This window comes from Chiloscyllium plagiosum, unplaced genomic scaffold, assembly GCF_037043375.1.
Source record: "Chiloscyllium plagiosum isolate Xiang-an unplaced genomic scaffold, Cpla_swu_hap1 HiC_scaffold_17, whole genome shotgun sequence".
Lineage (NCBI taxonomy): Eukaryota > Metazoa > Chordata > Chondrichthyes > Orectolobiformes > Hemiscylliidae > Chiloscyllium > Chiloscyllium plagiosum.
Window position 1 is genome coordinate 30,326,274 of NW_028270155.1, and position 126,633 is coordinate 30,452,906.

Here is a 126,633-nt window from a genome sequence, read left to right on the forward strand (position 1 = left end):
GTAGGAGATGGTTTAAGCCAGAAGCTACAGGCTCAGAATATTGTGGTGTAGTGATAATGTCACTTGACTAGTGATCTAGAATCCTAGGCTTAATATTTGGGGACATGGGTCCAAATCCCATTGTGGCAGGTGGTGAAATGAATTCAATAAAAATTTTCAAAATGATTAACTAATGATAACCATATAAGCAACACTGATTGTCACCAAAGAAAAATTATAGGTTCACTAATATCTTTTAGGGAAGAAAATTTGCCATCCTTTTCTGGTTTGGCCTATGCTTGACTACACCCATGATTTAGCAATTTGCTTAACTGTTAACTGCACTCTGGATAATCAGCATTGGCAATATATCCTGGTCTAGTCACATGCTATGAACATTTTATTTTTTTAAACTGAATTTTTGATGATGATGAAAGGGAATGATTTTGGTCTTCCTTGGATTTAATTGGTGGAAGCTTCAACTTTCCCAGTGTCGTGAAAAGTGTCGTGACAATTTAGAGTCAGCATTTTCACTTTTTATTTCAAATTTTCATAACACTTTTGCTTCAATTTATTAATCTGGAGCATCCCCAGGGATTATGAGTATCATATAGGCATTAATTATGAATGTTTCTCAGCATTTTGGTAAGTTATTGCACAATTAAAACAGGGATTCCATTATTCACATCTTTTTTTTATAGCTGAAATTTAACTGGTGTGTTTGAGATTACAGGGGGTTAAAGTCTTCAACCTGATCACTTCTGGCTTTAACTAAAGCAGATGATGACTAACACAATAATATAATATTGATTATTTTAAAATCGAACTATTCTTTCATCTATTCTAGCTTGCCCAGGTCCAAGTTGCACCTGTTTTAGAGAGGTGTAAAAGCTCGGCACGACCCAGCCTTGGGCAACTGTTTGTGTGAAGCTTATACGTTCTCCCCGTGTCTGCATGGGTTTCCTCCGGGTGCACCGGTTTTCTTCCATAGTTTTTCTTCCAAGCTAAATTGTCCATAGTGTTCAGGGATGCGTAGGTTACATGCATTAGGCAGGGGACATGTACAGTAATAGGATAGGGAAAGGAATCCATCTGGAATACGCTGCTGAAGGTTGGCGTGTACCTGTTGGGCTAAAGGGCCTGTTTCCACTGTGTAAGGATTTTTACAACAAAAAATTTGAGAAGGCTCATCAGAAAATACCTACAACCATTCTAAAATTTTCTTTGGATACACACCATCAAAATCACTCATTTCAACAAGTTAAACAAAACTATTCCAGCTTGGACGGTTCTTATTGTGCAGTGGTTGTGCCCTTATCTTTGGATGCCAGATTCAAGTCCTTTCTGCTCCAGAGGTGTAGAACAACATCTTTGGAAAGATTAATGAGAAAATATAAAACAGCTATTGCAGCTTCAGGAAACCTGGCAGCTAAGTCAGGTGAGGGTTACTGGATGCAAGAGGTCATCATCTGCTTAATTGAGCAGGCTTTTCTGAGCAAAATTAGCTATCCAGCCACCAACTCCCCCATGAGGTCACCCACTTTTTACCTCAACCCAAGGCACTGGACCTCACCTCAGGCCTCTGATCAGATAACAGTATTCAGATTCCTCCCTACTGCGACACCTACCCCCCCCCCCCCCACACCAATATGAGATCTGCAGACCCTGTTTCACCACTTTATGGACCACTCCTCTTTCCTTCTCCTGGTCCTGATTGACCCTCCTTTCCCAGATTAAATGCAACTGCCCTGAATTGACCTTCACTACCATCACCTCCACCAATCTGTTCCTTGTTTGGGTGGAAGCCAAGCTGATCAATTGGGTTGGCTTCTGGACAAGTAACTGATATATGCGCACATCATTTAGTTCAAATTCTATAACAGTTGGGATCAGACTTCTTCTATTGAGTGCCAACTTAAAATTTGTGCCTTAGTTCCAGCACTCAGTATTTCCTGGTCAGGGTCAAGACTGTGCTGGTAAAGCACAGCCAGTCAGGCAACATCCGAAGAGCAGGAGAATTGACATTTCGAGCATAAGCCCTGAAGGATCATCTCCTGCTCCTCGGATGCTGCCTGACTGGCTGTGTTTTTCCAGCACCACACTCTTTGACGCTGATCTCCAGCATCTGCAGTCCTCACTTTCTCCTTATTTCTTGGTCAGGTACAACATGGCCAGATGCTGAGAAAAAAAAAATCTATTCTGCCACCATTTTCTTTAATATCAAAACAGCATTCCTTATTGCACCGTTGGGTTTTTTTTATTCCCCCTAATATCAGCCATTGCTGCATGCGTCCTGAATAAGGCTTTCTACAGAAAAGAGTATTTGGTCTGTATCCACTGCAACTCAAAATCTCATTGGTCAAACACTAAATTTAATATGGTTACAGTCAAAGACACAAAACTTCCATTCAATGGATCTGAACTGGATGCGAATCTGAACGAAGAAGCAATGTGCAATTTCCTATGGTATCCATTCTTCCCTTTTTTTTTTACTAAATATCTTAATATTGTGACAGATTACAAGTATAATTAAAATAATCATCATGTGCAATTAAGATACAATAGAGGTTTTTCTATTCCTTTATTATTGACAGAACAAGATATTTTAGATATATAACATTACTTAATGTCAAAAATAATAAAACCTTTCCTATTAAGACCACAATTTAAGAAAAAAGACTGATTCCTAAATTTTGAGACCTTTATTGTTGGTTAGGTTGTTCCAGCCACCTTATCATTCAATATTTACACAACTTTTCTTAAATATGGGTCTAAAACTAATTAAAAATATCAAACAGCAGACACGTCACAATACTGAGCTGCAAATAAAACTAATTGGTTTATATAATTTAATTTAAACATAATAAACTGAATATATAGAGTGAAACAAATAACAAATGCATTCATGTTCCACACAAGATCATAGTTCAAAAAGATATAGTTTATCTACAGTACAAGTAGGCTTTTCATTGGTGAGCATTAACTGTGGCTGTGAGCTAAAGCACAGACATTTAGAAGCCAAATGTGTTTTCTCCACTATAAGCCACATACAAAAATCCATCTTCATCTTTTTCCTTCTCATACAGTTGGCCCATAGTCAAACTATAAGAAACAACAAACATTGAGCATAATCATAAAATGATATTCTTTTAAATTTTGATGACTGAGAGAACTGCTCAAACATGGTCAATGAATTAAACTATATAATTCCTTCAATATAAAGAAACATCACATGATACATCATGAATAGATACGAGTGAAAGGCAAGGATGATATTGGTTCTCAAGGAGATTAGTCATGGGTTGTGAGGTTTTCTTAAGAAAAAAGTGCAGTTTACAGAGAAACTTCAAGGTTCTGCCACCAAAGGTGTGGCCAAAAGTGACAGATGGTGCACAGGAGGTCAAAATAAGGGAACTGGAGTACTTGAAAACCCAATGTTAGAAGGACTGGAGTTAAGTTATACTGATGGAATAGAGAAAAATTCAGAGAGAAATGTTTGAATGAACAGCAGGATCAGGGAATTAGAAATCTGCAAATTAGTGAGGAGGGTTGTCGGTGCACATCTACATGTGTCTGTCTCTCATTGGGATAGAGGCTGTTTGTTCTTGTATGAATTTGAATGTTGGTTTGATGCAAGGTACATAGAAATTGTTTGATTTGGTCAGCCTGTGTGTTTCTTCAGTTATTTGTAATAGGTAGAGTAGAGGCCATACTCAATTAGCTCACATTTTCAAAAACAGTTCAAAAAATTGCCAATAATTATACGATTCTGCAACTGGGCAGCACTTCTGGAATACACTAATGGTTGCTTGAACAGCAAATGTAAGAATCAAGCTTGTAAAGTGGTTTATTTACACATGCCAGATACAATAAACATTCATTTACAGGAACCTGTTCTCTGCAAAAAAAAGGATTTCAGTTTGCTCCCTGAGCTGAAAGGTTCCTTTTCTGACGTTTCGTCACCATACTAGGTAACATCATCAGTGAGCCTCTAGTGAAGCACTGGTGTTAGTGACCCACTTTCTATTTGTGTTTAGGTTTCCTTGGGTTGGTGATGTCATTTGCTGTTCATTTTCTCAGATGGTGGTAAATAGGGTCCAAGTTGATATGTTCGAAAAAAGAAATATGTTCAACCCTTATGCCTCTTTAGAATTATCCAGGAGCTTTGGGAGCCCATAAGTCCCTATTATTTTCTCTATGGCTTCAGCCAAATAGAATCAGATGGCCAGACACTATACTTTTTTTTCTTGTAGTAAGTTGTGATGGTATGAATTTGGTATTCCAGCATTTATCTCGATGACCGCTAGATGAAAAACTTCAACCTTGTGTCTCTTTTTCAACAATAATTATTTGGTTGTTACATTGGTACCTTAAGCATCATACTAACCTACCAAATACTGAAAATATACTACTGCATGCTCTTGCAGAGGTTTTCTGTACAAATTCAATTTTACATTTGTACTGAATCTATAGATAGCTTACACAGGGGTACAGAAACAGTTAATGGTGGCTGTCTTTTCCCTAGGCTGGAGAAAGTGAGGACTGCAAATGCTGGAGATCAGAGTTGAAAAACATGGTGTTGGAAAAGGACAGCTGATCAGGCAGCATCCGAGAAGCAGGAGAGTCGACATTTTCACCATGAGCTTTTCATCAGGAATGAGGGTGGCCCCAAGGGGGCTGAAGGACAAATGGGAGGGGGTGGGGGGGGGGGGGGGGGGGGGGAGTAGCTGGGAATGCAATAGGTAGATGAAGTGGGGGGGGGGGGGGGTGATGTTCACAGGTGGTGAGGAGGGTGGAGTGGATAGGTGGGAAGGGAGATGGACAGGTACGACAGTTCCAAAAGGCGGTGCTGAGTTAGAGGGTTGGATCTGGAATAAAGGTGAAGGCAGGGGGAATGAGGAAGCTTCATCACTCTCTCCCATTCTGTCAAGGACATGCAAGACCTTGGCCGCCTCCACTGCCAAGCTCCGATGCTTGGAGGAAGAACATCTCATTTTCCACCATGGGACCCTCGAACCACACATGATAAATGTTGATTTCACCAGTTTCCTCATTTGTCCTGCCCACACCTTATCACAGATTCAACCCTCTAACTCAGCACCGCCCTCTTGAACTGTCCATCTCCCTTCCTACCCATCCGCTTCACCCTCCTCTCTGACCTATCACTATCCCCATCCCCCCCCCCGCTACCTTCATCTACCTATCACATTCCCAGCTACCTTCATCCAGCCCCACTCCCTTCCCATTTATTTTCAGCCCCCTTCGATTCCCCCTCATTCCTGATGAGGAGCTCATTTTCAAAACATTGACTCTCCTTCTCCTCAGATGCTACCTGAACGGCTGTGCTTTTCCAACGCCACACTCTTTCGACTTTTCCTTAGGATGTGGGATTTCAAGACTCGGGGGCACATTTTTAAAGTGAGAAGAGAGAGAGATTTAAAAAAAAAGGACGTGAGGGACAAATTCTTTTACGCAGAGGGTGGTTCACATGTGGAATGAACTTCCTGAGGAAGTGGTGGATGTGAGTACAATTACAATGTTGAAAAGACATTGGCTAAGTACAAGAATAGGAAGGGTGTGGAGGAATATGGACTAGGAACAGCAGATGGGACTAGTTTAGTGTGGGATTATGTTTGGCATGGACTGGTTAGACTGAAGGGTTTGTTTCCATCCTGTATGACTATGAATTCAGAAGGAGTAAAGAAATGTAGAGGATATATAAATGAGTAAAAGTTGAATACCAATTATTTTAAATAGCTTAGGTGATGAAACTCAAATGAATTATGAAGATTATCTGGACTTTATACTGTTTATTAAATAGCATTTACGTTCAATTAATTACATGGATAATCTTCAGTAGAGTGTTTAACTGTCATATTGATACTTCTGATACAAGAATAAAATCACATTCATGACTGGATTAACTTAATAAAAATCAAGGCACTTGCTTATCCCAAGATTAATCCCCTATGATTCAACTTCTCATTTCAATGAAAGTTATTTTAATATTGCATTCACTACACATTTTCCATTTGTTTGAGTAATACTGATTGCTCTCTCAAAACTTGGTTAAGCAAGCTAATTGCAAGTTATTAAACCACTGACCTGGATTGAGGGACTGTTTTATCTACGAAAAGGAAGATGGCTTTCTCAGATGGCAGCTGGATGCGTTTCCGAATAATCCACATGAACTGTGCCACTGTGATATCAGAGGGCACCAAGTACTTTCTTTTGTCGATATCTACTATCTGTGAGCCAGATACCTTCTCCACTATCACCTATTAGAACAAAACAGTTATAAATATATTTCACATTTTGACAGCAAGAATAGATTTTGAACAAAACTTATATTTTGTAGTTTGCTGCTGTTTTAAATTGGTAAAGTATGGACTATCATATTGCGTGGCATGAACACTTTAAGGAACAGCAGCTGTCCTTCCTTTTAGTCCTTCTGTTCTTATGAAATGGGTACTTTTAGAAATTTGGAGAAAATGCCTGTAAATATGCCTGCAACCAGCTCGATTAAAGGACGATAAAGCAACTTGGGCCAAAAGAGAGTACTTTGAAATGCTAACCCGGCCTCCCTCTTTCTACAGGTGCTGCCTGACCTGTCGCCGAGTGTTTTTCAAAACTTTTTATTTGATGCAAATGCTGGGTAGGTACTTAAATGATCCCAAAATGTACATCCCCAATGCCTAAAAATCTTGAGAACAGAGGCGTGCTTAACATCCATCTTTAATACAAAGCTACTGCAACATCTTTCTGGTAAATGTCAAAACCATTTATACCTTCTAAAAGGTGGTCATAAAATATCAAAAAGGTAAACTTAAGTAAGTTTACTTAATATAGTTCAGATATCATTAAAAACAAATGTAATAAATCTGCCAAAGCCAATTCATCATCCTATTTCCTGCTAATAACATGCATAATAGATATCCTGTACATGTAAAGGCACCACTCCATAGTTAGTGCATAGTCAAATAGATAATGTAACAAAATATATAGGTTAAATAAAAGATATTTGCTTCATCAATCAATTTTCTAAATAGTTTAGGTCAATGAATAACACTGTTATTTATTTTGTGGTGTAACCATTTATAATGTTGCCCTCCAGGGGCTAACTTAATCCACACATGGTACAACCTTCACCTGCATCCAAGTACATACTGTAATATCCTGCTTATTGTAAATTTAACCCTCAGTTTAATTTGTACCAATTTACATTTTTTTTATAATGGATTCAGATTTTTAACTAGACTAAGCTGAAGAAAGGGAGTTTAAAGCATTAGAAATCCATATAAATGACTTCAGACAATACATAGAAACTGGTCACAGCCCATTCATCTTGCTGTTCTTTTTATATATTTTTTGGAACTCTTCTTTTTCAAACGTTCATCTGTTTTCCTTTTAGAAGTTATCAATTCTTGTCACTATTTTGTAGCTGTTTCAAGATTTGTCCATGGTTTTATCAAGTATACAAAGCACTTAAGGACTTTTATCTTTGAATGTCGTGTTTGAAAGAGCTCTATATGAAAGTAAGTTTAAATAATTCCTCTTTTTGTCAAAGCAATGCAAAAACAATCATTAAAATCAATACGTTTCATTGCAATTATACTCACTGGTACTCTGTCTGGATATTTAGCTCTAATCTTGGCAGATTCGACACATCTGTGTTCTGTAAGTAAACATCAGTATGAATTGAAAGAAATTATACACACTCATTTACCTCACATTATAATTTCCTCTTACATATTTTCTTATCACTTCTTGATGCTTCTCACTCTCTTGCTGGGTTAAGATTCGACAAAGAGCACTTGATCTCCAATATCTTGACTAAGAGACAATTATTCATGTGTGATCTTCAATAGGCTATCTTTCTGTTGGTCATGTCAGGCCTTGTCCTCACAAAACACCCATGTACACAGTGTTGTTAATATTGATCAACTGGAAACAAGACCAGTACTTTTTTCCTTAATCCAGGTGTGGTGTAATAATTCCTGCTGATACCCTAAATAAATTAACAGAAAACGAGGTTTATACTGGAACTTTACTATTCACGTGGCATTGATATATTGCATTTACCTTAGAATAGTCAGTGCAGGGCCTGGCTTTTGTCTACCAGTTGTCTTCGTTCACAGAGCTGAGAGGTAGAGAACATGTGCTTCCACAATATGTGCACAATAGAAAATGTTTTTATCACATTCCTCTTTCAGTAGCTATGTAGTATCCTCACTATGGTAGTAAAGGCTGCGAGTTTGCAAGATGCAATCGAAACAGTTTTAAGTTACTGCAGTGTATTTTGGGGTACATAGTACACATTGAAGCATTTCACTGGTGGTGATCAGTCAGGTTGCTTAACGAGGATAATGTTTAGATTCTTGTGTGTTAGCAGAGATGTACTTGCATCGGTAAGTGAACAGTATCCCACTGCATTCCTGCCTTGTAGGTAGTGGAAAGACTTTGGGAAATCAGTAGACAAGTTATTCACTGAGGAAACCCCTGTCTTTGACTTGGTCTTGTCGTGACAGAATTAAAGGTTTCTCATTTAGTTAAGTTTTAAATCAATGATAACCACTGGGATTTTAATGATTAGGTGGGAGCAGTTTCAATGAAGGAATCTTTGGGCAAGACTTTTGCCATGGCAGAGACCTTCTCTGCTGAGGTCAAAATGAGATGGAAGATGTCAGAAGTGCAAGCTCTTACACAGGTCCAGCATGTCTCATTGTTGTTGCAGGGGCAGGCCTTACTGCACATATGCACAGTTTGTGGACGCAGCCACTCATTTCAATGATCAGCTGACTCCATTCAAATCAATTTTAGAGTGCCTGGTGTGTGGAAACTGGACAATGGAGATTAGACTGGGCAAGAGCAGGTCTGTTCACAGTGCATTTATTTTGGATAGCCAGGAGAACTCCCTTTAGAAATTGGAGGTACTCCAGTGGACATGATCCTAGGTCACCTTGGATGATGATGAGGAGGGGGAAGTAGGGGGCAGGTGCCATTTGAGATTGTTAACTATGGAGAAGATTGTGCATAAAAGGTTAATATCTTTCTTGGAACTTTCCATTTCCAAGAGCAGAATAAAAGTCAGGATCTTTTTTGTTAGAGATGGTCATTCCTGGTATTTAAACAGTTGCAAATTTTACAGACCTTTCAAACCATGCTCCACATGAGTCTCATTCCACTGCTCCTCATGCAACTCAATCACCAAACCTTTTATGAATTTCTCCCTAATGGGCTTAACTAATATATGTTTCCCCTTAAATGCATCTATGCTGTTCACCTCAGCTATTCTTACCACACTGAAAAACAAATGTCTCTTCTTAACTTGCTTTGAAATTATTAAATGACTTTTATAATCAGGACGTACAGCTTTAGACAACCCACAAGTAGAAACATTTACTTACATATTCCATAGGAAATGCTATCAGGTCACTGCCCAGCCTTCTCCAGTTCAACCCCAGCCTATTCAGCTTTATCTGTATATCCACGAGTTTTATTATAATTTATGTGAATCTTTTTGCCACTTTTTTTTAAAGTGTACTTGAACCAGAATGGTTCAGTGTTCCAAGAGTCATCTAAGCAAAGTTCAATACAAACTTAACATAAATGTTGTGCTTTTTCACTTTAATCCTAGAAATGAACCCGGGTGCCTGGTTTCCTATTTTTCCAATACCATTTGAAGAATATCTAAAATATAAAATATAAAGAATAGGCATGGTAGCAATGAGTACAATTTTCTTGTCGAGTGTTTTAAAAATGCTTCATAAATGCAATTTATTGCTGCATATGGACCTCCATATTCAAATTCATGAAGACTTTCATTTAGCAATTATACATTGTAATATTGCATGTCATTTGTATATTCACATTAACTGCTCTCTTGCCTAACTTTACAAATGACAATTTATATTATTGAACTTATTCTTTCCTTTGTGAAAGTAAAGGGATGGTTCTATTTAGCTTTGATATTTTTAATCAAGCGACATCAGATAAACAACATGCAAGAGAGAAAGAATACCAGATAGAATAATTTAAGAGAGATCACAGACATCAGATAAAACAGTGCACATGAGAGCGAGAGCAAGATAGGGGCTGGTGGAAGAGACAGTGCTAACCAGATAAAGGGAGAGACAGTGGACACCAGGTTGAGAGAGGGATAAACAAGAGGGAAACAGCAGACATTAGACAAAATGTGACAGAACAGATACAAGAAAAAAAAGCATAAGACAGTGAGACAGAAGTTGACACTAGATAAAACAGAATGAGAGAGAGAGAGAGAGGACACCAGATAAAATGGTACAAGGAGAAAAAAAAATTGATGAGACATCACAAGAATATCATGATTTGATAGATTGCTGAACAGCTTGTGTTGTTCGGGCTGAGTTGCAACACCAATAATTTTAAAAAAGTATAAATTTCTAAAATAACGAAAGAAAAAAATTTATAGGCACAAGAAAGGACAAAGAATTTCTACTTTCTTCAAGTTCCAGTTTATAGTTAATAGTACAACAGTAAGGTTAAAGCAGTTACTTCTGCTTTAAAAGTTAAAGGAAGAAAAATAACTTTAAAAGTATAAGATTAAGGTATGGCAGGGCAGTGGAATGTCCATCCTGTGGCATGTGAGGGTTATGGACATTTCTCATGACATAGATTAGCTCATGGGCAGGAAGTCTCACTGGTTGCAGAAGCTCGAGTTTTACATTTCAGAGCTCAAGTTGTGGTCAGAGTCACTGAGATGCATCTGTGAAACAAAGAATGTGGGGTGCTGCATTTTGGAAAGGCAAATTAGGGCAGGACTTATACACTTCATGGTAAGGTAATGGGGAATGTTGCTATACAAAGAGAACTTGGAGTGCAGGTTCATAGTTCCTGGAAAGTAGAGTCGCAGATAGATAAGATGATGAAGAAGGCATTTGGTATGCTTACTTTTATTGGTCAATGCATTGAGTATAGGAGTTGAGAGATCATGTTGTGGCTGTACAGGATATTATTTAGGCCACTTTTGGAATACTGCATTCAATTCTGGTCTCCCTGCTTCCAAAGGAAGGATGTTGTGAAACTTGAAAGGGTTCAGAAAAGATTTACAAAGGATGTTGCCAGGGTTGAAGCTTTTGAGCTATATGGAGACTGAATAGGCTGAGGCAATTTTCCCTGGAACATTGGAAGCTGAGGGATGGCTTTATAGAGGTTTATAAAATCATGAGGGGAATGGATAGGGTGAATAGCTAAGGTCTTTTCCTTGAGCAAGAGGTTCAAAACTAGAGGGCATGGACTTAGGGAGAGAGGGAAACATTTAAAAAGGAGCTAAGGGGCAACTTTTTCACACAGAGTGGGTGCTTGTATGGAATAAGCTGCCAGAGGAAGTGGTGAAGGCCGGTACAATTACAACATTTAAAAAAAGGCATCTAGATGGGTATATGAATAGGAAAGATTTAGAGAGATATGGGCCAAGTGCTGGCAAATGGGACTAGATTAGTTTAGGATATCTGGTTGGCATGGACAAGTTGGACTGTAGGGTCTATTTCCATGCTACATGGGTCTATGATTGTACAGAGTTGGCACGTTCAGAGAGGTGGTCACATTGCAGGTTAGGGATAACAGGCAGATAGGGAATGGATAACCATCAGACAGTTCAAGAAAAACAGGCAGGTAGTCCCCAGGGGTCCTGCTTACAAACTATTCTGGATATTGGTAACAGTAATGCATCTTTGAGGAGTGCAACAAGAGCCAAGCTCAAAGTTCTACAACTGCACAGAAGAAGAAGAAACGTGGAAGGACAGTACTGATAAGGGATGCTTTAACTAGTGACACAGACTGCCTGCCAACATGACCCCAGGATGGTGTACTGCTTCACTGGTGTAGAGTCAGGAATGCCAAAGAATGGCTGCAGGATGTTCTTCTGGGGGGGGGGGGGGGGGGGGGGGGGGGTCAGCAAAAAGGGGTTTTACTCCACATTAGCACTTAATGACATATGTAGGCAAGAGGATGTGGTCCTGCATTGGAATTTGGGAAACTAAATAGAAAATTAGCAAACAAGATCTCTAAAACTAATCTTCAGTTACTCCCAGTGCTAGGTGCAAGTACAAATATGAGGATAAAGCAGATGAAAACATGGCTAGAAAAATAGTGCAGGATGGAAGACTTTACGATCCTAGGAAATGAGGATCGGCTCTCAAGAGATGCTACCTACACAAGCCACATGGGTTACATCTGAATAGAGCTAGCAATGAGGTCCTTGTAGGATGTTTTACTAGTGCTTTTAGGGAAGGTTTAACTCCACAGCAACATGGGAACCAATATTAGAAGGTACTATCAAGCTACACAAAATGCTGTGAGAGGCAGATAGCACTAAAATAAAGAATAGTACATTAATAAGTGGAATTTGGATTAAGGAAGAAAGTAATAAAATCTAAATTAGTGTTACATTGCAGGAATGTGAATTCACAGAGTATAGTTTGGGGAGTTAGATGTACAGATTCCTGTGGGATTATGCTGGTGTTGAGATAATGGAGATTTACAGCATGGAAACAGACCCTTCGGTCCAACCCGTCCATGCCGACCAGATATCCCAACCCAATCTAGTCCCACCTGCCAGCACACAGCCCATATCCCTCCAAACACTTCCTATTCATATACCCATCCAAATGCCTTTTAAAAGTTGCAATTGTACCAGCTTCCACACTTCCTCTGGCAGCTCATTCCATACACGTACCACCCTCTGTGTGAAAAAGTTGCCCCTTAGGTCTCTTTTATATTTTTCCCCTCTCACCCTAAACCTATGTCCTCCAGTTCTGGACTCCCCCACTCCAGGGAAAAAAACTTTGTCTATTGTTTCCTATCCATGCCCCTCATGATTTTGTAAACCTCTATAAGGTCACCCCTCAACCTCCGATGCTCCAGGGAAAACATGCCTGTTCAGCCTCTCCCTATAGCTCAAATCCTCCTACCCTGGCAACATCCTTGTAAATCTTTTCTGAATCCTTTCAAGTTTCACAACATCTTTCTGATAGGAAGAAGACCAGAATTGCATGCAATATTCCAACAGTGGCCTAACCAATATCCTGTACAGCCACAACATGACCTTCCAACTACTATACTCAATACTCTGACCAATAAAGCATACCAAATAACTTCTTCACTATCTGGTTTAAGGGAAGGCAGGTCTCTGTGTTAAAAATGCCTGGCTACATGTTGTTCAGAGAGGCAAAGGTTCAAAAGAAATGTGGTTCTTTTGGCTCAGGAGAAAGTTGCAATACTGGAGAAAGAGGATGTATCAGAGGATTCAAGGACAGAATCAGTTTCCATACAACTGAGAAATAAGAAGAAGAATACAATTACATTATTTGTTGTGATCTATGAGCTAGCAACTATTGAGAACGATATAGAGACACAAATCTTCAAGGAAATTAGAGAGATGTAAACATCATAGTTATAATCAGATTCTTAATTAGTAGGAGTGAGGGACAAGCGTTCCTAGATTTGTGTTCATGAGATTTCCAACAGTTGAAAGTATCTAGCCAACAATAAAGGAAGTATTGCTAGATGAGGTTCTTGGGAATGAGGTGGGCCTAGTCAATTAAGTGACCCGTGGGAGGATAGTTAAGGGACAGTGATCATCGTGTCATATGACTAATGGTGATGGTGAAAACTGACATTGGTCAACGTGAGTAATCAACAGGAGAGCTGATTTAAGTGAGACTAGAACAGAGCTGGGCAGGATCGACTGGAACCAAAGGTTTGACAGGAAAAACAGTAGGTGCACTATGGGCTATCTTCAAAGAGGAGATGATTTGGGCAGAGTCAAGATCTTTGCCCTCAAAAGGGAAGGTAGGAAAAACAAATTCAGAATTTCCTGCATTATAAGAGTGATAGAAATTAAAAAAAATTGTTTCTTGTTATTACAAGTTCCTGTTAATTCTTGTTATTACACTTGTTATTACAAGTGTCATGTAGTAAATACAATTGAGAACCAAGCTGAGTACAGGAGATTATGAAGCAGAGGTATTATTAACAAAAAAGGTTAGCGGCTAACGTAAAGGGAAATCCCAAAGCCTTTTACAAATACATCAGTAACTAAATTGTGGTAAAAGGAGGGCTGGAAAGATCAGGGATTTGTACAGAGAGGCAAGAGGCATGGCTGAGATGTTAAATTAATATTTTGCTTCTGTTTTTACTTACGAGGCAGATGCTGACCAGACCATGGTGACAAGAGGAGGAAACTCAGTCAATAGAAGGGTTTAAAATGGAGAAGAAGTAGATATGAGTAAGCTATCAGTACTTGAAGTTGATGAGATGTATCCAGAATCTTGAAAGAGGTGACAGTAGGAATTACAAGAGAAGTGGCAATAATTTTTCAAACTTCCCTGGGTTTGGGGATGGTGCTGGAGGATTGGAGAATTGCAAACATTGCACACTTGCTCAAAAAATGTTGTAAAGATTCCTTTGTAATTGCTGGGCCTTAGTTTAACTTTGGTTAAGTGTGGTTAACTTTGGTAAATAGTGTTTAACTGAATTCCTCACGTTTCTTGCATACATGAACTTACAAAAGATATTTGGTACAGTGCAACACAACAAACTTGAGGGAATTTATGGAAATAACAGGAATCAAAGGGACCATAGCAACATTGATCCAAAATTCGCTGAGGGATAAGAAACAGATGATTAATCGGTATTTTTCTTGCTGGAAGATGATTTGGAGTTAAGTTCTCTAGGGGTCAGTATTGAGCTGTTTGTAGCTATATGATCTAGGTCTTAGTATGCAGGGGATGATTTCAAAGTTTGTGGATACAGAATGTGGAACTTGAAAATTGTAAACTGTGAAGAGAACAGTGTAGAACTTCAAAAGACATTGACACATTGGTGGAATAGACAGCTAGGGGGTGGATGAAGTTGAATGTAGAGAAGTAGGAGATAAAATGCATTGCTACAAAGCGCACGGACAGACTGTATAAAATAAATGTACTATTTTAAATGGTGTGCAGGAGCAGAGGAACTTGAGAGTGTATATTGTGAAAGGTGGTTGGACAGATAAAGAGAACTGTTAATAAAACATACAGAATTCTAAGCTTTTTTAATAGAAGAATAGTTTAAGAGGCAAGTGTAAACCTCAGGTGGAATAACATGGAATTTATTCAGGTGGGTTATTATTTACAGTTCTGAGTTTACAGTTCCTCAAAATAGAGAAAAATGTGAATGCATTGGAAAGCGTACAGAAAAAGCTTATGACAATGTTTCAAGGAATGAGGCACTTCAATTAGGAAAACAGATTGGAGAGGTTGGGCGATTTCTCTTGCAGTGAAGGTGAGAAAGTTTTCACAATTATGAGATGCCTTTACAGAGTTGATAGGGAGAAACTGTTCCTGCATGTTAAAGGTCAGAGAATGAAAAGGCACAATTTTAAAGTGTTTTGCAAAGATATAAATGCGATATGAGGAAAAAAACTCTTTTCATAAAGCAAGTACTTAGGGATCTGGAATGTACTGCCTGGAAGTGTGGTGCAGGCAGGATCAATTGAGGCATTCAAGAGGGCTTTGTTTCTATTTAAATAATCATTCAATGTGCAGGGCATTGGGGAAAAGGCAGGTGAGAGGCACCAAGTTAAAAAGATCAGAGAGTCTGTACAGTCACAATGGTCCAAACGGGCTCCTTTCACACCAAAACAACTCTGTGATTCTGTGAAAGGCTAACTTGAATTAAAGAGGAGCTCTGACAGAATGAAATGTAATTTATATTATTAACAGTGTACTTACATTGGAGTTTCTATGTTAAATGATGCAATTCTATGTGGCATTGATGGTAAGTACTGTATCGTTAATTAATGATTATTAAAGAGGGAAAAAGTGAGGACTGCAGATGCTGGAGATCAGAGCTGAAAAATGTGTTGCTGGAAAAGTGCAGCAGGTCAGGCAGCATCCAAAGAGCAGGAGAATCGACGTTTCAGGTATAAGCTTATGCCTGAAACGTCGATTCTCCAGCTCCTTGGATGCTGCCTGACCTGTTATGCTTTTCCAGCAAATGATTATTAAAGAGTCCAAATTTTGCAGGAGTAGTGGCTATCATCAACGAGCCACTGCCCTGGAATCTGTACCTCCATCATCACAGATTCGAGTGGCTGGTGGAGGGGAAGGCCATAGCCGTGAGGGTGACTAGAGTCAGGGATGTGCTGGGTGGCAGAAGCAACTCCAGCCCAATTGTTTATTTTCCAGTGCTGTGGAGTCTGTGGATCAAATATATATTGGCTGTGGACAATTGCACCTGTTTTTCAGTAATTTGAAAAATCTTTCATTGTGCTTTTAGTTACGCTTCTGCCCCTTGCTCCTGATCTTTGAGAATCTGGTGAGGACATGCATGGACAGGTTGGTGGTCTTCTCATGGTCTGCTCTGGAGCCGAGCCAAATTGGCTATTAACAGCACCAGGCAGCAGTCTGTGGAGGGGGGGGGGGGGATTTCTGCTGACCATCTCCCCCTCTTCCATAACTACGTTCATGCCCAGGTGCACTGCCTTCAGAGAGAGGTGGGAACAATGCAGGGAATACAATGCTTTATTTCCCCCCCACTCCATTCTGATTTAGCCTCTGCCTGGTCTCCTGATCACTCCCCCCACCCCTCTGCCAGCTTTGATGGCTTGCACTGCCCATATAGTTTACATCCAAAGCTCATTCAATTGGCCACATGGGCAATTTAGTGGTGGTGGTTCATACTTAAAAACAAAAGGAAAATGTTGTGGTGATTTGGTGGTGGATAAAGCATTTGCTTTTGTGTGACAGCACTTCCGGATGTAAAAACATATATATGTTCCTCAGACTACAGTGAAATGTAATACTCAATGTTTACATGAACAGAGGTTTATGTTGGAGTTTCTGTGTTAAATCATGCTATTGTGTACGGAATTGATGCAAAGTACAGTAAGAGTTTACTGAAGATTCTGAATTTTGGCAAATGATGCAACCACATTGAGGTGGTATTCCTACACTGTTTGGCGTTCAAACTATAGGTACTAAAACCAATGTTGCAGTTTATAAAGGTTTGATGTTTTGTCTTGATACATGGTTATCCAAGAGTCTAAATTGTGCATCAAGCCAACAAGAAACTTCAAATGCAAAAGTAAATGTGTGCTTTCCACCATCACATTTGTATGTAAAATAATAACTCATGTCCTACATGTTCTGTCCAAATGCAGATCCTTGATCTACTGTCTGCTTAAGCTTCCTCTGATATATTTCCTTGGAGCTTTTGTCAGTGTGGTTTGTCTTTGCCTTCAGCTCTCAAGGACTGTAAGTATACCTTAGCTGGAATGAGAATCAAATCCACACCAGATCTAGGCAAATGACTTATGGCTTTCCATAACAACCAAAACTCATTAATATAGTGACTTTGATACAATGAAATATCCCAATGGCTCTTCCTCGAATAAATATAATGATGTGGAGGTGCCAATGTTGGACTGGAGTGAACAAAGTTAAAAATCACACAACAACAGGTTATAGTCTATCAGCTACCTGATGAAGGAGTAGTGCTCCTTTCGAACAAACCCGTTGGACTATAATCTTGTGTTGTGTGATTTTTAACTGAATACACTTACCACTGAGCTACATAAGGAGATATTGGATGGTGAAAAACAGCTAGATTTTAAGGAGCAGGGGGAGAGCATTTAAATATTAGGGACACGCAAATGAGAAAACTTGAGAGACAGCACAATACTTACATTGTGGGAAGTTGCAGAGAAAAAAAGAGGCAAAGCTATGGAGAGAAGTTCTTTTCTCTTTATTTCTCATCTGAAATCCCAATATAGAATCATAGAGTGATAGAGATGTACAGCATGGAAACAGACCCTTCAGTCCAACCTGTCCATGCCGACCAGATATCCCAACCCAATCTAGTCCCGACTGCCAGCACCTCGCCCAGATCTCACCAAACCCCTCCTATTCATATACCCATCCAAATGTCTCTAAAATGTTGCAATTGTACCAGCCTCCACTACTTCCTCTGGCAGCTCATTCCATACACGTACCACCCTCTGCGTGAAACGTTGTCCCTTAGGTCTCTTTTATATCGTTTCCTTCTCACCTTAAACCTGTGCCCTCTAGTTCTGGACTCCCCGAGCCCAGGAAAAAGACTTTGTCTATTTATCCTACCCATGCCCCTCATAATTTTGTAAACCTCTAAGGTCACCCCTCATCCTCCGACCCTCCAGGGAAAACAGACCCAGCCTGTTCATCCTCTCCCTATAGCTCAAATCCTCCAACCCTGGCAACATCCTTGTAAATCTTTTCTGAACCCTTTCAAGTTTCACAACATCTTTCCGATAGGAAGGAGACCAGAACTGCATGCAATATTCCAACAGTGGCCTAACCAATGTCCTGTACAGCTGCAACATGACCTCCCAACTCCTGTACTCAATACTCTGACCAATAAAGGAAAGCATACCAAGCACCTTCTTCACTATCCTATCTACCTGCGACTCCACTTTCAAGGAGCTATGAACCTGCACTCCAAGGTCGCTTTGTTCAGCAACACTCCCTAGGACCTTACCATTAAGTGTATAAGTCCTGCTAAGATTTGCTTTCCCAAAATGCAGCACCTCGCATTTATCTGAATTAAACTCCATCTGCCACTTCTCAGCCCAATGGCCCATCTGGTCAAGCTTGAATAAGTCATAAATAATGAGAAATAGGACAAACCAGACTAATAATAATTCACTGAAAATAGGAAAGTGCAACAAGAATGGTAACATCATGAATACATTGCACTGAATTGATTAAACTCAAATATAAATTACAAATAAACAGATTTTCCATAACTCCATTATCATATGTGAAAATACTGCTGTTACAATAATTAGCAGGTGCTTATATTTTTAGGGCTGTAGTAGGAGGGGAATTTACCTTTTTAAAATAAGCATACTTGCCTTTTTCATGGTATGTGTGGAAGGTACACTGAATGTACTTACTTCTCATTTCTGCAGGCTAAAGTATGATTGCAAATTATACAGTGTTTTGTGCTTAATCCTCATCAACACAAGTTCAGTCTCAATGTTTAATTTTCAAATATTATTTTTCTTATAATATATAAAGAGAGGCAGCAAAGTAGTGGTAATAATATCAGTTTTGTTTTCATTTGTGGGACACAGGAGTTGCTGGTTGGCAGCATTTATTGGTCCTCCCTAGAAGGTAGTGCTGAGCTGCCTTCTTAAACTGCTGAAGTTCACTTGCTGTAGGGTAGGCCCACAATGCCGATTGCGAGGGACTTTGACCCAGTGACACTTAAGGAATGGTGATATTTCCAAGTCTGGATGGTGAGTAGCTGGGAGGGCAACATGCAGGTGGTGGGGTTCCCATGTATCCACTGCCCTTGTCCTTCGAGATAGAAAGTGGTCATGGATTTGGAAGGTGCTGTCTAAGGATCTTTGGTGAATTTCTGCCTTGCACCTTGTAGATAATACACACCGTTGCTACTGAGTGATGTTGTTGGAGGGAATGAATGTTTGTGGATGTAGTGTCAATCAAGCAGGCTGCTTTATCCTGAATTGTGTAAAACTCCTTAAGTGTTGTTGGAGCTGCATCGAATTGTGTATTCCATCACACTCCTGACTTGTAATGATAGAAAGGATTTGGGGAGTCAGAAGGGGAGATACTTGCTGTAGTATTCCTAGCTTTTGACTTGCTCTTGTAGCCATTGTGTTTATATGGTGGGTCCAGTTGAGTTTCTGGTTCTTAGTAACCCCAAGGATGTTGCTAGTGGAAGATTCATTGATGGGTGACACCACTGAATGTCAAGGGGTGGTGGTCATTTTTTTTTCCTTATTGGAGATGATATTAGCCTGCCATTTATCAAGCATGAATGTTACTTGGCACTTGTCAGTTCAAGCCTGGATATTGCCACATCTTGTTGCATTTGAACATGGACTGCTTTAGTACCTGAGGAGATGTCAAGGGTAGTAAACATTGTGCAATCATCAGCAAACCTTCCCACTTCTGATCTTATGATGGAAGAAAGGCCATCAATGAAGTCGTTGAAAATGGTTGAGCCTAGGAACCTCTGCAGAGATGTCCTGGGAGTGAGATGACTGACCTCCAATCACCACAACCATTTTCCCATGTGCCAGGTATGACTCCAACCTGCAGAGAGTTTGGCCCAATACCCACTGATTCCAGATTTGCTAAGGCTCCTTATTGCCATAATCAATTAAATGTGGTCTTGATGTCAAAGGCTGTCGCTCTCACCTCACCTCTGTAATCCAGCTCTTTTGTCCATGTTTGAACCAAGGCTGTAATGAGGTCAGGAGCTAAGTGAACCTGAGTGGAACCCAAATTGGGCATCACTGAGCAGGTGCTGCTTGATAGCACTGTTGATGACCTTCCATTACTTTATTAATGATTAAGAATAGACTGACTGGACAGTAATTGGCCGGGTTGGATTTGTCCTGCATTTTGTGTATAGGATGTACCAATTTTCCACGTTGATGGGTAGATGCCAATGTTGTAACTGTACTAGAAGAGATAGGCTAGGGAAGCGACAATTTCTGGAGCGCAAGTCTTCAGTACTGTTGCTAGAATGTTGCCAGGACCCATAGCCTTTGCATTATCCTATGCCTCCAACCGTTTCTTGATGTGAACTGAATCGAATTGACTGAAGATAATGGATTATCAATCCAGTAGCCCAGGCCAATGCTCTTCAGACATGGCTTCAAATTCCACCACCAACAGATGTTGAAATATGAATAAAATAAAAAAGTTTGGAAAAATGGAGATTGTCATTTAAAAAACCCATCTTAGGAGAGGAAACCTGCTGTCCTCACCTGGCTTACATGTGAGACTGGACCCATGGCGTTATGGTTAACTTCACAATCCTCTGGATAATTAGTGATGGTAATAAATGCTGGCCTTAGCAGAAATGTGCACATTCCATGAATGAATTATGTTATATCTTTAACTTTATATTGAATTTCATGTCTTGTTTTTGTTCCTTCAGCAATGTAACTAATTATTCATGTGGCTAACAAGAAAACCAAATATTATATAGGTAAAAATGGATGATTTGTGCCCATAATTTGATTTGTTTTCTTCTGATTTAGTATCAGATTTCATTTGAAGGGGAAAAGTCTAAATTCACATATTGCAATGTAGGTCTGCTCACTAATGAATAATTATAAGACCATAAGACATAGGAGCGGAAGTAAGGCCATTCAGCCCATCGAGTCCACTCCGCCATTCAATCATGGCTGATGGGCATGTCAACTCCACCTACCCGCATTCTCCCCGTAGCGCTTAATTCCTTGTGACATCAAGAATTTATCAATTTCTGCCTTGAAGACATTTAGCGTCCCAGCCTCCACTGCACTCTGTGGCAATGAATTCCACAGGCCCACCACTCTCTGGCTGAAGAAATGTCTCCGCATTTCTGTTCTGAATTTACCCCCTCTAATTCTAAGGCTGTGTTCACGGGTCCTAGTCTCCTCACCTAACGGAAACAATTTCCTAGCGTCCACCCTTTCCAAGCCATGTATTATCTTGTAAGTTTCTATTAGATCTCCCCTTACTCTTCTAAACCCCAATGAATACAATCCCAGGATCCTCAGCCGTTCCTCGTATGTTAGACCTCATATGTTACAACAATGGATAAAGAGAAACGACAAATCATGCAGTACTCCCAGTCTCAAATGCGAGAAGTCTCTATTTGCCATCTTCAATTCATTGGATGACGGGAGAGAGTTTGTAGCAGTTGAATCACTGGATTTATTATCCAGAGGCTCAACTAAAGTTCTGGAGCATAGGTTCAGCACAGCAATTCATCTCAGTAAATCATCAGCATGAAAACATAAATGATTGTTATAAAAACCTATCTTGCTAGGTAGGTCCTCCAGGGAAGGAAATCTGGCATTCTTAACTTGTCTGGCTTACATGTGACTCCAGACTCATTGCAGTGTGGCTGCTTCTTAACCCTCTGAAATGGCCGAGCAAGCAAGGGCAATTAGAGCTGGACAATGAATATTAGCCTCATTAAAGACATCAACATCTCATGAAAGAACATAAAAAAAGCACGAGATAGTGAATGGCACAAGGTCAAGGCAATCTAAGCAGCCATCTTCTGATAGATCCCCTCAAGCTTTGTAGCAAATCAATGGAATGGAAAAGTACTTAAAATGATCTTCTATAGTGTTATGGCTGAAAATCACTGCGGTACTATTAGCAGTTCGGCATTTAACATATTTCATGGATTTCCACTTTCTGATATATCAATAGCAGCAGAGTCTCTAAATATCTTAATATTGTGCTAAAATGTATCACCATTGATTATCACACTGATAAAAACAACCGTTAGTATTACGTATGCTAATACTGTCACCTAATTCTAAGCTCAATGAAATGACGTAAGAAGAAAGGACAAATTGTGTTTATATTGTGCCTTAAATTTAACATGGCTTTATGGATAGAAAGAAAATGATCATCAACCAATAGTTAAAAACTTTGAGGATTGATTGAAGTTATGGTCATAAGTTTTATGGAGGATTTTAAATGTGGAGAGCAAAGAGGAGACAGATTTAGTGAAGGTGTGGAAAAGGCAAGATCAAGATATTGAAAAATGCTAACACCAAAGGCAGTGGAGGACATGGTGACATGCAGGTAATTAGTGTTGTACATTTAGGTTAAACCAGCAGAGGACATTACACTAATGGGAAAGGGTGAAAACAGAAAAAACAGAAGCACTAGTAGATCATGTGGCTTCTCAAGTCCGCTCCACAACTCAACATCATCATAGCTAATATTCTACCCCAACTTCACTTTCCTGTCCACTCCCCACATCTCCAAGAGACTAAAAGACTTTCACTCAACTTTGAATATACTCAACAACACAGCATGCAAAACATGCTGGGAAAACAATTTCAAAGATTCACAACACTAAGGTGAAAACATTTTTTGTCTTAGCTCTGAATGATCCATTCATTATCCTGAGACCATGAAACTCTAGAGAGTATAGGTCCAAATTTATTCAGCCTCTCATCAGAAGCAATGTATTGAATCTCCTCCAAGGCAAGCATACTCTTCCTTGAACATGGATGCAAAGACTGCACATAGTTCTCCAAGAGTACACCAAAGTCCTTTAGAATAGTATCAAGAATTCCTTATATTTGTGCTTGAATGCCCTTGCAATAAGAGACTGCTTTCTTAATCCTAAAGAGAATGTGGAATTGAAAGAAATTAATGTTAGTAAGAAGACCATACTTGAGATATTAATTGGGGTAAAGGTGATAAATTCCAGGACCTGATGGTTTTCATCCCAGAATGTTGAAGGAGATGACTACAAAGAGATGCATTGTTGATTTCTTCCAAAATTTTACAGATTCTGCAATTAATCCTGGAGAAAGGAAGGCAACAAATGCCACCCCACTATTTAAGGGAATGAGATAGAAAATAGGGAACGACAGATCTGTTAGAATTACATGAGTGGTAGGAAGAAAATAGAATCTATTATAAAGGATGGGAAAAACAGACATTTCGTTGATAATGATTTGGTCGAGTACATTCAGATTAATGTGCAAATGGGGATTTGAGTTTGATGAACTTGAAATTTTTTTGACAATGTTACGAACAAAATTGATAAAAGAGAGCTGATGGACATGGTATATTTAGCTTTTCAGAAGACTTTTGATAAAGTCACTCATAAGAAGCTGGTTTGAAAAATTAAAACACATGAGACAGGACATAATGTACTGGCAAGAATTAATGATTAGCTGGCAGAAAACAGAGTAGGAATAAATGGGTCATTCTCGAATTGGCACGTTATGACTTAGTTGGGTATTATAAAGTTCAGTACTTGGGTTGGAGCTATTCATAATATTATCAATATTTGGAGGTAGGGACCAAATGTAATAATTCCAAGTTTGTGGATGTTACAAAGAAGGAATAGGAGTTGTGGGGAAAATGTAAAACAAGTAAGAGATTGGGATGCGTAAATGTTCAAAACGTCCTAAGTTTCATTGTTGACAAGTTACTGAAAGTTAACATGCAGGTGAAGCAAACTATCAGAAGGTTAATGGAATTTTAGCATTTATTGCAAGAGGATGAGAGTACATGAGCACTGAAATCTTGCTTCAGTTATATAGGAGAAAGTGAGGAATGCAGATGCTGGAGATCAGAGCTGAAAACATGTTGCTGGAAAAGCGCAGCAGGTCAGACAGCATCCAAGGAGCAGGCATGCCCGAAACGTCGATTCTCCTGCTCCTTGGATGCTGCCTGACCTGCTGCGCTTTTCCAGCAACATGTTTTCAGCTCAGTTATATAGGACTTTGGTTAAACTGCCTTTGAGTACAGTGTGCCACTTCTATCTCAGGAAAAATATTACAGCCACAAAGGGACTGCAATGAAGCTTCACCAGACTTACTGTTGGGATGATGGCACTGTCCTATGAAGAGAGACTGAGTAAACTGGGCTTGTATTCTCTAGACTTTCAAAGAATGAGAGGTGGAACATTACAAAATATTTGAAGGGGTAGACAGGGCAGATGTAGGTAAGATGTTTTCCCTGGTTGGGGAGTCTAGAACCAGGGGCCACAATTTAAAAATAAGGTGGATACTACTTAGGTTACGATGAGTAGAATTTGTTTTACTCAGACGGCCGTGGACTGTTGGAATTCTCTAGCAGAGGGCAATAGAAGATAAATATTCTAAAGATAGAGATTGATAGGTTTCTGATTACCAGTGGTGTACAGGGTTTAGGGGTGAGTTGAGTAAAAATCATTGAAGTATTCCATTAATCATGATCATGCTGAATGCTGAGGTAGGTTTGAAAGATTGAATGGCCTAATCCTGTTCCTATGTTCTTAACTGCTTGTTTTACCTATAGTTTAACTTTGTGCACACATACCCATATTTCTCTGAACATCAATATTTAGAAGTTTTACATTCTTAAAATATTCTGCTTTTGTTGTTATCAGTGTGAATAACCTCATACTTCCTTTGCTGCTTACGCACAAACTATCCGCAACTCTTGATAACCTCTTTGGTTCCTCTTTTCAATTTATGTTCCCGTAGAATAATATATCACAGTTTGCTAAGATAGTAAGTGTCCTTTTCAAAGTCACTAGCATAGCCAGAAAATAGCCAAGGCTTCAGCCCAACCCTTAGAGTACTCCACCAGATGTACTCTGCCAACTTGAAAAAAATCCTCAATTATCACCTAGTTTCCCATCTGTTAACCAATCTTACATCTACACTAATATGTTAACACCAACTCCATGAGTGCACCTGACATACTAAACATTTATATGGCACCTTACTGAATTCTTTTTCAAAATCCAAGTATACTATATCTACTGAATCTCTTTAATTTTCCCTAGCAGTTATGTCTCCCAAAACTAAAAAATTCTCTTTCATAAAACAATATTGATTTTGTCTGATCAAACTATAATTTCTAAGTACATTTCTAAGATTTTATTAATCATATATTGCCACTTTTCTGATATTAATGTCAGATTAACTGGTCTGTCATTTCCGTTATCTCTCACCCTTGCTTCAAAACCTGTGGTGTTACATGAGGACTGTGAACCTTGCAAACAAGTGTCAAAAACTTTAATTCACTGTGATAGAAATTGGGAGTCTGTGGAAGGGAGCAAAGATTTGAGCAGAGTATTTAATATGGATGTTGGAAATCTGAAATAAAAACAGAAAATGCTTCAGATATTCAGCATATCTGGCAGTATCTGTAGATGGCATAACAAAGTTACTGTTACTGATGTGGCCACTCATTAGAACACGACGTATGTATGGTTCAGATTGTGGATTAAATTTAGTATTTAACAAAGGAACAATTAGAGAAATGAAGTCTGGAGCGGAAGACATGAATAGGAAATTCAGTGAAGGTGGGGAAAGGACTAAGATGTTAAGTGTTGTGGAAGTTAACTACTGGTACAATTTACTTGAGGAGGAGGATTGAATATACTGTTAGCAATATTAATAATTCAGCATCCTCGCAAATTTTGCAAATATTAGTTTATCATCAATAAACCTGAGCTCACCTACCTCTTAACTCATGCTAAATCCTATTTTCCTATTACAATGATTTACATTGGCACATGCTCAATCAACAATTTTAAGATTCTCATCCTTGCTTTCTAATGCCCCTATTATCAGGACCATCATTATTTCTGTAATCCTCCAAGATATCTGTGCTCATCTCATTCTGGGTTCTTACACATCCATTTCCTTAACTGCTCCACCACTTGTGGCCATTCAATCAGCATGGGCCCCAAGCTCTGATGTACACTTTCTACAGCCTTCTGCCTCTCTACCTTGATTCCCTCCTATAAGATACTCCTTAAAAGTCCTTCATGGGCAGCACGGTGGCAAGCACTGGTGCCTCACAGCGCCAGAGACCCGGGTTCAATTCCCACTTCAGGCAACTGTCTGTGTGGAGTTTGCATATTCTCTCCGTGTCTGCGTGGGTTTCCTCCCACAGTCCAAAGATGCGCAGGTTAGGTGAATTGGACATGCTAAATTGCCCATAGTGTTAGTTGAAGGGGTAAATGTAGGGGAATGGGTCTGGGTGGGTTGCTGTTCGGAGGGTTGGTGTGGACTTGTTGGCTGAAGGACCTGTTTCCACACTGTAAGTAATCAAACCAAATCAAAACAGACTGCTTTGGCCAAGCTTTTGTATCTGGTTTAACAGCACCTATGTACCTCAGTATATTTTGTTTCATTATGATTCTATGAATTGCCTTGAAACATTCAAATTTGTTTTAAAAATGCTCTATAAATAAAAAAGTATTCTAATTTTGACAATGAGTAGGTAGGCTTTAGAATTTGAAATCAACCTGGATCCTTTGAACTGAGCTTAAACAAAGAGCCAAGGTGAATATAAAGACTCCTGTTTGTGACGGCAAAAAAAACTGTCCTGCATACACACGTGCCAACACTTACAAAAACCCAATTTACCAAAACCAGATTGACTCAATATATCTAACGGTGCATTTGTACATCAAACTGCTATTTCCAAATAACAATTATACAAGGCAGACAACTACCACACTTAAATGGTACTTCACTTTTGTAACGTTAGGTGATCAAGATCATTATATAAATTATATGAAGTTTGAAGTTGGTGTGATGTTTGATAGAAAGGCTATTCACATTAAAAGGTAAGGGTTGGGCCAGCTGGCTCTGCTTTCTGTGGATAAATAAATAATGTACAGTATTGTGTTATCTAAATATAGAAATTACACTGCAAAATAGGTTTTAACGTGCGACTGTCTTACTATAGCATTGATTACGTAGACACACTGGATGTAATATTCTAGTGTTGAGTAAATCATTACCTAGTTCTAAAATTTTCAAAAGACGCAACAATTTACACACCCTAAAACAAAAACAAACAGCAGGCCAATGAGGAAAACTGCGCAGGTCAAGACTAGGCCCTGAAGATGTTTAAGGCAACCCAGCAGAAATGGGCTCGTGTAACTGAATCTCCAAACCAAACTCACCTAATGAATGGTCTTCTTTAAACATCCATTTCATGTTGCCCGCTGTATAAAAGTATCTCTTGACTAAAAAGAAACAAAACGCTGCAACAACGTAACTCACTGACACTGCGCGATATCAAGCTCAGGGAATGTACTGTCGGTCTCAACTATTCGCTATTGAAAGGCGGGGGAGGAAAGAATGACAATGATTCAAGCGAGAATGCCGAAAGATTTCTGACAGCCAGCACGCATCGTGCAAATTAAAGTATTCGTTTCCGTGGTTTCTGGTTTGTATTATTGAATAGTAGTTCGAAATGATCCATTTTTTTTTGTTCTAATCGAATAAATTCAGAGCTTTGATGTATCCCTTATAATGCTATGGTTTGTTCTGAAAGGTTAGTTCAGCCATCAGATTACAGCATTTATAATTTTAAAAAGGAAACATTTTCTATATTTATTTTTTTTTGACATGGGTTCCAGATTGAGCGAAAATGTAAGCAATACAACTGGCAGGGTACACTTTGTCAACCACCTCTTGTGTGCAGTGCTGGAGTTGACATTGTCCTCAGTTGCTCCAAATTAGTGGTGAAATTCTTGAACCTCAGTAGTCCACCTTCTTAGTACGAGTGCCCTCCTCGGCCAGTGCTCAAGACAATTAAATCTCAATCTGTGGTATTGGAGTTGTATATGGGCCAAAGGTTAACAATGAACAACAACTTTTACTTTTGTAAAGCCAAAACATCCCAAGATATTTCACAAAGGCATCATAAACAAAATATAACACTGCATCATGTAATGAAATATCAGGCCGGATGACCAAAAGCTTGTTCAAAGTGTTGCTTTTAAGATATGACTTAAAGGAGGAATGTAACGGTGAGAGGTGAAGAGGCTAAAGGAAATTCTATGTTTAGGCTCCAGGCAATTGATGGCAAGATAATTAGAAGTGGAGTGACTAAGATAGGGAATGGGAATTGGAATTAGGAGTATTTGGACATCTCGTATGGTTGGAAGGAGGGGCAATAAGGTAAAGCCAGGCTGTGGAAAGATTTGTAAACAATTATGAGAATTTTAAACGGAGTCCTTTTTTAACTGAGAGCCAGTACAAGTAAATGATTACAAGGGTGACAGGTGAAATACTTCTGTTGAGAGCTAGAACTTTAATTGTTAGGGAATTTTGGAATCAAACTTCAAAACTGAAATCTCAAATATAGTCTGTAAAGTGACTAAGGCAAGAAAATCACCATGGGTGTGAAGAGTGAGGCTCAGTGATGACAAAACAAAAAGAAAATCAGAGGTAAGGGGAAAGAGATAGAGATTAAAAATGAAGAAAAATTGTGCTCATGCCGATCTCAGGTTGATAATACAATTGAATAGCAGGCTGATTTTATGCTGCCATCAGAAGTTCATCAAGGCAGCAGTTGACCAAGTAGTGTTCTAGGCCCAGCCACATTCAGCTGCTTCATTGATTACCTTCCTCCCATTGTAAGGTCAAAACTGAGGATGTGTGCATTCATCAGCAAAATGTTCAACCCCATTCACAACTCTGCAGATTGTAAAGCAGCCAAGGTTGATATGCCACATGACCTGAACAATATGGAGACTTGGGCTGATAGGTCGCAAGGGTCATGACATGAAGACAGACAGCCAAATCAAATCAGCCACCTTATCCTTGTATTTGTAACACAGTAAAATTAAAATACTCCATGATTCTCAAAATTAATCCCAACGATTCCTTTTTGAATAACCATCCATATTTAGATAACCAATACTTGGACACAAGATTTATAGCATAAACAAAAGATATAAAAATTAATTAATAATAGCGGTGCTTTAACAGAGCAAAGTTAAACCACAAGGTAATCTAATTAATGTCTACTCTCGAAACTCAATCCTCTTTAAATCTAGCCCTCACTCTCACACAAAGACTAACAGATAAGGTTAAGGGATAAACCAAAAGAAAAATAAATAAATTTAGCCAAATCACTTAAGCAGACTCCACAATCCATAACATCACTGGCACATAGGATTATATCTTGCTTAATTTCTGATGATACCAACTCATACACATAACTTCCAATAGATTCCGAGGAATATTCATTTAATTCTTACAACTGAAATTCTATTCTTAAAAGTTGATAATGAGAGGATAACCAGGGAGCCATCAAACCTCTGGCCTCTTCTGACTTAAACACAGTTCAAAAACCACTTCAAACTCAGGCCTGCCTTCACTAGATTGATTGTTTCCTATGAGGTCCAGTCAACATTCAACATTTACCATCTGTTTGAGCATAAGGTCTCTCTGGAGTCGAAACATCTTTGGAGCACCTTAAACAAGAAACAACCTGCAATTAACCTTCAGTTCTTGCCTCATAAACAAATATCAGTGTATTTATTCTCTTTTTAAAACAAAGATTACCGTAGCTTTCAGCTCACAGTTCACAGAACCAAACCAAAAACAAAAAAAATGAATATGTCAACAAGGATTTAACACAAGTAATATTCATGCCACACAAGTATCAGGTGATGACCATTTCAAAAAGAGAGAATCCAACAATCGCCCCATAATATTTAATGGCATTATCATTACTGAATCCAAAATTGTCAACATCCACAGGGTTACCATTGACCAGAAACAGAACTGGACCAGCTATATACATACTGTGGTTATGTGAATAGGTTAGAGGTTAGGATTCTGTAGCAAGTAACTCATTTTCTATATTCCCATTCCTGTCCAGTATCTACGTGGCACAAATCAGCAGTCGGATGGAATACACTTTCACTTGCCCGGAGGTGCAACTCCAACAACACTCAAAAAACCTGATCCCATCCATGACAAAGCAGCATGCTTGATTGGTGTCACCTCTGTATCTTTAACATTCACTCCCTTCACCTGACGCACAATAACAGCAATGTGTACCAACCGCAAAATGCACTGCAATAATTCATTAAGGGTCCTTCAATAGAATCTTTCAAACCTGTGACCTCCACTACTTAGAAGGACAAGATGTGGAGGAGCCGGTGTTGGACTGGGGCGGACAAAGTTAAAAATCGCACAACACCAGGTTATAGCCCAACAGGTATATTTGGAAGCAGCAGCAGTGCTGTGAACGCTAGTGCTTCCAAATAAACCTATTGGACTATTACCTGGTGTTGTGTGATTTTTAACTTAGATGGACAAGGGCTGCTGATGCTGCCTGTGGAAAGTATATTTCACTGTTGATCAGGAGACAAAAACTGCATATAGTACTCCAGGTGTGTTTCTCACCAAGATTCTTTATAATTGTAGTAAGACATCATTAATCCTCTACTTAAGTTCTTTGGTAATATGAACCAATATATCATTTGCCTTAATTGCTTCCTGTATTTGCACATCAATTTACAGTGTCTCATGAGCAAGGACACTGAAATCCCTTTGAAGTTCAACACAACTAAGCCTCTCACCATTTCAGAAATAGTCTGTATTTCTGGTTAAACCATGAATCTGGATAACATTACATTCCCTTACATTGTATTCCATCTCCCAACTTTTTACCTTGTAACTTAGCCTCTCTGAATTCTCTTGAAGCGCCTTTACAACTTTCTCACAACTCACAAATCTAACTCATTTTGTCTCATCTCAAATTAGCAAAATTACATTTAATTCCCACATTTAAATGCTACGTTCTTGTTCAAAAAAGGGGGTAAAGATAACCTCACCAACCATAGATCAGGAAGTTTAATTGCAGTGGTGGGAAAGCTTTTAGAACTAATAAGCAAAGGCAAAAGTAATGGACACTTGGGAAATTGCAATTAAGAAAAACCCTTTTCCCTTGGTGGAGGGTTTAGTGACCAGGGACATAGATTTAAGGTAAGGGACAGGCTGTTTTGAGGGGATGTGAGGTAACATTTTGCAGAAACTCTCATAACATTTAAGAAGTGTTTAGACGTACACTTGTGATGCCAAAGCATATAAGTCGATGAACCAAGTGCTGAAAAATGGGATTAGATCACTTAGGTGGTTGTTTCTGACTGGTGCAGACTTGAAAGCCTTTTTCTGTGCTATAGACCTTCATGACTTTATGACAGAAAAAAGTTAGATTAGTCATTATCTAAGATCAGAGCCTGGTCTATCTATGATTATCAAGTACAGCAACATGTAATTTGAAAGTATAATAAACTGTGTTACTTTGAGATCTAAGCCTGAAGACAAGTTCTTGATTTTGTCTTCTCTTTGATTAGTCTATCTTGAATCCAAACTCCACATGGCATCAAATCACACAAAAAAAGAGGTTTGAGGACCAGAGAGCACATATTTCAAGTAATTATTAAAAGAAGTAATGGTGACATTCTTCGTCTTGTCAAGAACAAGATTCCCAGTGGTGTGGAAATTGTCAACAAATTGGACAAGAAACTTTCAACCTCAGCTAATTGACAATGTCATCCACTCTCTTGGAAGAGAATCTTCAATCCTTGCTTAATGCCTTTGCGGAAGCATACTGAAGAATTGATTTAATCCTCACCCTGAATATAACTCAAATCCTTTACTATCTGTCCCAAGTCAAGTTCTTGTCCATCTGTCCATTAAGAAAAACAGAGGAATCTTCCCAAACATAGAACATTTCTCCTAGCTGGGAAACTAATTCTCATCTATAGTTGACATGGATGGGAGAATTCAACACAGATGACTGCGACATCTGTGCTGATACCAAGATCCTTGTGTATAATTATGTCATCCTTCTGGCTCTTCTACATGGCTCCAAAACTTGGATTACAAATAGACATCATCTCAAGGTCCTTGAGAAGTACTATCAATTTTGTTTGAGATGGATTCTCTGCATCATTTGGGAGGACAAGTCTACTAACATCAACATCCTTGAAGCAATAGCACCAGCATCAAGACCATGATGGTCCAAAACCAACTGCCATGTGCTTAAGATGCCTGAGTTTTAACTGCTAAAGCAAATCATCTTTGCCCAGGTCAATGAAGGCACTTGAGCAAGAGGAGGGCAAAGGAAGCATTTCAAAGACTCCCTGAGACTTCCCCCGAGAAATGCAGTATATATGTCAATACATTGAAGAACTTTTGTTTAGAAGTAACTGACTAAGGTTCTGTATGAAGGAACACAACTCTTTGAGAATACCCGTCATCAGGAGAAAGTATGGAAAGGAACTAAAGAAAGAATGCCAGCGAACTCATAGCCAAGGACCAAGTCCACCACCCAGAAACAACTTCCAATTGTGTGGTTGGACAGCAGATTCTAGAATGAGAAGGGCTTTTGCCCGAAACGTCGATTTTCCTGCTCCTTGGATGCTGCCTGACCTGCTGTGCTTTTCCAGCACCACTCTAATCTAGAATTGGATTCATCAGCCATGCAAGAATCCACAGGACCAATAAACAGTTACACGGAATTTTGCAGGTAGACAATCATAATTATTAGTGATTGATGAGGTGAGGACTTTTGACGGCATGAAAAAAATCTTTTACATGTGATTTGAAATGGCAATGTGGTGTGAACTGCCATTATGGCAAAGTACAGTTTCAATTGATGCTTTCAAGCAAGAATTAGAGCATTGTCTGAAAAACATGAAACAAGTGGGCAATATCACTCAACTGAACTGTTCCTTCAGAAAACCAGGACACGTACCCTCCCCCAGCATTGACCAACATGCGATTCTGAGAGACCAAGCTTAGCTCTGGACGAGGTGGGAGGGTGGAGCCTCCTCACTCTCCCGTTCCGATTGGATGGGTCTGGGTGACGGCTGGACCCTGTCGTCCTGTGGTTGGGTGATGTTGCTGTCAGTTGTGATAGCCCCGCCTCACACTGAGGCCTGACGACGGTTGCCCTGGGAAGCGATGGGAACCTGACACCAAACTCGAACCGAAGCGGCGGTTTCCCCAGGAGCTCTGTCACCAATGGCCATGTACGAAATTTATTCGCATCCGTCATTAATTCGTTACAAAACAAGCATTTTCACCAAAGCCACCTTGTTCTTGTTGATAGTTATGGCGCTTACATACATCCCGCCGCTTTTGGTTGCCTACAGGAGTCATGGTGAGAAATTTAATTCAATCTGGTGATAGACCATTGGCCTAGTCCAGTACTTTCTTAGGAAAGCTCGAATTAGAAATCCTTGTGATGTAATTTTTATTGTTGTTTATACGGTTCGGGTACATGAAGCTAATTGTAAATTGTGATCGTATTATGTTTATGAGGGAAATAGTACAATTTATAAAACCTTGGGGAGACTATTACTGGAGAATTTTGTGGTAATTTTGATCTTATTAAGGAAAGGATGTATTTGCTTTGGAGGGTGATTTAGATTGATCCCCGGGTTGACGGATTTACCTCGAGGAATAGTTAATAGGTTGTATTACGTAGAATTTAAATGAATGAGATCTCATTTGAATATACAAAAATCTTTCAGAGATGCGTTCAGTGCAGGGAGGATGATTTCCCCTTGCTGGCAAGTTTGGAATTCAAAGTCACAATCTCAGAATAAGGGACTGAATATTTAGGACTGATTTGAAGTGAAATTATATTGCAACCAATGGTTTTAATGTTTGCATCTTTGATACATATCCTAAGGGCTGTGGATGCTGAGTTATTGACTACATTTAAAAGAAAACAAAACTCGTGTTCATATTGCACTTTTCATTACCACCTGATCTCAACATGTTTTGCTGCCAATGATGTACTTTTCAAGACCAGCAATTTCTGTTTATGCACTTCTCAAGTGTAGTTAGTCACTGTTATGTGAAAGAAGACAGGGATTGATAGAAAAACGTCTGCAGATGCTGGAAATCAGAAATTGCTAGAAAAACTCAGCGGATCTGGTAATATTTGTGGCAAAGAAACAGAGTTAACATTTCAGGTCCAGTGACCCTTCTTCAGCACTAATTGTAGTTTGGAAAAGATTGGTATATATGCTGAAAATTAGAGTAAGGAGTAAATGATAAGTGAAGATGGAGGTGAGAAAGAGAGTCATAATCATAGAAATGTACAGCACAGAAATAGACCTTTGGTCCAACTCGTTCATGCCGACCAGATATCCCGAACCGAATATAGTCCCATTTGCCAGCACTTACCCCATATTCCTCTAAACCCTTCCAATTCATATACCAGATGTCTTTTAAATGTTGTAATTGTACCAGCCTCCACCACTTCATTTGGCAGCTCACTCCATACATGCACTACCGTCTGTGTGAAAAAGTTGCTCCTTTGGTCCCTTTTAAATTTTTCCCCTCTCATCCTAAATCTACGCTATCTTGTTCTGGACTCCCCACCCTGGGGAAAATACTTTGTGTATTTAAAAAAAATGTATAAACCTCTATAAGGTCACCCCTCAGCCTCTGACACTCCAAACAAAAATAGGCCCAGTCTATAGCTCAAATCGTCCGACCCTGGCAACATCCTTGTAAATCTTTTCTGAACCCTTTGAAGTTTTGCAACATATTGCTGATAGGAGGGAGACACAATATTCCAAAAGTGGCCTAACCAATGTCCTGTACAACTGCAGCATGACCTCCCAACTCCTGTATTTGATGCTCTGACCAATAAAGGAAAGCATACCAACATCTTCTTCACTATCCTATCTGCCTGCAACTCCACTTTCAAGAAACTATGAACCTGCACTCCAAGTCTCTTTGGTCAGTAACACTCCCCAGAGCCTTACCATTAAGTATATTAGTCCTGTTCTGATTTGCCTTTTCAAAATACAGCACCTCACATTTATCTAAATTAAATGCTATCTGTCTGTCTTTGGTCCATTGACCCACCTGATTGGAAAAACAGTTGGGCAGACAAAAGAATGGTTAAAGGTCAGCCTGGGAGAACCATTAGTGGCTGACAGTGTGTTGTTTCTGGTAGCAGGGTTAAAGTGAGGTCTACAGATGCTGGAGATTAGAGTCAAGAGTGTAGTGCTGGAAAAGAACAGCAGGTCAGGCAGCATCCGAGGAGCGGGAAAATCGATTTTTCGGGCAAAAGCCCTTCATCAGAAAGGGTAGCAGCTCATATGATAACAAGGTCTTGTGTGGGTTTGGGGTAAGGACATTGGAGAAGATTTGTAGTTCAGGTTGTGGATCAGGTTGTAAATTTGTTCGCTGAGCCGGTAGATGTTTCTCAGACGTTTCGTCACCAGGCTAGGTAACATCATTAGTGAGCCTTCGGTAAAGTGTTGGTGTTCTGTCCTGCTTGCTATTTATCTGTCTCGGTTTGTTGTGGTAGGTGATATCATTTCCGGTCTGAGAGGTTGGTGAATGGGAACCAAATCTATATGTTTGTTAATGGAGTTCTGGTTTGAATGCCAGGCCTCTAGGAATTCCCGTGCGTGTCTTTGTTTAGTCTGTCCCAGGATGGATGTATTGTCCCAGACGAACGGGTGTCCCTCTTCATCTGTGTGTCTGGATACCAGTGATAGTTGGTCATGTCTTTTGGTAGCTAGTTGGTCATGTCTTTTGGTAGCTAGTTGGTGCTCATGTATCCTGATGGCTAGTTTCCTGCCCATTTGCCCAATGTAATGTTTGTTGTAGTCCTTGCAGGGTATTTTGTATATGATTTTGTTCTGCTGATTGTTGGCATGGGGTTCTTTAAATTCATCGGGAGCTGTCTCAATGTGGTGATAGATTTGTGGGCTACTATGGTGCCTAGGGGCTGGAGTAGTCTGGTTGTCATCTCTGAGGTGTCTTTGATATGTGGCAGGGTGGCTAAAGTGTCTGGGCGTGTGAGGACTGCATATGCTGGAGATTAGAGTTGAGAATGTGGTGCTGGAAAAGCACAGCAGGTCAGGCAGCATCCGAGGAGCAGGAAATCGATGTTTTTGGGCAAAAACCATTCATCAGGAAATTTACAATCTGATTTGAGAAGGTGCTCAGGCTCTAAAATTGTTGACTTTGATATTGAGTCCTGAAGGTTGCAGGGTCCCCCGCGTGGAAAATAAGATGCTGTTCTTCGAGCTTGCACTGAGCTGCTGGAGCACTACAGCAAGCCTGAGACAGATGTTGGCCTGGGAACATAGTGATGTGTTGAACTGGTTATTAAAACATATGTGGAAAGTGTTAGAAGGTGGAATAGAGAAGGGAAATTCTTCATAAATGATTGACCTACTCTAGCTCCCCTTTTTTATGTTCTGCTTGGTATTTTTTCATGAATGGGTAGAGGCTCATAAAAAGTTGTCTGAATTTGAATGTGTTTTGTTTCTGCATAGGAAACTGTTTTACAGCTTTGTAAAATTCTTTCATTGAATCTGTGCATTACAAGCAAAGGGAGCATTTATTGACCTTGAGTTGGGTAATTTGCTAGACTTCTTCAGTGGGTAGTTATGAGTGAAACACATTCCTGTGGGCATGAATTTACATGTAGATCATACCAGGTAAGGATGGCAGATTTCCTTTCCTAAAGAATGTTAGTGAGCTAAATTGATTGATTGTTGGAAAAGTCAGTGATGGTTTCATGGTCACCAAAAGACATTCTCCATTTAATTCTACTTTAATTAATTCAGCTTTAACTGCACCAAAGGCCAATGGTAGGACTTAAATGTAATTCCACAGAACATTAGCTTGAGTCTCTGCTCCAGTGCGGTTACCACTATACCACTAGCTCCCCCTTAAATGTAAAATAAATAATTAGTGTGTGGAATGCACTGCCAGTGGTGGTAGTAGAGTCAGAGACATTAGGGACACTTTAAGTGACGGCTGGACAAGCACATGGACAGCAGTAAATTGAGGGGTGTGTAGGTTAGGTTGACCTTACATTAAGATAAATGCTTGGCACAACATCCTGAGCCAAAGGGCCTGTACTGTGCTGGACTGTTCTATGTTCTAATAATTCTCTGAAATTGTAAAGTCATCATCAGCTTCAAAATTGGCATTCAGAATGTCTGAATGTGGGAGTATGACTAGGCTATGTTTAGTGAAATTGAGATGGATATAGAAAGGCAAAATATCTCTCCTTGTCCATCTTTAACTGTCTGAATCCTCTGTCCTGGTTGACCACACCATTCTCCAGTAACATCATTCCATGGCCATCCAGCTGTGGGATTGCACTTATCTGGTTATAATTGTAGCTGTCTAATTGTAGCCAGCAAATCACTTGCATGACTTTCTGTTCCCAGACTCCTATTTTTCACTTTTTTTATCTGCATGCTGCCACTTGGTGACATATTTGAAAACGGTGATAGTTTGCTTACTGAGCCCCGCTACTTACCTCTACCCCACTACTTACCTCTCTTGATCTCTCCATTCTCTCTAAATTCCCAGACTGCTTGGCTGATATAAAGTACTCGTTGAACGGAATTTTTCTCTAACTAATATTGGAAGAATAAAGCCACTGTTATCAACAATTGCTATCAGGTGGCATCTACTCAGCAATAATCTGCTAGCAACAATCTACTCGCTAATGCTCAGTTTGGATTTTGCCAAGACCAAGAGCTCCTGACATCATTATGATCTTGGTTCAATCATGAACAAAAATTGGACTTGAGTTGAATTGAGATTGACTGCCTTTCATATCAAGGCAGATAAGCAGAAGACTGGAAGAACACAGCAAGCCTGGCAGTATTTAACTGAGTAAGGCATCAAGCAGCCTGAGTAAAACTGGGTTCAATGAGAACCGGCAAAAAACTTCTCACTGAATGGAGTCTCTGGAAGAAAGTTGTGGTTGCCAAACATCTCGTTCCCAGGATATCACTACTGGAGTTTCCTGGGCTAGCGTCCTCGTCTCAAACATCTCTAGCTGCTTCATGAGTGACCTTTTCCTCATCACAGGATTAAAAGTGCAATGTTCACTGATGATTGCACAATACTAACATAATTTGTATCCATATGCAGCAAGAGCTGGACAACCTGCAGACTAGGATTAATGGGTGGCATGTAACATTATCACAAAACAAGTGGCAGATTAGAGGTTAGAGTCTCCTCAGTTGAGGACTAAAGAAGGAAAAATACAAGTGGCAGGTAATGACTAAGAGAGAATATAACATTCAGTGGCTATTCATTAATGTAATGTGGATGTCACAGGCTAGGGCAGTGTTTATTACCTAACTATAGTTGCCCTTGAGAAAGTGGTAATGAGCTGGTTTTGTTACTGCTGCAGTTCTTTTGGCTCACATTACTGTTTGGGAGATGGTTTTGGGATTTTAATGATATTGATGGAACAGTGATATGTTGCCAAATCGGGATGGTAATTGGCTTGTAGGGGAACATTTATCTGGTGCTGTTCCATTGTATCTGCTGCCCTTACATTTTTAGATGGTAGTAGTTGAGTTTGGAAGGTGCTAAGGACCTGGTGAATTTGACCTTAGTGAATTACTGCTGGAGGTGGTACATACTGCTGTTACTGAGTGACAGTGCTGGAAGGACAGAATGTTTGTGGATATGATGCTGATCAAGTGGACTGTTTTTGTCCTGGTTGGTATGATGTTTTTGGAGCAAATGCTTCAGCCTGTCTTTTGCAGATGTGCTGGCTGTCCCTCAGGAAGGATGGGAGTATTTGTCAAGCCTTTTTCTCCGCCGAGTTGTTTAATTGTCCAGCATTATTCAGAGCTGGATGTCTTGCTCCTCAGATGCTGCCTGACAGGCTGTGCTTTTCCAGCACCACACTCTTGACTTAGATCTGATCTGTTGGTTGTTGAATTGCTTAGCCCTGTTTATCATTTTCTGTTTAAGTTACTTGTGATGAAAGTTGTCCTCTTTTTGTTGCCTCACTAGGTTGACACCTCATTTTTACATATATCTGGTGCTGCTCCAGGCACTCCTCGTTGAACCAGGGTTTGTCCCCATGCTTAACTGGTAATGGTAGAGTGGGTGTTTTAAAAAATTCTCAAGGTCAGGTTCGTAGGAGAGTAGTCTGACACAGAACAAACGACCAAGAGGCGAGTCTGCTAGAATATGAGCATTTTATTCCCCGCAGCGTCGCCACAACCAGGTCTCATACTTACAACGGGTCTGGCTTATACTCACTCTACATGTTACCGGAACTGGGAGCCGTCAGTTCTCGTAGAGCGGTTGCCAACAACCCACGCTCGGCGGTTAAACGTAACCCCGGAGCAGACTCACCGAACTGGAGACTTTTCCAGCTGATATACTCTTTTCCAGATATAAACATTCATGTGAACAGCAGAGCAAGGCTAAAAAACACATTCCATTCTGGTTACATACAGATAAGAAGATTCACACGGGGAGGTGTGTAATAAGATTCACACGGGACTAAGCAACACCTCCATTCCGGTTAGATTCACACATGTATTGGGACATAATTTTTAACCGTTTCACCACAGTGGGGAATGTGGCAAGACATGTAGCTGCAGATTGTGTTGGAGCGCAATTCTGCTGTTGTATCACAGTGCCTCATGGATGCCCAATCTTGAATTTTGTGATCTGTTTGAAGGTGATAGAGTATCTTTAATGTGAAGATGGGATTTCATCTCCACAAGGATTGAGCGGTGGTTACCTTTACTGATACTGTCATAGATCATATATTGTACATCTGTGGTACATAGATTTTTGGGGATGAAATCGTGTATTTTTTTTTCCCCTCTTGGTTCCCTTACCAAACGCCATGACTCACCATCCTGACTTGGAAAAAGATTGACATTCCTTCACTATTGAGAAAGTGAGGATTGCAGATGCTGGAGACCAGAGTTGAAAAATGTGGTGCTGGAAAAACACAGCAGACCAGGCAGCATCTGAGGAGCAGGAGATTCTCCTGCTCCTCGGATGCTGCCTGGCCTGCTGTGTTTTTCCAGCACCACATTTTTCAATTCCTTCACTCTGGCTGGAATTCACTTGGGTTCACCCATAGCAGGTGGACTGCAGCAGTTCAAGAAGGCAACTCACCTCTACCTTCTCAAGGGCTTCTAGGGATGGGCAATAAATTCTGAATGGCCAATGATGCTCACATTCCACAAATGAATAAAAAGAAAAGATTCACCCAGTCTAGCAGCAATGCCCATTAGGACTCAATCAGCTTGATCAATAATTGTGCTACTGAGCCACTCTTGAAGTCCCTAAGACTGAATTCTGCACCCTTGCCACCATCAATACTTCCTTCAAGTGGTTATCAACATGGAGGAATACTGGTTCATCAGCCAAACAATGACAGTATATAGCATTCACCAAGAAATGTCCTTACCTACATTTGATCTGATGCCATGAGACTTCTTGGGGTCCAGAGACAATGTTGAAGACTCCTAGGATTACTTCCCAGATATTGGTAAGTGGAGCTTAGCCGAGTTGGCAAGACAGTGTTTTCCAAAACGAGAAAGTGAGGACTACAGATGCTGGAGATCAGAGTCGAGGGTGTAGTGCTGGAAAAGCACAGCAGGTCAGGCAGCATCCTGAGGAGCAGGAGAATCTACGTTTCAGATGGAAGCCTTTCATCAGGAATGAGGCTTGTGGGTTGGGGCTGAGAGATAAATGGGAGGGGTTGGGGTTGGGTGGAAGGTAGCTGGAAAAGTGTAGGTGGATGAAGGTGAGGAAGAGGGTGATAGGTCAGAGGGGGGTGTGATGGACCGGTCCGGAGAGCGGTGCCGACTTGGAGGCTTGGGACTGGGATAATGTGGGGGTGAGAGGAAATGGGAGAACTGTTGAAATCCACATTTACCCCGTGTGGTTGCAGAGTCCCAACGCAGAATATGAGGCGGTCTTCCACCAGGCATCGGGTGGTAATGGTTTGGCGGTGGAGGAGTGGGAGGGGGAGTTGAAGTGTTCAGCCACGGGTTGGTGGGTGCGAGTGTCCCAGAAATGTTCTCTGAAACGATCTGCAAGAAGGTGTAGATGTAGAGGAGACCACACCAGATGCAGTTGATATTGGTCTCCTCTACATCAGGGAGACAGGACACATTCTTGCGGGTCATTTCCGAGATTCTCCTGTTCCTCGGATGCCTACTGATCTCCAGTGTTTTTCAATATCATTTCCAGTGACTTAGTTGAAACTAGGTAGTCATAGAGATATATAGCACACGGGATACATGTGGATTTCAACAACTTCTTTATTTTCCCTCCCCCCCTCATTATCCGAGTCCCAAGCCTCCAGTTGATACTAGGGAGTCATAGAGATGTATAGAAACAGACCCTTTGGTCCAACCTGTCGATGGCAACTAGGTATCCTAAATAAATCTAGTCCCATTTGCCAGCATTTTGCTCATATCCCTCTAAACCTAATCATATACCCATCCAAATGCCTTTTAAATGTTGTAATTGTACCAGCCTCCACCACTCCCTCTGGCAGCTCATTCCATACATGCGCCCCTTAGATCCCTTTTAAACCTTTCCCCCTTATCTTATGCCCTCTGGTTTTGGACATTCCCAAGCCAGGAAAAAGACCCTGTCTATTGGCTCAGTGGTTAGCACTGCTGCCTCACAGCACCAGGGTCCCAGGTTCAATTCCTGCCTCAGGCGACTGTGTGGAGTTTGCACATTCTCCCTGTGTCTACGTGGGTTTCCTCCCACAATCCAAAGATGTGCAGATCAGGTGAATTGGCCATGGTAAATTGCCCATAGTGTTAGGTGCATTAGTCAGGGGTAAATACAGGGAATGGGTCTGGTTGGGTTACTCTTCGGAAGGTCGGTGTGGACTTGTTGGGCCGAAGGACCCATTTCCATACTGTAGGGAATCTAATCTAATCTATTTACCCTATTCATGCCCCTCATGATTCTGTAAGGTCACCCCTCAGCCTTTGATGCTCCTGACAAAATAGTCCCAGCCTATTCAGCCTCTTCCTATAGCTCAAACGCCCCCCCCCCCCCCAACCCTAACAACATCCTTGTAAATCTTTTCTAAACCCTTTCAAGTTTCACAACATCCTTTCTATAGCAGGGAGACAGAATTGCAAGCAGAATTCCAAAACTTGCCTAACCAATGTCCTGTACATCTGCAACCCTGTACATCTGCAACATGATGTCTCAACTCCTATACTCAATGCTCTGACCAATAAAGGCAAGCATACCAAACGCCTTCTTCATCATCTTATCTACCTGAGACTGCACTTTCAAGGAACAATGAAACTGCACTCCAAGGTCTCTTTGTTCAATAACACTCCCAGGACTTTACCATTAAGTGTATAAGTCCTGCCCTGATTTGCCTTTCCAAAATGCAGCATCTCACATTTATCTAAATTAAACTCCATCTGCCACTGCTTGGCCCATTGGCCCATCTGATCAAGATCCTATTGACTCTGAGGTAGCCTACTTCGCTGTTCACTACACCTCCAATTCTGGTGTCACCGGCAAACTTACTAACCATACCTCCTATGTTGACATCTAAATAATTTGTATAAATGATGAAAAGCAGTGGACCCAGCATCGAATCTAGTGGCATACTGCTGATCACAGGCCTTCAGTGTAAAAAGCAACCCTCCAGCACCACACTCTGTCTTCTACCTTCGAGGCAGTTTTGTTCTCCCTTTTATTTCCTGTGATCTAACCTTTCCAACCAGTCTGCTATGAGGAGCCTTGCCATACGCTTTACTGAAGTCCATATAGGCCATCGCTCTGCCCTCATCAATCCTCTTTGTTATTTCTTCAAAAACTCAATTAGGTTATTGAATCACGATTTCCCACACACAAGGCCATGTTCAGTTTTATTTCCTTTTTGAGACATTATATTGGTTAGATTTGTAGAATTCCTACAGTGTGGAAGCAGGCCATTTGGCTAATTGAGTCCATACTGACCCTCCAAAGAAAATTCCACCCAGACCCACCCCCACTACCCTATCCCTGTACCCTGCATTTCCTGTGGTGAATCCACCTAACCAGCACATCCTTGGACTGTGAAAATAAATCGGAGCACCCAGAGGAATGCCACGCAGTCACGGAGCAAATGTGCAATCTCTACATAGATAGTTGCTCGATGTTGGAATTGAACCCAGTCTCTGGTGTTGTGAGGCAGCAGTGCTGACCACTGAGCCACCATGTTGCCCCAAATTGATATTACTGAATGGCTTGCCAGGCCATTTTAGAGGGCAGTTAAGAGTTTATACACACTTAAAAGGGTTGGGGTCGGGGTCATATATAGGCTAGACCAAATAAGGATGGCAGTTTTTCTTCCCTAACTTCAGCTTAGCAGAGAGTGGAAAGCAGCAACAGGATTCTCAACAAAATTCTGATGAAGAATCATCAAACTCGAAACATTAACTCTGCTTTCTCCCCACAGATGCTGCCACACCTTCTGAATTTCACCAGCAATTTCTGTTTTTGTTTCAGACCTCCAGCATCCTCAGTCCTTTGTTTTACTTTAAGAGTAAATCTTACGGCCACCATTTGTGTGAGTCGCCGATGGCACTTCAGTGTGTTAAGCGTTGCTGCGTTTAAAAAAGGATGGCACGGTGCTCAGTGGTTAGCACTGCTGCCTCACAGCATCAGGGTCTCAGGTTCGATTCCAGCCTCGGGTGACTGTCTGTGGGTAGTTTGTACATTCTCCCCGTGGCTGTGTGGGTTTCCTCCAGGTGCTCTGGTTTCGTCCCACAGTCCAAAGATGTGCAGGCCAGGTGAATTGGCCATGCTAAATTGCCCATAGTGTTAGGTGCATTAGTCAGAGGGTAATGGGTCTGGGTGGGTTACTCTTCGGAGGGTCGGTGTGGACTTGTTAGGCCGAAGGGCCTGTTTTCACACTGTGAAATCTAATCTAATCTAAATGAAAGTCAGGACCAATGTAGTAAAGTTAGTCCAAGGGGAGTAATTTTATAATATTATTAGGTAAGTGTAATTTTTTTTTAAAAAGAAGGTAGTAACTAAAGGGCTTAAGGAAAGTCATGGCAGGAGAGTTTGTACCTGTGGTATGCTCTTCCTGTGCAATGTGCTAAGTGAAGCTTCAGTTGTCCCTGGCAGTTGCATGTGCAGGAAGTGGTGTCCAGGTGCAGCTACTGGATAACTATTTAGAATCTGGAACTGCACGTGAATTTACTGTGGAGCATATGCGATGCTGAGTATTTCATGGATCGTATGGTTAGTGAAGTGATCACTTCACAGGTGAAGGCTGAACTGACAGGGCATGGGAGACCTTCAGGCAGAGTCAAGGAAGGCAGGGAGTGCAGTAGTCCTCTGGCCATTCCCTTTTCTAATGGCTTTACTATTTTGGTTAGTATTGCGGAGGTGGGGTGTGTTGGGGGGGGGGGGGGGCGCGGTGGGGAATGACTGTGCAGGTGAAAGCAGTGGGACCCAACTCCATGACACTATTGATGGCTCTGCTGCACAAGAGGGGAGAAAGAAGAACTACTGGGTTATAGTGATAGGAGATTTCATTGTAAGGGGAACAAACAGGCATTTCTGTGGTTGCAAAAGAGACTTCAGGATGGTATGTTGCCCTCCTTGGTGCCAGGATCAGAGATGCCACAAACTGGCTGCAGGGCATTGTGAAGGAGGAGGAAAAACATTGGGTAACAGTATGCACCACAATGACATATGTAGAAAAAGAGATGAGCACCTGCAAGCAGAATTTAGGGAGTTAATAAATAGGTTTTAAAAAAAAAACCCAAAAGAGTTAATCTCTGGATTACTTCAGATGCCACATGTTCATGAGTACAGAGATAGAAGGTTAGTCCTGATGAGTACATAGCTAGCGAGATGGTGTAGGAGGGACCTTTGGATTAGTGGGACCTATTCAAGACAGATGAGTTGCACTTCAACTGGAATGGGACTAGCATCCTTTAAGGGAGGCTTCCTAATGCTGGGCCCGACCAGGTGAGGACAGCAAGCTTTCTTTTTTATTTCTGTAAACCTTATGGTGTTTTACAATGATCGTAACCGAGTTAGCTTGCAGAGGTAGAAATAGGCTGTTTTAACTGATCATTACAAAGTCAGAAGCTCATCTTCAGGTCAAATATGATGAAGGTTGTGAGCAGATTAAGTTAATTTTAGCATGTTGCCAGGGAGAGGGTTAAAGTCATTAGCTCAAAAAAGGAATTTGGATGGGGACTGAATACAATGATTTCATTCTTCCCAATATCTAATGGGAAGAAATTTCTGCTCAACAAGCACTGAAAGCTGGAGCAGCAGATTGATAATTTAGAATCATTAAATCCCTACAGTGCAGAAAGAGGCCATTCAGCAACTCTCAAAGAGCATCCCACCCAGACCCTGCCTCCCACCCTACCCTCATAACCCCACATTTACTATGGCTAATCCACATTTACTTTTGCTAATCCACTTAGCCTACACATCCCTTGACACTAGGACAATTTGATATGGACAGTCCACCTAACCTGTATATCTTTGGACTATGGGAGGAAACTGCAGCCTCTGGCAGAAAGCCACGCACACAGGGAGAGAACATGCAAACTCCACACAGACAGACATCCAAGTTTAGAATCTAACCCAGGTCTCTAGCACTGTGATGCAGTAGTTCTAATCACTTAGCCACTGCGCTCTCCCTCTGTTTAGTAGCAGTGACTTCTGAAGGGTCAGGATCAGTTGGGAAACTGGAAACCAAGGATAGCAGAAGGAATGATGCAGGAGCCTTAACAGAGAAAGCATATAATGTGGTGAAGGGCAGTAGGAAACCAGAGGATGGGAAAGCTTACAAAAAACAACAGAGGGAAACAAAAAAAGAAATAAGGAGGGAAAAGATTAAATATGAGGGAAAGCTAACCAGTAATATAAGAGAAGACTGTAAGCGTTTCTTTATATATATAAAGGGCAAAATAGAGGCAAAAGTGGACATTGGACCACTGTAAAATGGCACTGAAGTGATAGTAGTGGCGAGCAAGGAAATGGCCAAGGAACTGAATAATTACTTTGTTTAGTCTTCACCAGTATATCCCAAAAATTCAAGAGAGTGAGGGACAGAGCTGAATATGGTGGCCGTCACCAAGGAGAAGGTGCTAGAAAAACTGAATGACCTGAAGGTGGATAAATGATCTGGACCAAACAGACAACACCCCAGAGTTCTAAAGGAGAAGGCTGAAGAGATAGTGGAGGCAATAGTGGTGATTTTCAAGAATCGCTCGAATTAGGGAGTGTCTCAGAGGATTGGAAAATCACTAACATGACGCCCCTGTTTAAAAAGGGAGTAAGGCAAAAGATGGAAAATTACAGACCGATTAGCCTAACCTTGGTCTTGAGCAAGATTCTGGAATCTGTTGTGAAGGATGAGATTTCTGAATACTTGGAAGTATATGGTAAAAGAGGTCAAAGCCAGCATGGTTTCATCAAGAGGAGATCATGTCTGACAAATCTGCTAGAAGTCTTTGGGGAAATAATGAGCTTGTTAGACCAAGGAGAGCCAATGAATGTTATCTATCTGGACTTCAAGAATACCTTTGACAAGGTGTTGCACAGAAGGCTACTGAGTAAGGTAAGGGTCCATAGTGTTAAAAGCAAGGACCTAGCATGGATAGAAGCTTTGCTGTTTGGCAGAGAACAGCGATAAAATGGTCTTTCTCAGGATGGCAGCCGGTGACAAGTTGTGTTCCACAAGGCTCAGTGTTGGGACCACAACTTTTCACTTTATTTGTTAATGATCTAGATGAAAGAACTGAGGGCATTCTGGCTAAGTTTGCAGATGATACAAACATAGGTAGAGGGATAGGTAGCATTGAGGAGGTGGGGAAGCTGCAGAAGGATTTAGACAGGTTAGGAGAGTGGGCAAAGAAGTGGCAGATGGAGTTCAACGTGGGAAAGTGTGAGGTCATGCACTTTGGTAGAAAGAATAGAGGCATGGGCTATTTTCTAAATGGGGAGAAAACTTAGAAGACTGAAGTGCAAAGAGACTTGGGAGTTCTAGTCCAGGATTGTCTCAAGGTAAACTTGTAGGTTGAGTCAGTAGTTAGGAAGGCAAATGCAATGATGACATTTATTTTGAGACGACTTGAGTACAAAAGCAAGGATGTACTTCTGGTCAGGCAACATTTGGAGTATTGTGTGCAGTTCTGGGCCCCATATCTCAGGAAGGATGTACTGGCCCTGGAGTGTATTCAGAGAATGGTCCCATGAATGAAAAGCTTAACATATGAGGAACGTTTGAGGGCTCTGAGTCTATAATTAATGGAGCCTAGAGAGATGAGGGAGTATCTAATTGAAACATAATGGCCTGGACAGAGTGGATGTTGTGAAGATGTTGCCATTGGTAGAAGGGACTAAGACCCAAGGGCACCACCTTAGAGTAAAGAGAAAACATTTTAGAATGGAGATAAGGAAAAACTTCTTCAGCCAGACATGGGTGGATCTATGGAATTCATGTGCAATGAAAGACACTGATTGGGGTGTTAATGTAAGGACTGCATTAGAATGCAGAAAGGCACTTACTCAGTTGATGGGACATGGATATCTTGGTATTCCTGCAGTAGTAGTTTGGTCTTCAAGGGCCAAGATCCTTTCCTCATGGGGGTATGAAGAGTTTAATGTAAGGCACCCACACCTCGTCTGGGCCCTTTCTTCCCTATTTTGGACTGTTTCTCATGGAATGGAACAAAGTGTGTGATTGAGTATAATGGAAGTAATGACACACCAGTTAGTGCCATGCAGGTGAAGGTAAGATGGTGAGGTCACCTGAGTGAGTGAGTAGATAGCCCTGCAAGATCTCTGCAGTGGTAGTGTGGGAGGTCAGGGTATTGGGGGCAGGTAGGTGAGGCAAGATGTTATATACAACAATGACAGTGGTAGATTGTGAACCTTTATGAGAGGTCCATGGAGTAGTAGAATTAAAATAAGTGTGAGGCAGCAGAGAGAAGATGGCGACAATTACCCTGGTAGAACAGAGAAGGTCAACACAACTGGTCATTTCGCTGGACTGTGGAGACTGCACTGACCCTGGTGGTGACTTTGAACATGTCTGGCAGGGTCTGAAGGCATGGCTTGCTCTGGTCAAAGAGGAAGAGGTCATACCTCCTCTGTACGACTCTGTCAACCAGCCATCCAGCTCTTTATCCACAAAGGCAAACCTTTCCTTCTCTGCCATGTCCAGGGAAAAGATGACTAGTCATGTAGGGAAACTCTGAACTGTTAGTGCTCCAAATTGTCAGTGATGCATCAACACAGTTGAATCAGACTTGCCAGCTTGCCTGCTGACTGAAATGGGCGTGGAATTAAAAGGTTAGTGAAATTTCTCAGAGGCACAATCTTGTTGTTCTGTGCAGTCCTTAATGTTATAAATGTATTACGTTGACTCATGCCTTTCACTTGAGACTTTAGGATTTGTTGTGGCATGCCAGATACAGTGGATTCCTCTCCTCAGTGTCCCATTAGGATACAGGAAGGCATGCTTCATGGGGAAGAGATGAATGCTACAACTAAAAAAGCTGTTTCCTGGGGCTGGTAAAGATTCAGTTTAAAAATAAAGATTTTTCGTGTACCAAGAGACACTGTCCAGAAAAAGCAATGTGAAGTGTGCAGGGGCACACCAACACACTAATAGAATCCCTTGCAACATAATTCCGAAGGCACTTGCTCAGCGTACTCCATCTTGCTGGGAACGGTCTCTTGCATGCACTGGCTTGCTGTTTTTCACTCATGCAAAATGCTTAGTTTGGCACTACTAGATGTTGGTATTGTCTGCTAACAAAGTATGTATCTGAATTGGGAAGCATATCACAAGTAATACCTAGAATAGAAGATTTCATGTTTGAGTACATTCCAAAAGGTATTCAATACAATATCACATCAAAGGTTACTGACCAACATAAGATCTCATGGGGCTGATTTTTAAGCAATGAAAGAGGACTGGCACCAACAGGAAACAGAATCTGGATAAATAAATTGTTTTCAGGTTGACAAACTGTAACAAGTGTGCTGCTGCAGGAATCGGTGCTGGGACCACAACTATTTACAATCAATATTTATGATTTGGATGAAAGGACTAACTGTTTGAAACCAAATTTGCTGAAATCATGTTAAGTGGGAAAGCAAATTGTGAGGAGGATGCCAAGCGTTTGCAAAGCAAAATGGGTAGGTTAAGTAAGTGGGTACAGGTTGGCAGCTGGAATATAATGTGGGAAAATGTGAAGCCGTTCGTTTTGGTGGGATGATTAGAAAAGCAGAATATGAGGGGATCTAAGATGGCGGCGATCTGAGAAGATCGCACTGCAGAGCTTCACATTGCAGCAGGAGCGGGACGGTCCTTTAACCCGCCCAACCCAGGTCATCGGGATTTCTTGGGACTTCGGAAGCCGGGTCTGCAGTTCAGCCTGCAGCGGCCTCGGAGCCGGTTACTCTCGTGAGATGCTGGGGAAGCAAATTGAAGAAAAGCTGGCTCCAATCTCTCTCATACTGCAGAAGCATGAACAGCAGCTAGGGGACCTGGAGAAGAGTTGGATGAGGTGGAGCACAGGGTCGCAGTGGTGGAATTTGATGCCAGTTCATCCAAGGATGAGATCCAAGGATGAAGATGCAGATCCATAATTTGCGTGACCAAGTGGATGATATTGAAAACAGCGGCAGGAGAAAAACCATTCAGATCATCGGTCTGCCTGAGGGTAAGGAAGATGAGCGGCCTCCAGAATCTTTTGAGGATTGGCTTCCAAAATTCTTTGATTTGGAGGCTGGCATGAGAGGATCGAAGATAGAGAGGGCTCATCGGGTCGTAGGGAGGAGATCAGGTCTGGGTCAACGTCTTCGTCCTCTCCTGGTGCAGTTCATCATTACCGGGATAAGGAGAGAGTCATGGACTCTTCCTGATTCCAGAGGAAGAATCTGAAGGCCCTAATTTACGAGGGCTCTAAGATCATGTTTTTTCAGGACTTTTCAGCGGTGTGATCCAGAAACGAAAATCTTACGACGGTGTCAAGAGGAGACTGAGGGAGCTTGGGATTCAGTATTCCCTGAGATATCCGGCAGTGCTTTGGCTCACCTTAGATGGATCCATGCATCTCTTTGACACATCGGAGAAGGCAAGAGACTTTGTGGACAAACTAATTTGAACAGTTGTTGTATGTATAAATAGTGTTGTTTGGGTATGCGTTTATCACTTTGTAAAAGAAATGGCGGAAATCCGGTTGGAGCTTTATTTTTCCTTTTTTTTCCTCTATTGATAACAATTTGGTTGAAACTATGTCTGGGATTAAGATATACATTTTTAATTTCTAAGTTAGGATATACCAAGGGATGGGTGGGGTATTTATTTCCCCCTTTTTTATAAATAAAAGAACTTTTTTATTCATATCTATATTCTATGGGGTGTTTATTCTTTTCAGCTTGTGTTTGCGGTGTGGCTCTAGCTGGGAGAAGTGACGGTGGTTGGGATGGTTAGATGCCTACTTATGGGCAGTTCAGGATAGGTAGTTGCCCCCTCCGGACAGGGGGTGAATTCCCTTACTGAGCGCTTTATATGTTGGTCTGTTTTTGGTTTTTGTTTTTTATTTTTAATAATTTTGTGGATTTGTTAAATGTACTGGTTTTAGTTTATGTAGTTTTTATATTTGGTGGATCATGTGACACTCAGGCTCAGCTGTTTGTGGTTTGGGTTCCTCCTCTCTGGAATTTAAATGTAATTGCAGAAAATTATGGCCAAAGATTTGATTAAATGGTGTACCTGGAATATCAAGGGAAGTCACTCACCAATTAAGAGGAAGAAGATACTCTTGAGTCTTAGAAAGGGTAAGATGGATATTGCTTTGTTATAGGAGACACATTTGGATGACAAGGAGTATCTGAAACTACAGAATGGCTTTGACCGAGTTATTTTTCATCATTTAATACCAGAAGTAGGGGAGTGGCCATATTGGTTAGGAAAAATCTCCCATTTAAATTGTTGGAATGTGTTAAAGACACATCTGGGAGGTTTGTAATTCTTAAAGCCTTGATAAATGGGGAAGAATACGGTGTTTTAAATGTTTATTGTCCCCTGGCTCATCCCCTTAAATTTTTGGTAGATGCTTTTTCTAAATTGATAAGTCTCAAGTCCCGGCACATCATCATAGGGGGAGATTTTAACTGTCTCATGGATCCCACAGTAGACAGATTGCCCAAAGATCCCCCCATACCCTCTGTACAAACTAAACAGTTAGTGGGTCTGTGTGGGGAATTAGGGTTGGTGGACGTCTGGAGGCGTCTCCACCATACAGGTTGGGATTTCACGTTTTTCTCCAATCCGCAGAGATATCACACGAGGATTGATTTTTTTCTGACCCCTGCAGTAACCCTGGATCTGGTGGCATCTTGTATGATTGGTAATATTACCATCTCTGATCATGCTCCAGTGTACCTTATGGTTAAGACTAAGGATGTTACAGTGGGTTCAAGGTACTGGCAAATGGATCCCTTTATCCCCATTGATAGTAAGTTTGTGGAGTATTTCCCTATGGAATTTTGGACATTCCTAGACATCAACATAGGCTTGGTTGATAGCTCATCCCTTCTCTGGGAAACTGCCAAAGCCTATACTAAGGGGTTAGTTATTTCATATTCCACCAGTAGGAAGTGGCAGAAGGGTGAGCAGCAATGTCTCCTTGAAGCACGGTTGAAGGCAGCCGAGAAGGCCTACTTTGACAGACCCTTGTTGGTCAAACTACAGAGATTTACGGCACTGAGGTCTGCACTAAATTCTGTGCTCATGCAGACGGCAAAGAAGGAGCTGGCTTTTGCAAAGCAAAGATCATACGAGCATGGTGACAAGCCAGGCAAATACTTAGTATACCTTGCTAGAAAGAGGAGTGCCTCACAAACCATTACGGTGATTAGGGAGTGGTCTGGGAACCTAACGTGATTCTAAAATGATTAATGTGGCGTTCCGGAGATTTTTCTCTAAGTTATACCAATCTGAGGATTGTGAGGAGGGGCAGACAAAAATGGAATCCTTTTTTAGAGATCTGAAGCTCCCGGGTGTGACTCCCGAACAACAGTCCTTTCTCAATGCCCCATTATCAGAGCAAGAAGTGCAGGAAGCTGTGAGGCAGCTTCAGACTGGAAAGGCACCGGTCCTGATGGACTTCTCAGTGAATTCTATAAGGAATTTATAAATATACTGTCAGACCCGATGCTGAATATGTTTAATGATTCATACAGAGAGGCCAATATTTCACTTATCCTTAAAAAAGGGAAGGACCCGGAAGACTGCTTCATACAGGCCCATCTCGCTCTTAAATGTGGACTTTAAAATCCTCTCTAAGTCTCTTGCATTAAGGCTGGAGACTGTGCTACCTTCTACTATTAAAGAGGATCAGACGGGCTTTAGAAAGGGTCGTAGATCCTCCAATAATGTTAGGAGGCTGCTTAATGTAATGCAAGCATGCCAACAACAGTCAATACAGGGATTGGTGATTTCTTTAGATGCAGAGAAGACATTTGACCGGGTTGAGTGGCCGTACCTTTTCTATACTCTAGAACGGTTTGGTTTGGGCAAAGTCTTCATAAGATGAGTAAGGTTTCTCTACGGTGTGCCTCTTGTGATGGTCATTACCAACAGGGTAATATCAAGCAATTTTAATATTTTTAGGGGCAGCCAGCAGGGCTGTCCCCTTTCGCCATTGCTTTTTACCTTGGTGATTGAACTATTGGTGGAGGCCATTCTTGAGGATCCCAATATATAACCTCCAGAAGTGGGGTCAAAATTATATAAGATCTCGTTGTATATAATTTTGACAAATCCAGCAGTTTCAGTGCCTCACCTGACGCAATGCATTCACAATGCATGCTTTTTCAGGGTATAAGATTAATTTTGCTAAATCAGGGGCTATGCCTATGGGTGGTCTTATGAAGGAGCTAGCTCTTGAGAGTGACTATAGATTCCCATTTAAGTGGTCACAGGGGGTTTTTGTGTATTTGGGCATATTCATCTCTCCAGTTCTGGATTGGCTGTTTAAAGCCAATTTTATTCAATTATTTGGAAAAGTTAAACAAGATCTTCAAAGATTGGAGGTACTTCCAGTCTCGTGGATGGGTCGGATAGCGCTTATTAAGATCAATATTCTCCCTCGATTGCAATACCCTATACGGATGCTCCCCTTGATTTTCATTAAACAAGCACTCAGGAGACTGAACGGCTGATTCAGCTTCTTTATTTGGCATCGTAAGCGGCCCCTCATTAAATTAACCAAATTGCAGTTGCCTCACAGATTGGGAGGAGTAGACCTTCCAGACATTAAAAATTACCAATTAAGCTTGCTTTTGTCCTACGTGAGTGATTGGGTTTGTGGAGATCCTCTTTTAATATGGCTAGATATCGAAGCCTCCCAGGCAAGGTGCCCCTTTACCAGTTTGCTGTTTTTGGACAAGATGACGACAGTTAGGGAATATTTCCATAACCCAATAGTCATCAATACTGTTAAAATATGGAGGGCAATTCAGCAGAAGGAAGGCAATATGGGCAAAACATCTTTGTTTACACTTTTAGTGGATATACTGGGTTTTCAATCGGGTATGATAGATTCAGGATTTAAACGTTGGGCAGCTAGGGGTGTGTCTTGCATTGGCGATTTATTTGAGAGAGACATAATGATGTCCTTCGATCAGTTAGTATGGAAGTACGAGTTTTCTAATAGAGACCTCTTTTTCATTTTTTTCAAGTTAGGGATTTTATTCAAAAAAGGACCACACTTTTGACTGATCCCTGCAAATCTGACAGAGAGGGGGGTACTAAGGGCTAAGAGTACACTCTCTGTCAGTACTCTATATCACCAATTGGGAGGTGCCACCTCAGATGAGTCTGATCGACTCTGCGAGATGTGGGAAAGAGAGCTGGGTGTTGAAGTCTCCTCAGAGGCATGGGAGGATATTTGGGAGAATGCAAGGAAGATATCAATTTGCAATAGGACCCATGCTTTACAGTTGAAGATTCTCCACAGGGTCCACTTGGCTCTGGACCGTTTGTCAAAATTTAAACCAGGGGTATCTTCAGCATGTCTGAAGTGCAGAGTCTGCACGGGTACTCTTACCCATTGCCTTTGATCTTGCGATAGGCTTCAAACATAATGGAGTGCTGTGGCGAGCACAATGGAGAGGATTTTGGGTGTAAGGGTGGAGAAGGACCTATCTCTCTCCTTTTGGGCCTGCCCACTGTATTTCCTTCAGATGTGCATAAGAAAAACTTTTCAATATTCTCACGTTCTGTGCAAAAAAGGATATCTTGTTAGGTTGGATATCCGAAAAACCCCCTTGGGCCTGTCAGGTTGGCGGAAGATTGTTATGGAGCATATTCCCCTGGATTTTCTCACAAATATGGTACACCACAAAACTGAGAATTTTTACAAGACATGGCAGCCCATTTTGGAATACCTGGACACAGATTTATCTGCCACACTAACCAGGGCTTTTATATAGCTGTAACGATTGTGTTTCATGAGTCCAATATCCAAGAAGGTGGAACTGTGAACGTATGAGTGTTTTGTTTGGCTGGGCTGAGTTGTTGGTATTTATTTGTTTGTTGTTGGGTTTTTTTTAGTTAAATAGCTAGTTTAGGTTTTTTTAAAATTTTAAATTTTTCTATGTATGTTTATACATTTGTACAGGAGTGTGGGTTGGAGATTTTCTTTTGTTTAGTTTTATTTTTGTACTGTTTTGAATTGTTTTGTACTTGTAATATTTTAAAAGTCTATTTTTTCTCAATAAAAAATATATTATAAAAAAAGAAAAACAGAATATTATTTAAATGAGGAAAGAGTATAGAGCTGAATTTGGTATAGAGTATAGAACATGAATCTCAAAAGGTCAGCATACTGGTACGGCAAGCAATTAGGTAGGTGAATGCAATGTCAGCCTATCTTGTAAGGGGACTGGAGAAGAAAAATCAAGTTTGCCAACCTGAAAACAATTTATTTATCCAGACTCTGTTTCCTGTTGGTGCTATTCTTCTTTCATTGCTTATAAATCAGTCCCATGAGATCTTATTGCAACTGTTTAGGGCATTGGGGTGCAATTTTTATCTCCACTTAAAAAAAAGTACATTTTTGCGCTATAGGTCGTTCAGAGAAGTTTCACTACTTGATTCCTCCTTTGAAGGTATTATCTCATGACAGAACGTTGAACAGGTTGAGTATATTTATTGAAGTTTAGAAGAATGAGAGGAAATTTCATTGAAGTATAAGATTCTGATAGGGCTGGACAAACTGGATGCAGGGATGTAGTTGAGGGGTCTGGGACAAGGGGTCACGGTCTCAGGAAACAGAGGATACCATTGTGGACTCGGATGAGAAGGGATTTGTTTACGAAGGGTGGCAACCTTGCAGAATTCTCTAACACATAAGATTGTGGAGACAAAGTCATTGAATATATTTTAAAAATAAGACTTCAAGATGTCTGGGATTTACATGGGATAATAGAGTTAAGATAGGGGATTAACCATGAGCCTAATGAGTGGTGGAGTGGGCTCGATGGACGAAATGGCCTTTTTTTATGTTTGATGTTCTATGTTCCTATTTGTTCCCTTGACCAAGTCTCTGACAGAAATATGGCAGATGATAACTTCTTCCAACATGTGCTTGCTTTCAACCATTTCTGTTGAAGTAGTTGACACAAAAGATGTGCTTAGTGGAATATGAGGCAACTCCCCTTTGCTAAAGAGGAACTAAATCTCGCAAATGGGAATTTTTCTTATTGCATAGTTATTGAAGACAAACCCCTTCTCCATGCAGGTACTTCCAACACAGCCTTGGAGAAAACATTATTAACATTGACCCTTGCACTCAGCTACAGACCTTCTCTGGAGCTAGCTGGGCGATCTGTTTTGCCTCTGTACTGTCCTTTTCCGAACTCTTGCAGTAAAGTTATTGAACCCCTTCACCGGACTGAAATTTCAACTCCAGTTTTGCAGGTTTAGACAATCATTGTGACATGTACATAGGTGACTACAGTGGTTTTAGTTAGCGCTTATTCCTAACTGTAAGAAGATGTGTGATTAGCAGGAGTTGTTGTTCATTCTTGGTGTACCATTGGAAGAAATGTTGAAGAACGTGATCAAAAGACCTAATTTTCATCAGGATCATCTGCATAGCTGTGCTGCTAGGGGGATAAAGACCTTAATACCTGAAGTGACATTTATGGTGGGACGTTATACCAGCCTTGGGGATTCTTGTCCAACTCTAATCGCATTTCTTTCATGTGGTATGGTGATGGGGCAGTGTTGCTCACTAATAGCTAAGGGAACTTGCGAGTGACTTATTTTACTACCAGCGAAGTCCCTAATACTATGAGAATGAACCTGCATGATATCATCCTTGATGATTTCTGGTTTCATGAACAAGCATTATGCATGAATTCTTACCTGAAGTCATTTTATGAATCCATTCGTGGAGCCATTTTTGGAAAATTGCGGATTCTTGATTCTGATCTCAGCTGTGATCTTTGTAGAACAGAAATTGTTGTGATGTGCCCACAAAGCTAACATCATGAACATAATATATTTCAATAGGGAGTTTGCTTGTTCTAAAGGCAGATAAGCAGGACAAATTTGGAAAAACTGGCAGCAGTTAGCTGACCTTGAGAATGTTGGCTTGCCTTGCAGGAATCACAGAGAAACCCTTCAATGTACAATAGCAGATGAAGCAAGTGGAACACGACAGCGAATAAAGGATCCTTTTGTGGTTTTCCACTTAGGAAAACTATGATTTACATCAAGGAACTGCCAATGACTAGATGTATGGTGTTCTAGAACTTGTCAGATTCTGCACTTTGCCAAAATATGGGCTAGTCCCATTCAGCATTAGTAGACACAAACTACATGCGACAATGGACATTGTTGATCAAATTCTGGATCAGTGGTGCTGGAAGAGCACAGCAATTCAGGCAGCATCCGAGGACAGGCAAAATCGACGTTTCGGGCAAAAGCCCTTCCAGCACCACTGATCCAGAATCTGGTTTCCAGCATCTGCAGTCATTGTTTTTACATTGTTGATCAAAGGCTACTTGGTATAAAGCTATCAAATTTAATACTTTGCTTCTAAAGTCCATCAAACAACATTTGGTAAACTGGAAACAAATGAATGCAATATTCCTCTATCCCTATACTGTGTGGCATTCGATATGATGATTTCTACCAGCACCACTTTCTGGGTGAAGCTATTTATATACTATCAAACGGCCAGTAAGTCAAGATCATTAATATCGATTAAGAAAAATAGGGGCCTTACCATTTAGTCCTGGTGAACCTTTTTCTGTTTGCATTTGTCCAGTTCAAGAAACAAGTATTATTTTTTGTGTTCTATGGAAAAGGGTTTTTTTTTGGAGAGAAGAAAAGATGTGGAAGTGACAATTACTGCAAATCTTCCCATTTCTTTCATGGCTAATTGTTTAGTGATACCCCACTGCTGAATTGTTAATTAGTTACTGCTTGTTCTTCCCAGATTATCTAGCTGTTATAGTGTAGGCACTTGGATTTTGGTTAGATAACAACAATTATCTCCTTTAATCATACAGTATATGAAGTAATCACAGAAATTGTAACGTGCAGCATGATGTATGTTAATGTGTAGCACTATACAGTTTGAAGGGTGGTACTGAATGAAAGATCCATTTTAAGCTTATGTAAATACATGTTCTCTTAATTAATCTGATTTTCTTACCATAGGTTTTTGGTTAAAAATAAACACATACGAAGAACAGCCAAATGTTAGATTCCAATACCAAGTTTTGATGATTGTTGGAACTAGCACAAGTGGTGACTTTGTGGCTTGGAGCACGTTTGAGAACTTTAATAATCTGCAAGGGGACAATCTTCGTTTCCCATTAGTGACAGTAAGTCATTCGAATTGATACAATTGTAATATTCTGTATACAACTTACATTTTAAAGTTAATTTTATAGGTATTCTTTACACATGCATACCCAACTTAGTGTCATAGTCATAGAGCAATAGAGATGTACAGAATGGAAACAAACCCTTCAGTTCAACTCGTCCATGCTGACCAGATATCCTAACCTAATCTAATTTGCCAGCACTTGGCTCATATCCCTCTAAACAAACCCTTTCTATTCATATCCCATCCAGATGCCTTTTAAATGCTGTAATAGTACCAGCCTCCACCACTTCCTCTGGCAGCTCATTCCAGACAGGCACCATCCTCTGTGTGAAAAAGTTGCCCCTTAGGTCCTTTTTACATCTTGCCCCTCTCACCCTAAACCTATGCCCTCTAGTTCTGGACTCCCCCACCCCAGGGAAAAGATCTTGACTATTTATCCTATCCATGCCCCTCATGATTTTATAAACCTCTATAAGGTCACCCCTCAGCCTCCGACACTCCAGGGAAAATAGCCCCAGCCTATGCAGCCTCACCCTATAGCTCAAATCTTCCAACCCTGGCAACATCCTTGTAAATCTTTTCTGAACCCTATCAAGTTTCACAACATTCTTCTGATAGGGAGGAGACCAAAATTGCATGAAGTACGAATTTCTGCATTTTTCAGTGCCAGTTTGGACAAGTTGGTAGAGTTTCTTTGCTGTCGTGTATTCCAACTTCTGGCAACATATTATCTACACCATTGTTTATTTGTATTAATACAACTTTGTATTAATTAACCCCTGAAAATGAGCTATTTGGAGGCCATTATTGACAGTGTTGTAAATGGTGATTTCTTTCATAGTTGACCAGGACATGCTGGAGCATATGGTTTAGGGCTTTTGTGCCACAGGGCCCTTGTGATGCAGTGGTAGTGTCCCTATCCCTGGACCAAGAAACCCGGATTAAAATTCCATCTGCTCCAGAGAAGTGTAATAACATCTCTGAGTAGATTGCTTAGAAAAATAGGGCTTTTGTGCCCTCTTGAGGTGCAGTGGTAGAATCCCTATCCTTAGACCAAGAGACCTGGGTTCAAGTCCCACCTGCTCTAGTGGTGTGCAATACCATTTCTGACCAGGTTGATTAGAAGAATATGTTAATAAAAAGGACTTTTGTAAGGTCTCTTGTGCACAGTGGAAGTGTCCCTACCCCTGGCCTGTGTTAAAGTCCCACCAGAACCAGAAATGTGGAAAAATTAGAAATAATTAGAGCTTTTGTAAGGGCTCTTGTGGCATAGTTATTGTGTCCCTATCTCTGGATCAGGAGACCCAGGTTCAAGTACCATCTTGTTCCAGAGATATGTTAACATCTCTGAACAGGTTGATTAGAAAATAAGAGCTGGTGATTTTTTTAAAAAACTAATAATTTGGTGATGGGTTTTATTTAAAAAGTAATAAAAATGAGGCTCCTGTGGTGGAGTGGTAATGACCTACTTCTGAGTCAAGAGCTTGGGTTCAAGTCCCACCTGCTCCAAAGGTGTGTTATAACATCGCTGAGCAACCTGATTAAAAAATACCTGTATCTGGGGCTCTTGTGTTGTGGTCGAGCCCCTACTTCTGAGCTAGAAATTGTCTTTTGTGTGTTGAACTGGGTTTCATGGGTTTCACTTATTATAGAAATGTCTTGTTGTTAAATTTACCTTTTGTCCTGTGCCAATTTAAACATTCTGCATAGGAATTTAAGACTTATTTTGCATAATATGGCTTTTGCTTAATAGAGTGTTGATAATTATTGGGGATATTGATGAATTTTTCTAAATCTGCTTCTGTATGAACCCCTAACAGTCAACACATATACAGAAGATTTATAATTATGTGACCACATCACCTAATAAATGAGTTAATGAAAATAAGAAAATGTAACCTCTCCATTAAAGCAGACAGAGAATGATTGACAAGTGCTGAGCCACAAAGTTATGGATTGTAATGGTGTACTATTCTGCTGCTACTGATGGTCCGCGAGACCCCAACAATGTTAATTTTTGGGCTGTTAGGTTGGTGCCAAATTTGATCAATTTAGCACAATGGTTGTGTAAAATATTCAAACTCTGGAAAGGGCACACATGAAAGTCAAAACATTCATATGTTTAAAATGAAAATAGAGAAATAATATTGTGGAATCAGGAACTGGTAGAGTGGTTGAATAAATACTTTGCTCCAGTCTTCACAATGGGAGATATTAATGGCATTGCAAAATTACTAAATAATCAAGTAGTGAAAGTGGAGAGGAAATAAATACAATTGGCTGACCCAGACCTCTGGAACTAATGGGATGCATCCTATGATATTAACAGAAGAAGCTGCAGTGATAGTGGATACACTGGTGGTAGTCTTCCAGGAATCCTTAAAATTTAGAAAAGTGCCAGAGGATTGGAAAACTGAATGTATAACCTTTATTCAAAAAGCAAAGGGAACAAAAAACCGGTAACTTAAGGTCACTTAAGTTAACATCTGTTATTGAGGAAATATTAGTCCATTCTAAAGGATGTAACAACAGAACATTTAGAAGTACACAAGATAATCAAGTAGGATCAACATGGCTTCATGAAGGGGACAGCATGGCTGACCAATTCATTAGAATTCTTTGAAGACTTAACAAGCAGGATAGATAATGGGAAGCCAGTGGATAATATATTTGGATTTCCAGAAGGGCTGTGATAAGATACCACATGTGTCAGTATTGTCAGACCCCGTGGTGATGGACATGATATATTAGTATGGGTCGAGGACTGGCTAACTAATAAAGACAGAAAGTTGGGCTTAGAGTGGAAGGGCACATTTCTGGACAGAAGTGCTGGAGCAATCAGTGCTTGAGGCACAATTATTTACACTATACACTAATGGCTGAGATGAGGAAAGAGAATGTTCTAAAGCCGTTTGTGGATGACAGAAAAATAGGTGGGAAGGCAAGGTGCGAGACTGGAAGACTGAATTAATAATCAGGATAAAATCTTGGAAGATGGAAAGGAATCTGAGCTTATGCACATTGTCAGGAAAATTATAGAAGCTGAATATTATTTAACGGAAAAAGACTGCAGGAGGTTATAGCACTGGGAGCCCTTGTGTATAAAGTTCAGCAGGTAAAAGAGAGGGTAAATGGAATGTTGACCTTTTATTTCAAAGAGAATGAAGTATAGAAAAAGGGGGGGAATGTGCTGAAACTATACAAGGCATTAGTCAGACCACAGCTTGAATACTGTGAACAGTTTTGGGCCTGTTATCTAATGAGAGACATACTGGCAGTGGAGATTGTCCAGAGAAAGTGCATTTGGTTGATCTTGAATATGGAGGGAGTATTTTATGAAGAGAGACTAAGTAGATTAGGCCTGTACTCATTGGTATTGAAAAGAATGAGACAACTTTATTAAAACATGGCAGAATTCTTCAAGGACTTCATGAGGCTAGATGTGGAAAGGTTGTCTTTCCCTTTTGGAGGGGCTAGGCTCAGAGGGTATAATCTCAGAATAAGGAGCCACTCAGTACAAAGATGAGGAGAAATTTCTTAGGTAGTAGTAACCAAATTCCTAGAGGACCACAATGCTATTCTCTCATGAGAGACAGAAATAACAGTTGCTGAATTTAACCTGAGGGTCATAATGCCTCAAGCAGGGGTCAGTGTTTGGGAATTGAACTTGAACTATTAGCATCAACTCTGCATCGCAAATCAGCGATCTAGCCAACTGAGCTAACTGACTTCACAATCTCAGTGGGTAGTGAATCTGTGGAATTCTTTACCAGAGAGGGTATGGAGGCTGAGTCATTCATGGGATACAAATGTCATTGGTCAGGCCAGTGTTTATTGCCCATCCATAATTGCCCAGGCTCAGTTGAGAGTCAATGTGTGAATCACGTGTCGGCCAGACCAGATTAAAATGTCAGATTTTCTTCCTGATATGACATTAGTGAACCAGATAGGATTTTCCAACAATCAGCAATGATTTAATGGTCATCTGTAGATTCTTATTCCATAAACTTATTTATTGATTTTAAATTGCCATGGTGGGTGTCTGGATTAATATCTTGTGATCATGCCATTATGCCATCGCTTCCCTGTCTGAGATTGACAAATTTATATTCCGTAATAGAACCAAGACTAATGGGGATAAGGCAGATAAGTAGAGCTGTGGACTATCAGAGCAGACATAATCTCATTGAATTGCAGAGAAGAATGGGCTGAATAGCCTATCTATGCTTCTACATTTTATAGACTTACAGTCTGTAACCTAATTTAGTACAGCTTAATTATCTAAACAGACCTAAAGCATTGGATCTGCAGAGGGATAGTTTATAGATAACAAAGGGAATATTATTTATTTAATTTAATTTTATGCATGCATTGACAAGACAGCAATTATTGTCTTTTAGTCCAAAAGCCCGATCGGCACTTGTTGGATGTGGCCAACTTTACAATCAATTTGTCAAGTTAATGTTATCTTTGTTATCTGCTGTTTTCTAACGTTAACTTGCTTTATCAATATTCTTGCAGTGGTACTTTGAACTATGAACAAATTTTTTACATCTACCATTTTGTGTATATGTCAATTGTAAAGATATCTCAATAATGCATCTTGTCTTGGCTGTAGTTTGGACATTTGGCTTATACTCTCCACAAATTTTACATAAAAGTTTTCAGATTTCTGCTTGTAGATTAAGTACTAGAATTCATGCAGTTTCAAAAGTATATATTTTAGTATTAAACCTGGAGGACCAAATTGTTGAGTTTAGTTATTTTCTTTACAAAGTAGAGATGAAGCAGAAAATGTGATCAATGCTATAAAAATCTCGGTAAATTCAAGCACAAATATCAGAATAACTAAAGTAGCTTATTGTTCAAGCAAAATTTTCAATACATTCGGTCTCTAATTTCCTGTTAATTGTACATTTAGTTTTCAGCATTATTCTTTTCTGTGATGATGCTATGGCTTTAAGAGATGTATTTTGTCCTGCTTTTGGTTTGAAGAGAGGTTTTAAGTCAGAAGCGCTGAACTGTCAATTGAAAACTATAAAATAAACAGGTTGTGAGGCCTTGTGTTTTTGTTTAGGGTTGTAACAATTGAAGCAGCCCAACAGAACCAGGATTTTTAGTTTTAGCTTTCAGCAGTTGCTGCTGGCATCTTGAAGAGTTGGAAACTATTTTTTTCCCCTCTCTGTTACAGCTAAAAGCTGGGGGTTCTCTTCCTGCTGCTGTTGTTGCATGTAAGATAATCTATTTTCTGAATTTGTCTTTCGCCAAGGGTGTATTTAATGGGATGTTACTTTATTGGAACAGTTAATTAGTAGTAGCTAATAATCTATCCTGGAGTCATAGAGATATACAGCACAGAAATAGACTCTTCAGTCCACCTTACCCCTCTCAACCAGATATCCTAAATAAATTTAGTCCCATTTGCCAGCATTTGGTCCATATCTCTCTAAACCCTTTCTATTCATATACCCATCCAGATGCCTTTTATATGCTGTAATTGTACCAGCCTCCACTACTTCCTCTGGAGCTCATTCCATACATGCACTACCTTCTGCGTGAAAACGTTGCCCCTCAGGTCCCTTTTATCTTTTCCCCTCTCACCCTAAACCTATGCCCTCTAGTTTTAGACTTCCCCACCACAGAGAAAAGACCTTGTCTATTTACCCAATCCGTGCTCTTCATGATTTTATAAGCCTCTATAAGGTCACCTCTCAGCCTCTGATGCTCCAGGGAAAATAGCTCCAGCCTATTCAGCCTCTCCTAATATATCAAACCTTCCAACCCTGGTCACATCCATGTAAAACTTTTCTGAACCCTTTCAAGTTTCACAACATCCTTCCTACAGCAGGGACACCAGAATTGCACATATATTCCAAATGTGGCCTAACCAATGTCATGTAGAGCCACAACATGATCTCCCAGCTCCTATATTCTGTTAAGTTTTCCAATTTCTTCTTTCTTTTGTTGTATTTTAACAATAGTTTTAAATCCAGTTGTTTGATCAATTGAATGGCATCTGGAACAAAATGCTGAGCACTTGCTTTAAAAATAACAAAAATTTAGGGTCTAGGCTATCTTCTTCATGTTTTTTGAGGGGATCTGGTCAGGTCCATAATATTGCCTAATTGCCAAAAGGTGCTGATAGCATTTTTGATCATGAATAATTGATTCAAATTGATTCAAGTAATCCTAAATTGTCACAGGGATTTTAAAAAATATATATTTTCATTGAAAAATAGATTTTTAATATTACAAATACAAAACAATACAAATAAAGAACACCAAGAAAAAGTTAAAAAACCCAAACCACTGTCATGTACAAATGTATGAAAAAAGCCCCAACTACTTAACTAAATAAATAATAACAAACAATAATATAGCTAAGCCAAACAAAACACTAACTCTTGAATATCATGAGCATTAATCTTCACCTATTCGTACGTTTGCAGCTCCCCCCTCTGGATATTGGATTTATAAAGCACAATTGTTACGGCTATATATTAGTGTGGAAGACAAATCTATGTCCAGGTATTCCAGAAAGAGCCGCCATGTCTTAAAGAAATTCTCAGTTTTGTGGTGTACCGTACTTGTGAGAAAACCCAAGGGGATATGCTCCATAACAAACTTCCGCCAATCCGACAAGCCGGGGGATTTTCAATCACCCAACCTCGCAAGGTATTCTTTCCTGCGCAGAAAGTGAGGATGTTGAAAAGTTTTTTCTTATGCGCATTTACAGGGAACATACTGGGCAAGCCAAGAAGAAGAAAGATCGGGTTCTTCTCTACCCTTACACCCAAAATCCCCTCCACTGCACCCGCCACAGCATTCCAGTATGTTTGAAGGCTACCACAGGACCAGAGACAATGGGTAAGAGTGCCCGTACCAACCTTACACTTGGGACATGTTGGAGATACCCCGGTTTAAATTTTGATAAACGATCCAGAGCCAAGTGGACCCTGTGAAGAATCTTCAACTGTAAAGCATGGGTCCTATTGCAAATTGATATCTTTCTTGTATTTTCCCAAATATCTTCCCATGCCTCTGAGGAGACCTCAATGCCTAGCTCTCTCCCCCACACCCTCCAAAGTTGATCAAACTCATCTGAGGGTCCGCCCCCTCAATTGATGATATAAAGTGCTGACAGAAAGTGTACTCTTAGCACTGACCACTCTCCTCTCAATGTCTGATTTGTGGAGATCAGTCAAAGGTGTAGTCTTTTTTAATAAAATCCCTAACTTGCAAAAAACAAAAGAGGTCCCTGTTAGATAGCTTCTATTTCTGTGCTAACAGCTCAAAGGACGTTATTGTGTCTCCCTCAAATAAAGCACCCATGCAAGACACACCCCTAGCTGCCCAATGTTTGAATCCTGAATCCATCGCCCTCAAGACCTAGCACCTTCATAATACCACCCATAGGCATAGCCTCTGATTTTGCAAAATTAATCTTGTACCCCGAAAAGGTGCCAAACAAGCTGATGCATTGTATCAGGCGAGGCACCAAAACTGCTGGATTTGACAAAAAATGAGAACATCGTCTGCATACAACGAAATCTTATGTAATTTTGACCCCACTTCTGGAGCCAATATATTAGGATCGCTACAAATGACCTCCACCCAACTGTTCAATCACCAAGGTAAAAAGCAGTGGCGAAAGGGGACAGCCCTGCCGGCTGCCCCTAAAAATGTTGAAATTGCTTGATCATATGCCATTGGTACCACAGCGAGAAGGTCACTGTAGAGAACCTTTATCCATCTTATAAAGTTTTTGCCCAAGCCAAACCGCTCCAGAGTATAAAAAAGCTACGGCCACTCAACTCTCAAATGCCTTCGCTGCATCTAGAGAAATCACCAATCCCTGTATTGACTGTTGTTGATACGCTTGAATTACATTAAGCAGTCTCCTAACATTATTGGAGGATCTGCGGCACTTTATGAAGCCTGTCTGGTCCTCTTTAACAATAGAAGGTAACACAGTCTCCAGCCTTAACTCAAAAGTCTTAGAGAGGATTTTAAAGTCCACATTTAAGAGTGAAATCTGCCTGTAAGAAGCACAGCTCTCTAGGATCTTCCCTTTTTTTAAGAATAAGTGAAATATTGGCCTCTCTTAGAAATGGCGGGAGACGATCATGACTGTACGAGTCATTGAACATGTTGAGCATTGGGCCTGACAGTGTTTTTTATAAATTCCTTATAGAATTTACTGGGAAGTCTATCAGGACTGGGCGTCTTTCCACTCTGAAGCTGCTTCACAGTTTCCTGCACCTCTTGCTCTGATAAAGGGGCATTGAGAAAAGACTCCTGTTTGGGGGCTCCAGATCCTTGAAAAAAGACTCCATCTTGGCTTGCCCCTCCTCACAACCCTCAGATTGGTATAATTTAGAGTAAAATCTCTGGAATGCCACATTAATATTTTTGGAATCACATATTAGGTTCCCAGACCCTTCCCTAATCAATGTAATGGCTTGAGGGGCACTCCTTTTCCTGGCGAGATATGTTAGGTACTTGTCTGGCTTGTCACCATGCTCATATAACCTTTGTTTTGCAGAAGTAATCTCTTTCTTTGCTGTCTGCATGAGCATGGAATTCAATGCAGACCACAGCGCCGTAATCCTCTGTAGCTTGGCCAGTGAGGGCCTGTCAAAGTAAGCTTTCTTGACTGCCTTAAACTGTGCTTTGAGAACCCGTTGCTACTTGTCCTTTTGCTACTTCCTACTGGCAGAGTAGGAAATAACTAACCACTGGCCTAAGCTTTGGCAGTTTCCCAAAGGATGGACAGGCTACTAACTGAGCCTGAGTTAATGTCTGGAAACGCCCTAAATTCCTTAGAAAAGTACTCCACAAACTTTTATTATCCTTAAGAATTAAGGGACCCATTTGCCAGTGCCTCGGGCCAACTATAGCGTCCTTAATCTTAACCAACAGGTCCACTGGAGCATGATCAGAGATGGTACAAGATGCCACCAAGTCCAGGGTTGCCATGGGGGTCAGAAAAAATCAGTCCTAGTGTGACAACTGTATGGATTGGAAAAAATGTAAAATCCCTGCCTAAAGGGTGGAGACTCCTCTCGATGTCCACCAACCCTAACTCCACACAGATGCACTAATTGTTTAATTTGTGCAGACGGTATTGGGCAACCTGTCTAACGTGGAATCCATAAGACAATTAAAACTCCCCCTATAATGATATGCTGGGACTCGAGAATGATCAATTTAGAGAATGCATCTACCAGAAATTTTAAGGGATGGGCCAGAGGGCAATAGACATTTAAAACTCAATTTTTCCCCCGTTTATCAGGGCTTTGAGGATTATAAACCTCCCGTGTGTGTCTTTAACACACTCCAGTAACTTAAATGGGAGATTCCCCCTAACCAATATAGCCACTCCCATACTTATGGTATTAAAAGATGTAAAGTAAACCCGATTAAAGCCATTCTGCTGTTGTTTCAAATGCCCCCTATTATCCAAGTATGTCTCCTATAATAAAGCAATTTCCACATTTTCCTTTATAAGACTCAAAAGTACCTTCTTCCTCTTAATTGGTGAGTGACTCCCCTTGATGTTCCAGGTAAAGAATCATTAGCCATAACCTTCTGCAGTAACATTTAGATTCCAGAGAGGAGGAAGTTGAATTACAAACCACTGAGCCTTAGTGTCACAAGATCCATCGAACATAAAAACTACATAAACTAAACCCACTACAGTTAACAAACTTACAAAACTATCAAAGGTTATATACAACAAAAACCAAAAAAACAAACCAACATATATGACGCCAGTGGTACTGAATAAGGGAGCGCACCCCCTGCCCAAAGGGCATCTACACATCCCAAAACCCAACTTACTGCCACTGCCTAAGATGCAGCCAGGGCATTTAAATGCCTGAACCAGGCATAAACTGTCAGTAAGTAAGCATCTAACCATCACAACCATTTTCCCTCCTCTTAGCTAAAGCTGCACCACAAACACAAGCAGCAAAGAAAAAAAAGTACACCATGAAATAACAATGTGAACAAAGAAATTTTGAAAAGAAAAATGGTAAGTACCCCACCCATCCTTTGGTATAACATAACTTAGAAAGTGAAAGTACACATCCCAACCACCCCTGAACATAGTTTAGATCAGATTACCAATAATAAAAAAAGGAAAAGAAAGCCATGACCGGACTTGCTCTCTTTTTTAAAATGAAAAACAGAAATATACCCAATCAACACTACTACTTGTAAATACTAAATTGTTCAGATTAAGTTAATTTGTCCACAAAGTCTCTTGCCTTCTCCGACGTGTCAAAGAGATGTACAGATGCATCTAAGGTGAATTGTAGCACCACTGGATACCTCAGATGAATCCTGAGCTCCCTCAGTCTTCTCTTGATGCTGTCATAGGATTTTCCTTTGTGGATCACCACTGTGTGGTACCAATGGAAGAACATGATCTTAGAGCCCTTGTAAACTAGGGCCTTCAAATCCTTCCCCTGGATTCTGGAAGCTTCCACAATTCTCTCCTTATCTCTACACTGATGAAACCACACCAAGATAGGACGAGGACATTGGTCCAGTCCTGACCTCTGCGCCGTGATTGGGTGAGTCCTCTCCATCTTCAAGCTTCGCATTCCAGCCTCAAAGTTAAGGAATTTCAGCAACCAGTCCTCAATAAATTCCACCAGCGCTCATCCTCCTTACCATCCGGCAGACCAGTGATCTGAATATTTTTTCTCCTGCCCCTGTTCTTGAGGTCATCAACCTGGTTAAACAAATTACGGATCTGCGTGTCCAGGGCCTCGATCCTATCCTTGGAGGAATCGGTGTCAGCTTGCACCACTGTGACTCTGTGTTCTACCTCATCCGTCCTTTTCTCCAGGTCTCCCAGCTGCTGTTCATGTTCTGCAGCATGATAGAGATTGGGACCAGCTTCTCCTCTATCTGCATGCCCAACATCTCGTGAGATTTTGCAAGCTCCTTCACCAGGACCTTGTAAGAAATTGAATCTGAGGATTCTGCAGCTTGGGCCACAGGCCTGGCCTCGGATGTACCTCCTCTTTTCTTCGGCATTCTCGGACGGCTAAAATCAAGTTAAGTTGCACTCTGACCATTTCCTGGGACTCCACAACCATTCTAGAGTCTCAAGGTATCGCAGTGGTCTGGGTAGGGCGGCTAGGACTTTGTCCCACTTGCAGTGCAGTGTGGAGCTCTGCAACACGATCTTCCTAGATCGCCGCCATCTTGGATCCCCCATCATGGGATTTATTAAAAAGATTTTTAAAAATTATTTTCAATTACTCTCCTTAAAAGTCAACTATGATATAATATTCAAAAATTTCTGGAATCCTGCTTATAAGCATGTATGTTCTCAGTATGTGTGAATGATAAATTTGGAAGGATGGAGTTTGGTGGACTTGTGCAGAATTAAAATAGGGACATTGAGTCAGAGAGATGTACAGCATGGAAACAGACCCTTTAATCCAACTCATCTATGCCGACCAGATATCCTAAATTAATCTAGTCCTATTTGCCAGAACTTTGCCCATAAACCCGCTAAACCCTTCCAGATGCCTTTTAACTGTTGTAATTGTACTAGCCTCCACCACTTCTTCTGGCAGCTCATTTCATACCTGTACCTTTCTTTGTGTGAAAAAGTTGCCCCTTAGGTCCTTTTAAATCTTTCCCCTCTCACTCTATACCAATGCCCTCTAGTTCTGGACTCCTCCACTCCAGGAAAAGACCTTGTCTATTTACCCTACCCATCCCCCTTATGATTTTACAAACCTCTATAAAGTTATCCTTCAGCCTCCGATGCTCTAGGGAAAACAGCCCCAGCCTATTCAGCCTGTCTCTATAGCTCAAGCCCTCCAACCCTGGTAACATCCTTCCTATAGGAGGGAGACCAGAATTGCATGCTATATTCCAAAAGTGGCCTAACCAATGTCTTGTACAACCACAACATGACCTCTCAACCCCTATATTTGATGTTCTGACCAATAAAGGAAAGCACACCAAATGTCTTCTTCACTATCCTATCTATCTGCGACTCCACTTTCAAGGAACTATGAACCTACACTCCAAGGTCTCTTTGTTCATCAATACTCCCCTGGACCTTATTATTAAGTGTGTAAGTCCTGCTCTGATTAGCCTTTCCAAAATGCAGCACCTCACATTTATTTAAATTAAACTCCATCTGCCACTCCTTGGCCATTGACCCATCTGGTTAAGATCCCATTGTAATCTGAGGTAACCTTCACTGTACACTACTCCTCCAATTTTGGTGTCATCTGTAAACTTACTAACTATACCTCCTATGTTCGCATCCGAATCGTTCATATAGATCACGAGAAATAGTGGACCCAGCATTGATCTTTTTGGCACACCACTGGTCACAGGCCTCCAGTCTGAAAAGCAACCCTCCACCACCACCTTCTGTCTTCTACCTTCAAGCCAGTTTTATATCCAAATGGCTAGTTGTCCCCGTATTTCATATGATCTAACCTTGTTAACCAGTCTACCATGAGGAACCTTGTCAAATGCCTTACTGAAGTCCATATAGGTCTGCCCTCATCAATTCTCTTTGTTACTTCTTTCAAGTTCGTGAGACATGATTTCCCACACACAAAGCCATGTTGACTGTGCCTAATCAATCTTTGCCTTTGCAAACACATGTAAATCCTGTTCCTCAGGATTCCCTCCTACAGCTTGCCCACCTCTATAGCCAAGGTCTCTAGTTCCCTGGCTTTTCCTTACTAGCTTTCTTAAATAGTGGCATCACGTTGGCCAATTTCCAGTCTTGGGGCACTTCATCTGTGACTATCAATAATCCAAATATCTCAGCAAGTGGCCCAACAATCATTTCCCTAGCTTCCCACAAAGTTCTAGGGTATACCTGATCAGGTCCTGAGGATTTATCGACCTTTATGCGTTTTAAGACATCCAGCACCACCTCCTCTGTAATATGGATATTTTTCAAGATGTTGCCATCTATTTCCCCACATTCTGTATCTTCCATGTCCTTCTCCACAGTAAATACTCTTGCAAAATACTGGTTGAGTATCTCCCCCATCTCCTGCGGTTCCACACACAGGCTGCCTTGCTGATCTTTGAGGGATCCTATTCCCTCCCTTGTTACTCTTTTGTCCTTAATGTGTTTATGGAATCCCTTTGGATTCTCCTTAACCCTATTTGCCAAAACTATCTCATATCCCCTTTTGCTATCCTGATTTCCCCCTTAAGTATACTCCTACTGCCTTTATACTTTTCTAAGGATTCGTACGATCTCTGCTGTCTATACCTGACATATGCTTCCTTCTTTTTCTTAAACTGATTTTCTCTAGGCATCCACGATTTCATACACCTACTATCCTTGCCTTTCACCCTAACAGGAACATACTGTCTCTGAGTTCTTGTTACGTCATTTTTGAAGGCTTCCCATTTTCCAGTCATCCCTTTACCTGCAAATATCTGCCCCCAAACAACGTTTGCAAGTTTTTGCCTCATCTTGTATAATTTGAAATTTATTACTTGCATTCATTGCCTGCTTCCAATGTTGACATTGAATAGTCATCACAGATTTTGATTATTGTTCTCTCTGACCTCTTAACGTTTTTCAAACAAATAATGTTCTATAAATGCAAGATTTACCTTGGATGTAGTTTTTTTTAATGAATCAAAGCATGCTGTGATAGAAACTATAGCTGTTTTATGTTACATACTCTCTTCTCAGGCTATGGAAGAAGACCAAAATCAGGATGGGAAAATGGATCGTCTGAATTTCCGCCTTGAGCTACCACTCCAAACATCTGAGCAAGTGTACAGTGTACAATTTATTCTGACATTTTCATACCAGCTTTTTGTAAGTATTTCATGTAGTCTTTCATTCTTCCCATTGGAGTGCAGTTAAAGAGGATGCTTCTAATTTTCAAGAAACCTAATCATAGATAATATACTTTTATATTTGTATATATGAACATGCTTTTTTTTAAGAATCATGTTACATTTCTGAATGCATAACTCTTTCAATGAGATAATGTTGCATTTACAATTGTTGACTACATCTGTTTTCAATTTAGAAACAATTATTTTTTGTTTCTATATTGTTGGATTAATTAATTTAGATCATAAGGCCACTTGGGTTGAAAAGGATCTTTCACCCATTGGACTTAATTTTTGCAGTATACCAACTCACTTTACAACTTAGTGTCAGAGAGTCATACAGCACGGAGACAGACCCTTCGGTCCAAACAGTCCATGTTGAACATAATCCCAAACTAAACTAGTCCCACCTGCCTGTTCCTGGCCCTTCAAATTTTCCCTATTCACGTATCTATTCAAATGTCTTTTAAATGTTGTAATTGTACCCACATCCGCCACTTCCTCAGGAAGTTCATTCCACGCATAAATCACTGTCTGTGTAAAACATTTGCCTCTCATGTCTTTTTCAAATCTTAAAAATGTGTCCCCAGTCTTGAAATCCCCCATCCTAGGGAAAAAAATGTTATTAACTCAATCTGTACCTCTTCCTATTTTATAAACTTCCATCATGTCGCCTCTCAACCTCCTACGCTTCAGTTAAAAAAGTCCCAACCTATCCAGCCTTTCTTATAACTCAAACCTTCCAGACCTGACAACATCTTCTGAACCCTTTCCAGTGTGATAATATGTTTCTTGTAACTGGGCAACCAGAACTGGACACAGTATTCCAGAAGTATTCCACAATATTCCACCAATGTCCTGTACAACCTCAACATGACTTCGCAACTCCTGTACTCAAAGGATTGAGCAGTGAAGGAAAGCATGCCCAAACACCTTTTTAATCACTCTGTCTACATGTGATGCAAGCTTCAAAGAATTATGTACCTGCACCCCTAGGATCTGCACCTCTAGGTCCCTCTGTTCTACAACACTAACCAAAACCCTACCATTAATTGTATAAGCCCTACTTTTGTCTGTTATACCAAAGTACACAACCTTGCATTTATCTAGATTGAACTTCATATGCCATTTATCAGCCCATTAACTCATTTGATCAAGATCCCCTTGTAATCTTAGAATACCTTGTTCCCTGTCTACTATATCACCAAGTTTGGTGTCATCCACAAACCTACTAATCATGCCTTCTATATTCTCATCCAAATCATTTATATAAATGACAAACAAAAGAGGACCCAGAACTGATCCTTATGGAATTCTACTGGTCATAGGCATCCAGTCCAAAAAGCAACCTCCACTGTCACTCTCTGTCTCTTGCCACTAAGCCAATTATGTATCCAATTGGCAAGCTCACTCTGAATCTGATGTGACCTAACTTTACTAATTAGTCTACCATGTGGAACTAAAATCCAAATAAACACTGTCTACTGTACTGCCATCATCAATCTTTTTGGTAACTTTCTCAATCAAGTTTGTGAGACACAATTTTCCTTGCACAAAACCATGCCGACTATCCCTAATCAACTTTTGCCTCTCTAAATGACCATAAATCTTATCTTTTTTAATCTCCTACAACAATTTACCCACCACCAAATTCAGGCTCACAGGTCTATAGTTCCCTGGTTTCTCCTTATGACCTTTCTTAAACAAAAGTTCAACATCAGACATCCTCCAGTCATCAGGTATCTCCTCTCTAGTTATAGATGATACAAATATTTCTGCAAGGGGTCTCACAATTTCCTCCCTTATTTTCCACAATGTTCTTGGATACAATAGATCAGATCCCGGAGATTTATCCACCTTTTATCTTCATTAAGAATTCTTGAACTTAGTCTTCTGTAACATGAATGATTTTTTAAAACATCAAAGTTTATTTCTTTGCATTCTGTAGACTCCATTTCTTTCTCCACAGTAAAAACTGATGCGAAATATTCATTTAGTATGTCTCCCATTTCCTGGGGTTCAACACAAGTACGACCTCCTTGATGTTTACGAGCCCCTATCCTCTCTCTAGTTACCTTCTTGCTTTCAAAGTATTTGCAGAATCTTTTTGAATTATCCTTAACCTTATCTGCCAATAATACCTCTTTACTGAAAATTTGTTCTAACTACTGGTCATTCGGTACAAAGAAATGCTTTGTGACAGTTGCATTAATTTCTTCCTTCTTTTGATGCTGGTTAAATCTCTTAGACAAGTACCCTACAGGCTTCTCTTTCCCAATTCATCATTTTGCAATAAGACCAGATCCACTAGCAGCAACTCCCATTTTAAAAGGTTTAATAAAGCTAGGAGAGTCTAACATCAATTCATTCATTCGTATTACCTTCAGCTTCTCCAAAGCTGTTTGGCAGTCTTTTTTGGCCATTTTACTTTTGTCTATTTTAGCAATAAATCTGTAAAAGGTGCCACTACAAAGTTATACCTGATTTTTTTTTAAAACACACAAGCCCATAAATGTTTTTCCATTTAGTTTTAGGAACAGGCAATTCTGTGAAATCCTTCACTTTTGCTGGTCTTGTTGACATGTACCCTTGCTCTACAATGTGTCCCAGTTAGATTACCCTTGCTTTGTGAACTCAGGTTTGGCAATATTTATTAGTAAGCTAGCCATTTGTAGCTACTTAAATACATCTTTTACTTGCTTTACAAGTTGTTCTCAAATGTTACTGTATATTACGATGTAATTTAAATAAGTTGCCCAGTCAGGCACTTTAGCTACAGCTTCACCCATAAGTCTTTGGAATGTAACTGGGGAATTTTTAAACCTGAATAACATGACTTGACTTTGGTGTAACAAAAGCTGAATTCTCTTTCTGATTCTAAAATCATTCTTAGAAAGGGATGAGAGACAAACAACCTACCGATACAATCTTCTTCCCAAGCAATTAGGACCTCAGTTTGTTTTTGGTGTTGCATTTATTTTCTGTAGTCAATGCAGGATATAGTTGACTGATTCAATTTTTAGAAACTAACATCAGTGAATTCCAGAGGTTTAGCCTGTTTTGAATTTTCATTTATACCTGCGATTTGTTTGTTGAGATTTCAATGATAATGCATTATTGGTATTGATTCCACTGCATTGAATAATTCTTTGCTAATATTATGGTTGTACTGAAGTTCCGAAAAGTATACAAGGAGGTTACAAAATATATTGATAGATTAAGTGAGATAGGTTAAGTTAGGAAAGGTGTGGCAAATAAAGTATAATATGGAAAATTGTCTATTTTGACGGGAAACTTTTTTAAATAGCTTATTATCTAAAAGGTGATAGATTGCAGAGCTCTAAGATGAAGGACGTGGGTGTCTTTCTGCGTGAATTACATAAAGTTGGTATGCTGACACAGCAAGTAACAAGAGTTGGTAAAGTGTGTCACTGAAAATAGTGCCAGGATGATAAAGGGTCCTGCCTGAAATATCTACTGCCCTGCTCCTCGGATGCTGCCTTACCTGCTATGCTTTTTCCAGGGCCATACTTCATTGACTCTGACTCTCTAGCATCTGCAGTCCTCACTATCTCCTAACAACAAAGTTAAAAATCACACAACACCAGGTTATAGTCCAACAGTTTTAATTGGAAGCACACTAGCTTTCGGAGCAACGCTCCTTCATCTGGTGATTGTCCTGATGAAGGAGCATCGCTCCAAAAGCTAGTGTGCTTCTAGTTAAACCTGTTGAACTATAACCTGGTGTTGTGTGATTTTTAACTTTGTACACCCCAGTCCAACATCGGCATCTCCAAATCCTAACAACAAGTAATTATGAAAGCTAATAGAATGCTTTCATTTATTGCAAGGAGAATTGAATATAAAAGTAGGGAAGTTATCCTTCAACAATGGTGAGATTGCATGTGGGGTACTGTGCACATATTTAAGAAAGGACATAAATGTGTTGGAAGCAGTGCAGAAGTTTCCTAAATGAATACATAGAATATTAGGTTGCTTGAGAGGAAAGCTTGGACATGCTAGGCTTGTATCTGCTGGCGACTTGATCAAAATATAAAGTTTTGAAGGTCCTGTGGAGAGGACATTTCCCATCATGGGATTATCCAGAACTAGGGGCCATTGATTAAAAATCTGGGCTGCCCATTTAAAATAAATGAGGCAAAGTTTTTTTTTGTTGGTCTCAAATCTTTGGAATGCTCTTCCTTGAAGAGTTGATGGAAGCATAGTCCTTGAATAGTTTTACAGCAGAGGTAGATAGATCCTTATTAAGCAAGGGATTGAAACGTTATCGAGGTAGGCAGGATTGTGGATTTGAGGTTACAATCCGATCAGCCATGATCTTGAGTGCTGAATCAGATCAGTCATGTTCTTATTGAATGGCAGATCAGATCAGTCCTGATCTTATTGAATGGCAGAGCAAGCTTGAGGGACTGAATAACCTTCTCTTGTTCCTGATTTATATTTTTCAATGTGTATCTCTACAGATTTATTCTTATTTCCTAAGTAACCTTATTAGATCTTCCTGTTGGCCTTGCTTTATGTACATGAATAGTGTCAGACTGTCCCAGTCTTTCAATATTGGCTAGCCAGATTGTAGAGGGTTGCTTTGTGAACTATCTATCTCTTCTTCTCCCTCACTCTTACTGTCTCTGCCATTTTGCATTACTCTTAACACTTGACATAATTCCTTTCCTTGCCTTCCTCTCTACAATACTGCTTTAACACATTCATGTGACATAGCATAGAAACATTGACAACAGGAGAAGTAAGTCATTCTGCCCAGTGAGCCCTCATTCCGCATGATCAAGTCTAAATCTCTGTCTCAGTATCATATTGCTGTTCTCTTTTCATATCCCTTGATACCTTAGAAATCTATCTATTTCTTTAGATATATTCACTGACTTCACCTCCAGGGCCTTCTGTGGTAGAAAATTCTACAGATTCACCACTCTCAAATGAAGAAATCTCTCTCATCTCAGCTTATGACTTATCATATAGCTTGAGAACATCATCCCTTGTTCTGGACCTCCTGTATCTCATCTGTCTAACCATGTCAGAAGTTTATACTTTTCAATGATATCATTTTCTCCTGATTCTCTCAGTTCTGATGAAGAATCACTGGACTCAAAACATTAACTCTGCTTTCTTCCCACAGATGCAGCCAGAACAGTTGAATTTCACAAGCAATTTTTATTTTTGTTTAAGATACAAGACCTTTTATGTTTGTTCTATTATTGAGTAAAATCTACACTTCTGTGGCTCCTTGGTACAATGTGACATTCGCACATTCTGTCTCTTCCTTTTGTTTTCTGGTAACAATCAACCCTATCACTAACTGGCAATCCTATTTTCTCATTTACCTTTTGAGTTCATAACTTTTCATGCTACTGAAACCTCCCGCCCAACTATTTATCATAGGTGGAAAACAGAGGCAAAAAGATCACAATGTGTGTGGATCAGTGTCCAAACCAAAAAGCATGGAGGAGTGAGGTGACTTTCTCATAGTCCTTTTTTATAGCTTTTGGTGGTGATATCACATTGCTGTTAACTGCTGCAATCCTCAGGTTGGTAGCCAGTCAGTTGGGTCAAGGCCTTGGCTTCAGTTAGCAGTTGTTTCTTTTTGAGAAGTCTTTAATGTTAATATTACTCCCCCTTATGCAGAGAGAGAGAGGAGAGAAGAGAGAGCTTTTGCTTGCTCACCGGCTTGAGGGTCTGAGTCCCAACATCTTTCTCTTTCTCTCTCTCTCTTCCCCCCCCCCCCCAACACAGACACACTGCCCTCTCAGTTCAGTGACAAACTGCCATTTACAAATAATCCACAAACATGCTGAACAGTATTTTTAAATGATACCTGGTGCTAGCATATTGCATAAAAATATCAAAATCTGGCTTCCAGCAAAATTATATGCTCTTGTGTGAACATTTAAGTGATCACACAGTTCAGCTTTTTCATAGAATCACAGAATCTCTACAATAGGCCATTTGGCCTATCAAGTCCGCACCAACCCTCCGAAAAGCATCACACACACACACACACACACTTTTATCCCTGTAACCCTGTATTTCCCATGGCTAATTCAACTAGTCTGGAATGTGGGAGTAAAAATAGAACAACCAACAGAACCTCACACGGACATGGGGAGAATGTGCAAACTCTATACAGACAGTTGCCTGAGGGTGGAATTGAACCCAGATTCCTGGTGTTGTGAGGCAGTAGTCCTAACCACTGAGCCACTGTGCACCCAAATTTCATCATGTAGTAAAAACAAAGCCTAATACTCCAGACTTCCACTTCCTGGTTTATATTTCCAAATGAACTATATGTAGTCCTTAAATAGTCCAATCAAAGCTGGTGTTTCTTGGATGACCACAGGTGTAAAGGTTAAACTGAAGCAGAAAAAGATTAATGTCTGATTGAGAAATAAGCTAAATATAAACAAAAAGGGAACTGTAATGGGAGTATGTGGGGTGATGTAAATATGAATGGGAAAGTAAAAGTAAACCTGTTTATTTTTGAAAAAGTGAAAAATTACTCAAAGATAGGCTAACTAAGATTCAAAAGGATTTTGTTTTGAAGGCTAAGTGCATTGCTGAAGTACTTAAATAAAAGTATTGCATCTGTCATCACTGTACTCTCACAGTAAAGGAGGTGTTTTTTTTTAAAAGTGTCAACAGGATGCATCCCTGGCTACAGAGAAAAGGATGAAAATTGCAAAGGTTCTGGTTACAATTCTACCACATAATTTGAGGCTTGTAAATATTACAGCCCTGTTCAGAAAAGGCAAGATGGACTGCTGACAACTGCTGACAAGATTGTTGACATGCAGAGATATAGAGGCATTAATCCAGAACCAAATCCATGACACTTGGAGAAAATATGGGTTAATAAATGACAGACAGCAAATTTGTTCTCACTGAATTTTATTTGATTACCTAGGTTGGGTTCTCTGAATATTGGCGAGAGTGCCTAAGTGTAATGTGGTTGTTTTATAAAAAGTAGATTTGGAACATGTGTTGAAGAAGTACCATATAATAGACTTGTTAGCAAGATGATGACCATCGGACCCTCGAACTCAGCACCACCTTCCTAACCTGCAATCTTCTTCCTGACCTCTCTGCCCCCATCCCTACTCCGGCCTATGACCCTCACCTTAACCTCCTTCCACCTATCGCATTTTCAACGCCCCTGCCCCAAGTCCCTCCTCCCTTTCTTTTATCTTAGCCTGCTGGCACACTTTCCTCATTCCTGAAGAAGGGCTCATGCCCGAAACGTCGATTCTCCTGCTCCTTGGATGCTGCCTGACCTGCTGCGCTTTTCCAGCAACACATTTTCAGCTCTGATCTCCAGCATCTGCAGTCCTCACTTTCTCCTCCATGGGATTTAAAGAATACATGTACACAAAATGTATCAGTTTTAACAACTGTCTCTACTTCTACCAACCAAGTAATTGTAAAGCTAAGCATTTTTCAGGTAGAAATTCTGCTTAACACAAGATGTTGTTGGTAAAGAAGGTCTAACGCTGGTGAAATTACCTTAACTTAAAAAAAGGCACACCCTTAACAGATGCAAAGCACAACTGGTCCACATCACAATCATAAATCTGTTTACTTAATGCGATATGTAAGTTCTAAAGTTGCTCTATTATTTGGGTGGTGGACAGTTGTTATGCATTGCCTGCCTTTTGAAGGACCTGCCTAATTTTCAGTTAATCAATATTCTGTTGAGTATAATGTTAGAAGTGTTTAACAATAGCTGGTAAACTGCTCTGTCAAGCAGTGAGGCTTAAAATTATACATTATTTTATTATCTGTAGAAGAAGAGATATATCAAGCCGACTATACATGTTTAAATGTTTATCCACCATGAGTAAAATAACAAACCATTGGCAGGATTTTTAGTGCTGGAGAAGGTGGAACCAGACAGGAGTGAGGTACAAATGCAGATCCTTAAACGGCGTGTTGGTTCTCCAGTGCAACCCTGTCTTCCCATCAATGTGAAAGGGGCTTCAGAATATTTATGCTGGCAAGTACTTGATCACTTGAAGGATGATAGCATTCAAGGCTATGGGCAAAGGTGCTGGAAAATGGGGCTAGAGTAGATAGGTGCTGATGGCTGGCCTGGACATGATGTACCAAAGGCCTCTTTCTGTACTGTAAAACTCTATGGTTGTATGAACTTGTCTAATATAGGTTGAGGCCAAAATAGCCTCTTTAAGAAACTACCTCAAATATTCTATGAACTCATCCAGGCCATACTGCCAAACTGATTTTTCTAGTTTACATTGAGATTAAAGTCATCCATGATTATTGCCAGCCCTTTGTCCCAAGCACCTAATGTTTCCTTCTTGTAAACTTTGTCCCACTTTGTAGTTGCAGTCCCTGAGTGACTTATTTTCCCTGCTATTCTTAATTTCTATTCAAACGGATTGCATATCCTGATCGCCTGAGCCAAGATAATCTCTATTGCACAAATACCATCCTGAATTAAGTGCTAGCTCTCCACATTTATCTAACTTACTATTTCACTTCAATGTTTTATGTCCCTCAGTATTTAGGACCCAATCCTGAAACCAGATTTCTGCAATGGCTATAACATTGTACTTATTTATTTCAACATGCACCATCAATTTGTTTACTTTGTTATACATGTTATACACAGAGCCATTAGATTAGATTACTTACATTAGATTACTTACAGTGTGGAAACAGGCCCTTCGGCCCAACAAGTCCACACCAACCCTCCGAAGAGCAACCCACCCAGACCCATTCCACTACATTTACCCCTTCACCTAACACTATGGGCAATTTAGCATGGCCAATTCACCAGACCTGCACATCTTTGGACTTTGGGAGGAAACCGGAGCACCTGGAGGAAACCCATGCAGACACGGGGAGAATGTGCAAACTCCACACAGACAGGTGCCCGAGGTGGGAATTGAACCTGGGTCTCTGGCGCTGTGAGGCAGCAATGCTGACCACTGTGCCACCAGGCCGCCCCATTAGTTTAGCATTTTGTTATCTCTAATGTCTAATCTTTTTTAATTGATGCATAGCTGAGATTCTGTTTACTGTCTGCTTCTTCTTGAAATTCTCTATCATTTTCCATATGACTATTTTGGTGGCAAAGATGGCAGCGTGCACTTGTGCAGATGTCATAGGTGATGCTCGTCTCCATGACATAGCCTTTTTCACTAGCTGTGATGATGCTGCTCCTACCAAGGTTAGGTGTCCTTGGTTTGTTTTTTTTTCAGGAGGTCATAAAGACACAGGCTCCGAAATGTCTAGGGTTGATCAACTTGTAGAAGCTTTTAAGTTTTAAAAAAACTTTTTCAATGGAAGGGGAGTGGCCAGTTCTCCCAGTTCAGCTTTTCTCTGGCCTGGTTTGGTTTGGGATTTTAGCAGTCTGGCTGCCAGAGCAAGCAGTCGGTCAGTTTTGAGGCTGCTGGTCCAATTCACAGTTACATGGAAGAAGGTGTTCCATTCTGAATGTCTCTGACATCTCTCCTGTAAGACCCTGTGTTTCATTTTACATTTTATTCCAAGGAGTGTTTATGGTGATTGTCGCAAGTATTTGGAACAGCATCATTAAGTTAGGATAATCTGTTGGGTGTTTGGATAGGTTAAGTTATTCTGTATTCTGTTTTTTGTTTGTCTTTCATTCGGTAATAGAGTCATAGAGATGTACAGCACGGAAACAGACCCTTCGGTCCAATCCGTCCATGCCGACCAGATACCCCAACCTAATCTAGTCCCACTCTTGCCAGTACCCGCCCCATATCCTTCCAAACCCTTCCTATTCATATATCCATCCAGATGCCTTTTACATGTTGCAATTGTATCAGCCTCCACCACTTCCTCTGGCAGCTCATTCCATGCATATACCACCATTTGTGTGAAAAGGTTGCCCCTTAGATCTCTTTTATATCTTTTCCCTCTCACCCTAAACCTATACCCCCACTAGTTCTGGACTCCCCCACCCTAGGGAAAAGACCTTCTCTATTTACCCTATCCATGTCCCTCATAATCTTATAAACCTCTGTAAGGTCAGCCTTTGACACTCTTGCAAATAAATTCTGTTTTGTTTAAAAGTAAGTGGTTGGGCCAGCTACATCCCTCCTGAAATATCCACATTACATCTGCTTAAAGCAACTAGCAAAGTTAGGATCTGGGCTACTTTCTTGAAATGTTTTGAGGGTGTCTGGCCAGGTCCATAACAAGGTGCATTTGCAGATGACCCACCATTTGCCTTTTGGAAAGCTGTGCATAGGTGCAGTGCATAACAATGATCAGACCATGCCATGTGAGTTCTGGGGATTGCCAGTTGTTATTTTGGCTGGGCCGAGGGAGCAGCTGAATGGGGCTGAAAGCAATGGACCAACTCCTCCATTTGGACACAGCCCAGTGTGTCTTATCTTGTACATCAGATAGACTGGACTAGATGAAGGGCTTTTTCCCGAAACATCGATTTTTCTGCTCCTCGGATGCTGCCTGACCTGCTGTGCTTTTCCAGCATCACTCTGATCTGACCTGATGTAGATGATGGACTGGTGACAAAACAGAAGATCAGATTTCAACTCCCATCCCATCCTTCGCAGGATGTAAAGAAGGGCTGCTCAGACCAGTGAAAGTTGGGAAGTAGTGTTTCAATGTCATTCACCATTCTGCCATTCTGTCATTTTGTTGTCACTTGGCACTGCAAATCTATGCAGCCATTGTGTCAACAAGAAGCGCTGTTGCCAACAAATGAGTCATAATTAAAATCTTACATTGGAAATGTGCTGCATTTTCCTTGCATTTGACAATCCTCTCAAAACAGTATTACTTCTAACTCCATGAACTGCACAGTGATGATGCTATTTGCTTAAGTTTTTCATAATGTTGTTTGCAGAGAATGTCAACATTTATAATGCAGTGTATGGCATATACCTACTTCTCATCCTCCATAGCTGGGTCTCAGCTTAGTGTGAATGGTGACTTAAGGCTACATCAACGAGAGCCACTTCGACACAAAGGTCTTGACACACGTTATAATGTAAGTGTAACTCTTTTTTTAAGAGGAGGAACATGGGGTTCCTGCTTTGAAGCTGGTTATGAACACTAATTGTTGCTATGATAATTACAACTAAATTTCAAAATTGTCCCAATTGTAAGTCGCAACATCTGAAAATGTTCACTTGTTGCAGTTTCATGTCTTCATAAAGAGTGTGAAAAATCAACAGTTTAAAATTAATATTTTACTAAGTTGTATTTAATTCATTATGAAATTCCCAATGAAGAAGGTCATATTATGATCTGTACATATGATATGTTGAACATGTAGCAGTTGATGATTTTAATTTGAGGTACACAACCGGATGTCAGTGGGTGAAGTTTGTTAAACAATGGTTCAAACTTACAACAGTAACATTCTGACTTTAGCCTTGTCATCACAAAACTGCAGGTACCAAACGTTGAGGTAGCTTTCCTTTTGGGGAGTGCTGAAAATTGACACAGTTCAATGCAGAACTGGCTAACTGTCAGAACTGAGGATTAGAGTGGCATTCCTATATGCTGAAAAGGAGAATATTGATCTTCAAAGGACTGGACTATGAATAGAAATTTGAGCACAGTAGTCCAAATAGTCTTGCCTAGATTGCTGGTCAAGCCATGTAACACTGCAAAAGCAGGCAAAGATTGCATGGCACACACTAAACCTGATATATGTCAGAATTACACTTTGGATTCTTGTATCTCTTGTAGCATCCAAATTTGTATACTTCAAGTAACCTTCCACCACCAGTTAGGTGCTTATCTCAGGATTTTACTTAGGTTGGTGCTGGATAGAAGCATTCTAAAATGAATTGGTACATGATCTAACCAAAGTTTTTGTGTTGCAAATGTCCTTTGTATACCAGGCACAGGTGCTCACATTCTGCTTTAATAGTAATCTAAGGGAAAAAAAAATTCTGTAGACAGTTAAATGTGATTGGAGAGAATTGTCGGAATTCTTTGGTAGGGTGAATTCAGATGGACCAAACAACTTCCTTTTCTGGACTTAGTCATGTGGTGCGACACAAAGTAACTACATAATTCTGAACCCAATCTCCAAGGATTCCTTTATGAAGATAAATGTGAGAAACAAGAATTTTATACTTTGTGAAGAGTTACTGAGAGGCACATTTTAGATAGTAAATAATTACAAAAAAATCTGCAATGTTATTTCAACAAAATGAGAATATCAGGTGAAAGGAAGATCAAATTAGTATAGACTGCTATAAGGAAGTTCTTCGTTACTAAAAGAAAGTTAATATTTTAGAATACTTCCTTGTGGATCATGAAGTTAAAAATCCTTAGAATCTTTGAAGAAAAAGCAAGTTGGTATATTGTATGTTCTTTGTTGTTTGATGGATCACAATATTAGCCTTGTGATCTTGTTTGCATGTAGACATTTCACTGTGGAGTTATGGTAGGGGCATGGATTTAGGGGCATGGATTTAGGGGCATGTTGATGAGCTACAGTCCATTGACTGAAAGAGATTTATAGATATGTACACAGGCTGAAAAAGTGGAGAGCATTAATAGAGCATGTGCAAAACAGAAGTTGGAATAATTAAATACACTAAATGCCAGAATCTCAAAGTGTAAATACATGTTAGATAGATGTGAACACTTAAGTATCAATAGTGGAATGTTGGAAAATGAAGTAAACATTTAATAGCTCAACCTTAAAATCAATCAGAGGAACCGGATAAATAAATGTCAACTCTAAGGCCTGTCATATTCTGAAGTATGCTAATTAATAATTGGGTATTATTGCAGTGTACAGGATACTGTCGATTACTGCCATGTGCCTGATGATTGATCAATGAGATATCAGTCAGGTAGATGAACAAAGCAGCACAATGATCCTTGGAGACTGCGGTGATTTTACCTTTTACTAGGTAGACAAATAACTCAAAGACTTTTATAGATACCATTTTCATTCCACAGGTTTCAATATTAAATGATAACAGTCCATTTGCTAGTGCCTTTGACCTGGCACAAATCATTTCATCATATCAAGATAGAAATGGTGAGATTTTCATTACTATGTCATTTATATCAATATAAAATATTTCTCATAGAACAATATTTTTTTCTCTAAACCTAATTTGGTCACTAACTGTCTTGTTTTAGTAACAACGATATTCACCAATCAGTATCCTGTGTGGACAGTAGGGAGAGCTGCTGATGCCCCATTTGTCTTTAATGCTGTCATCAGATATCCCGTGGAAGTAATCACATATCCTTTTTAAAATTCAAAATAATGAGTAAAATAGGATTCTGTCACAGACTGTGCTGTACCTTTTGGGGATAGGGTGCAATCATGAAAACAGTGAGCATTTTACCGATCTTTCCTTGGCTCACCATTTGAAATCCCATTTTTTTAAAAAATGAAGTTTTGCCTTGTTTAGTAAGTTGTGATTTGATTTTCAACAGCAATGTAATGATCGAATTTGATGAACAATTGAATTTGACCTGGAAGAGATAATCTAATATTTTTGGAGGGTGGTAAAATGATTAGTTTAATTTTAATTTTAAATGATTCTTTATTAAAAATTTAATTCTACCTTCTATCTTCACCCCATTTGTATATCCCAACCTTCAATTAATGATGTTAGAAAGATTTTTCAAAGCTATTTTATTTTATTGTTTTGCTTCTTTGTTGGTTAGCTGTGGAGATATTTTAATGATAATAGTCCATTGACCTAGCCAGATAATCTTTACTAGGCTGTAAATGCTCTCAGCAAAACAAATCCTGGGTTCGAGAATTAAATTATGAGAATGGGTTTGCATGAAGTTAGTGCATGTTCACTTATGCAGGCAAGATTTAGGATTGATATGTTTAAGTGATTTGAAATGATAAGTGCATTTACATAAAAATATTTTTTCTTGTTGGGGATTAACTTCCTTTTATCTTTTCCTTAATTATGTGCTAATTACTTATCGACCTGGTTTCTGGGAAATGATTAAGATTGCTTGGATTCAATATGTCAGCATTCTCTTCATTTTTCTCTGGGTTTTCAAGAAAATCAAGCTTTTTGTTTTCCAAAATCATGTGTTAACTGCTGTAATGGTGCCACCATATAAACAACATCAATCATAGCCAACTACTAAAGGACTGTTTATAAAACATTACTGAATTTAAAATTACAGCAGCAATTAATATGCAACAACATAAGGTTTGTCAGTACTATACATGATAAGCTCAGTGTTTGTAGTATTTAAGGACTTGAAATATATGATTGGATCCATATTTTGAATAGAGTTATACATAATTGGCCTTAATTACGATTATAAAATATTAACTGCAATAAATATTATGGCAATGTATTCATTTTTATCAATCATTCAATTGTTGTGAACTTGGTAGAGACCAATGAATTGTTAATATGAATTTTTAATCCAAAAAACTCAGGTATTTACTAAAACAATAAAGCTACAAGGTTCATAATTTAAAGCAAAAATTACAATGCAAAATTCAAAGAGCATGACCACTAATAGCTACAGTCTACCTTAGGTAATCAATTGTGTTAACAATGTTAAAGCATACAATTAACATAGTTACCTCAAGCAAGCTTATTAATTTCCTTCTCCATCCATTTGATTTACACAGCTAAAAATTCAAGTCAGAGACTTCTCAGAAATTAAAAGATTAACGACTTGGCATAAATATACTTTGTAAGATTCAGAAGGGCCCAACATTTCTCTGTTTTTCTGCTTAAATTTCAGCAAGATCGTCCCTTTAAAAATTCTTCAACCATTCCATGATTCTGGACCTGATTCAACACAGTAATCTCCAGCATCCTGAGCACAGCCACCTTTGTTCAGCACTCTTCTGGTTCTAATGCTCTTTACTTCTTGAAATTTGCATCCAGAACAATTTTTGTCTATCTCATTTTCTCTCTGTTAAGTCATTCAATGAACAAGAATTTTAAACTCTCATAGTCAGAACACAAAATTTAATTCAATTCTGTTGGAAAGAGATGTTCCCTACTCTGTAGCCAACCTTATATTTAATTCAAAAACCTGCTGGAAATGGAATCTACTTGCCCCTATAGTTAACTCGTGGTTGACTTTTTTGTTTCCTTGCTGTTTATCTCACAGGCAGTTTGGTCACATGATAGGCATCAAAGAGACGTGGTTACAGGGGGGTCAGGACTGGCAGTTAAACATCCAAGGGTTTTCAACTTATCGAAAAGACAGGGAGGTGGGCAGAGGGGGCGGGGTTGCCTTGTTAGTTAAGAACAAAATTAAATCTATGGTACTGAATGACATAGCGTCAGATGATGTGGAGTCTGTGTGGGTGGAATTGAGGAACCACAAAGGCAAAAAAATCATAGTGGGAGTTATGTACAGACCTCCTAACAGTGGTCAGGACCAGGGGCGCAACATGTACCGGGAAATAGAGAAGGCATGTCAGAAAGGCAAGGTCACAGTGATCATGGGAGACTTCAGTATGCAGGTGGACTGGGTAAATAATGTTGCCAGTGGATCAAAAGAAAGGGAATTCATGGAATGCTTACAGGATGGCTTTTTGGAACAGCTTGTCATGGAGCCCACAAGGGAGCAGGCTATTCTGGACCTAGTGCTATGTAATGAACCAGACTTTATAAAAAATCTTAAAGTAAGGGAACATTTAGGAAGCAGCGATCATAATATGGTAGAGTTCAGTCTGCAGTTTGAAAGAGAGAAGGCAAAATCAGATGTAATGGTGTTACAGTTAAATAAAGATAACTTTGAGGGCATGAGAGAGGAACTGACGAAAATAGACTGGAAGCAGAGCCTAGCAGGGAAGACAGTAGAGCAAAAATGGCTGGAGTTTGTGGGTAAAATTGAGGACACTGTACAGAGATTCATCCCCAAGAAGAGAAAAATTATCCGGGGAGGGCCTAGACAGCCATGGCTGGCAAAGGAAGTCAGGAAATCTATCAAAGAAAAAGAGAGAGCCTATAAAGTGGCCAAGAGCACTGGGAAATCAGAAGATTGGGAAGGCTACAAAAACAAACAGAGGATAACAAAGAGAGAAATAAGGAAGGAGAGGATCAAATATGAAGGTAGGCTAGCCAGTAATATTAGAAATGATAGTAAAAGTTTCTTTCAATACATAAGAAACAAATGACAGGCAAGAGTAGACATTGGGCCACTTCAAACTGATGCTGGAAGGCTAGTGATGGGAGATAAGGAAATGGCTGGAGAACTTAATAAGTACTTTGCGTCAGTCTTCACAGTGGAAGACATGAGTAATATCCCAACAATTAAAGGGAGTCAGGGGGCTGAGTTGAGTATGGTTGCCATTACAAAAGAGAAAGTGCTAGAAAAGCTAAAAGGTCTTAAAATTGATAAATCTCCTGGCCCTGATGGGTTACATCCTAGTGTTGTGAGGGAGGTGGCTGAGGAAATAGCGGAGGCGTTGGTTGAGATCTTTCAAAAGTCACTGGAGTCTGGGAAAGTCCCAGATGATTGGAAGATCGCTGTTGTAACCCCCTTGTTCAAGAAAGGATCAAGGCAAAAGATGGAAAATTATAGGCCAATTAGCCTAACCTCGGTTGTTGGTAAAATTCTAGAATCCATCATTAAGGATGAGGTTTCTAAATTCTTGGAAGAGCAGGGTCAGATTAGAACAAGTCAACATGGATTTAGTAAGGGGAGTCGTGCCTGACAAACCTGTTGGAGTTCTTTGAAGAGGTGACAAGTAGGTTAGACCAGGGAAACCCAGTGGAAGTGGTCTACCTAGACTTCCAAAAGGCCTTTGATAAGGTGCCACATGGGAGGCTGCTGAACAAGGTGAGGGCCCATGGTGTTCAAGGTGAGCTACTGGTATGGATAAAGGATTGGCTGTCTGACAGGAGGCAGAGAGTTGGGATAAAAGGTTCTTTTTCGGAATGGCAGCTGGTGACAAGTGGTGTCCCGCAGGGTTCAGTGTTGGGGCCGCAGCTGTTCATGTTATATATTAATGATCTGGATGAAGAGACTGGGGGCATTCTAGCGAAGTTTGCCAACAATACAAAGTTAGGTGGACAGGCAGGTAGTACTGAGGAAGTGGGGACGCTGCAGAAGGATCTAGACAGTTTGGAGGAGTGGTCCAGGAAATGGTTGATGGAATTCAATGTGAGCAAATGCGAGGTCTTGCACTTTGGGAAAAAGAATAGAAGCATGGATTACTTTCTAAACGGTGAGAAAATTCGTAAAGCCAAAGTACAGAGGGATCTGGGAGTGCTAGTTGAGGATTCTCTAAAGGTAAACATGCAGGTTGAGTCCGTGATTAAGAAAGCGAATGCAATGTTGTCAATTATCTCAAGGGGGTTGGAATATAAAAGCACTGTTGTGCTACTGAGACTTTATAAAGTTCTGGTTAGGCCCCATTTGGAGTACTGTGTCCAGTTTTGGTCCCCACACCTCAGGAAGGACATACTGGCACTGGAGCGTGTCCAGCGGAGATTCATACGGATGATCCCTGGAATGGTAGGTCTAACATACGAGGAACGGCTGAGGATCCTGGGATTGTATTCATTGGAGTTTAGAAGATTAAGGGGAGATCTAATAGAAACTTACAAGATAATACATGGCTTGGAAAGGGTGGACGCTAGGAAATTGTTTCCATTAGGCGAGGAGACTAGGACCTGTGGACACAGCCTTAGAATTAGAGGGGGTAAATTCAGAACAGAAATGCGGAGACATTTCTTCAGCCAGAGAGTGGTGGGCCTGTGGAATTCATTGCCACAGAGTGCAGTGGAGGCCGGGACGCTAAATGTCTTCAAGGCCGAGATTGATGAATTCTTGATGTCACAAGGAATTAAGGGTTACGGGGAGAATGCGGGTAAGTGGAGTTGAAATGCCCATCAACCATGATTGAATGGCGGAGTGGACCCGATGGGCCAAATGGCCTTACTTCCGCTCCTATGGTCAGTTATTGGAAGCAACCCTAACCCTACTACAATAAATCACCAGCAGAGAAATTTACATAAAATAATTCTTTTTTTTCAGGAGCATTTGAATGTAGTTGGAGGGAGAAATATCAAGATAAGTCTCAAGTCTTGTATCTAGCAGCACGTCAGTCTTTATTCAGAGCACTTTACCAGTGCAGTGTGGGAGATGTTCTTAGAAACAGATTTCACCGAACACTATGCCTTTCTAAGCCAATTTCAGCATTTCGCATTACAATAATTACTTGCTACATTGATGTCATTGTTAGCCACATTCCCCTAACCTACACATCTAATCCTGTCAACACATGGTCTTTGATTGACAACTCCATGGCTAGCCCTCGGTCCTGCCATGATCTCATGAGGTAAAAATAATGACTGCAGATGCTGGAAACCAGATTCTGGATTAGTGGTGCTGGAGTAACACAGCAGTTCAGGTAGCATCCGAGGAGTAGTAAAATCGACGTTTTGGGCAAAGGTCCTTCATCAGGAATACAGGCAGAGAGTCTGAAAGGTGGAGAGATAAGTGAGAGGAGGGTGGGGTTGGGGAGAAGGTAGCATAGACCTCACCATCAAGCCAGCAGATAAAGGGGCCGCAGTGGTAGTCTGGCGCGCTGACCTCTACACCGCTGAAGCCAAACGCCAACTCGAGGACACCTCTTCCTACTGACCCCTGACCATGACCCCACCCTCCCCCATTACCAAATCATCATCTCCCAGACCATACAGAACCTCATCATCTCTGGAGATCTCCCACCCACAGCTTCCAACCTCATAGTCCGTGAACTCTGCACTTCCCGCTTCTACCTCCTTCCCAAGATCCACAAGCCTGACCACCCTGCCAACCCATTGTCTCAGCATGCTCCTGTCCCACTGAACTCATTTCTACCTACCTCGACACTGTCCTATCCCCCCTAGTCCAGGAACTCCCCACATATGTTCGAGACACCACCCATGCCCTCCACCTCTTCCCAGACTTCCGTTTCCCCGGCCCCCAACGCCTCATCTTCACCATGGATATCCAATCCCTCTACACCTCCATCCGCCATGACCAGGGCCTCCAAGCCCTCTGTTTCTTCCTCTCCCGACGTCCCCAACAGTACCCTTCCACCGACACTCTCATTCATTTGGCCAAACTGGTCCTCACCCTTAACAATTTCTCCTTCGAATCCTCCCACTTCCTCCAGACCAAAGGGGTAGCCATGGGCACCTGTATGGGCCCCAGCTATGCCTGTCTCTTTGTTGGCTACGTAGAACAGTCGATCTTCTGTAATTACACCGGCACCACTCCCCACCTCTTCCTCCGCTACATTGATGACTGCATTGGCGCCACCTCGTGCTCCCGTGAGGAGGTTGAGCAATTCATCAACTTCACCAACACATTCCACCCTGACCTTAAATTTACCTGGACTATCTCTGACACCTCCCTTCCCTTCCTGGACCTCTCCATCTCCATTAATGACGACTGACTTGACACTGACTCCCACAGCTACCTGGATTACACCTCTTCCCACCCTACCTCCTGCAAAAATGCCATCCCGTATTCCCAATTCCTCCGCCTCCGCCTCCCAGGAGGACCAGTTCCACCACAGAACACACCAGGTGGCCTCCTTCTTTAGAGACCGCAATTTCCCTTCCCACATGGTTAAAGATGCCCTCCAACGCACCTTGTCCACATCCCGCACCTCCGCCCTCAGACCCCACCCCTCCAACCGTAACAAGGACAGAACGCCCCTGGTGCTCACCTTCCACCCTACCAACCTTTCCATAAACCAAATCATCCGCCGACATTTCCACCACCTCCAAACAGACCCCACCACGAGGGATATATTTTCCTCCCCACCCCTTTACCACCTTCCGCAAAGATCGTTCCCTCTGTGACTACCTGGTCAGGTCCACGCCCCCCTACAACCCACCCTCCCATCCTGGCACCTTCCCCTGCCACCGCAGGAATTGCAAAACCTGCATCCACACCTCCTCCCTCACCTCCAACCAAGGCCCTAAAGGAGCCTTCCACATCCATCAAAGTTTTAGATGCACATGCACCAATATCATTTATTGTATCCATTGCTCCCGATGCGGGCTCCTCTACATTGGGGAGACTGGGCGCCTCCTAGCAGAGCGCTTTAGGGAACATCTCCGGGACACCCGCACCAATCAACCACACCGCCGTGTGGCCCAACATTTCAACTCCCCCTCCCACTCTGCCGAGGGCATGGAGGTCCTGGGCTTCCTTCACCACCGCTCCCTCACCACCAGACGCCTGGAGGAAGAACGTCTCATCTTCCACCCCGACACACTTCAACCCCAGGGAATCAATGTGGACTTCAACAGTTTCCTCATTTCCCCTTCCCCCACCTCACCCCAGTTCCAAACTTCCAGCTCAGCACTGTCCCCATGACTTGTCCTACCTGCCTATCTTCTTTTCCACCTATCCACTCCACACTCCTCCCCCCGACCTATCACCTTCATCCCCTTCCCCACTCACCTATTGTACTCTATCCTACTTCTCCCCACCCCCACCCTCCTCTCACTTATCTCTCCACCTTTCAGGCTCTCTTCCTGTATTCCTGATGAAGGGCTTTTGCCCGAAACGTCGATTTTACTACTTCTCGGATGCTGCCTGAACCGCTGTGTTCTACCAGCAACAATAATCCAGAACCATAATCTCATGACGTTTACCAGATACGTCTATCACATATGTTTGGATCTGACAATGTATTTTATTCAATCATATTGCAATATTGTTAGGTATACTTCTTCCTAGATATTTGCCAGTTGTGTCATGTTAATTGCCAATAAACTGGACATTTGCTTATCTAACGATGTTTTCTAATTCTGTGTTACAGTTTATATTCCGCATTCCTTCTACTGGGCGGCACGGTGGCACAGTGGTTAGCACTGCTGCCTCACAGTGCCAGAGACCCGGGTTCAATTCCCGACTCAGGCGACTGACTGTGTGGAGTTTGCACATTCTCCCCGTGTCTGCGTGGGTTTCCTCCGGGTGCTCCGGTTTCCTCCCACAGTCCAAAGATGTGCAGGTCAGGTGAATTGGCTGTGCTAAATTGCCCGTAGTGCTAGGTAAAAAGGGGTACATGTACGGGTATGGGTGGGTTGCGCTTCGGAGGGTCGGTGTGGACTTGTTGGGCCGAAGGGCCTGTTTCCACACTGTAAGTAATCTAATCTAATCTAATCTAATCTAAGAGATACAAAAGAATGCTAATTTATACAAATTGATAAAAATTTGTAATTTTAATTACAATATAAAGTTATGTTGTCACATCTAATGTTATAATCCTTTAACACAGCTGAGAAATTGGGGAGTAGCTTCTCTTTCACTCAAGCATGGGAGATAGAACATAGAACATAGAACAATACAACACAGAACAGCCCCTTTGGCCTACGATGTTGTGCCGAACATATGTCCTAGCTTAAGCACCCATCCATGTACCTATCCAATTGCCGCTTAAAGGTCACCAAAGATTCTGACTCTACCACTCCCACAGGCAGCGCATTCCATGCTCCCACCACTCTCTGGGTAAAGAACCCACCCCTGACATCTCCCCTATGCCTTCCATCCTTCACCTTAAATTTATGTCCCTTTGTAACACACTGTTGTACCCGGGGAAAAAGTCTCTGACTGTCTACTCTATCTATTCCCCTGATCATCTTATAAACCTCTATCAAGTCACCCCTCATCCTTCGCCGTTCCAACTAGAAAAGGCCTAGCACTCTCAACCTATCCTCGTACGACCTATTCTCCATTCCAGGCAACATCCTGGTAAATCTTCTCTGCACCCTCTCCAAAGCTTCCACATCTTTCCTAAAGTGAGGTGACCAGAACTGCACACAGTACTCCAAATGTGGCCTAACCAAAGTCCTGTACAGTTGCAACATCACTTCACGACTTCTTGAATTCAATCCCTCTGCTAATGAACGCTAATACACCATAGGCCTTCTTACAAGCTCTATCCACCTGAGTAGCAACTTTCAAAGATCTATGAACATAGACCCCAAGATCCCTCTGTTCCTCCACCTCACTAAGAACCCTACCGTTAACCCTGTATTCCGCATTCTTATTTGTCTTTCTAAAATGGACAACCTCACACTTGGCAGGGTTGAACTCCATCTGCCACTCCTCAGCGCAGCTCTGCATCATATCTAAGTCCCATTGCAGCCGACAACAGCCCTCCTCACTATCCATAACTCCACCAATCTTCGTATCATCTGCAAATTTACTGACCCACCCTTCGACTCCCTGATCCAAGTCATTAATAAAAATTACGAACAGCAGAGGACCCAGAACTGATCCCTGCGGAACTCCACTTGTAACTGGGCTCCAGGCTGAATATTTACCATATACTACCACTCTGACTTCGACCGGTTAGCCAGTTTTCTATCCAATTGGCCAAATTTCCCTCTATCCCATGCCTCCTGACTTTCCGTATAAGCCTACCATGGGGAACCTTATCAAATGCCTTACTAAAATTCATGTATACTACATCCACTGCTCTACCCTCATCCACATGCTTGGTCACCTCCTCAAAGAATCCAATCAGACTTGTAAGGCAAGACCTACCCTTCACAAATCCGTGCTGGCTGTCCCTAATCAAGCAGTGTCTTTCCAGAAACTCATAAATCCTATCCCTCAGTACCCTTTCCATTACTTTACCTACCACCGAAGTAAGACTAACTGGCCTGTAATTCCTGGGGTTATCCCAATTCCCTTTTTTGAACAGGGGCACAACATTCGCCACTCTCCAGTCCCCTGGTACTACTTCGTTTGACAGTGAAGATGAAAAGATCATTGCCAAAGGTACTGCAATTTCCTCTCTTGCTTCCTAGGATATAACTCATCAGGCCCGGGGGACTTGTCTATCCTCAAGTTGTTCAAAATGTCCAACACATCTTCCTTCCTAACAAGTATCTCCTCTAGCTTACCAGTCCGTTCCACACTCTCCTCTTCAACAATACGGTCCCTCCCGTTCGTAAATACTGAAGAAAAGTACTCATTCAAGACCTCTCCTATCTCTTCCGACTCAATACACAGTCTCCCACTACTTCCTTGATTGGACCTACCCTCGTTCTCGTCATTCTCATGTTTCTCACATACACATAAAAGGCCTTGGGGTTATTCTTGATCCTACCCGCCAAAGATTTTTCATGCCCTCTCTTAGCTCTCCTAATCCCTTTCTTCAGCTTCCTCCTGGCTATCCTGTATCCCTCCACTGCTCTGTCTGAACCCTGTTTCCTCAACCTTATGTAAGCCTCCTTCTTCCTCTTTACAAGACATTCAACCTCCCTCGTCAACCAAGGTTCCCTCACACGACCATTTCTTTCCTGCCTGACAGGTACATACATATCAAGGACACGTCGTATCTGTTCCTTGAAAAAGTTCCACATTTCCACGACATCCTTCCCTGACAGCCTATGCTCCCAACTTATGCTCCTCAGATCCTGTCTTACAGCATCGTAATTACCCTTCCCTCAATTGTAAAACCTACCCCGTTGCACGCACCTATCTCTCTCCATAACCAAGGTGAAAGTCACAGAATTGTGGTCACCATCACCAAAGTGTTTACCCACTAACAAGCCCATCACTTGTCCCGGTTCATTACCGAGTACCAAATCCAAAATGGCCTCCCCTCTTGTCGGACAATCTACATACTGAGTTAGAAAAGCTTCCTGGACACACTGCACAAACATCGCCCCATACAATCTACTTGATCTAAAGAGCTTCCAATCAATACTTGGGAAGTTGAAATCGCCCATGACTACTACCCTGTGGCTTCTGCACCTTTCCAAAATCTGTTTCCCAATCTGTTTCTCCACATCCCTGCTGCTATTGGGGGGCCTATAGTAAACACCCAACAAGGTGACTGCACCTTTCCTATTTCTGACTTCAGCCCATACTACCTCTAAAGGCAGATCCCCCTCGAACTGCCTTTCTGCAGCCATTATACCATTTCTAATTAGCAACGCCACCCCCCCTCCTTTTTTACTACCCTCCCTATTCCTACTGAAACATCTGTAACCAGGAACCTCCAACAACCATTCCTGTCCCTCTTCTATCCACGTTTCCGTGATGGCCACAACATCGTAGTCCCAGGTACTGATCCACGCCTTAAGTTCACCCACCTTATTTCTGATACTCCTTGCGTTGAAGTATACGCACTTGAACCCATCTCTGTGTCCGCAAGTATTCCCTGTCAGTGCTACCTTCTTCACAGCCTCCCTACATTCTTGGACATCCTGACAAACAGCTAGCCTACTTGCTGGACTACAAGTCCGGATCCCATCCCCCTGCCAAATTAGTTTAAACCCCCCCGAAGATTGCTAGCAAACCTACCCCCCAGGATATTGGTGCCCTTCTGGTTCAGGTGCAACCCGTCCTGCTTGTACAGGTCCCACCTTCCCCAGAATGCAGTCCAATTGTCCAAATACCTGAAGCCCTCCCTCCTACACCATCCTTGCAGCCACATGTTCAACTGCACTCTCTCCCTATTCCTTGCTTCACTGTCACGTGGCACCGGCAACAACCCAGAGATGACGACTCAGGCTGTAAGCTAAAAGCTAGGACAGACAAACTCCCTGAGCTCTTGAATGACCTCCCCACCCCTCTTCCTACCTATGTCGTTGGTGCCAACGTGCACCACGACTTCTAGCTGCACACCCTCCCCCTTAAGGATTCTGAAGACACGGTCCGAGACGTCTCGGACCCAGGCACCCGGGAGGCAACAAACCATCCGAGAGTCTCGCCCATGCCCACAGAACCGCCTATCCGTCCCTCTATAACTAGAGAGTCTCCTATAACTAGCGTTCTCCTCCTCTCCCCCTTTCTCTTCTGAGTCTGAGAGCCAGACCTCACGCCACAGACCCGGTCACTGCAGCTTACCCCTGCTAGGCTGTCCCCCCCCACCAGTATCCAAAGCGGTATACTTATTGTTTAGGGGAATGACCACAGGGGATCCCTGCACTGCCTGCTTCCTCCCCTTCCCACCTCTAACTGTTACCCAGCTACCTCTGTTCTCTGGCGTAACTATGTTCCTGTAGCTTCTATCTATCACCTTCTCAGCCTCTCGAATAATCCTCAGTTCATCCAACTCCAGTTCCAGTTCCCTAACTCGTTCTGTGAGCAGCAGGATCTGACTGCATTTCCTGCAGATGAAGTCGGCAGGAGTATCGGTGGTCACCCCTACCTCGAACATCCTGCAGGAGGAACATTCCACTGCCTGCGCTGCCATTACTCTACACTTCGTCTCCAAAGCAAGAACACTGAGTAGCTTACCTGTGAACTTTAAAGTTAGGTTAGAGGAGGAGGATGGGAGGGAGGCCCTACAGAAATTTGATTTTTGGATGACCTTTACTACCTACCTCTGTTCTGAATACTTTCCACACTAGTTTTCTTTACTTAATAAGGTAGCATCTATTCAAATTCCATTGATTACTGTGAAATTCAACAAATGCACAGCTTTATCAAATCATAAAAAGAAACTTATTTAGATTCTCAAGGTACAATAGGACATAACCTCCCTCTCACCCTTGTCATATAATTTGTCTCTGTCATTCTTTTCCCTTGAATTTTGGATACAAAGATCTGCTGAGATTGTCTGCAGCTCTACTAGGCTGTTTGCTAAGCTGTAAAGCTGTTTGTTATGTTTGAAGTCCGCTGACTATGTTTTACAGTCTCTTTATACACCTACCATGCTAACTATCCCTTTTATGAAGTAATTTGCTTACACCATTTGCTGTTCCCATCCAGGTTGACAGAGCAGGAACTTACTTTACTGCCTACAACTATCTGCTTGTAGTTTGTAGGTTTTGTTTCTAAAACCTAAAAAGTTAGGAATACTGTAAGATCAGACTTTTTATTCTATATTTTATAAATAATGAACTTGGGACTGTGGTTAGTGCCTGGGTTTGTCTTATCTAGGTTATTGAAGATACATCCGTGCTTAGAGCTACCTGTCTACAGAAATTAATTAAATTCCCTTGTCATTTCTCACTGGGACCCTATTATTCTCCGGACCTTTCATTGTTTTATCCACTAACTCTGTATGGAGACCACAAGTCTAGCTATGAAAGTCTGCTATATGTAGTTGCTATTTCTTATGTCAGCTAAAAAGCCCCAGGTGGGCTATTTTGTGTTAACTTTAATCATGGACAGCTGCAACAACTATTTTGGGGGAATTACAGCAGTTTCAAAAAAAGAAATGAGTTTGGTTCATTTATCTGGTTTTATAGCCCAGTTTTTAGCCAGGCACTGAATGGCTTTACCTGGTATTATGTACTGACAGAGACCTGTGCTCAATTCTTTCCACATCTGGTTTTCATTGTTCTTTTTTGAATTACTCTTCATCTTTCAATTACAATTGTGATTTTTTTGACTTCCCATCATACTTTTCCCTCCTGAGCCATGGAGGCTCGAATGCATAATGGTCTCCATGCATGCTGGTGGGATCTCTATGCATAGAAATGTCTCTTCTCTGCTAACTGGTATACATGCTCTATGGCAGTGAATATCCCATAAGGGAGAGGAATAGAATTCATTTGCTAAGTGCTTTTGCTGTACTACTTTCGGGCTAGGATGGGTAGGAGTGTTTCCTCCAGGTTTGAAAAGCGAGCCCACTAATCCTAACCCTTTGCTACAATCTGTTTTTCACCTTCTTTACACTTATCTGCTCTTGTAGGTTTTGAACCTGAGAAGCAAACTTCCGACCTGTAAATACTCTAACTTGTTAATCAGGCTACTTCTGGATTTCTCACATATTCTAACTTAGTCACACGCCCATTCATATTCACAAACATGCACATTCAAATTCTCACGTTCATTCTCACACATTCTTGCATATGCTCACTCATTGGCGTGCACACTCAAACATGACCATGCGCACATTCACTCTCACGCACTCATTCTCTCTCTCACACATGCACAAAATATGCTTGGCATTCTGTCATTAACTCGTCCTTTTGAATGTCACCCAGGCAGGTTTGACGCAAGCAAGGGACGTTCCTGTTATGGTTGATGAAGCAAAACATTTTATTATGCAACTAGCTTTTGTTTTGACCACGTATTCTGGATTTTTAGGCAGCATGCATATTCCAAAAGATATGTAGAACTTTTCAGGGCTGCAAGGTGAGTGTAAGTAGGAGATCTCCTGAATATTCTTATTAGCCCCATTCTCCTGCCTTCTCCCCCTAACCTTTGATCCCCTTATGAATCAAGAACTTGTCTATGTCTATCTTAAATAGACAGAAAAGGTTCAATGGGGGAGCGTTTTGGGAACAGTGATCATAATTTTGTAAGTTTCTTTGAAAATATATTTATTAGCAAAAAAATTTTTTTGACTTAACAAAATTATAAAGTTATTGAAATTATAACAAATACCAGTATAACAACAAAAACGCAAATTACAATACAACTACTGTCTACTAACTACTAACGTATATAATACAAAATGAAACCAAACACTGTGCAAAACAATTAGGAGAAAATGAGGACTGCAGATACTGGATACCAGAGTTGAAAAATGTGATGCTGGAAAAACAGCAGGCCAGGCAGCATCCGAGGAGCAGGAGAATTGACGTTTTGCGCGCAAGTCCTGAAGAAGGGCTTATACCCAAAACGTCGATTCTCCTGCTCCGCCGATGCTGCCTGGCCTGCTGTGTTTTTCCAGCATCACATTTTTCAACTGTGCAAAACAATACCAATAAATAAGTAAGTGACTAATAAAACAAAAGAAACAACAAAAGAACACACAAGAACTTTAAAAAAATGCTTGGCGCAAAGCTCCCAAACAAAAAACAGGAGCATTGTGTATATATATCTGTATTAACTCAGGAGTTCCCACTCCAGGGCTCAGCAAACCTAACCAACCTGGTTAAACGAACACCCTAGTTAAGATAACAGACAGATATGTGTTCAAATAACTCAAAAGGGCTGTCATATCTTATAAAAAAGGTCTGTTGAGGCAACTGCAATTTAGTAAGTTTTATGAGGTGCTGCTCACGATGCCAGACGAAGGAACTAAACAAACCCATAAGATTCTGCAGCGTTGACCTGGGAAACATTATAGGGAGCAGACGCATGGCATAAAGCAAGCGAGGGAGGACATTCATCTTAATAAGGGCTATTTGGCCGAACCACAAAATTGGAAGAGCCTCCCATCTCTTAAGATCCTGCCTAATATTGTCAAGCAGGTGAACAAAGTTAGTCCAAAATAACCAATCAAACATGGGGGTAATAAAGATACCTAGATGTTGGAAACCCACTCATGATCACTTAGAGGGGAATCTACAACCACCTTCAACCTCTGACACTTCCTTGAGGTCCCCCAAAGTCATAGCCTCCAACTTTGCAAAGTTGATCTTATAGCCCCAAATGAATTAATACGTATCAGATGGGGCATGGAGGTCATCGGATCCGATTAAAAACAGAAGGACATCATCCGTATACAGTATAATCTTGTGTACCCACGATCCCACTTCCGGAGCAGTTATGTGGACATTCTGATGAATGGCCTCTGCCAGCAGCTCTATCACCATTGTAAACAACAACAGAGGGAGGGGACAGCCTTGACGACAACTCCTGCCAATCCTAAATTTCCCTAACTTCACTCCTTTGGTGATGACCGCAGCAAGAGGGTGGTGATATAAAATCTCCACCCACCTCGCAAAGACGCCACCCACTCGAAGACATAAAAGAGATACAACCATTCCACCCAGTCAAATCTCTGCATCTAAGGAAATCACCAACTCCTGGATCAATTGTTGCTGACATGCTTGGATCATATTCAGCCACCTTCTAACATTATTAGAAGACCTATGGCCCTTATAAAACCAATCTGGTCCTCTTTGACTATATAGGGCAACACCTTCTCCAATCTCAGCGCCAAAATCGTAGACAGAATCTCAAAATCTGAATTAAATAGATGAGGAACCTTAGCCTTCTTAAGAATGAGGGAAATATTAGCTTCTCTCAAAGATGGTGGTAGGCATTCATGCATATAGGAGTGATTGTACATTTCCATCATTGGCCCTGACAGAATCCCTATAAACTCCTTGTAAAACTCACCTGGGAGACCATCAGGGCCAGCCACTTTCCCACTCTGAAGTTGCCCAGCTGCCTCCTGTATGTCTTGAACTTTCAAAGGGGCATGAAGAAAAGAGGCCTGTTCCAGGGTTACCCCCGGAAAGTCCAGGCTCTTAAAAAAGGCTTCCATCTTGGCTGTCCTATCCTCGCAACCTTCAGACCAATATAATTCAGAGTGAAAACTCCGAAAAGCCTTATTAATCCTTTTGGCATTGCATGTAAGGACCACAGAACTATGTCTAACTGCAGTAATGGATTGGGGAATCATGCTTTTTCCTAGTCAGATATGCTAAATACATCCCTGGGTTGTCCCCATACTCAAACAGCCTTTTATCTAGTAAAAGCAAGTTCTTTTCTTTGCGGTTTGTGTAATTGAATTCAAGGCAGCCCAAAGGGCTGTGATCCACTGTAGCTTGGTCACGAAGGCCTCGCAAAATGTGCCGCTTCAGCTGTGTCTGAAGTAGACGCTGCTACTCCCGCTTCTGTCATTTCCGGCTAGCCGAATAAGAAATAGCTAATCCCTAGCAAAGGCCTTAGCGGTCTCCCATAGTATGGACGGACTACTAGCCTAAGTTGATAGTCAAGAACTTCTGAAAGTCCCTCAAAAGGTATTACACAAATTTGGAATCCTTAAGAGAAAGGGTCTAGTCGCCAGTGCCACAAACCTAGCCCCTCACTCTTTTGGCCTTAACCTCCAAATATACCGCCGCATGATCAGAGATAGCTATGTTCCCAATTTTACAACCCATAATTGAATCCAGAAGGGTTGAGGGAGCCAAAGAAAAATCAATCCTTGTGTGGCATTTATGTGGGTTTGAAAAAAAGGTGAAGTCCCTGCCAGTAGGGTGAAGACATGTCCACCAGCCCCAACTCCTCGCATAAGTCAGCCACCTGCTTGGCCTGCGAAGAAATACTTGTGAGCCCACTAGGCATCCTGTCCCCTGTCTGATCCAAAAGGCCATTGAAATACCCCCTATAATAATGTGCCCTGTTCCAAAGGCACTCAACTTAGAAAAGACACTAATCATAAATTTGAGAGGATGTGCTGGAGGACAGTAGACATTTAAAATGCCACATTCCTCCCCATATATCAGGGCCTTAAGTATCACAAATCACCCTTGCTCATCTTTCACTTCCTCTAATAATGTGAACGGAAGATTTTTCTAGATAAGTACAGCCACTCCCCTAATTTTAGTAGTAAAGGATGAAAAGAATACCCAATCATAACCCCCCTGTTGTAACTTCAGGTGTTCCCCATTGTCAAGATGGGTTTCCTGCAACAGGGTGATATCAACCCTTTCCTTCTTAAGGCTAGAAAGCACTTTTTTCCTTTTAACAGGCAAATGACTTTCCTTGATGTCCCAGGTGCACCATTTAACAAGACACTTAGCCATATCCCCTCTCAGAGACCCTTGACCCCCCGGTAGGGAGAAACCTGCTTGCCATGTGCCGAGCACAAGTAAATGGAGACTCAGAGTTGCAAAATTGTGTATACAAAAACTACTCTATTATAACTACAAGCAACAATTGTTAACAAAAAGCTACAAAGAAAACCAACTATAAAACCTTAAACCGGAGACTCTTCTCCCCCTGCCCATAGGGGCACTCACCCTACCCATCTCCTCCTGTGCAGCTCCTTCGGTCCTGGACTGTGCTCTAGCCTTTAGCAAAAAAAAACAAGGAGATAATCCTTCAGTCAACAGAAGAAGACAAAGTCAGGAGAAGCTGACTTCACCTATCCCCAGCTCCATGTCACCCCTACTTGTGACTAAAAGAAAAAAAGAACAAAAAAAGGAAAAACAACAAAGGGCACCCACAAACTTTTCCAAGATAAAATCCAGTTATAAAAATATAATAGCAACAGTATATTCCAAAAGTTTTGGGTTTTTTTGGGAAAGAATAAAAGGGAAAATGCAGGGAAAGGAGGAAAAGAGGACGAACATTAACCATATTCCTCAGACCAATCGGTCAATTTTAAAGTGTCTACAAAGTTCTTGGCTTTATCCACCAAGTCAAACATATAAACTGAGTCCTTGTGGCTGAAATAGAGCACCACGGGGAGCCTCATGGAATACTGGATGCCCAGGTTCCTCAGCCTCTTTTTAACTTAATGAAGGAATTATAACTGTTGAGAAATCCTAGAAAAACATGACTTTTGACTCCTTGTACAGCAGTGCCTGTGGATCTTTCCCCAGTAATCTGGACGCTTCTATCACTCTTTGCTTGTCCCTGTATGTTAGGAAGTGCCCTCTGCCTGGGCGGGGGTGGCGCTGTACTGGTCCAGACCCGCACACTGCCACCCAATAGGCCCTTTCAATATGCAGCTGTCCCGATTCAATTTGAAAGCCCAGAAACTTTGACAGCTAGTTTTCAAAGAAGCTGACTGACTGCTCACCTTCTTCATCCTCCGGGAGCCCGACAATCTGAAGATTCGTCTTCTGACCTCTACTTTTGAGGTCGTCGACCTGATCTTGCAAGGCCCACGCTTCCTGCTGCAGTACCTGGATCCGTCTGGATGAGGACTCGATCGCCGCTTCCAAGCCGTGGTTCGACCCTCCATCTCTTCCATCCGCTCCCTGAGGCCCGGGAGCTCCCATTCATGTTTCTGCAGCATAGATGGGATGGGACGGATCTCCTCGATTGCAGCCTCAACTTTCGCAGTAAGTCTCGCCACCGCCAATTCCTGAGAGTCCATCAGGTTCCCCGGGGGCCAACAAGGGGTGAAGTTACATTAGAGTTGGTACTGGGTAATGAACCCGGCCAGGTGTTAGACTTGGAAGTAGGTGAGCATTTTGGTGATAGCGATCACAATTCTGTTATGTTTACTTTAGTGATAGAAAGGGATAGGTGTATACCACTGGGCAAGAGTTACTGCTGGGGAAAGGCAATTACGATGCGATTAGGCAAGATTTAGGAAGCATGGGATGGGGAAGGAAACTGCAGGGGATGGGCACATTAGAAATGTGGAGTTTATTCAAGAAAAAGCTCCTAAGTGTCCTAGATAAGTATGCACCTGTCAGGCAGGGAGGAAGCTGTAGAGCGCGGGAGCCGTGGTTTACGAAGGAAGTCTAATCTCTGGTAAAGAGGAAGAAGGCGGCTTATGTTAGGATGAGATGTGAAGGCTCAGTTAGGGCACTTGAGGATTACAAGATAGCCAGGAAAGACCTAAAGAGAGAGCTCAGAAGAGCCAGGAGGAGACATGAGAAGTTGTTGGCGGATAGGATCAGGGTAAATCCTAAGATTTTCTATAGGTATTTAAGGAATAAAAGAATGACGAGAGTAAGATTAGGGCCAATCAAGGATAGTAGTGGGAAGTTGTGTGTGGAGTCAGAGGAGATAGGGGAAGCACTAAATGAATATTTTTCGACAGTATTCACTCTAGAAAATGGCAATGTTGTCGAGAAGAATACTGAGATACAGGCTACTAGACTAGGTGGGATTGAGATTTACAAGGGAGAGGTATTAGAAATCCTGCAGAGTGTGAAAATAGATAAGTCCCCTGGGCCAGATGGAATTTATCCTAGGATCCTCTGGGCAGCCAGGGAGGAGATTGCCGAGCCTTTGACATTGATCTTTAAATCATCATTGTCTACAGGATAGTGCCAGAAGACTGGAGGATAGCAAATGTGGTTCCCCTGTTCAAGAAGGGGAGTAGAGACAACCCTGGTAATTATAGACCAGTAAGCCTTATTTCAGTTATTGGTAAAGTGTTGGAAAAGGTTATAAGAGATAGGATTTATAATCATCTAGAAAAGAATAATTTGATTAGGGATAGTCAGCACGGTTTTGTGAAGGGTAGATCATGCCTCACAAACCTTACTGAGTTCTTTGAGAAGGTGACCAAACAGGTAGATCAGAATAAACCAGTTGATGTGGTGTATATGGATTTCAGCAAGGCATTCAATAAGTTTCCCACAGTAGGCTATTGTACAAAATGCGGAGGAATAGGATTGTGGGAGATATAGCAGTTTGGATCAGTAATTGGCTTGCTGAAAGAAGACAGAGGGTGGTGGTTGATGGGAAACATTCATCCTGGAGTCCAGTTAATAGTGGTGTACCACAAGGGTCGGTGTTGGGTCCACTGCTGTTCGTCATTTTTATAAACACCTGGATGAGGGTGTAGAAGGGTGGGTTAGTAAATTAGCAGACGACACTAAGGTCGATGAAGGTTGTTGTAGGTTACAGAGAGACATAGATAAGTTGCAGAGCTGGGCTGAGAGGTGGCAAATGGAGTTTAATGCAGACAAGTGTGAGGTGATTCACCTTGGTCGGAGTAACCGGAATGCAAAGTTCTGGGCTAATGGTAAGATTCTTGGTAGTGTAGATGAGCGGAGAGATCTCGGTGTCCAGGTACACAGATCCTTGAAAGTTGCCACCCAGGTTGACAGGGTTGTTAAGAAGGCATACAGTGTTTTAGCTTTTATTACTAGAGGGATCAAGTTCTGGAACCATGAGGTTATGCTACAGCTGTACAAAACTCTGGTGCGGCCGCACTTGGAATATTGTGTACAGTTCTGGTCACCGCATTATAAGAAGGATGTGGAAGCTTTGGAAAGGGTGCAGAGGAGATTTATTAGGATTTTGCCTGGTATGGAGGGGAGGTCTTACGAGAAAAGGCTGAGGGACTTGAGGCTGTTTTTGTTGGAGAGAAGAAGGTTGAGAGGTGACTTAATAGAGACATATAAGATAATCAGAGGGTTAAGATAGAGTGGACAGGGAGAACCTTTTTCCAAGTATGGTGATGGCAAGTACGAGGGGGCATAGCTTTAAATTGAGGAGTGATAGATATAGGACAGATGTCAGACGTAGTTTCTTTGCTCAGAGAGTTGTAAGGGTATGGAATGCTTTGCCTGCAATGGTAGTAGATTCGCCAACTTTAAGTGCATTTTAGTCATCATTGGACAAACATCTGGACGTACGTGGAATAGTGTAGGTTAGATGGACTTCAGATTGGTATGACTGGTTGGCACAACATTGAGGGCCGAAGGGCCTGTACTGCGCTGTAATGTTCTATGTTCATGAGAGACCGCTGCTGTAGCCTCTGGCGTGCCCGGTGCTGCAGGTGAGTGTCTTCCTTGTTGCTGTTTGCTCGCTCTTTTTTCTTTTGGCATCCTTCCCACTCCAAATTATCAACAAATATGTGTTCTTCAAGTTTTTAAATTAACAATTCCTCCATATAAGTTGGCCAGGGATGGTAAAAAACACCAATATGCCTTGGCTGTTAGGCAGAGCTGTCCACGGCATTTCTACTTAATCGTTGCCATCTTGCCGAATCATTTCGCAAGTTTTACAACAGTTATGGAGAAGGATAAGACTGGTCTTTGAGCGAAAGCAGTAAAATGGGGAAAGACTAATTACAACAGTATTATGCAGGTACTGGAGAAATTAGCTTGGGACAGCTGTTTGAGGGTAAATTCTCATTTGACATGGAGGATTTTAAACTTGACCGGCATGTTCCTGCAAGGATGAAAGATAAGGATAGCAAAGTTTGGGAACCCTGGATAACAAGAGACTCTGAAAGTAGAATTAAAAAGAGAAAGGAAGCTTCAGAAACTGAAATTAAACAAATCCCTTGAAGGGATAGCATTGAAGCAGCAAAAACTTAAACAAGGAGATGTTGCACTCCCAAGCATCCCAGATGTCCACCTATTTTAAACAACATGCTTCACCCCACCAACCGTCATCCAGACAGATCTCCACTGTACCTCATCCACTCCCTGCTCCACTGCTTTAAAGCCTCCCCCCAAACATAATGAAGACAGGGTCTCACTTGTCCTCACTTATCACCTCACTCGTTTCTGCATCCAATTGATCATCCTAAAACACTTTGCTAACCCCAATTAGACCCTGTACCCAAAACATCTTCCCCTCCCCACCCCTCTCTGCCTTCCACAAGACCATTCCCCTCATCACTCCTTGGTTCGCGTCACTCTCCCTACCAACCCCAACCTCTCCTGGTACCTTCCCCTGCAACCGTAAAAGATGCAAAACCTGCAAACACACCACCTCCCTCACCTCCATCCAGGGCCCCAAACAATCATTCTAGGTGAAACGGGTTCACCTTCCTCTCCTATAACCTAGTTGACTTCATCCAGTATTCCTAATGTAGTCTTCCCTACATCGGTAAGACCAAATGTAAACTTAGGGAATGTTTCACTGAGCATCTCAGCTGGGGCCTTTAGGGCCAGCTTGACCTCCCGGTCACCACCTATTTCAGTTTCCCTTCTCATTCCTTCTCTGATATTTCCATCCTCGGCCTCCTTCATTGCTGTAATGAAAAGACTACAAATTTGAGGAACAACACCCATCATCCACCTGGGCAGCCTACAGTCTGGAGGACTCAACACTGAGTACTCCAATTTCAAATAACCTTCCCACCCATTCTCCAGCTCCCTTTCCAGCCCCACTTCCTCCCTTCCATTCTACCTACCAACCCTTCCTTCCAGCTACCAATCTGATTCATCCCACCCATTGACCAAAGTCCTCCCCACTGCCTATGTTCACTTATCACTACCTCACCATTCCACCCCTGTTGCTACCCAAAATCTTTCCTCCCTTCCCTCTTTACCTGCACCTCCCCCTACTCCTACCTCCATTCCTAAAGAAGGCTTATACCTGAAAAATCAACTTTTCATCTTAGTTGTTTGCTGAGCTGGGAAGTTGATTTGCAAACATTTCGTTCCCTGTCTAGGTGACATCTTCATTGTTTTGGAGCCTCCTGTAAAGTGCTGCTGTACTGTGTCTCGTGTGTGTTTCACAGGAGGCTCCAAAGCACTGAAGATATCATGTAGATAGGAGACAAATCAACTTCACAGCTTGGCAAATATGCCCACAACTCCGGAAACCGGCACCCAAGCTAATCTTTATGCAAACTTTGAACATCTCCACCCCCTGGTGCTGCCCGCCTTGCTGTGTTCTTCCAGCCTTCTGCTTGTCTACTTTGGATTCCAGCATCTGCAGTTTTTTTGTTTCTAACTAATTTCATACTTTGCAGCTATTTCTGCAAGTTGCCTGCATTCTCTATAATAAAGACAGATACAGAATACCTGGTCAATTCATTTGCCGTCATCTTATTTTCTATTATTAATTCTCCAGTTTCACCTTTCTTTAGGATTATTGCTGACTTAGTCACTGTAGGTATTTTTAAAATTAACAATTTTTTTTTAACATAACGAGTTTTTACTATTCTCTAATTTTCCCCTCCTTAGTTTCTTTCCAGTCATTCTTTGCTGTTTTTATATTCCATTTAGTTTTCTGACCTGCCATTCCATCCTTTCATAATTCTATGTATATTCTTTAAATAGACTCAAGCATGCTGTTCTGACAAATAATCTGTAACTTTTCCTGTCTCTGTGATTCGGCTGAAAGAATGTATTAGGTGGATCTTCCTTAGCAATAGTGCTGTTGGCTGATGAGGGGTCAATATCCATACATATAAATAGATTAAGGTTTTGGATCTGTTTTTGTTCCATTAGTGGTTACATTTGAACAGTTTGTCTGTCCAACAATCACCTGACCCAATGTCTTTCCTGCCTATGATACAATTTTGTTTCTGCTTTATAAATTCTGTGATTTAAAATGTCAATTGAACTTGACTTTCTTTAACATAAAAGAGTCATTGGTACTTTTTTAAATAAGTTTTTAAAATATTATTTGTTACAATGTTAGCTATCATCAGACAATGATTTCTGCATTTTGAATGATGCTTTTTGCATATTGCATATGTTTTTTAGTATTTTTAATAAAATCTTTTTACAGGTACTCATTGTGTTGTTATTCCTTTTGAAATTATCCATCATGAATGTTTTATAGTATTTCTGGTTTATAAAATATTTTATTCGGATATAACCAAAAAGGATAAAGCAAGTAGTGATTTATTTTCATTGATGATCTACCAGAAGCTTCATGGAACAACAGAAAAATATTCTTCGCTTACTGTTGTCAGAAAAGTTAATGATTTGGCTTGCACTAAATTAATGTAATCTGTGAATTTCATGTGGCTTCTGAATAATTGCAGTGGTTTCAAACTATGTGAGAGGTCCTGGGTTCATCCTGGATGAGGACCCAAACTGTTATAACACAGGATAAACCCTTCTGCTAATTTAAACAAACACACAAAAAAGCTCACCTCGCCTTGTAATCTGTTAAAGTATGAGTAACAGAGAACTACCCAAATTCCAATATTTAAAGAAACAATTAACAATTTATTCCTTAACTCCAAAAGAGAACATTACACAACTATCTATAGTGTAAGCCTCCTTTCTCTTAAAATTTGTAATCTACCTCCCCTTCTATAACAATATACTGATCCGATAAAGCCCCTATAAAATTTACAGCAAATCAATTTTCAAAACCAGTTGCTGTCTTCGGATATCAAATTTCCTCTGCCAGTAGATTTCCCCTGGATCAATCTGTCTTCTGCTCCAACAATGTTTCATATGAAAAAGGTACTTTTTTGAGAGAGGGTCAACAACAGTCTGTATGGCAGTAGGTACTCTTTAGTCTCTCTGGCTAATTTTTCAAAATGCCTGCTTTTTATACCCTAAAGCATCGAATCGTCTCATTGGTTTGATGTTGTCAAAACAGCAAAATTAAAATTCGATCGGGTTTTAGTATCTTGGGGCTTAAGTTAAACTGGTTGAATTTGAATTGTTATGTAAACAACTCTCAGTATCAGCGCAAATGTTACATCTTCAAATTATCCAGCATACTCTGTTCCTGCAGTGACAGGCTTGGCAGCTTTTCAACTTTCCTTCTCTCAAAAGATACAGTACATGCCTTCAACGCCACAACATGTTATCTCCTTAGAATAAATGAAGTGATCTGATGTGATCTGAGCTTCAAACACCATATCTTTCATTATTCTAGTGCTGAGCTGACTTACCTCTCTTTATCTTTCATAAATAACTGTTCATCCCAAGCACTGCTACAAGCATGCCACTCTATGATTATTTCCCAATTGTTGATGCTTTACCCACATTGGAGAAGTTGAGATTGTTCATCTTGGAAAGGAAAAGGCCGAGGGGAAATGTATTGAAGTTTTAAAGTTATGAAGGGTCTGGACAGAGTGAACAGCGAAAAACTGTTCCATTCATAAAAACATTGAAAACTCAAGGGCCCATTTTTAAAGTGTTTGCAAAAGATGTTGGTGTAAGGTGGGAGAGAATACTTTCACTCAATGAATGTTCAAGGTCTGGACTGCACTTCCTGGAACTGTAGTGGAGGCAGATTTAACTGAAGCATTCAAGAAGGCATTAGATGATTTTTTAAATTGAAACAATTGGCAGGATCTTACTGTTTTTGGATAAGTCGTGTTTAACCATAACACTATTAAACATAGGTGAAGAAGTAGGTTGTTTAGCCCATCAGGTCTGCACCAACATTCAATGAGATCCTCGCTGATCTGATAATCCTCAACGCCACTTGCTTTTTCCCTAAATCACCTTGATTCCCTTACTAATTAAAAATCTGTCTGTCCTAATCTCAAATATACTTAATGATCCAGCCGCAACAGTCTTCTGTAGTTAAAGAGCTCCACAGATTCATTACCCTCAGGCACAAAACTTCTTCTTATCTGTGTCTTAAATACGTGACCTTTTATTCTGAGATTATGCCCTCAAGGCCTAGTCTCTCCCATAAGGGGAAACACCATCTCTGCATCTACCCTGTAATGATTCGGAGGTGTCGGTGTTGGACTGGGGTGTACAAAGTTAAAAATCACACAACACCAGGTTATAGTCCAACAGGTTTAATTGGAAGCACACTAGCTTTCGGAGCGATGCTCCTTCATCAGGTGATACCCGATCACCTAACGAAGGAGCGTCACTCCGAAAGCTAGTGTGCTTCCAATTAAACCTGTTGGACTATAACCTGATGTTGTGTGATTTTTAACTTTGTCTACCCTGTAAAGTTCCCTAAGAATCTGGTATGCTTCAATAAAGTCACCTTTCATTATTCTAAATTCCAATCAGTACAGGCCAAACCTACTCAATCTCTCCATAAGACAGCCCCCCTATATCCAGTGTGAGTTTAGTGAACCTTCTCTGGACTGCCTCCAATGCCAGTCTATCTTTCCTTAGATAAGGGGACAAAACTCTTCACAGTATTCCAGCTATGGCCTGACTAGTGCTTTGTATAGTTTAAGTAAAACCTTCCTACTTTTACAATCCATTCCTTTTGAAATGTAGGCCAACATTTCACCGGCCTTCCCTCTTATCCGCTGAACTTGGTTGATATATGACCAAAGTTAGTTAGTGGAGTAAAAGGATCAAAAGCGATTATGGATACAAAATTGTCAGAGACAGGAAACAGTATAGGTTACTGCAGTGTTTTGGATTGAAGAGAGTTTTAGAATGGACGCCTCCAAGAGTCACTGTTAGGAGACCTGCTATTGCTAGTATACCGCATTGTAGCATTCTGTGTACAGAGCACAATTTTGAAGTTTGCAGCTGACTGAACTAAGAATGGTTGTGAACTGTGAGGAAAATAGAGATAACCTTCAAAGGAACATATGGAGGCCAGTGGAATGGGCAATCACACTGTCAAAGTATAACTTAGAAGTTTAAAATGATCCATTCTGATCAGAAAAATGAAAGGAGTGGTCAAATTTGAAAGGCTGTGCAGTAGAGGGACCAGGGATTATTTGTACACAAAACATTGCAGATGATAGAGTAAGTTTGAGAGTACAATTCCTAATGTGTACAGGATCCTGAGCTTCACATACAGAGACATCAACTACAGAAGTATAAAAGTTATGGAAATGTGGTTTTATTTTAAAAAAAACACTGTTTCAGCCTCAACTAGAGTGCAGTATCCAATTCTGGGTTCCAAACTTTAGAAGGGCTTGAAGATGTTGGAAATGATACAGAAAGAATGATCTAAGAATGACTGGACTCATATGGATACGTTGGAGAAGATGAGATTGGTCTCCTGGGAGATTTAACAGAAGAATTCAAAATCTTGGGTCTAGACAGAATCAATTGGGTGGAATTGTTCCTACCAGGAGAAAGGTCAAGAACCAGAGGATACCAATTTAAGATGACCTGCGGGGGGATGTTTATTAAGATTCTGCAATGCATTGTCTGAGAGTGTGGTGGAGATAGATTTAATTGTGGCTTTCAAAAGAGTATTGGTATGATCCTTAATTTGTGGGACTACAGATTACAGGTGGGGCAGGATGGATGTGAGTAGTTGAGCTGCTCTTTCAGAGAAGCAGCACAGATGGACCCTTGCTATGTAGAGAAAGTGAGGTCTGCAGATGCTGGAGATCAGAGGAGGCCACATCGGGTGCAGATGATGTGTGTGGAGGTGCAGGTGAATCTGTGGCGGATATGGAAGTTTCCTTTGGGGCCTTGGAGGGAGGTGAGGGGGGAGGTGTGGGCGCAAGTCTTGCATCTCCTGCGGTTGCAGGGGAAGGTGCCGGGAGTGGAGGTTGGGTTGGTGTGGGGTGTGGACCTGACGAGGGAGTCACGGAGGGAGTGGTCTTTACGGAATGCTGATAGGGAAGGGGAGGGAAATATAGATGAGGGAGTCACGGAGGGAGAGGTCTTTATGGAATGCTCACGGAGGGAGTGGTCTTTACGGAATGCTCATGGAGGGAGTGGTCTTTACGGTGGGAGTGATTCACCTGCACCTCCACACACATCATCTATTGCATCCTCTGCACCCGATGTGGCCTCCTTTATATTGGGGAGACAGGCCAGCTACTTGTGGAGCGTTTCAGAGAACACCTCTGGGACACCCGGACCAACCAACCCAACCACCCTGTGGCTCAACATTTCAATTCCCCCTCCCACTCCACCTAGGATATGCAGGTCTTTGGACTCCTCCATCGCCAGACCACAACAAAACGACGGTTGGAGGAAGAGCACCTCATCTTCCGCCTAGGAACCCTCCAACCACAAGGGATGAACTCGGATTTCACCAGTTTCCTCATTTCCCCTCCCCCCACCTTGTCTCAGTCTAATCCATCGAATTCAGCACCGCCTTCCTAACCTGCAATCTTCTTCCCGACCTCTCCGCCCCCACCCCAGTCTGACCTATCACCCTCACCTTGACCTCTTTCTACCTATCACATTTCCGACGCCCCTCCCCAAGTCCCTCCTCCCTACCTTTTATCTTAGCCTGCTGGACAAACTTTCCTCATTCCTGAAGAAGGGCTTATGCCCGAAACGTCGATTCTCCTGTTCCCTGGATGCTGCCTGACCTGCTGCGCTTTTCCAGCAACACATTTTCAGCCCTTGCTATGTAACCAATCCACAATTCTATGATCTTTTGCTTGCCTGATTTAAACAGAATGTTGGCTGACACCAACAATCTGATGACAAATGTGGACTGGGGTTGCGCAATAGAATGCATATATATTGATTATTTTAATCACGAGATTGAGAGCCCTTGAGAAAAGTTGTTGAATTAACTGAAACAAAGAAGCTGCATTGAAAGTTATGACAGCTTGCCCAAGCACCCACAGACAACGTGACAGCATTCAGACCTCCAAAAACAGGGTGTATTGTTCTATTGGTATTATTGCTGGACTATTAATCTAGAGACCCAGGTAATGTCTAGGGACATGGGTTCTACTCCCACTATGGGAAATGATGAAATTTGAATTCAATAACAATCTGGAATTAAAAGCCTAATGATGGCAATGAATCTATTGCCGATTGTTGGGGAAACCCCACCTGGTTCACTGATATCCTTTACTTGGTCTGGCCTACGTGTGACTCCAGACACATAACAATGTGGTTGACTCTTAACTGCTCTCAGGGCAATTAGGGTGGGTATTAAATGCTGGCCTAGCCAGTAATGCCCACATCCTGTGAATGAATTTAAAAAGAAAAGGTCAACAGGGCAACATTAAATTAAAAGTTGTGTGAAACAATGTGCATTTTCTTTTTGCCATTAAGATTTCTACATAACAGGACACCTGATTTTTGTCATTGCTGCCTAAAAGTTTCCAAAGAAATCATACAGATCCTATTAAAGAAAATAAAAGTCCACATGCTGTTAGTATGCAAGGAGCATTCAATAATCAAGGAACAGGAGATGTAAACTACCTCAAGAAAGCAAAGATATACCAGAATTTTCCAGTAATTCTAAACACCTCATTTGGCACTATGATATGATAAACTCCTGAACTTTAACAACATCATTGATTCAAAGAATCAAGAAAGATAAACTGTTACACGTGGAAAGAAGCAACATTAACTAGAATAAAGTATTAAAGGACCAGGATAAACCTACAAAGGAATTGGAAGCAATTAGCCATGCCTGGGAAAAGATGGAGTTGAAGCTACGTGAATAAAACTATTTTGACATCCGCTTGATAACTGGCTGCTTTGTGCCACAATAATAACTGATTGCTCTGCAGAAGAATTTAAAGGTGTTAACTGCAGGAAAGCAGACAGACAGTCAGTGCCAAAAATAACAAAGAACAAGGAAGCTACTTTTGCAATATTTTGCATGAAATAATCTAAAGAATCATTAATAATATCACATCTTGGATCTGAAGGATGAAAATATAAGAATCAACACCAGAACTCCGTCTTAGCAGAATTTCAAAGAACAACACTACACAAAGATCAAAACCTGGACATTTCCAAAGCCAGAAATTGGTTTAGAATCACAGTTAAATTCCACATTAATTGGGTAATAACCAAGACAGAGTTGTGAGGCTTAACTTGCTTACTAGAACAGTTTTCTTTGGTTGCCACAACCAATAAAGTCTAAATTAGTTTTACTATTTGACTGTGAGATTTCTTAATAAGTAGCTGAGTTAAGGGTAACTTGTGATTTACCCACAATAATACTGTTCAACATCAGTTGGTCACCTAAATGGAAAAGTGGTGTTTGACTGCAATTTTCGGTAAACATTTATCAACTCCAAAAATGTAGACTGTAACTATGTCATCAGACCTATATGGTATGTTGTAAGATAGGTTTGTTCTTGTTTTTTTGCCAAAACAGCTCAAATAAATGCAAATGGCCAGACAGCATTGTTATCTTTTGAGTTTAGTGTTGAATCACACTTTAGTTAAAATTCCTGTTGCCGTGGGGTTGTTAATATTAACTCCCAAAGCAATGTGAACTAATCAGTTCATAACTATCAGTCAAATGCATGTATATTATATCCTTGTATTCAAACACACACATGTTAGCAATATAGGGTGGTCACACACCTATATTTAGAGACACTAGTCTAGTAGAAAACATTGATTTAATTGCCTTTGTGCAAAGCCTGAAAGCGACCACACAAAAGTCGTTGCATCCACAATATTGTGGCTCACCACACACAGATTTACAATATTCGCATGTTTTTCACATCATTCATGAGAAGAGGCACTTGTGACAAGGTGGTGTATCCTACCAAACCTGACATCATTAACTGTGTATACTCTCTGCACTGCCTACTACTGCCTGACCTTTCTTTGGCATCGGAATGATAGTGGTCTTCTTGAAGCAGTTAGGAATCTCAGATTGGAGTAAGGAGAGTTTAAAGATGTTTGCAAATACTGCCGCCAGCTGGTCCATGCAGGATCTGAATGCATGGCCAGGGACTTCATCCATTTCTGTAGGTTCCCTCTCAAGAAGGCCGATCTAAAGTCTGCAGTGCTGACTGTGGGTTTGGATGCACTCAAAGCTGTTGGGGCAGGTGACATCATTTACATTCATTTCATTGGTGAAAAGGATGTCATCCTATACACTTGGCAAGACAGGCTGAAAAGTGGTGCGATGTTTAAATCACAGGATACAGATGGATCAGTAAAAATATTCACTTCCTTGTTGTAGTTCAGCCATTAAATTACTTTTTGCACTATATCCAAGACTGGAATTGTGCTGACATGGTGTCATGTGGCTGCACTTCAAACCCACTGTACAGTACGAAACCCAGAAATAAAATTAACTGTTTCATTGTCAGTTGTGAGTGAAGATACCAGACAGGAGGCTTGAGCCCTGGATTTTCTAGCGAATGACACTGTCATTCTGCCGCACCCCTGGCTTGGAACTGTTTTTAGGTTAAGAGAGGGCCACACTCCCTGACTTCTTGGGTGTTTTCCAACATTTTCTCACTTTCATTTATTATATTGGTTTAGTTCTTGTGAAAAACTACTTTTTGTAAGTAATACTGCCTGGGCAATGAATTCCACAGGCCCACCACTCTCAGGCTGAAGAAATGTCTCCTCATTTCCATTCTAAATTGACCCCCTCTAATTCTAAGGCTATGCCCACGGGTCCTAGTAACCCCACCTGATGGAAACAACTTCCCAGCGTCCACCCTTTCTGAGCCATGCATTATCTTGTAAGTTTCTATTAGATCTCTCCTCAACCTTCTAAACTCTAATGAATACACTCCCAGGATCCTCAGCCGTTCATCGTATGTTAGGCCTACCATTCTAGGGATCATCCGTGCGAATCTCCGCTGGACATGCTCCAGTGCCAGTATATCCTTCCTGAGGTGTGGGGCCCAAAATTGAACACAGTATTCTAAATGGGGCCTAATTAGAGCTTTATGAAGTCTCAGAAGCACATTGCTGCATTTATATTCCAACCCTCGAGATAAATGACAACATTGCATTTACTTTCTTAATCACGGACTCAACCTGCAAGTTAACCTTTAGAGACTCCTGGACTAGCACAGCCAGATCCCTTTGTACATCGGTTTTATGAATTTTCTCACTGTTTATAAAGTATCTGTATTCTTTTTTCCAAAGTGCAAGACCTTGCATTTGCTCACATCTTTCTGCAGCCTCCCACCTCCTCAGTACTAACTGCCTATTCACCTAACTTTGTATCATCGGCAAACTTCTCCAGAATGCCCCCAGTCCCTTCATCCAGATCATTAATACATAAAGTAAACAGCTGTGGCCCCAACAGTGAACCCTGTGGGATACCACTTGTCACCAGCTGCCATTCTGAAAAAGAACCTTTCATCCCAACTCTCTGCCTTCTGTCAGACAGCCAATCCTCAATCCATGGCAGTAGCTCACCTCAAACACCATGGGCCCTCACCTTACTCAGCAGCCTCCTGTGAGGCACCTTATCAAAGGCCTTTTGAAGTCATAGATAACATCCACTGGGTTTCCCTGGTCTAACCTATTTGTTATCTCTTCAAAGAATTCTAACAAGTTTTTCAGGCATGACCTCTTACTAAATCCATGCTGACTTGTTCTAAACCGACCCTGCACTTCCAGGAATTTTGAAATCTCATCCTTAATAATGGATTCTAGAATTTTACCAACAATCGGCCTATAATTTTCCCTCCCTATAACATTCCAGCAATAGTACTGAAAATCTATACTCTAGAATTTGCCATGCTCCTAGCCAAGTACAACTACAACACTGGAACCTGCCTGACAAATTAGCACCCCATCAGTCTCCTCTTGAATATTAGTGAAGTGATGGAATAGAGCACTTGCTTAGCAACAACTTGTTCTTTGACATTCAGTTGGGTTCCACCAGAGTCACAGTCAATCAATTCCAAAGATCATTAAGGTGACTATGACTGCCATGGACATCAAGATCACATTTGTCCTCGTGTGGCATTAAGGAGCCCTAGCAAAATTGTAGTCAGTGAAAATCAGAGTTATTTTGCTGGTTAGAGTTATACCTGACAATGGGAAAATGATTGTGGTTGTTAGAAATAAATCATCTCACCTCCAGGACTTCTCTGCAAGAATTGCTCAGGTTAGTGTCTCAGACATAACTGTTAACTTTATAAATGACCTTCCCTTCATTGTAAGACCAGAATTGAGGGTATTCACTGATGATTGCATAGTGTTCAGCACCATTTGTGACTCCTCAAATACTGAAGCAGTCCATGTTCGAATACAGGAAGACTTTGGACAAGATCCAGGCTTGGGCTGACAAGTGACAGTGACATTTAAATTGCTGTCAATAACCATCTCCAACAAGACAGAATGTAACCAATGCCCATTGATATTCAATGGCAGTATCATCACTGAGACCTCACTATCAACATCAAATTGATTGTCATTGACCAGAAACTGAACTGGACTAGCCCAATAAACACTGTGGCTACATGAGCAGGTCAAAGGCTAGGAATCCTGTCATGAATAACCCACCTCCTGACTCCTCCAGAGCCTGTCTATCATCAACAAGGCACAATTCAACAGCGTGATGGAATACTTCCTACTTGCTTTGATGGTTGCAACTCCAACAACATTCAAGAAGCTTGATCTGATGCAGAAGAAGTCAGTTCACTTGATATGCATCACATCTGCAAATATTCATTTTCTCCCCACTGACAATTTGTGGCAGCAGCGTGTACTATTTACAAGATTCATTGCAGAAATTCACTAAGGCCCCTTACATTTCACCTAAGAGACTCCAAGATATCTGGGACATGGGAGTATGCTGCCTCCACTCCAATCTTCAGCATAGCTTCAGGATCAGTGAAGCATACTCATCTGTCACAGGTTGCGTACTTGTTTCCTTTGCTGAGTTTACTAATGTACCATATTATTGTATCAAAACTGCTGCTTCTTACCAAAACTCAATAAACTACCAGAAAATTGCTACAAATTGTCGACTACCTATTTTAGATAACTGTGATCACAAACCCCTTAAAATCATCAAGTAGGAGTCGAAGCCAGTCAATAAAATTAAAAACAATTGGAAATATCAATCAGGAGGCTTTCCCTTAGCTTCACTGTGCTGAGAATTTAAGACAACTACATTCATCATTGAAACCTCTGTGGAATAGAGTGTAGTACATTGGACTGCATTAAAGGCATAAGTATTGAGGATCTAAGAATCTATAATCAAATAGATCTACATAATGTAAAACCTAAAGCAAGATAGCCTGAATTCCTTCAAATTCAGGCTAATCACTTCAATGTCAAATGGGAGGCAGATAAAGTAAGTATAGATCACGAAACTGAGACATTATCATGGGAAGGTTGGAGTGTGTGTGTGTGTGTTTTTGTTCCAGTCATAATTCAGACAGTGTTCAGTGTGTTCACGAACAGATACTGTACAGTTTCGTATGCTATCAGGGGAAAAATGTCGTTGAACTGCCACTCCTTCTACTACTTCTCATAAATTATTTGGAGTTTAAAGGTTCCTATATCCTATACAAAAGAAGAACAAATATTTACTACTGATCCAGCCAACATTTCTCTTCTAATATATGTCACTGTCACAAGTTCTATTAACCAGATGCTCATTTCATTAATCCTTGAGCAATTTTGCAGAGAAACATTGTAGCAGGAGGGATTTTTTTGCATGTGTTTTTTAATATTACTCCTAATAGTTACCTCTTTAAGATACCTATTTATTCAAACAACTGCAACCTAGACTTTTATGGTGCATGGAGTCAGGTGAGTTCCTGACAGTGAACCCAACTTATAAAAATGGCTGTCAGGCTATCAGATTTTCAATCCAGACTGGTGAGCTCTATTAGAAGATGAGGTGGATGACTACAAAAATAGTGAGGAGGATGCTGGTTGTGAAGGCAGGTTGGCAGAGATTTGTCTTGGTTGTCTGACATTGCGGAAAAAGTGAGGACTGCAGATGCTGGAGATCAGAGCTTAAAAATGTGTTGCTGGAAAAGCGCAGCAGGTCAGGCAGCATCAAAGGAGCAGGAGAATCGACTTTTCGGGCATAAGCCTGAAGAAGGGCTTATGCCCGAAACGTCGATTCTCCTGCTCCTTTGATGCTGCCTGCCCTGCTGCGCTTTTCCAGCAACACATTTTTAAGTGTCTGACATTGTGTCCAACGTTTAAAAAGAAACCAGGCAACCAACATCCCTCCAACCCTTACCGCTCATGTCCCACACCTCTCCCAAAATCCATCCAATTCATTCATCTCATGGCTTGGACTCAATTTCCATGATCCCTCATACCTTCCATGCTCTTCTATGCCTCTATAGCTATCCACAAAGCCCTTTATAAGCCCCAATTCCAATTTACAGATTTTGATAGTTCCTCTTTACACTCTCGACAGGTCCCTTGACACTTTTGTCAGGTCCTTTTGACATGCTCAAAATCCATCTCAGAACCAAAAAGATGCAGATCTTTAACTGCAACTAAACATGACAAAACTGCATGTGATTATTGTCTGCTACAAAGTAATTAAAGTGAAATACTGTAACATTAGTTGTATGGAAGCACACTGTGGAATGATATTGTAGTCACTATTATTTTAAGGAAAAATGTTCTTGACAAGCACACTTAAAGTCATAGAGATGACTTTAAGATGTACAGCACAGAGATGTACAGCACAGAAACAGACCGTTTGGTCCAACTTGTCCATGCTGACCGGTATCCTAACCTAATCTAGTCCCATTTGCCAGCACTTGTCCCATAACCCTCTAAACCCTTCCTATTCAAATACCCATCCAGATGCCTTTTAAATAGGACATCGAACATTACAGTGTAGTACAGGCCCTTCGGCCCTCGATGTTGTGCCAACCTGTGGAACCAATCTGAAGCCCATCTAACCTACACTATTCCATTGTTGTCCAAAAGCCTATCCAATAACCATTAAAATGCCCTTAAAGCTGGTGAGTCTACTATTGTTGCAGGCAGTGCTTTCCACACCCCTACTACATTCTGAGTAAAGAAACTAACTCTGACATTTGACCTATATCTATCACCCCTCAATTTAAATTTATGTCCCCTTATGCTAGCCATCACCATCCGAGGAAAAAGACTCTCACTGTCCAACCAATCTAACCCTCTGATTATTTTATATGTCTCAAGTCGCCTCTCAACCTTTTTCTCTCTAACGAAAACAAGCTCAAGTCCCTCAGCTTTTCCTCGTAAGACCTTCCCTCCATACCAGGCAACATCCTATAAATCTCCTCTGAACCCTTTTCAATGCTTCCACATCTTTCCTAATAATGCGGTGACCAGAACTGTACGTAATACTTCAAATGTGGCTGCACCTGAGTTTTGTACAGATGCAGCATGACCTCATGGTTCCGAAACTCAATCCCTCTACCAATAAAAGCTAACACGCCATCTGTCTTCTTAACAACTCTATCAACTTGGGTGGCAACTTTCAAGGATCTATGCACCTGGATACCGAAATCTCTCTGCCCATCTACATTACCAAGAATCTTATTATTAGCCCAGTTCTCTGCATTCCTGTTACTCCTTCCAAAGTGAATCACCTCATACTTTTCTGCATTAACTCCATTTGCCACCTCTCAGCCCAGCTCTGCAGCTGATCTATGTCTCTCTGTAACCTACAACATTCTTTGTCACTATCCACTATCACTTTAGTGTCATCCGCAAATTTAGTAACCCATCCTTCTATGCCCTCATCCAGGTCATATATATAAATGACAAACAATAGTGGACCCAAAACAGATCCTTGTGGTACCCCACGAGGAACTGTACTCCAGGATGAATATTTCCCATCAACCACCACCCTCTGTCTTCTTTCAGCTAAACAATTGCTGATCCAAACCGCTAAATCACCCTCAATCCCATGCCTGCATATTTTGTGCAATAGCCTACCATGGGGAATCTTATCAAACGCCTTACTGAAATCCATATACACCACATCAAACACTTTACCCTCATCCACCTGTTTAGTCACCTTCTCAAAGAACTCAGTAAAGTTTGTGAGACACAACCTCCCCTTCACAAAACCGTGTTGACTGTCCCTAATCAACTTAATCCTCTCTAGATGATTATAAATCCTATCTCTTAGAACCCTTTCCAACACTTTACCAGAGAACAAGGGATCAACATTTGCTATCCTCCAATCTTCTGGCACTATTCCTGTATACAATGGCGACACCAAAGCCAAAGGCTCGGCAATCTCCTCCCTGGCTTCCCAGAGAATCCTAGGATAAATCGCATCGGCCCAGTGTCTTATCTATTATTACACTTTCCAGAATTGCTAACACCTCCTCATTTTGCACCTCAATCCCATCTAGTCTAGTAGCCTGGATCTCAGTATTCTCCTCGACCACATTATCTTTTTCTAGTGTGAATACTGACAAAAGTATTCATTTAGCACTTCCCCTATCTTCTCTGACCCCACACACAACTTCCCACTACTATGCTTGATTGGCCCTAATCTTACTCTAATCATTCATTTTTCTCCTGATAGAGCTATAGAAAGCCTTAGGGTTTTCCTGGATCCTATCCGCCAATGACTTCTCATGTCCCCTCCTGGCTCTTCTTAGTTCTCTCTTTAGGTCTTTCCTGGCTAAACTTTAACTCTCAAAGTGCCCTAACTGAGCCATCACGTCTCATCCTAACATAAGCCTCTTCTTCCTCATGAAGAGAGATTCAACTTCCTTGCTAAACCATGGCTCCCGCATTTGACAGCTTCCTCCCTGCTTGACCAGTACATACTTATCAAGGACACGCAGTAGCTGTTCTTGAATATGCTCACATTTCAATTATACCCATCCCCTACAGTTTCCTGTCGCATCCTATGCATCCTAAATCTTGCCTGATTGCATTGTAATTGCCTTTCCCCAGCTATAATTCTTGCCCTGCGGTATATACCTATCCCTTTCTATCACTAAAGTAAACATAACCGAATTGTGGTCACTATCACCAAAGTGCTCACTTTCATCCAAATCTAACACCTGGCCAGGTTCATTACCCAGTAACAAATCTAATGTGGCCTTGCCCCTTGTTGGCCTATCTATATACTGTGTCAGGAAACCCTCCTGCACACACTGGACAAAAACTGACCCATCTAAAGTACTTGAACTATAGTGTTCTCAGTCAATATTTGGAAAGTTAAAGTCCCCCATAACAACTACCCTGTCACTCTCACTCCTATCGAGGATCATCTTTGTTATCCTATCCTTTACATCTCTGGAACTATTCGGAAGCCTGTAGAAAACTCCCAACAGGGTAACCTCTCCTGTTTCTAATCTCAGCCCATACTACCTCAGTTGACGAGTCCTTTCTGCAGCCATAATACTGTTCTTGACGAACAATGCCACACCCCCACCTCTTTTACCATCTTCTCTGTTCTTACTAAAACATCTAAATCCTGGAACTTGCAACAATCATTCCTGTCCTTGCTCTATCCTATCTCTAAAATGACCACAACATTGAAATCCCAGGTACCGACCCATGTTGAATGTTCACGCACCTTATTCCGATGCTCCTGGCATTGAAATAGACACATTTCAAACCAACTTTTTGCTTGCCGGTATCCTCTTGCGACTCTGAAACCTTATTTCAGATCTCCCTATCTCAACCTCCTCTATACTTGAACTACAATTTAGGTTCCAATCCCCCTGCTGAATTAGTTTAAACCCACCTGAAGAGCATTAGCAAATATCCCCCCAGGATATTGGTACCCCTCTGGTTCAGGTGAAGACCATCCTGTTTGTAGAGGTCTCACCTTCCCCAGAAAGAGCCCCAATTATCCAGGAATCCAAAACCCTCCCTCATGCACCATCCCTGCAGCCACATGTTCAACTCCTCTCTCTCCCTATTCCTCACCTCACTAGCACATGGCACAGGTAACAAACCAGAGATTACAACTCTGTTTGTCCTAACTCTTAGCTTCCACCATAGCTCACTGAATTTCTGCCTTAAATCTCTATCTCTCTTCCTACCTATGTCATTGGTGCCTATGTGGACTACGACTTGGGGCTGAGCCCCCTCCCCGTTAAGGATTCCGAAAAAAACAATCAGAGGCATCATGAACACTAGCACCTGGGAGGCAACACACCAACCGTGAGTCTCTCTCATTCCCACAGAACCTCCTGTCTGTCCCCCTAACTATGGAGTCCCCAATGACTAATGCTCTGCTCCTCTTCCCCCTTCCCTTCTGAGCAAGTGACCTGTGCCCCATTGCTTACCTCTGGTAAGTCAGCACCCCCAATGGTATCCAAAACGGAATACTTGCTATTGAGGGGAACAGCCACAGGGGATCTCTGCACTGCCTGCCGGTTCCCTTTCCGTCCCTTGACGGTAAAGCATCTACCTTCTTCTTTTACCAGAGGTGTGACTACCTCACTGTAACTCCTCTCAATAATCCTCTCTGCCTTCCGAATGGTCCGAAGTTCATCCAGCTCCAGCTTCAGATTCCTAACATGGTCTTCAGAAAGCTGGAGTTGGGTGCACTTCCCACAGATGCCTTCAGCAGGGAGACTAGTGGTGAGCCTTACCTCCCACATTCTCCAGGAGGAACATTCAACTGCCCTAACCTTCATACCCACTATTCTAAATTCCGATCGAGACTATTGAAAAACCAAAAAAAAGTCACCTTATGAATTGGCGCACAGAACCTTTTGTTGGTTAGCAGAGGAGAATGGGTGGGAGACACTACCCGAGTAGTGTTTTGGGTAAAGCAACCACCCAAATATAAAGCCTCACTTGCCCAGCAGTTTCGTGTCTGCTCCTGCTCAGTGGGTGCTCTGCCTAGACATGAGGTAAACCTTGATATCTTAAAATTTATCTTCCAGTCATGTCTCTGGTCCTCGCTGCCGCTCCACCCACTCCAACTGCCGCCGAAAAGAAATTAAGCACTTTTAAATGTTGTAATTGTACTAGCCTCCACCACTTCCTCTGGCAGCTCATTCCATACACACATGACTCTCTGTGTGAAAAAGTAGCCTCTTAGGTCCCTATTATATCTTTCCCCTCTCACCCTAAACCTATGCTCTCTAGTTCTGACACACCCACCCCATGGAAAAGACTTTGTCTATTTATCCTATCCATGCCCCTCATGATTTTATAAACCTCTGTAAGGTCACCCCTCAGTGTCCGTTGCTCCAGGGAAATTAGCCCCAGCCTATTCAACCTCTCCCTACAGCTCAAATCCTCCAACCCTCGCAACATCCTTATAGATAATTTCTGAACCCTTTCAAGTTTCACAACATCCTTCTTATAGGAAGATGATCAGAATTGCACACAATATTCCAAAAGTGGCCTAACCAATGTCTTGTACAGCCGCAACATGACCTTCCAACTCCTGCACTCAATACTCTGACCAATAAAGGAAAGCAAACCAAATGCCTTCTTCACTATCCTATGACTCCACTTTCAAGGAGCTATGAACCTGCACTGCAAGGTCTCTTTGTTCAGCAAAACTCCCTAGGACCTTACCATTAAGTGTATAAGTCCTGCTCTGATTTGTTTTTCCAAAATACAGCACCACGCATTTATCTGAATTAAACTCCATCTGCCACTCCTCAGTTCATTGGCCAACCTGATCAAGATCCTGTTGTAACTGGAGGTAACCTTTGATATGTTGAGAAACTTCTTTTAACATTTAGTGATTGTTTTCAATATTTTGCCATTCCCCACATTCAGCCTGACATGAATAACAAAACTTAAGGTATATAATATAAAAGATTCAATACATTAAATTCACAATTCATCTGGCACAGTCAAACACTGCTCACTTAAAACTGCCATGCATTTTGTACTTGGAAGAGTTTTGTATTTAACTCCAAAGTTAAGTTTAGCAGATGCAAGATGTTACAAAAAAGTGCTGGAAATATTAAGTGGGGTAGGGTAGTGAAATAATTCCATGAAGGCTGGTATCGCATCACCAAATCACTCTTTATTTATTGGTGCATAGTATAAGATACTGACCTAGCTAGTTCACAGCCAACTCCTCGAGTGAGCAGAACCACTGACAATCCTCAGAACTCCGATTGGATCAGGTTAATAGCCCCAATCAGGGAACAGTTATTCTATAAGATCCATCTGGTTGACCTTGTTCCAATCACTACACATAGCATCTGTGACAGTGTTCAATATAATATTTAATGGAGGCAAGAGGAGTCACATTTTCTGGATTGAGAGCAGCTGAGAGCCCCATTTTGCAAATTTTCAGAACGGGTGTGATACTAAATGCCTACCAAGCACGTCCCTGGATAACAGCAGGCCTTCTCCCAGATTAAGGGCCTTGAAAACAGAGGTCCTGCCTGTTGAGAGCTGCCAACCAAAGTTCTCAGTTCTACAGAACAGCAACACAAATGGGGAGAATGTGTACTGCAGTACTGCATCCCCTTGCAGTATAATATTATTCATAGAATCCCTATAGTTTGGGAAAACGCCCTTCAGCTCACTGACCCTCTGAAGGTCATCCCACCCAGACACATTCCCACTCCTGGAGGAAACCCACACAGACACAGGTAGAATGTGCAAACTCCACACAGACAATCACCCAAGGCTGGAATTGAAACCGGAATTGTGAGGCAGCAGTGCTAACCAGTGAGCCAGCGTACTGCCCTTGATTCCAAGCACAGGTGAGTAATAGCAGTGGGGTGAGTGGCACTTAAGGGCCTCTATTGGTGGATAGTTTGGTGATCTTCCTACCAAGAACTTAGAGTACAGATAGAATGGTGGTGGGGGGGGGGGAATGTTGGATGGCGGAGAGGGGAGGAGGGAATGTAAACTATGACCTGAGTAAACATTCTTTGAGCCTGCCCTGCCATTCTGAAAGATGATGGCTGATTTTCTACCTCAGTAACACATTCCTTCACCACCCCTCCTTAATTCCAAATGTTAGTCCATTTCTGATTTGAATATCTTTAATGATTGAGCATCCTAAGCTCCCTATGGTAGAGGATTCCAAAGGATCACAAGTGTTTGAATGAAGAAAGCTTTTCCCATATACTGAAACTTTGGACCATTACAATAGATTCAAAAAACCAGGGGAAACATCCTCACAGTAACTACCCTGTTAAGTCTCTGTAGCATTCAACATAAATGTAACAATACGTAGTAGTCTAAAGTTGAAAAAGGAACATCATGTAACATTTAAAAGAAG

At 41.2% G+C, this 126,633-nt stretch overlaps 2 protein-coding genes across 2 annotated transcripts; one reads left to right on the forward strand and one right to left on the reverse strand.

The window, feature by feature from the left end:
* Positions 1–2,545: 2,545 nt before the first annotated feature.
* Positions 2,546–27,609, reverse strand: gabarapl2 (GABA(A) receptor-associated protein like 2). The gene is made up of 4 exons (XM_043706717.2): positions 27,457–27,609; positions 7,599–7,654; positions 6,085–6,257; positions 2,546–3,081 (listed from the first exon to the last, which is right to left on the reverse strand). Exons 1-4 carry the CDS (start codon positions 27,488–27,490, stop codon positions 2,991–2,993), a joined length of 354 nt encoding a protein of 117 aa, XP_043562652.1. The 5' UTR covers positions 27,491–27,609; the 3' UTR covers positions 2,546–2,990.
* Positions 27,610–33,254: 5,645 nt separating this feature from the next.
* tmem231 (transmembrane protein 231) lies at positions 33,255–86,217 on the forward strand. The gene is made up of 7 exons (XM_087995771.1): positions 33,255–33,467; positions 57,837–58,003; positions 71,717–71,845; positions 82,754–82,897; positions 84,835–84,916; positions 85,021–85,124; positions 85,826–86,217. Exons 1-7 carry the CDS (start codon positions 33,329–33,331, stop codon positions 85,988–85,990), a joined length of 930 nt encoding a protein of 309 aa, XP_087851897.1. The 5' UTR covers positions 33,255–33,328; the 3' UTR covers positions 85,991–86,217.
* Positions 86,218–126,633: the final 40,416 nt, after the last annotated feature.

What these genes read in the sequence shown, in the direction of transcription:
- gabarapl2 (XM_043706717.2), bottom strand. Translation starts at nt 27,490, where the DNA reads ATGAAATGGATGTTTAAAGAAGACCATTCATTAG. An exon ending in TAAAGAAGACCATTCATTAG is followed by an intron (nt 7,655 to 27,456) that starts GTGAGTTTGGTT and finishes GTTTACTTACAG; the next exon opens with AACACAGATGTGTCGAATCT. An exon ending in AATATCCAGACAGAGTACCA is followed by an intron (nt 6,258 to 7,598) that starts GTGAGTATAATT and finishes TTGTTCTAATAG; the next exon opens with GTGATAGTGGAGAAGGTATC.
- tmem231 (XM_087995771.1), top strand. Translation starts at nt 33,329, where the DNA reads ATGGCCATGTACGAAATTTATTCGCATCCGTCATTAATTCGTTACAAA. An exon ending in GGTTGCCTACAGGAGTCATG is followed by an intron (nt 33,468 to 57,836) that starts GTGAGAAATTTA and finishes TTCTTACCATAG; the next exon opens with GTTTTTGGTTAAAAATAAAC. An exon ending in ATCATATCAAGATAGAAATG is followed by an intron (nt 84,917 to 85,020) that starts GTGAGATTTTCA and finishes GTCTTGTTTTAG; the next exon opens with TAACAACGATATTCACCAAT.